Source organism: Brachyhypopomus gauderio, chromosome 4 (genome assembly GCF_052324685.1).
Source record: "Brachyhypopomus gauderio isolate BG-103 chromosome 4, BGAUD_0.2, whole genome shotgun sequence".
NCBI classification, from domain to species: domain Eukaryota; kingdom Metazoa; phylum Chordata; class Actinopteri; order Gymnotiformes; family Hypopomidae; genus Brachyhypopomus; species Brachyhypopomus gauderio.
The window spans coordinates 21,105,822-21,216,731 of NC_135214.1; the positions used below are offsets into that span (position 1 = coordinate 21,105,822).

The 110,910-nt window shown below is 42.7% G+C and overlaps 5 protein-coding genes across 5 annotated transcripts; 2 read left to right on the forward strand and 3 right to left on the reverse strand.

Moving 5' to 3' along the window:
* Window positions 1–2,840: 2,840 nt before the first annotated feature.
* LOC143511639 (vesicular inhibitory amino acid transporter-like) lies at window positions 2,841–5,996 on the forward strand. Its single transcript, XM_077001222.1, has 2 exons — window positions 2,841–3,572; window positions 4,026–5,996. The coding sequence occupies exons 1-2, from the start codon at window positions 3,201–3,203 to the stop codon at window positions 5,211–5,213; spliced, it is 1,560 nt and encodes a 519-aa protein (XP_076857337.1). The 5' UTR covers window positions 2,841–3,200; the 3' UTR covers window positions 5,214–5,996.
* Window positions 5,997–18,251: 12,255 nt separating this feature from the next.
* Window positions 18,252–29,521, forward strand: bpifcl (BPI fold containing family C, like). Its single transcript, XM_077003004.1, has 16 exons — window positions 18,252–18,317; window positions 18,397–18,522; window positions 20,368–20,479; window positions 20,588–20,716; window positions 20,921–21,073; window positions 21,733–21,796; window positions 21,882–21,942; window positions 22,303–22,394; window positions 23,176–23,352; window positions 23,533–23,592; window positions 23,756–23,920; window positions 25,103–25,170; window positions 25,298–25,340; window positions 25,428–25,491; window positions 26,664–26,740; window positions 28,183–29,521. The coding sequence occupies exons 2-16, from the start codon at window positions 18,417–18,419 to the stop codon at window positions 28,222–28,224; spliced, it is 1,413 nt and encodes a 470-aa protein (XP_076859119.1). The 5' UTR covers window positions 18,252–18,317; window positions 18,397–18,416; the 3' UTR covers window positions 28,225–29,521.
* Window positions 29,522–29,526: 5 nt separating this feature from the next.
* LOC143512543 (piezo-type mechanosensitive ion channel component 2) lies at window positions 29,527–61,524 on the reverse strand. The gene is made up of 32 exons (XM_077003003.1): window positions 61,400–61,524; window positions 60,280–60,480; window positions 59,956–60,160; window positions 59,400–59,501; window positions 59,126–59,291; window positions 57,194–57,437; window positions 56,550–56,646; window positions 56,113–56,272; window positions 55,909–55,998; window positions 55,623–55,717; window positions 53,398–53,448; window positions 47,560–47,672; window positions 47,360–47,480; window positions 46,483–46,554; window positions 46,057–46,223; window positions 45,401–45,579; window positions 43,880–44,077; window positions 43,239–43,508; window positions 42,871–43,129; window positions 42,509–42,697; window positions 41,886–42,093; window positions 41,601–41,736; window positions 41,256–41,403; window positions 40,933–41,147; window positions 40,364–40,522; window positions 39,753–39,900; window positions 36,717–36,905; window positions 36,510–36,602; window positions 36,181–36,350; window positions 35,347–35,463; window positions 31,820–31,899; window positions 29,527–31,734 (listed from the first exon to the last, which is right to left on the reverse strand). Exons 1-32 carry the CDS (start codon window positions 61,505–61,507, stop codon window positions 31,511–31,513), a joined length of 4,974 nt encoding a protein of 1,657 aa, XP_076859118.1. The 5' UTR covers window positions 61,508–61,524; the 3' UTR covers window positions 29,527–31,510.
* Window positions 61,525–61,559: 35 nt separating this feature from the next.
* On the reverse strand, window positions 61,560–74,723 carry LOC143511689 (piezo-type mechanosensitive ion channel component 2-like). Its single transcript, XM_077001264.1, has 14 exons — window positions 74,648–74,723; window positions 74,435–74,533; window positions 72,170–72,215; window positions 71,792–71,961; window positions 71,249–71,530; window positions 66,783–66,910; window positions 65,120–65,268; window positions 64,258–64,425; window positions 63,784–63,825; window positions 62,881–62,913; window positions 62,676–62,776; window positions 62,364–62,527; window positions 61,676–61,973; window positions 61,560–61,582 (listed from the first exon to the last, which is right to left on the reverse strand). Exons 1-14 carry the CDS (start codon window positions 74,721–74,723, stop codon window positions 61,560–61,562), a joined length of 1,779 nt encoding a protein of 592 aa, XP_076857379.1.
* A 19,920-nt stretch (window positions 74,724–94,643) lies between these two features.
* Window positions 94,644–96,958, reverse strand: LOC143511690 (uncharacterized). Its single transcript, XM_077001265.1, has 3 exons — window positions 96,942–96,958; window positions 95,892–96,045; window positions 94,644–94,862 (listed from the first exon to the last, which is right to left on the reverse strand). Exons 1-3 carry the CDS (start codon window positions 96,956–96,958, stop codon window positions 94,644–94,646), a joined length of 390 nt encoding a protein of 129 aa, XP_076857380.1.
* Between the last annotated feature and the right edge of the window lie 13,952 nt (window positions 96,959–110,910).

Below are 110,910 nucleotides of genomic sequence, written 5' to 3' on the forward strand. Positions count from 1 at the left end.
ACTGTGTTTCTTCTCTGTGTACAAGACCTTCTCTCTGGTGTCTTCATGCATGCTGGGAATACCTTCAGGCTCCAGAACATTTGACCTTTGTTTTGGTATTGTGAATCATTCTGTCTGGTCCTGTGTGTAATCTTGTGTGTGTGTGTGTGTGTGTGTGTGTGTGTGTGTATGTGTGTGTGTGTGTGTGCATCTGTGCTGGCGGTGGGCCTGATCTCCATCTCCACACGTTCATCAGAGAGGAACACACTGCCTATTGGAGTGGAAGCTACTGTTGCCATGGTTCCCCTGTTGTTTATGTTGCTATGCTAGTGTACCCTCTGTGTGTGTTTGTCACCCTGTAGTGGTGGGATGTGTTTGTTAGGCTGCCAGCTGTCAGTCATCTCTCTGTTGCTCTGGGCTGCCCCTCCCACCCCACCCCACATGCAAATGCCCCCACCCCATTCTGTCAGTTCCCCAGTCTCATTCAAGCTGTCTCTGTATTTTTACTGGTTTTCTTTTTCCATTTTCCATTCTTTCTCTTAGTTCTTAAATAAATGTCATTCTGCAGTCATATTCAGTAGTTTTATTGATAATGTTACTTGGAGTTATCAATAATCTCGTATGCCCTCTTTCTGTGTGTTTGTTAAATCCCCCAATCATTTACACTAGACCCTAGGTTTATACCAGCAGAGTAAGAAAATAAACTGTCCAGACAACGTATAAGATTTAATTGTGTAGTTCCAATTACTATGTTTTATTTGGTCATTTAAGATGGTTGTACAAATGAAGACGATTGTCTGGTTGGACTATAAAAAAACAAAATAATGGTATTATTATTATTATTATTATTATTATTATTATTATTATTATTATTATTATTATTATTATTATTATTATAAGAAGAGTAATTACTATTGCTGTTGTTGATGTTTAGATTTTTCAAGCAGTTATAACTGAAAAATTAAGAGCTCTGCCACTTTAAATTCAGAAATCCAATTTGTTCTGGAATGTGTGTGTGTGTGTGTGTGTGTGTGTGTGTGTGTGTGTGTGTGTGTGTGTGTGTGTGTGTGTGTGTGTGTGTGTGTAAGAGAGAGTAAGAGAGAGAGAGTGAGTGACAAGACAGTGCGAGAGAAAAATAGTTTCCTTGCTCCTGGGTTCGCAAGGAAAGAGAGGGAGAGACAGAATGGCAGAGAGAAACATAAAGAGAGAGACAGACAGAGAGAGATAAAAATATATATAGAGAAGGAAAATGATAGAGAGAAGGAGTGAGAGAGACACACAATGGCAGCTGGCACCTTGCGATGTTTTGTGTCTCAGGTTTATATTAGTGCAGCGGCGGTGGATGTATTCATCTAAACTCGCCGTTTGTAAAATCTTTTTTCTATGTAATGTGACATTAAATATTTCATATTAAACACGGCAAAAATGTAAGCTCAGGGAAATTGTATGGAAACCCTGATATAGCCGTGTTTGGAGAAAATAAAATCAGATTCGACCCCTTGATTTAGCATTTCATTAATTAAATTATTCGAATTAAAATAGGCATAAATCACATATACGGTTATGTTTGTTTTTAGCGTCGACGTTGTGATGTTACGAGACCTACTAATTTGATCATGTCCAATAAAACTGTCCTCTGACCAGGGATCTGAATATAAGCAGCTACAAAAAGCGGTTACATTTCTTTCTTCGGTAAAATGCATCCGTTTGACTATCTGCTTTATCATATAAATAATCGAATTTGGCAAATTATCTTTTTAGACTGAAAGAACAAAGAATACAGAGTTGTTACTGCGTAGTTACCTCGAAGTTTTTTTACACAGTTGTGCTACGCAAATAAACCTAAAATGTATATTAGTTAATTTACCAGATCGAACACACACACACACACACACACACACACACACACACACACACACACACACACACACACACACACACACACACACACACACACACACACACACACACACACACACACACACACACAAATCATGAAAATGTTTCAAGAGAAAAAATAAATAAAAGTACAAGCATGTTTGATTAAGTTAAATGTTGCCCGCCCATAATATATTTACAAGCTGACGATCTTAATTAGTCCATGTAGGATTTTCCCATGGAAAATGGTAATCTAGGATCTGTAATTGAACATCTGGAGGGGAAATATTCTAGAAATATCACAGTAAAACTGACCAGGCGTCAGTTCATATATATATATATGCTCAATTTATTTTACTGTGATGATTGATATTATTTTTTTAATCCTTATCGTCTTTAGTAGCCTAATAACTACTACGTTTTTTTAGTTTTTAGTCTGTTTGCATTTTATCTATCTATCTATCTATCTATCTATCTATCTATCTATCTATCTATCTATCTATCTATCTATCTATCTATCTATCTAATTAAAAGATAGATTCTTAAATCTTAATCCTATTCTAAAATCGTGAATGAGTTTTGTTGTTGTTCTTATCATAAATTAGCTAAATACTCTAAAGACGTCGAATAGCTTATTATAGATATTTTTGTTTCGTTATCTCACGTGCAACAAAATATAGATTTCATGAAGGCACCCGCAATAATACATAGCAGAGTTCACGTTACATGTCCAGTCTCACTGGTCTCTGTGTCCTGGCGCAGCGCCTTCCCAAATGCGCCACGAACCTCAAGTAAACGTGACCATCTCTCTGTCTCCCCCACACCTTCTCTCCCCCCCTCTCTCTCTCTCTCTCCCTCTCTCTCTCTCTCTCTCTCTCTCTCTCTCTCTCTCTCTCTCTCTCTCTCTCTCTCTCTCTCTCTCTCTCTCTCTCAAACTCTCACACACACGTGCCCAACTGGCATTTGTCACTGTGACAGTAACACGCCGTGTTTATGTGATACGAATAAGCGCTAATGGATCAATATTGAAATAACTAGACGTTAACTGGCGGATTACCTGCAGTCCACTCGGATATTGTTTCACTCCCTTTGATAAATATGTCTACCAACATGAAAACATGCGGACGTATATTTGAAAGTATTATGGATGTTCAAGGACATCGGACATGTATTTAACCAGACAAAAAAAACCTCTCAACGAATACTTGAAATAAAAAACGGAGAAAGAGAAGAAAACAACTTTGTTGTAACATGTCTTTGCAGCAGGAATGATATAGATATTGCGAGCGTCTGAATTATCTTTTGACTCTATCTGCTTTTAAATATCCGAATATCACAAATCTATGATCATGGCACATCTAATACGACACAAAATGTCCAATAAAATAAGCAAGGCTATGAACATTGCCTCGAACCGGTCTGAAGCGAAGGTGAGCGCCGTGTTTGCGCGTTTGGGTTTCCAGGCGGCCACCGGCGACGACGCGCTCGGGTTCGCCGAGTGCGACCATTTGGACCAGGACTACAGGCAGGGGATGAGTATGGATGTGGTTCAGACGGACCCAGGAGGGACGCTGGACGGGGACAGCCACTACCAAAGAGACGGCGCCGGTCCTCCGGGCTCCCCCAACACCGGGACCTGCGAGGAGCTGGGTGCGCACGACAAACCGAAGATCACCGCCTGGGAAGCGGGGTGGAACGTCACAAACGCCATTCAGGTATCGCACAGTGGAAATACATTTTTTGCTATTTTTATTTTATTTTATTTTTGTCTTGTGAAGTGAGCGCACTGAGCAGTTCATTTAAGATTGGAAAAAAGGAATAAAGTCTATAATTTGTCTAAAGCAGCGTAGCCTTATCGTTTTACAGTAATGAAAATACAGGTATTAAACTCAGATAATAGCATATTACTTTTTTTTTTTTTTATACAAAGAAAACAATCTGGTGAATCTTATAGTGAAAATTAATCAAATACGGAAAAGTGATTATATAGGGTTTAAAAATATTTAAACGCCTGATCGTTATTACTGAAGCAGTTTTGAATTACGTTAAAGGCTATAATCTCTGAGGAATGCCATTCAGGATTTCATCTTGTCAGTCATTTGTCTATGTTGTAATTTCACCTTCCCAAAGTCTTCGAACTGTAAATACATATTTCTGTTTCTCCGCAGGGTATGTTCGTCCTTGGACTTCCCTATGCAATTTTGCATGGAGGATATCTGGGCCTCTTCCTCATCATCTTTGCCGCCGTGGTGTGCTGCTATACCGGCAAGATCCTCATTGCGTGCTTATACGAGGAAAATGAAGACGGAGAGCGCGTGCGCGTCAGAGACTCGTACGTGGACATCGCCAACGCGTGCTGCGCGCCGCGCTTCCCCGCGCTCGGAGGACACGTGGTCAACGTCGCCCAAATCATAGAGCTGGTGATGACCTGCATCCTGTACGTGGTGGTCAGCGGTAACCTCATGTACAATAGCTTCCCGGGTTTACCGATATCTCAGAAAGCGTGGTCCGTTATAGCCACAGCTGCTCTCCTGCCCTGTGCCTTCCTCAAGAGTCTCAAGTCTGTGTCCAAGTTCAGCCTGCTGTGCACGCTCGCACATTTCATCATCAACGTCCTGGTGATCGCCTACTGCCTGTCGCGCGCACACGACTGGGCGTGGGAAAAAGTGAAGTTCTACATCGATGTTAAGAAGTTTCCTATCTCTATCGGTATCATTGTGTTCAGCTACACCTCACAGATCTTCCTGCCTTCGCTGGAGGGGAACATGCAGAAACCCAGCGAGTTCCACTGTATGATGGAGTGGACTCACATCGCCGCCTGCATCCTCAAGGGTCTCTTCGCCCTGATGGCCTACTTGACGTGGGCGGACGCAACAAAAGAGGTTATCACAGACAACCTCCCGGGCAGCATACGGGCCTGGGTCAACATTTTCTTGGTAGCGAAAGCCTTGCTGTCCTATCCCCTGCCCTTCTTTGCTGCAGTGGAGGTTTTGGAAAAGTCTCTGTTTCAAGACGGGGGTCAAGCTATGTTCCCGGGTTGCTATGGACCGGGCGGCCAGCTGAAGTCCTGGGGGCTCGGCCTGCGCATCGCGCTGGTCATTTTCACTCTGCTCATGGCCATTTTTGTCCCGCACTTTGCGCTGCTGATGGGCCTGACGGGCAGTCTGACCGGCGCCGGGCTTTGCTTCCTCCTGCCCAGTCTGTTCCATCTGAAGCTTCTTTGGAGGAAACTTCTGTGGCACCAAGTGTTCTTCGACGTCTCCATCTTCGTAATAGGAGGAATATGCAGCATCTCGGGGTTTATTCACTCCATTGAAGGGCTCATTGAAGCCTTTAAATATAATATTCATGATTAAGAGAGGAATACTTGTTCTCAGTCTAAATGCTAATGAAGGTCTCTCTGAGTCTAAATCCATAACACAGGGTAACGATGAGGAGTGTTTCAATCCAAATTCAGTCCAGAGAGAGATTAATGAAACTGGGTAGTTCTTTACATCTTTGTCAAACACGTGCAATATCTGAATAGTGTTTTATATAGTGATGATGAATAGTGATGACATATGCTTGTTATTTTTGTTAATATATTAATTGTTATTGATAAACACCAGCATGACCCACACACTGACTCAGTGAACAGTTTCAAGTGAAACTGATAAAAATCAACATATTTAGGACTGGCAGCAAAAATAGTGTTGTGTGCTAAAAGCTAGGCTCATGGGATTTTATCAACAGGCTTACATATCTGAATCTCATAAGGTTATTATAAATGTATATTTATAAGAAAAATACAGAGTCTCTCAAAGAAACCTATTAATTGATTTTTAGCAAAAATGTCCATTTTGATTAGCCATAGTAAATATATGAAGACTAAGTAAACTAGTTTAAAATGTTTAATGAAGAAAAAAATATCAAGTACTGAAGTTCCATTGAATGAACACAGGATCACAGAAAATCTGCATCTGAAAATAAATCATCTGTGTGAGAAATCCCAGTTTCTTCAAATAGACTACAGTAGGATAATCTCCCGATCCATCGTTTCCTAAGTGTTGTATTAAAATGTGTAACGTGAGTGAATTTGAAGTGTAAGTAAATGGCGTCTTAAACACAGTTGACTGAGTTGTATGTTAAATGTGACCTAATATCCCTGTTGTGCTTTCATAATGTGTGTACCACACATAATAAACAACAATAATAATAATAATAAATGGAATAAATGGAATATTTTAAATGAAATGCTTCATTTTCCCTTTTTTCACTATGTGTAATGGCAAATATTACATATAATATTTGTCATTACACAATTATATAAAAATCCTGAGTACACCACGAGCCTTTTTCGCCAGGATCACTCCCTGAGATTTCTCACATCGCTGACTCCTTTCATGGAAGGCTTGATAATTCTCTAATGAGATTAATCAACTGTGACGGAAGAGGGGAGTCACTAACATGTGCAGTGCTTGGGATCCCCTGAACTCAGATTTGTTGCTTGAGCGAGATATGTCATTGACATTTACTGGCTTATGTTTGTGGAACTAGTATATTTTTAAAAGATTAATAGTCTTCTGTAACTACCCATGAAGTTAATTTAGTTTCTGTGTTTGGAAAAATGCATTCATCACTCAAGACATCTGTGACGCTCGGGGCTGGACGAAGGACGAGACACGGGAATCCTTGTCTACTGACGTCACGGTACTTTATTTACAAATAAAGCGCACAAAGCGCACGAAGAACATGGACTCAATCACAACAACGTGTAAACCATAGACAACGACGAGCACAGGACACTGCGCGAGCGCACATTAAATAGACAAACCACATTAACCCCACATGATTACGAGACGATTCACAGGTGAGACGGATTATCACATGACATAGCCATCACCACGGAATATCCACAGACGCAGACGATGCACGTAGACTACGTAAACACACGCCCAAAAGGGAGGGGCCGGGGTCCTCAAAGTGACAGACGCCCCCTCCAAGGGCACTACCCGTCCCGGAATGCCAACAGGACCGAGTGCCCCGAACCCACGACGATGGGCGGATCCGACGCGCTCAGTCCTGCGTCTGGGAGGTGACTGCCCTTGGCGAAGCGTCCATCACGAATCGCCTAGCACACCCTCCCTGGGAAGACGGGGGAAAAGACGTTAAACACATTAAACGGCACAGGAACAAACACACAAACAGGCACGCTTACACACATCGACACAAACGGGAAAAGGGGGTTTGGTACACATACGGGCAGACTTACGATTACAGGAACACACAAACACGACATAGGCGCCAGGAGAAGGGCGAGTAGGGGAGAAAGCCCGGGAGCTACTGGTGCTGCAGGCGCTGCGGTGGGCGGTGTTCCTCTTGCCCCTGCTGCATACCCTCCACCAGGCGCAGCGCGGCTGGCGGACGTGCCCGGTGCAGCGCGGCTGGCGAACTCTCCCCCCCGCTGGTCGTATGGGAAGTCCATCTCGCTCCACGACCCTCCTCTGGAGTTGACAGTGGGCGCTTCCACTTCCATGTCAGTCGCCTCACTGTCCTGGCTCCAGCTCATGGGCTGCTCCGGGCTGCCACCCCAGGAGCAGTCCATGCTCTCTCCTTCAGAGCGATTAGAGGACAGGGTCCGCCTCCCTTTAGCCTTCTCGGCCGACAGTTCCGAGGGGGGAGGCCTCTCCTCTTCCTCCTCGGCATACGAGCCCTCGGACGGAGGGTAATCCCCGTATTCCCCCTCCCCATCGTCTTCGTCGGGGTCTTCCTCCCCGCCTTTCCCTACAGTGGCAGAGGGACCTACGGGCGGAGGGAGGTAATCCTCCTCCTCCGACTCCTCTTCCTCTTCTTCACCGTAGTCGATGGGGGTATCCTCGCTCACCGACGGAGGGTAGTCCTCCTCCCCTTCTCCACCATAGTCAATGGTGGAGGCGTCGTCTAGGGACGGGGGGTAGTCCTCCTCCCCCCCTTCTCCACCATAGTCAATGGTGGAGGCGTCGTCTAGAGACGGGGGGTAGTCCTCTACCTCCTCCTCCTCCTCCGAGTCTTCTGACCCGAACTCGCTCTCTGGGGTGGCACCTATAACACAGGAGCCCACCTGCAGAGGCGAGGGGGCGCGGGAAGGCGAAGGGTGTAGCTGCCACCATAGGCGCACCGCCCCCTCGCGGAACATCTTCGCTGTCTCGGGGTCCCTGCTGTGGAGCCCCCGAGCCGCGGCCAGTTGTTGAGGGCACACGAGGTCCTGCTCAAGCTGTTCCAGCGTGGGCGTGTTCTCCTGGTGCGGGGCTTCGCGGCGCGGGGGGGAGGAAGAAGCGCGGTGACGCCGCTTGCTGGGGCGCTGTGCCTTCTTCGGCCGGGTGGCATAGCCTGGCATGGTTAGGGTGTCTCTGACGGCTCGTCGTTCTGTGACGCTCGGGGCTGGACGAAGGACGAGACACCGGAATCCTTGTCTACTGACGTCACGGTACTTTATTTACAAATAAAGCGCACAAAGCGCACGAAAAACATGGACTCAATCACAACAACGTGTAAACCATAGACAACGACGAGCACAGGACACTGCGCGAGCGCACATTAAATAGACAAACCACATTAACCCCACGTGATTACGAGACGATTCACAGGTGAGACGGATTATCACATGACATAGCCATCACCACGGAATATCCACAGACGCAGACGATGCACGTAGACTACGTAAACACACGCCCAATAGGGAGGGGCCAGGGTCCTCAACGTGACAACATCAAGAAGAACCCAAGATTCATCACTTCCAGTGAGCAATGGACTGTACATTGAGACAAATATGATCTCTGGGATTACTCACACAAATAATGTGTCCTTAATATAGAATTTTATTTGAATGTTATTAATTCTTCAAGGACTTGTAATGTGTCCTTTTCAGACTAATTTCATCAAGAATTAAAGGAGCAAACTTTTAGAATTCAGAGATCAACTTGATTTTCATCTGTTATTTATTATTTTTATGTTCGTGAATCAGGTCCAGTTATTGCTGTTTTCTAAAAATGAAGATTATTCTGGAATTATGTCTGTATATTTTATTATTAAGACATTTTGAGCTTGAATATAAAAAGGATCACGTATAGTCCTGTGATTTTCCTGTTTGTTGCTGGTATTAGACTTTTCAATGGGCTGTTTGAACTGTGACAAGTAATGACAGCAGTTTGTCTGTGAAATAATAAGATAATAATGAGAATAAGACTGAACCACACTGGCCCAAGTTGATAAATATGTCGATCCAGGGCAAAATAATGCAGCGTAGTTCTTGAAATGTATTTTAATATTAGGTATTTCATTGTGTAGTATTGCTTGAAGTTTGGCATCAGATATCTGAACAGACTGGAGTTGAAAATAACCTGAAAAAGAGTTACAAGAAAACGAATGTAATAAGGATGGAGGAAGTGAAAGTGAAAACTTTAAAAAATATATATGTTGATATGTTCACTTTGTGCATATCATTTCCCTCAAAAAAGGGATGTACAAAACCACCAAACAGAACTTGAAGCATATGAGGACATGGTAGTCGGTGCACTGTGTAGGTTTATTAGGGTAAACTGCATCATGCTGTATCATCCTACTGTCGTCTGTTAGTGGCAAACTGCACGCAGCGTGGCAGTGTGTTTAAATAATGACAAAGCAATGAACAGGACAGGAACTGAGACTGACTGACACAGCTGTGGGAACATGGCATTTAGACAACTGTTATGTATAAAAGCACTCGGGAGTTCACTAGTGCAAGGAAGTTCACTGACTGGAAGACTCCGTTTACACCGAAAAATACTTTTGAAAAGCATGTATACATACAGAGGTTGGACAATGAAACTGAAACTGGTTTTAGACCACAATAATTCATTTGTATGGTGTAGGGCCTCCTTTTGCAGACAATGCAGTGTCAGTTCGTCTTGGGAATGACATATACAAGTCCTGCACAGTGGTCAGAGGGATTTTAAGCCATTCTTCTTGCAGGTTAGTGGTCAGGTCACTATGTGATGCTGGTGGAGGAAAATGTTTCCTGACTCGCTCCTCCAAAACACCCCAAAGTGGCTCAATAATATTTAGATCTGGTGACTGTGCAGGTAATGGTAGATGTTCAACTTCACTTTCATGTTCATCAAACCAATCTTTCACCAGTCTTGCTGTGTGTATAGGTGCATTGTCATCCTGATACACGGCACCGCCTTCAGGATACAATGTTTGAACCATTGGATGCACACGGTCCTCCAGAATGGTTCAGTAGTCTTTGGCAGTGATGCGCCCATCCAGCACAAGTATTGGGCCAAGGGAATGTCATGATATGGCAGCCCAAACCATCACAGATCCACCCCCATGCTTCACTCTGGGCAACAGTCTGGGTGGTACGCTTCTTTGGAACTCCAACACACCGATGTGGGGTAAAGTAAAGGTGGACTCATCAGAGAACAATACATGTTTCACATTGTCCACAGCTCAAGATTTGCACCATTGAAACCGAAGTTTGGCATTGGCACGAGTGACCAAAGGTTTGGCTACAGCACTGTAGGGAGATTTTCTTCGCCACTGTCTCCTTTGGCTTGCTCATTAGGGATCTGGACCCATACGATTGTAAAGCTGCTTTGTGACAACATGTGTTGTAAAAAGCGCTATATAAATAAATTTGACCCTGTGGAGCTCCCGATGGACAGTTTTGGTGGAAACAGGAGAGTTGAGGTGCACATTTAATTCTGCCATGATTTGGGCAGCCGTAGTTTTGTTTTTGGATACAATCCGGTTTAGCACCCGAACATCCCTTTCAGACAGCTTCCTCTTGCGTCCACAATTAATCCTGTTGGATGTGGTTCGTCCTTCTTGATGGTATCCTGACATTACCCTGGATACCGTGGCTCTTGATAAATAAGTTAAAGTAACAAATGATCTCCTCCTTGCATCAGATCAAGGCTATGTATCACTGTTAGTGCTTCTTGATCTTAGTGCAGCTTTCGACACAATTGATCATAGGATCTTGCTAGAAAGGTTAGAACGCTGGGTTGGAGTCTCAGGCACAGCCCTTTCATGGTTTCAGTCTTACTTAACAAATCGCTATCAGTTTGTAGAGCTCAATAATATTTCATCCAAACGTACAATGGTTAAATATGGGGTCCCGCAAGGCTCCATCTTAGGACCACTATTATTTACATTATATATGCTACCATTGGGCACAGTTATAAACAAACATGGTGTCAATTTTCACTGCTATGCGGATGACACTCAACTTTACATATCAGCCAAACCCGATGACAAACTCAGTTTAGGAAAAATTGAGGCCTGTGTAAGAGATATTAAATGCTGGATGTCTCTAAACTTCCTACAATTAAATGAGGACAAAACAGAAGTTCTCCTTGTGGGCCCTAAGGCCGCAAGACAGAAAATTCCAAATTTAATGCTTAATCTTGCAGACTATCCCATTACACCTGGCACAGTAGCCAAAAACCTAGGCGTCATACTCGACTCCGACCTATCATTTGATAAATATATAGATAATACTACTAGGATAGCTTTTCTACATCTCCGCAACATTGCCAAATTAAGAAATGCATTATCACAGGATGATGCAGAAAAATTGGTGCACGCCTTTGTTAGCTCTAGACTAGACTACTGCAATTCACTACTGTCAGGATGTTCAAATAGGAATCTAAATAAACTTCAAGTAGTTCAAAATGCTGCAGCTAGAGTTCTGACCAGAACTGGAAAATTTCAGCATATTAGACCAGTCCTATCAGCCATGCATTGGCTCCCAGTTAAATTTCGGAGTGATTTTAAAATTCTATTATTAGCATATAAAGCACTACACGGGCTTGCTCCTGAATACCTCCAGGAACTTATTTCCTACTATGAACCCCCACGTCAACTAAGATCACAGGGTGCTGGTCTGTTATTAGTTCCACAAATTAACAAGGTAACAGCAGGGGGAAGAGCCTTTTCTTATAAGGCCCCCCAGCTTTGGAATAATCTTCCTAAATGTGTCCGGGACTCTGACACAGTCACAATCTTTAAATCTAGGTTGAAAACCCACTTATTTAGTCTAGCATTTGATAATTAATATCCCCCTTAGATAAAGGTACAGATCCAGGGGTTCATAGACGAAGGGTTTTATGGTAGACTGGGGTGCTGGTGCTGTCATCCTGTCACTGCTCGTGGTCACTCAAGTTTGTTGACAGTGCAGTGGACGGATGCCATTGTCTCAGAATGCCCCCAAGCCTATGTTACCTTCTGGTTCTGCCTTTTTTTTAGCTAGGCTGTAATAATTTAACTTAGTGCCGGAGTTGCAGCCACACTCCAGAAATGTTTATAATTTTACCTGTCCTGTATATGTCCTCATACAGAGCTAATTTTCCCTGTTTCATTTCTCCACATGGCTACCCGCCTGCTTGAGGTATAATGAGATGAGGAGAGACAAGCGATCCATCCTGGCCGGCCACCTCCTGCCTAACCGGATGCCTACACCATGATGGACATTATTACATCTTTTTCGGTCTAAATGGACATTATTGCATCTTTTACATTCTGTCTACATTCTGTCTATATTGTTGTTGTTGTCATGGTGACCGGTGTCGGCCAGAGGAGGATGGGCTCCCCCCCTGAGTCTTGGTTCCTCTCAAGGTTTCTTCCTCATGCAAAAACTAGGGAGTTTTTCCTTGCCACTGTCGCCCTTGGCTTGCTCACTGGGGGCTAGGACTCGGCACTTGTAAAGCTGCTTTGTTACAACAACTGTTGTAAAAAGCGCTATATAAATAAAATTTGATTGATTGATTGATTGATACATCACAAAGATTTGCTATCTTGGTCACAGATGTACCAGCAAGACGTGCACCAACAAATGTCCTCTTTTGAACTCTGGTATGTCACCCATAATGTTGTGTGCATTGCAATATTTTGAGCAAAACTCTTACCCAGCTAATTGAACCTTCACACTCTGCCCTTACTGGTGCAATGTGCAATTAATGAAGATTGGCCACCAGGCTGGTCCAATTTAGCCATGAAACCTCCCACACTAAAATGACAGGTGTTTCAGTTTCATTGTCCAACTCCTGTATATTACTGTAGACATAAAAATAGTTATAAAAAACGAACACATAAACAAGCAAACAAACAAACAAAAAAACAGAAGTAGTCTTTGAGAATTTGCTTCTGGTTTAGATTAGTATCTACTTAACAGCCTTGCAAGAAGGTAGTTTGTTGACAGGCCTCTGTCTGAGAGCCTCTTTTTAGTTCACTGCAGAATCACCCATGTATCTTGATTACAAGAAGACCAGATTGCTCAGACTAGCAAAGGACCACCTGATAGTATGGTACCATTTCTTTGGAAAACCAAAATAGGATATGTTTCCTGTCACAGTGTATGAGGAGCCATTTCAGAGCAGATGTAAGCCAACAGATCCTGGCTGCAGACCAGACAGAACCCTCACTGGCTGCCCTACCAACAGGACATATGACGTGTTGTGGGGTCTGCCATAAGAGGTGAGTTATGCTCACTGTAGGACCATATGTCATTTTTGATCACTGAACTTTCGACCAACGAGCTCTTACCACAAATCTAATGACAGCCGACAAGTCTCCTAAGGCATTCATAACTAACAAAGTAAGTTTGAAATGGAAATCATGTTGCATTGTATTTAACGCAAGAGGCATATTTTATATGTATATTAGCTAGGGTGGCTAGTTTGATATTATAGCTAAGCTATCACCTTAAACGTTGTATTTTTAGAGTTGGATTGGCAGCCTTGCACGTGTCCGTGTCTATGTGGTGAATGTTACGCTATTTCTTTAGTTTTATGATTAGATGAACTATTTCCCTAACGTGTTTCCTTGAATGTAGTGACCAGTGGTTCAATCGGTAACCAGTGGGGGGCAGTGTCACCTGGGGGGGGTTAATGACTATATCTCCGTCTGAGGGTGAACTAGGGCTGCACACACTGCACCAAAAGCTCCGGTGTAAAGGATAGACACGTCGCTTCTGTTTTCATTCAAAACAAATGTTAACGTCATTTTGTTTAAATAACTCGTTTATAGAATTATTAGATAGAATTAAAATATTGATAATAGACATCTTGCTTAATATCATATAACAAAATTGATGAAGGTTTTTTTGTCTCATTCTGGTAATCGTATGTCGTTCTCTCTCACATAATATAACCACATAATAATTCACGTGGATTGTGTTTTAGCAAAGTGTCCGTCAGTAAAAACAGTAGAGAGGAAAAAGTGAATTTGTATAGGCCTACAGCAAATACTCCGCTCTACAGGGCAGATAGTAGTATACATGGGTATATTTCAGTAATGCTTTTGTTTTACCTTTCATAGGATTTCACCCGTGTTTCTGGTCGACTTAAGGATGCTCAGTGGTGCAGTGACAATGCCCACCGGTGATCTGGCAACGCTGTGCTCCACTCTAGAGGTGGAGGAGGTGGGGCCACAGATGCCCTGCGGCACAATCTCACAGAGACGGAGCAGGACCGAAGAGAAACGGAGGAAAGCCAGGACTCTCATATACTGAATGTGTTCCAGTGCTGTTGGGACACATTATATTTTGAAGCAGTTTGTCCACACATTATTTTTTTTGTGGTGGCACGTGTATTAGATTTGTCTTACTCAATGTTTGTGGCGATAGTCTTGATCTGATTGTACTTATCTATTAATTGCCTTTAAGATAAGTAAACTGATGGCACTGCATTGCATATTTACAACTAATATATTTTGATCATTGTTTTTACATTTACAGAATAGCAACATAAATTGAGCTTGGGGACTCTAAATATCAGTGTAGCTTTCAACTGGCTGGTCTGCATTACAACACAGGATCCTGTTACAAGCACAGAGGGCACCCAGATCCTTTGCATACACGCTCATCCAGTAGTCACCCAGCAAACCTACCATGGCTGCTTGGGCAATGCAAGACTCCTCTATGTCATTAATGGTATATACTCTAAAGACAGACATCTGAATCTGAGAGAGTGCAGTACAGTCAGAAATCAGTACTGGAAGTAATACCCAGCCCTATTACATAAAACAAAATCAGGGATGTTTCCCTAGTTATATTGTAAGAATCATTCTGGTAGTAATATTTGACTTTGGTCAGTTTTTGCTACGTCACGGTACAGAACCCCCCTGTCGGGTTTCTTTCTTTATATTTGTCGTGTCTTTGTACCAGTTAACTGGTTATTGCCCCAATTTGCATTGGGGCACTTTATTCATTAAATCCTCCATTTCCCTGATATTGGTGTGGTTGCTTCCTTCTTCTTATGCCCGTCACACTGTCCTTCTGCTTGTCTGTTTTAAATATTCACATTTATTAAATATATTATTAATTATTAATTATTGTGTTTTGCAGATATAAAACAGAAAGTGAAGATCGAAAACCCATCCTTTTTTTTGGTAATATTATGTAGAAAATGTGATTCCATCCAAGTTCATGGCCAGTGCCTGGCTCTATGTGGCAAAGACACACACAACCCTTATCTGCCTAAACACCATGTGCTATGGTGGAGATAGAAGAAGCTAGTGTGACAAAGAAGCCAAAGCTAATCCAATTGCAATAGCAGCAAGGGAAGATCAACGAGCTTCTAGGGCCCTTCAGTGTAGTGCCTGTAAGGGCCTTTAAGGTACTGCAGTGACCAGTACTTGAGGGCGGTTCATCAAGGAGTGGATCAGAGGGCTTGTGGAACCACACAGCTACACCCAAGGAACAGAACCGGGCCAGGCTGGTCAGGCCCGAGGGCCACATGTGGAAGAGGTGCTGATCGTCAGGTCCAGGCTTACGGCTTGCTTTCATTTTCTAAGGGAATATTTTACCAAAAAAAAAAAACTGTTCCTGGAATTCCTGAGAGTAATGAAACTATGAGAGGATCAGTTAGCCTCTTACACAGCCCTGTTGTGTGCGCGTGCCTAATCAGATATGTTTTCTGTTCGTCTGACTGACAGATTCACTAACTGTCCTACCCTAATAAGCTCTTCCATTCGAATGAAGTTAATGAATAATGAGCAATAACCAGGTTTCAATAGGAGGGATTTTAGCTGCTGTCTTTTGTGCTTCAGATCTGGGGTGATATTTTCTACCTTATTACATTATCCCAAATTTTGAATACTGTAATGCTCTAAAAAGGAAATTAATTCTGTAGGTTTTCAAAGAGTGCTTTTTCTATTTTTGATGGCTTTTATTGGTAACCATTGGTAACCAAACACAGACAACAATAACAGATATTATCACATAGTCTAAAGAATCTTTTGTGCCAGTGGTATTTTTTTTGACCAATCAGATACATGAATGTAAGGGAAGAGATGAAATGTACCACAACCTGAATCCTTGCAAAAGGGTATGGTCCCTTCTTTAAGATTGTGATTTATGGGTTGTTAGTATTAAACACAGTGAATTATAGTTTTCTTAGCTGAGAGGCCACTATTTCTCTGGCTAAATCCACCTTTCCCATAATGCATGATCTGATCTACCTTTCTGCAGACTTCAGTTCTATCTGAGATTTACTGTAGTTACAAAGGTTCAAACATTTCCTGTTCTGGCATACCTGATGTAATTCATGAAGGTTATTATTCATGAGTATTTCAGGTTGTTCTAGATGTTGTATCTTACATCATCTTAACGAAGCAACTTTAGCAAGTGAACAGTATTTTTTTAATCATAAAAAGCAGTATTATTTTCGAGCTGTTTCTGAAAAGTATGTGTAAAGGTTATAAATAAATGTTCATATGGAGTAAAGACTACGGCTTGTACCTAGTTCTTCTTTGATATGTTAAAATAATTATTTGTAATGTCATTTTCAGTCACCACTAATTTATATGCTCAACAATATTCAGATTGTAAGATGGTATATTTAAGTATTGTTTGCAGCAACAGTACAAATCTCACTGTAAAAAGTATTTATTATGCATAACTCTAATGGCTTTATGCTTATTTAACAGAATAACTGTGTGTATGCACACAGCAACTCTCAAGTGTATGTCATCATGTTTGTAGCCTTAATATATCCTAGTTACTCCTGCTGTCTGCCTACAGCCATTAACACAGTGGGTTTGCTGTTGATGAAACTCTTAGAAACATGTCACCATGGTCTTGATACAGTTACGGTAACTATCACAGCAGCTATGTGGCATGCAGCCGCCGTGTCATATTGTGGTTAAAATTAGAATTTCCATTTACTAGACAATTTTAAAATGAGTGCAGAAATATCCCCAAAAATATCCATAAATTTTTGACTAAGGACCTTATTTATGAATATAGTGCTTTTCTGAAACCCAAAGACGCTTACAATACATAAGGAAACAGAAACATATAATACAAAACAGTACAAAACAGTACAAAGTAAACTATGCAGCAGGGAGATCATAGGAGAGAGAGAAGAGGTGAGTCAAGTTTAGATTTAAATTTGGAAAGAGAGGGAGACTGTTTGATCACAGTTGGAAGGGAGTTCCACAGTCGAGGAGCAAGTCTGGAAAAAGCCCGATCACCAAAGCTGCAGAGTTTAGATGAGGGTACCTTTAGAAGTCCAACAGTAGAAGATCTAAGAGATCTAGAAGGTCTGTAGAGAAGTAGGAGGTCAGACAGATAAGGAGGAGCCATATTGTTTAGAGCCTTATAGGTCAGTAAGAGAATCTTGAATCTTGAAATTAAATAATCTAAACACAAATGTAATAAAAATTTAACATTAAATTTACAGATTTATCTGTTTAGATGGCTTGTCAATAAAATGTCCCATGTGATGACAGCCATTTTTAAAGACAAGGAAGTAAGAACTCACAAGGTCCCAACACATGCTGCATCTTAACACCACATTCTGCTCCTAAAGGCACAGCAGCAATCATCATGGTATCATTAGATTTTTTATGTAACTGCAAATCTGATGGCATTCACAGAGGAAAGAATTAATGGCTGGGTCTCATACAGTACATACAGTACATACAGTACATACAGTACATATAGTACATATAGTACATATATCCCACCAGAAGTGCTGCACAATACAATGTGAAAAACCTTTGTTTGATTGGGGTTTGGTGTTTGTTGTTGTTTTGTCTGCTTGTTTATCTTTCTGTACACCCCATGTATAGCCAACTTGCATTTTCCCTACAATAAACCACCAGATATATAATGCTAAAGTGTTGAAAATTAGCTGATGTGTTATGTATCATGGAGTTTCTGAGGCACTTATCCTGCAGCACTAGGCTAATCATAACTTGTGCTTGGCAATAATCCATTTCCTGTAGTGGATTCTTATTAATCATTAGTAAACTTGTGTAAAACTACTTTACACATGCATCTAAAAGCAACAGAAACCTGGAACTAGAAACTTTGTGCTTCCTTATTAAACTCCTCAGCAGTTAAACACAGTTTCATATCTCAAATTAATGAGGAAGTAGGTATAAAAACTCACGAACAGAACATGCAAATACAGACGCACACCACTGTGAAGACAGAAGAACCAGCCATCTACTTGGTAAGGAGTAGTGCTTTATATATATATGTATAATCTATAAAACGTATAGTTTGTATAGAAATGTTTTACTTTCTTAAAGGCTCCGGAGGTTCTGTGGTTATGTACAAGATGCGTCTACTTGCTCTGCTTCTGGTGACTGTCACACATACACATGCAAACTATCCTGCACTGCAAGCTGTTCTGAGCCAGAATGGATTACGAAAAGGTAAGACAGACCTCACTGGGAAAGACACAGAGACCCACATGGAAATGTAAAGGTCTAACTCTTGGTTGAACTATTTACTGCATAGTGTTGACACATCCTTTTTGGGGAGAGGGGTACCTGTTATGCAGAAATGACACCTATTCACCTTTATTTATATGTTTAATTAAATGGAAAAATCAGTGAGCATGAGACTGAAAGTGTGCAGGTTCTAGAAGTTACGGCTGCAGTACCTGAAGTGAAAGTTGTTGTGTTGAGATCTAATTAATTAATGGATTATGTTAAATGCATGTCTACGTCTCTCAGACGTGGTACTGCCAAATGTTATGACCTATTGTTTGGACAAAGTTGGATGTCTGAGGTAGATCCTTAGACCACAGGAACTTTATTTACTTATGTGTTTATTCCTTGTGTGTGGTGGATGTTGACAATCAACCAATATTGGATAACAGTCAGTGCAACAAGCTGTCTGAATATGTTAACCCTAAACACAGCAGAGAAAGGAAAACGCACAGAGATTCTCAGTACTGCTGTGACCCCTGGGACACCGGGGAGCGATCGGGTGGACACACACGCTGAGTAGAACGAAGCTGATTGGCTAGTTTTATTATAGGCAAATCCACAGAGTCGGGTCAGTCTAGTTTCAAAAAACGAGCAGGCATATCCATATTAATACAGAACAAAATGATGACTAGAAACATAAACTAATATAAACAATAAGGGGATACACAGAGTCCAGATAAACACAAAGACAAAACAACCACTAGGAACACACCAACAATAACATGAAACAGACCTCACATCCAGAAACTCATGAAACACAACCAGAAACAAACTGCACAATAACCAGAACTGACTACACAGAAACAAGGGTTTAAATACCAGACATACCAAAGAAAACCAACAAGAAACACCTGGAAATACAAATGAGGGGCGTGGTTACAGAAAGCTAGGTGGGATTAAGACAGATAGCATATTGACAGATAGCAAAATAAACAAAGATACACTTGACAGGTGGGGGCGGGGCTGATCATGGCATCAGCCCAAATCAAAAAGGCCTGTATGGACTGAATCAGTTAAAGTAATGCAGAGGGGCTTCAAGATGAGGTGACCCCCAAGAGGGGGTCTGAAATTCCAAAAACAGTAAACATTTTACAGAGGGCTTGCACTCTGCTTTTTGCAATTATGGATATATCACTTATCTTTGTGTGACAAGTTAAATGTGTATCTAAACATCAGGTACTGGCCTCCAGTACCCATCCCAAGCGTGTGTGTGTATTCTGCGTCTGTTTACGTCCATATATACAGTATATTTCCTTTGGGTGTGGTTCAATGTACGTGCGTTCATCCATCTCACCTGTGGCTCATCTCATCAGCATTGTGCATAGCACTTGGGTCTTGTTTATTTGGAGGTATTCAATGTGTGCCAATGTAGTGATCATTATTGGTCTTCGTCTGAGTTTCTCGCTGTGTGTATTCTTTGTTCTAGTTAGCTAGTAGCGCTATTGAATGTACCTTCATCTCGGCATCCTGCCTAAACTCCTCGCCTCACTCTATAGCGCAGACATAATACTAAAGTCACCTGAAGGGAATACAGCAGGGTATACAGTACTACCTGCATTAACACACCTAAACTGATTTCAGATCAACAGTGAAGCTTCGGGAATTCAGTTTGCCACTGTTTCTGGGATCAGTGACATGAGTGCCTCTTCTGATCAGATGTAGTCACCACACCTAAGAGTTTAATTCAAACATGTAATTACATGAATTGTGGCATTCAGAATGTCAAACATTTGTCATTTGTGAATTTGTGCATGTGTCTTTCTTAATTTGTCCTTCTATGTGCAGTATCTCACTGGATGACGGACTGGCTGCAAAGTAAACTAAGTACTATTAAGCTTCCAGATGTCAGAGGGGATGTAGACATCAAAATTGGCACAATACATTATCTCCTCTACGAGTATGTACTTAAGATAAAGACTGGTGAAGTATATGCAGTGTATCACCAAAATGTCTGTGCTTGGAGAAACTGCTGCTGTCTCATGGAGAAACTGTGCTACCTCTTCAGCATGTCAGTTCAGCGCTGCGACTTGCCGGAACCATCTGTAGCGTTTTCAGAGGGGACGGGCGTAGCTCTGCAAGTGGACGGTCTCTCCATCGCCATCAATGGGCTCTGGAAAACACACTTTGGTTTAATGTAAGAAAGAGGCATCCATCAATCATTTATATCACATTTATATCAAATGTTTATGAAATAAAGCCCTCAGCATTATGGCTGTTAAATAAAAAATGTATGGCTTGTGGTTAATATCTCCTAGAAGAACAGGCCATGATACACTGTAGATTGGAGATGGTCAGTTGAAGCATAACCTCTGTATCTTTCTGCATTCCCCACATGAAGTCACGACAGTGGTTGGTTCAGTCTGGCTGTGTATAACGTCAATCTCAGTGCAGTGTTGGAACTGGACAATAACGATGGATGCCTCTCCATCCTGACACCGGTGTGTTCTGCTGATGTGGGATATGTGCAAGCTAATTTTCACGGAGGTGGCAGGTGAGTCCACGATAACCAGGCGACGTTTCTGCTGCTGTCTGTGTCAGCATGCATTCATCAGCTGATTTATACTGGATTAGAAAGTTTTAGCGCACATTTCGGATCAGTTGGGGTCAATAGCACATCTGTTGGTCTGTGTTAGTTATACTCTAGCCTCTCATGAATGATGTGTGTCTGTACACAGACCTGCTGTTGAGTGCCTAGTTCTGAATGAATGATCCCTTTCAGTTGCCCTATGTTACATTTAGAAAATACACTTAGAAAACTAAAATATGTTTACGTAAACTAAGATATGTCTACGTAAACTAAGATATGTCTATGTAAACTAAGATATGTCTACGTAAACTAAGATATGTCTATGTCAACTAAGATATGTCTACGTAAACTAAGATATGTCTATGTAAACTAAGATATGCTTACATAAACTAAGATATGTCTGCATAAACTAAGGTATGTTTACATAAACTAAAAGCAAATATTTGATTCTATGATAGATTATTTGCCTTTATGCTCATCACATTAAACCAGAAACCATCATAGGTTATTCTAATATTACTGTAAAGGTGTATATGTACATTAAGCGTAGCCAACATTTGTTTATAGCCCTGCATCTGTTTGTCCCCAAACATTCATTCTTTATCCTATGCTATTTTTTACAGCTTTTTCTTCCAGCCATTTGTAGAAATGTTCAGCAGCAAAATCACAGACAAGATCCGTGAAAAGGTATATTTGATTCCAAAAGACAATTTCTTGTTAGTGGAGGAGGCTATTGAAAGCAAATGATACCATAATGATTTCCCCCGTCCAGATATGCCCTGCATTTAAAAAAGGAATTGAAGACGTAGACGGCCACCTAGCGGCTATGTCAGGTATGTCAGTTAAATAATAACAGAAGCGGTTGAATTAGTGGTGAATAAGCGGTTGAATAAATCACCATGAGAACTAGACAAGTTGGCCTATATTATCTGAAAAACCATTTATGTACAGTCAGACACAGAACAATCCATGATAAAAAATAATCAAAAAATATTGAAAACAACGTTTCTGAAATGTTTATATAATAGTTGAACTATGTCGTAAACAAAGCTAGATTGTTCAGCAACATCAACTTCTCCATCTTCTTATGTTGCTACTGTTGATCTAGTTTACAATGTGAAACAATATGAATGCTGAAATTATACTTTATATTCCTTATGAAAACATGTTCATTATTTGCCTTTCTCCCTCAGATGCCATAAATATGGATCCATATGTTTTTATGAACATTTCTTTGACAGACTCACCTATTGTGATGGACAGTGCACTTAGATTAAATATAACGGTATGTCCAAAAACTGTCTTTATTATATATTTGTATATTATATATTTGTCAGTTTCATACTGCATTCTCAGGAAAGATATCTTGGTGCCACAGTGCTTGACATCTGGTTTTGTATGCAAACACTTATTTTAGTAAGGTCTAGTAATTCAGACCAGTAGAACTGAATTACATTAAAGTGAATCATGATATAATCATGACAAAATTTGCCCATAAAGCTGTAATAATTCTAACATGCTTTTACAAAAATATTATATAAGATTGTGTCCGTAATTAGTTCCACACTCAGGAAATTCACAATACTTGATCTCATAGTATACATGAGATAATTTCTTTAAAACAGCATATCAGGAGTCTCCAGATTCTCATGAATGTCCATTTAATCCTTTACTGTACATTATATCTGCTGTATGGGTATTTTCACTTGATCAGTAAACAAGACATGAGTGTAATGTAGCTAAAAAAAGATCAAATGTAGCTTATAAGCATGGCTCAAACTGTATAACTACATCAGTACATCAGTACATTAGTACATTGGTAATTACCCTGGAGTCTAGATGAGTGATAAGAAGGTAATTTAAGGTATTATACTCATTTGAAAAACAAAATTTTTGAATGTCCTTGTGGAATGTACTAGTTATTATTCATTTTTGTATTATCCATATTCTAGACCTTTGAAGGAGATTAATATTTGTGCATATTTGTACTTTATTGAAATTAAGTGAGACTACTTATTTTGTGGCGAGCGTAACCGTTGTGTCCTTTGTTCATGTTCGTGTTACAGGGCGAATTTTACAGCAAAAACTTTTCTTCGGAGCCGCCATTTTCTCCCAGTCCTTTTCAGTTGCCATGGCAAAATAAATACATGCTTTCAGTGGGCATGTCTGAGTTCTGTATTAACTCAGCATCGTATGCCTATCTTAAGTCTGGAGTCTTGAAAATCTTAATCAAAGATGATATGGTGAGGATGAAATCTAGAAAACATTTCCTTGTCTCCATGCAATACGACAACTGCCACGGTGCTGTTAGTTTACAAAATTACAAAATTGGTCACAATCTGTCAATGTCCAAGATTCTCAACATTTATCAAAATCCAAACCTAACTAAGTGACCTTTTGCTCATTTTAAATAAAATGTTCAGATCCCCAAGACATTTCCACTCCACCTGAACACAAGCCAGTTTGGATTCCTGATTCCCCAGGTGTGTCATGCAGCTACTGTTAATCTAGTGAGAGTTTTACAGAACATGCAGTCAGTATATGACGCAGCTGAACCATTTTACTGGCATTATTGAGTGCAGGTTTCAGTCCAGAGGAATTCAGATATGTAAACCAATGTCTTTCTCTATCGGATTTGTCCTGCAGCTCCCCAAGTTGTACCCAAACCTGACCATGCAGACGCTGCTCTATGCCAGTGAAACTCCACTCTTTTCCTTTACTGAAACGGCTGCGAATTTTCACCTGCTTAGTGCAGCCAAATTCACTGCCATCAAGTCAGATGCTGAAGTTCCTCTCTTCAGACTGGACATGGTGAGTGTTTCAGTTTTGAGTTTATGTTGTCTACTTAGTGAATAGTAAAACAGTTGTGATACGTTTCAAAAGAAACATTTGTCATTAGTTAGTTTGTTTCATTTATTTATTTTCATTTATTTCATTTATTACATATTAAGTGATATTACATTTATTTATGTGACCAGTATTTATGATAAAATGTAATTGTGTAAATAATAATGAACAATATCAGTCAAATTGTCATGTCAATGATCTACCTATTTCTTTTCAAAGTGTAGAAATTACACAATTGAACTATTCACTTTTAAGTTATTCTCATATTTTTAAAAGTAGCAGTCTATCAAGAGGCTTCTCATTTTGATGAATAAAGGAACACATGAACACATGAGAAGATTACAAAAGATTCTGAATTTGTGATAAAGCTGTGAACAAATAATATGTATGTCTGATGCTTTGTCTAAGCATTGCCTTGGACTTCTGTTTGATAATCTAGATTGCCCTAGATTAACCCTAAACCAAGATTACATATTGTAAGGACTGGAAGGTGGACACATGCGAGACTCGACTACATCGAATAGATGATTACGATGAGGCATACTAAAGACTGAAGACATCTAGACAGACAAAAGCACACACGGAAAACAAACACCCAACACCAATACCTTAACGAAACAAACACCCAACACCAATACCTTAACAAAACACCCAACACCAATACCTTAACGAAACAAACACCCAACACCAATACCTTAACAAAACACCCAACACCAATACCTTAACGAAACACAAACACCCAACACCAATACCTTAAACAAACACCCAACACCAATACCTTAACAAAACACCCAACACCAATACCTTAACGAAACAAACACCCAACACCAATACCTTAATGAAAGACAGGGAAATAATGAACAGAAACACAAGGCTAAAACATAATGGTATTTCAGAAAACAAAGTACGGCACAAACACACCACAGAACAGAATATACCTGTAGACTCTACAGATCTTAGCAGAGACAAGGACTGATCTGTATAGACAGAATTGCTAAGTGGAAGTTAGCATGAGAACATCAGGAGTGATAATGAATGGATAGCAAACCTGGCATAAAACAACGTGAAAAGTATCTTTGTGAAAAGTATCTTTGAACGTGAAAGTATCTTTGTCATGGTTTGTCCAATCTCTTTTACTCATTTAAGGACTGCTCTTTCAGTGCCAAAGCCTACATTGACAAACAGCTGCTGAAAGGTTTTTTGGTGATGAAAAAGTATGTAAATAATTTCCCTGTTCATTACATTATCTGTTCAGTTGTCCACTATCCATTACGTATTAATAAAACCTAAAATGCAATAACACTACTTTTATTCTGCCTTCACTTTAAACTCCTCTTAAAGTTTGACTGTGACGCTTGGATCAAGTGATATTGGTGATTTCTCAGTAAGAATTTTTGAACACTGCAATGAATTAATTAAATGTTACATTTAAAATGTGCTGTAAAAATGTTACGTTTTTTTTCCTTTTCAGATTACCCCGATTAAGAACACACTAACATTAGCATTGACCAAGGTGGTACTTCCAAAGGTGAATGGTAAGAATGAGATCCACTTAAAAATGTATAAAATAAAATTATTTAAATTATTACTTCAGTGTTCATCATGGTCATAAACAAATTTCACATTAAAAGCTGGTGTACACTGTAAAACAAATACAACCCAAACCATCATTACTCAGTATTGCCTAAATAGATAACTGTGACGATCCTGGGCACTGTAATCAGAAGTCTGGCTGACTGGCCAATCAGGAAACCTCTTTAAAAGAAGGCGGGACTCCCAGCCATTTGTGTGCATACAAACAGCAAATGAAAGGCCACGTGTAATGGGGAGCGATTAGGGGGTGTGGCTGCATTCACTGAGAAGATGGAGGTTTATTAAGGTCAAATCCATAGTCGTAGTCATTTAAAGGGTCGTATAGCCAACAAAAAAATATCTGAAAGACATAACAAAACAGAACACAAAACGGCAGGTTAAACACTCACAACAGGACCCAAAACAGAACACAAAACGGCAGGTTAAACACTCACAACAGGACCCAAAACAGAACACAAAACGGCAGGTTAAACACTCACAACAGGACCCAAAACAGAACACAAAACGGCAGGTTAAACACTCACAACAGGACCCAAAACAGCAAAGCATGTGAAAAATGAAAACAAGGCCATGCCTGATAGCAGGGGGCGGGGCCATACGGGACACCCAGCACTAAGTGTGCATGTGTAACGAAACAAGAAGGCGGGGCCATACGGGACACCCAGCACTAAGTGTGCATGTGTGTCCAACCAAGGGGGCGGGGCCATACGGGACACCCAGCACTAAGTGTTCATGTGTGACGAACCAAGGGGGCGGGGCCATACGTGACATCCAGCACTAAGTGTGCATGTGTGTCGAACCAAGGGGGCGGGGCCATACGTGACACCCAGCACTAAGTGTGCATGTGTGTCGAACCAAGGGGGCGGGGCCATACGGGACACCCAGCACTAAGTGTGCATGTGTGACGAACCAAGGGGGCGGGGCCATACGGGACACCCAGCGCTAAGTGTGCATGTTTAGGTTTGGATGGAGAGAGTATGAATGGAACGAGGGAACAGACTCTTTGAGGTCTAAGTGAGAGTGGGAGGCAGAGGTTGGCAAGAACTATACAACTCTAAAAGTAGAGCAGATTACAATCTGATTGTATAATATACGCAATAATCTCATGTTTCAGCCCAACTGAAAGATGGCCTTCCTTTGCCATTTGTGAAGGGTTTCATCCTCAGGAATTCAGTGATGAACATTGAAAATGTGAGTACAATATGTTATGACTTCTATTACGAATTCTATTGCTAATTGCTCTGAGGTAAACACATATTTGTGAAAAACAATGTGCCCATTTTAAAGCAGGATATTTGCAATGTTCACAAAAAAGTAAGTTTTCTTTTTTATTATCACACAAGGTTCTCTGGTGTAATACCTTTAGATTACGTGTAATATGAAATCATCTGAGAGATAAGAGGAATTAGCACCCTAAAACAAACTCTTACAAACTCTGTTTCTTACAAAGCAGATGCAAGAGGCCGTTCATAGCTTGTGTACAAACAGTTTTGTTTGTAATATCACATGAGTAACCCACCTATCTACATTTACATTTACATTTACGGCATTTAACAGACGCTCTTATCCAGAGCGACTTACAAAGTGCTTTGCTTCTGATCACAGAATGCATCCTAGGAAATAGTAGGCTACAGATAGGCCAGAATTCAAGACACCATTGAGTCAGACTACTACTAAACTACAGGAGTCGGTATCATTACAGTGTTTTGCAAGTTAGACATTTGCCAAGAAGCACAAATAACCATAAACAGACATACAATTTAAGAACAACGGCAAGTGGTATCAGATGAGTTAGTGCTCTGGTAAGAACTCAACAAACAGGTGAGTCTTCAGTCTACGCTTGAAGATAGCAATAGACTCTGCAGTTCTAGCAGCTAATGGAAGATCGTTCCACCATCTTGGAGCCAGGACGGAGAATAGTCTGGAGCTTTGTCTTCCATGACACTTTAAGCATGGGGTTTCAAGTCTAGCCAAGCTTGAGGTTCTAAGTGTTCGCTGTACAGATCAGTTTTTTACCATGGACATCATGTAGGGAGGGGCCAGTCTATTTTTGGCTTTGTAAGCAAGCATCAAGGTTTTATATCTGATGCGTGCCACTACTGGAAGCCAGTGAAGAGAGCGTAGCAGAGGAGTCACATGAGAGAACTTGAGTAGATTGATGACCAGTCGTGCTGCAGCATTCTGAATTAGTTGTAGAGGTCTGATGACCCGTAGAGGAAGACCTGCAAGTAGGGAATTGCAGTAGTCCAGCTATCTACCTTTCAATCTAACCCTATGACCTTTTTGTTACCACACGCCTTGGTCAGGTCCAAACAGACACATTTGAAGAAATTCATCAGATGGGGCCCCATTATTAGAAAGCAGAAATAAGAAACAGATTATAAAATCTGTCAAGTAATACATATATTACTACATATATTAATTCATACATTACTTGAACTGACTATGCAAAGCATGTACTGGAATAAACTGAATAATTGTACACCTGATATTTTGGGGATTTAACTGCAAAATAAAGTATGTACTGAGTATGAACTGTGTTACTGATAGATGACTGTGAAGCTCATTAGCTTAGCTTGCCATTAGATGTATTTCTGCAATGTTGCTTCAAAACTCTCCTCTTTCTATTGCAGGGTTTTGTGACAATTGGAACAGACATTGACCTGCTGCACTGAGTTGGACTGGCCTGGTTGCTCTGACCTGGGCCACATGTCAGCCCCTGGTCTTCCTTTGGGGTTTATCTTGTTTCTAATCTAATTAAGTAAAATTTCCTTTAGTGTACTCTTTGTTTTCATTTCCTTTGTTTATTATTTTTATTGAGTTTTATTGAACCTTTCTATTTAAATCAATTGTCTTTCTACTTTTGTTTGGTAAAGCATCGTGAATTAGCTGGTGTATGACGTGATATATAAAGATTCCTTTACTTGCTTTATGCTGAGCAAGCTTAGATGTCAAGATTAAGAAAATGCACATTATAGTTCATTATAGGCATATAATATATTCTATGGTTGTTAAGGTAGAAAATCTTTTTACAAATATTTTTATAAATCAGCTTATGAACTGTGTTTGCAGGAATTTTCAAATCACAAAATTATGCTGTTGAAACAAAAAAATGGTGGTAGCTAACTGTATTAATGCATTCATTTAAATGGAGTTGTCACGGTTGTTACGGACCCTTCCCTGAGGGCGTGCCGCTACGTTGTCTGCATGTCGTTATGTCCATGTATGTAGTTCCGTGGGTGTGGGTTGTTCGTGAGCGTGTTCGTAGTCTCACCTGTGCCTTGTCTCGAGATCACGAGGGTCTGTGTTAATCACCTATTTAATGTGCATTCGCGCAGTGTCTTGTGCTCGTCTTTGTCTAAAGTTTCGTGCCAGTGTGAGTGTCTGTGTTTTGCTCACTCTCCGCTCGGCGCTTACACGTCTGTTCAAGTTCAATAAACGTTCTGTGTTGCACCGTCATCTCTCGTCGTGCCTCCTCCCTCGGGTGTGACGTTACAGCCCTGGACCCCTCCTTGTGGACCTGCGTATATGTTATCTATGTCCATATATGTACTTCCTGTGGGTGTGGCTGTTTGTTACATGCGGTGGTTGTATAAAGTACATATTGTGTGAGTTAGTCTTGTCCTGTGCTCGTCTTTGAGTCCCCTACATGTTGTGTGTATGACTAGTGGTAGCACACCTAGTCACCAACATGAACAAACTGGGTTCATTATATGACACGTGTCTCTGCATCCTCAACCCCCGCACGTTACAGGAGTGTTTACTTTCTGTCACACTCTGGCTGGGACACAGCCAGCCCTCACAGATCACACACAACCAATCACACGGGCACCTTCACGTTCCATCCAATCACTGGTTTATACACACATCTCCTTCACCGATCAGTCACCGCATTATATAATTCTCACAGGGGCCAGTGCTTTGCACTGATGTCCTTGGCTTTTGTTTACAAATAAACAAGAAAAGAAACTTGTTAGCTGCATCTCAAAGTTTATTATGGTAAACATTGCAGCGAATACAGAAAAAAAGGACTTTCTGTCTCAAGAATGAATTTTGTTCAGATATTAAAATTAAAATGATGAATTCTATGGTGAATACACTTCTAGCAAAAATGCTGGTACATTCTTCTCCAAGTAGGTGACAATCTGTACATAGACATAATACTCCTGCTTCCATATCAAATGTGATTATTAAATTATTATTTACACACACACAAACACACATTTACAATTTACATACACATGAATGCCACCTTTTATTATTCTGCGATTACAATTAAATAGTAAGATGAAATGAAAAGTACACATGCACTCTATGAATGTTGTTAGAATATGTATTATATATCATACCTGTGTCAGTGAGGATGATCTCATGCTAAAGGGTCAAGCTTGGTAACTCAGCAGTTTGGTGGTTTATAAATACTAAAATGTACAATCTGAAGGATTGAAATAGATTTATTCTGCCTTTAAATCCAAATTCTCATTTTTGAGTTGAGAGTCCAGCAATGGGGGGAAGGACTCAATTCCCTGTATTCAAAACAAGGAACTTTATGCTTCAAGGGAAAATCAGATGGAAAGCTGGTAGGTTAGAGAATAGAGAGCAGTCCCAGTGCAATATTTTATAAAATTGTGCACTGAACGCTGCAAGAAATTCTAAGAGATTCTAGTCGTTTTTCTTTTCCCGTGTCATTTTGATCATGGTTTCAGGTGAACGGTACAAGAAGATGAGTTTCTGAAACAGCTGTTCCTCCAGCTCCATCTCACCAGTCTCCCGGACAACGAAAATGTCGGTGCACAGTTTCAGCACGCGGTCCACATTTGGAAGCTCCTCGAACATGATGGAGCGTGATATTCCATTAAAGAACTCACGCACAAACTTACCGATCACCAGAACCACCGACATGTAGAGTCCCACGATGCTACCAACAAAGAACAAGGTCAGAGGTCAGGGACAAACAATAACTTAGTTTTTTCTAATGTTCATGTTCAAATCACAAATGATGTTATTGATTCAATTTTAAGAACTATTTTTAAGAACTTTTTTATGTATTGAAATGGTATAATTTGCTATATATTATTGTGTGCTGTGACTGTAACTGTAGATGGATTAGGATCAGTGTGCATGGTCAAGAAAAGAGGGAAAAGTGTAAGGCGGTGACTTGCTGAAGCAGTAGCCACCGTGTGATGACACTGAGATTAAGTGGATCCAAGTATCGGCTCGCACTATTAACAACCACCATAAACGTTGAAGAGCGTGGGAGGCAGGAAGACACAGGGAGACTGGGAAAAACTCAAACTTAAATGACTACAACGCGTATGAACAGAAATAATCAATAAACATGGGGAAAAATAATAAAAGGAACTGAAAAGATCACGGACAATACTCAACGCGCAAAAGAGAAAAGAAACTAAAGACACCAGGGGAAGTATCTAGCTGGCAGGCGAACGCCGCAATAAACAACCCTTCCCAAACTAAAGCAAAAATGGATAGGGAGCAGCACAGGAGGAACGTACTCGAATAACAGCAAGAGACAGAACAACAAACATAAGAGAAACTGATGGCAAAATACCAACGACCAACCGAGAACCAAACCAGAGAAAAGGGCGATTCATCAGTGATCCAACACAAATCCCTTCCTTAAATAGGGATGATCAGCAGATCACTGCTGATTGTGGAGACCCTGCCTGGAACTGGCTCGTGGACCCCTCCTAGTGGTGATCCGGGGAGTCGCATCCAAGCCAGCTCTGACAAAAAGACTAGGAAGAACTAAAAGCTGAAATAAAATACAATAAAATAACACAAACATATAAAAATATAACGGGAGAACATGGCAACAAAACCATGGAACCAGGAAGCCAAGAATGAGTCAAAAATCTAAAATCATATTTGATCAGCAATTTCATTACATTAGCCTACATATGTGACATGCAATATATAATAACGAGGAACCAAAGAGTCTTCTCACCCATATCCAGCTAAGAAGCCCAAACTTGAAGGACTGACTTTATCATTAAAAACCACAATCTCAATGTTCTGGCATCTCATTGGTGAAGGTCCTGGAGTGCACTCCTCCACCACCCACCACTGGGATCCTTGTGTCTCTGCACTCTCATTGGCTTGTTGCAGATTGATGGACAGCGGGCGGAAGAAGGCCAAATGGAGGTCATCTTGTCTGGTGGAATGCTCTGTGAATAGTTTGTTACAGCTGTGAGATTAACCCAAATCTGACCACGACACCAGCGTTACTCTATTCATTAAGATACTACTCACCAATGATAAGACGACGTGCCATTTTAGCCTCTGGTCCAGAAGAACCTCTGATATATTTCGGAAGCAGATTGTCAAAGACCCTGCCAGAAATCACAAGACACATGATAGAAAGCATGATATCTGTGGGTTTGGCTTCCACAATCATCAAACGTTTCATAGCCCTGGAGTGTAGACAGACACAAAGACATTTGCTTTTAACTGCTCGCTAATCGGCTCATGCACATTATTGTAACAAATGCCTTCATATATATCAGGGGTATTCAAGAAAACTTTGAGGAGGTCCAGTTCAAAGAAATTTCCTCAAGCAGAGGTCCACAACATTATTTGCAGTATGACGATATCGGAATAAATTGTGTTAAAAAAAATACAGGTTAAAATCATTTCAAAGAAGTTTATTAGCACTGAAACAAAGGATAACATTGTGTGGCTGCAGTTTAAATAAAAAATAACTAAATTATGTATTCAAAAACAAAGAAAGTGCTTAAGAAAAAATAGCAGCTTCAGTTTCCTTTTGATTGAACAATCTCTATATTTCTCCTCAACAAAACAACTCTCAAAACACCTGAACTATTTCTCTTACAGATTTCTCTTACATCTGTCTTCCCCCAATTCCCCCTGCTCAGTGTGAGAATTGAGCTTTGGCTTGCCCTGCCAACATTTTAAATCTGGGCTTGCAGGAGGTCAGGGCCATTCTCATGCACATGTGCAGATGCTCATTGGTGAGCTTGGAACGATATTTTGTTTTTATTATGTTCATTGTAGAGAACGCTGCCACTCAGCTGTATGTGGAGCACAACATGGTCAAGATAAACGGCCACTTTTTTTCAGATCTGGGAAAGCTGTCTCAGAAACCATCTGGATCCAGAAGGTGGCAAATTCGGTTCTTGCAAACTGCTCTTTCAGGACCACATCTGCCTGGAGGTCAATCATTTGCATCTGGAGAGGCCCAGTGTTTGCCCACTTGAAGTGATGTGTGACATCATTTGTGAATGCTCTGACGTCAGCAATGAGAAATGGATTCTGTATGAAGAGGGTGAGCTCCTCTCCAATGCTGACTTTGTCAACAAAGTCAACAAAAGAGGAGACATCTCTATGGCCCTGCACCAGTTCTTTCACTTTTGGGAAGTGTGTGTAGTCTCCTTGCAGATCTTCTTTGAACACCTGAAGTTTTCGTTGAAATGAGCGGACAGCTGTCATCAGATCACAAATGGAATTGTTCTTTCCCTGCAGCTGAAACTAAGCCCATTCAGGTGTGACATGATACCAGCCAAAAAAGCTACGATGCCCATGTTTTTCCTCGTCATTTAGAAAGACAGAAAAGTTGGCTGCTTTCTGACTTTCCAGTTGTTCCAAGAAAGCTGTTACTTCACGTCTAATTGACCAAAATCGCTCTAGCACCCTGTCTTTGCTGAACCATCTAACATGGTTGTGTAGCAAAAGATCATCTGAGTTTGCATCAACCTCTTTGAGAAAATCCCTGAGCATGTGATGCTGACAAGAAGAAGATGCCCTGAGAAAGTTTATGATTTTCATCACTGTCTTTATCACCTCAGCATACTCATCTGACAGGGCGGAGCAAAGGACAGCCTGATGAATAATGCAGTGGTAAGAGATCAGGTCAGCGTTGTCTTCTTTCAACCTTGCCACAGCTCCCTTTTCTCTCCCTATCATGGCAGGGGCTCCATCAGTGGTTATTGATATCACTTGTTTTGGCTCAATTCCTCGCTTTGATAGCATTTCCTTAATGGCCAGGTAGATGTCTTCTCCTTTGGTAGTGGTCTGCAGGGGAGTCACATTTTTCTCCCTGTTTAAGAATCTTATGTAAACCAATAGCTGAGCATTGTCAGACCCATCAGTAGATTCATCCACACGCAGGCCTACACATGGTGCCTTACAAATAGCTTCTTCCAGCTGGGACAGTGAATCCTGAGCTAGTATCTCACTTCTCCTTGTGGCTGTGCAGGCTGACAGGGGTATTTTCTCTATTTTGTCACAGAGCTCATCTTTTTCTTTACCATCAAGCAACGCCTCTGCTATTTCAGTCATGTACTCTTTGACAACATGCATCTGTAAAGGGTTTTTTTTGTTTCCCTAAAACCCAAGCAACACGGAGGGAACATTCATTAGAACGCTGTTGTGCACTGAAAGCATGGCTTAATACCCTGGTGGACTGATCATATTGGGCTGTGAGACTTCAAATCTTCTGCGTACGGAGTTCGGACTTAGGGGGGTATGATTGGTCAAATGCTGCATCAGTCCATTCCGTGTTGAACGCTCGATTTTCGGCGTCTACTTTTCTCCTTTTTGAAAGCTTCATAGTGTTTGCACCTCTTCTGACTGTAATTCACATCCTGTCTTCCTGTATCATCTCCCTGCGTTTCTCGCTTCAATCGCTTTTCACTCGCCTTTCACGTTCTCTTCCTTATATCACACTGCGTGGATGTCTGTGCCTGGCTACAAACCTCGGCTTCGGTTTGCTCATACAACTCGCTCTGAGTTCAAGCTGGCGATTTGATTCGCTAGTTGAACCACGTGGTTAGTATGACTCGCTTGGTTGGTTGGTTTGTAGCTTCCAATCCTTGCTCAGTGCAGTGCTGGTAAAAGCACTTGTGTCAGATAGGGAAAAAATAAATGCTCTGGTTTAACATTAATTCTCCCGTCAAAATAAATTTTTTTTAACAATTTATTCTGGGTCCGGATGGGATGGTATAAATAACATAGACTGCTACTGTCCCCCAGGGGGGTGTGGATCCCGGTAGAGAGTACGCTGTGTGCAATTGGCTGCTGCTTCTCGCCGTTGTGTGATTGGTAGTGTAAGACTTGTACCTGTGTTAAAATTGTAAAGCGATCTTGGGTGTCTTGAAAGGCGCTACATAAATTGAACATTCATTCATTCATTCATACATAATAATTCAGACTTCTATATAAAAAATAAGTCCTATAATTTGATTAATTCCTATTGTAACGAAGGGAAGGGATGATGCCAACACCAAAGCTTTCAACAAGGCTTATTGAGAACAGTGCATTAGTGCTTAGCAAAACAAAGGATAAGAGGCACACACCACACAGGGGCAGGGCTTGAACAAAGACAAGCGACAAGCATGTCATCAACATACATTAAATACCTTAACATAAACGAGGAAGTACTACTAACGAGACGAGACACAGGTGAGATGGATGAACACACACACACTGAACCACACCTACAAACACATACATACACAGACAGCCCCGATGGAGAAGCCAGGAGCAGACAGTGACACCTATAGTTCCTTAATAATGTATGAAACAAACTATTTTCAAATAATACCTGTTTTCATTTATTTAAATTAAATGCTTGTCTATTTCATTAATCTAAAGTTAGATATAAGGAATAGACAACGAATTATTGGAAGCACTGCAGAAACACAAACATGGTAATTTTACCCATATTTAATGTCAGTTAAAATAACTAGAAAACCTCTTTTTTGCACATATGTGTGGGAGAGTGAATGTGAGAAAGAAGTGGTGTTAGTGTCCATGCTTACACAGAGTTATTCCGTCTACCACGGAGCATGTGGACAAGACTGTCCTTGAGTTCTTGGTCCTCATACTTCACCGTGTGTTCACCAACTGTCTCTGCATTCGATACCAAGGATGCATTTCTGTCCATAAAAATGGGCACAAAAATTCTTCAAAAACAGGTCATGACTGAAAATTCTCACTATAGTAAATATCCTATTATATGTGTATTAGTTGCTGTTATATGCAAAATTAAAATCATAGAAAAGTCGATTCATTTCCATAATTCCATTCAAAAAGTTATACTTTCATAAATTATAGATCACAGTGCTTGACTGGCCAGCCAACTCACTAGACCTAAACCCCATTGAGAATCTATGGAGTATTCTCAAGAGGAAAATGAGGGCCACCAGACCCCACAACAAAGAACAGCTGACAACAAGCATCAAGGAAATCTGGGCTCCCATAACTCCCAGCCAATGCCACAGGCTGATTGCCTAAATGCCACGCCACATTGAGGCAGTGATTAAAGCAAAGGGATTCCCAAACAAGTATTGAAGAATTGAAAGTACTGTATTTTGATTGATTTGATGTGATTTTTTCAGCAAAAACTAAAATGTAGTTTGGACTGATTTCTCCACAGTATTCTAATTTTTTAAAATCCTGTCTTTGTGGGATTTATTATGTAAAACATTATGTAAAAATAAACAAATAAATACCTGAAATTGTTTAAATTGTGGGCCTGAATCAACTTTTCCATGATATTAATTTTTTTTATATATATATATAAAGCATTGAGTAAACAACTATTTTGCTGTCCCTGTCCCAAAGTGTTTGTTTTATTTGTGTGTGCCCATTACCTCAGTAGAGTCCAACGCAGTGTCATGTAAATATGAGAAGAATTGCTGAGTTCATGGATCATGGCTTCTCGGCTGGCCGGACTGATGCTCCATAGCAAACTGGCATCACTTTTAATCTTTGCAATTATTATGTCTTCTGCCATGTAGTTTACTATGAACTGCATTGCAGACTAGTGGAGTTTTGAAAAACAGATATATGAAAGAGAGACAGCAATCAAGTAAACAAACCAACTAGTTTAGATACTAGAAATTTTTTTATATCTGGAATTTCAAGAAAGAGACTGTATTGTTGGTAAATTCATTATGTTTCTTGGTGGGTAATTGTTTACCGGATGCGTAGCATAAATTTGAGTCATCTTGTGGTATGCAGATTCAGTATAAGGCACTAGATTCTGTTCTTGGGCACTCATGGTAAATAAAGGCTAGAACACATGAAAAGAAAACAGCAAAAACAGAGGTAAGAAAGGCAAAGAAAGTAATGGTATGAAATGAGGAAGTATGTCAGTAAGGCAAAAAAAAACTATGCAGTCACAAACCTCATATCCCGCTATGCTAATCTGGATGGAAACATCCAATGGCTGATTGGTTACTCCAGCTACAGATTTGACCAATGACATGAAGAGCAGGGGAAACCAGACAATGCAGATGAGGCCAAATATCATCAAACCTCCCATTCCATACTTCACCACTTTCTTCTTCTTCTGTCCTGGAGTGTGGGGGTATTTCTACACACAGTGACAGAGAGAAGGAACCATGGAACCTCTTTTAAATATTTCACAAGCTGCATAATACACAGACCTTTCTGTAACTACTGCTTTTGATCTTGTCTGCTCCAGGAGGAAGAGGTAAAATGGTCATCATATTTTTACAGACCAGCCACAGTATTACTGGATACATCTACTTTGCACATACAGTGAATAGCTCTGTCATGGTACGGCCCCTGGCCCTTGGGCATGTGCATGTGTAGTCTGCGTCTGTTTATGTCCATATATGTATTACCTGTATTCGGCACACCTGTCTCGTTACCATGACGTGTTGCACTTGGTTCTTGTTTATGTTTAAATGTTTATTGTGTGTCGTGCTTGTTGCACGTCTTTGTTAAAAGTCAGATCCTGGTTGTGTGTGTGTTCTGTGTTGCTAAGTGCTAAACATTGGTTGTGAAATACGTAAGGGTTAGACCTAGCACCATATCGCCACCAGCCACCAGAGGGATGATGATGACCTACGCCTGCTTGATAGCCCTTATAAGCAGCTCACTCCAAGACACTGGTTGTTAGTCAGTGTTCTGACCTACAGATCAGCCAGTACCTTTGGGTAGAGGTTACAGGACTTAATCTCTTTATTATCTTTTTTTTTCTCGAGTCTCTCTCTCTCTGGTTTTGGGTCATTTTCTCCCTTCTACAAGGAGCTGTTGCTATAAAACTAAAACGACGAGTTTGTTCACCTCTCTTCGTTTCCTTTTGACTACTCTTTTGTTAGGAAGTTTATTTCAGTTTTTTGCCTCACTGAATGAGAAAGCCTGTCCTCCCCCTGGGTCCTATCTGAAATCGGGTCCTATCTTCCCAATACCCTGTGGTGGCTCACCCGGTTCACCTCTGGCTAGCCATCAGATTAGAAAAGACACAGCTACTGCGTGTTGTTTCTACCCTCTATGTATACCATGTGTGTTGTTCTTACCCTCTATGTATACCATGTGTGCTGTTTCTACCCTCTATGTATACCTTGTGTGTTGTTTCTACCCTCTATGTATACCATGTGTGTTGTTTCTACCCTCTATGTATACCATGTGTGTTGTTTCTACCCTCTATGTATACCCTGTGTGTTGTTTCTACCCTCTATGTATACCCTGTGTGCTGTTTCTACCCTCTATGTATACCCTGTGTGTTGTTTCTACCCTCTATGTATACCCTGTGTGTTGTTTCTACCCTCTATGTATACCCTGTGTGTTGTTTCTACCCTCTATGTATACCCTGTGTGTTGTTTCTACCCTCTATGTATACCCTGTGTGTTGTTTCTACCCTCTATGTATACCATGTGTGTTGTTTCTACCCTCTATGTATACCCTGTGTGTTGTTTCTACCCTCTATGTATACCATGTGTGTTGTTTCTACCCTCTATGTCAGGTATCACCAAATGGCGGACCGCGGTCCGGATCCGGACCCGAACGCCGTCCTGTCCGGACCCAATCACATTCCTGATTAACTGGATACGGACCCAAATGCCAAAAAAATTTTAACGGGAGACTATATTTTAAAACGGAGAATTTATTTTCAGACGAGTGTTACGGTCACCACCCATTTGAGTGTTACGTTCAACCCCCCCCGCTCAACAACTTTCGTTCGCCACCCCCCCCCCCCCCCCCCCCCCCCCCCGCTCAACAACTTTCGTTCGCCACCGCGAACCCGGACCTAAGGTCTGAGCTATCTGCCAAAAATGGACCGCGGAAAGATTTAATTGATTACCCCTGCTCTATGTATACCCTGTGTGTTGTTTCTACCCTCTATGTATACCCTGTGTGTTGTTTCTACCCTCTATGTATACCCTGTGTGTTGTTTCTACCCTCTATGTATACCCTGTGTGCTGTTTCTACCCTCTATGTATACCCTGTGTGTTGTTTCTACCCTCTATGTATACCCTGTGTGTTGTTTCTACCCTCTATGTATACCCTGTGTGTTGTTTCTACCCTCTATGTATACCCTGTGTGTTATTTCTACCCTCTATGTATACCCTGTGTGTTGTTTCTACCCTCTATGTATACCCTGTGTGTTGTTTCTACCCTCTATGTATACCCTGTGTGCTGTTTCTACCCTCTATGTATACCCTGTGTTTTCCTACTCTTGACCATGTCATTTGCCCTTTGTGAGTATTGCTGCCTTTGGAGTTTTGTGCTACCTATTTGTGTTTCTACATTCAGATTTGTATTTGTATTGTTTCAGTTACACATGCCCTTATTAGTAATGTATTCTGGTTTTGTCTCATTGTCTTTGCATTGTGATCAGATGCAAAGCACTTTGTAAGTCGCTCTGGATAAGAGCATCTGCTGAATGCTGTAAATGTAAATGTAAATGTAAATGTAAATGTCTTCTCACTTATTGATCTTGGACCATATCATGGATTAAGGATTTTTGCATAATAAACATTGCTCATCTCAACACTTATATCCTGCCTATCGCTTATCTTTACACATAATTGTGACATTGTCATGTTTGTGGTATAGTAATGGCTGATGGTGATTAGGCAGCAGTGTTGCCTAAGTGTTTATATGTTATGTGTTTATTGGATTGAGGGTGTTTTGCCACTCAGTCATATCCATCCAACAGCGATCCTAATGAAGTGGAGTTGTAGGTTTGCTAGTTGTAGTTGTAGTTGTAGTTGTAGTTGTAGGATTGCCCAGCTGTTGCTATTCTTCATGGTAACACTTGCGTTATTGTCTTACTGTAACCTAGTAATAATTATAAACAATTCTGACTGCATTTGCATCAGTCTACTTGTGTTTTTCATCATCATGTGAGTACTTATAACTTGTTTGGATGACTTTTCAGCTGTTAATCTTGATGTACACTTGTTCACACCTTCTCTGACTCTCTCCAGCACTTGAGAATGAAGATATTGGCATAGATGTCCTCCACACAGATCCAGTTTGACACACTGAGGGTGGTGTCTGTCCAGACCCAGTCCATAACCGCCCGCAGCTCAGTCAGAAACGGAACCAAGCGGAACCTGAGAGGTAAAGACATGGATCAAACAGTATGGAGTTACAAAGGGAATACAGAGAACTTGACACCGAAATCAAAATGAGTGACTGCTAAGTGTGAATAAACTTACAGTTAATCTCTTATGACATATATTCATTTAGTTTTAATGTACTTGCTGAACAATTTATGTTACTGAATAATGTTCCTTAAGATTAATATCTAAATAATAAGTGCATTAACCTTTACATTATATTACTATCCCATGACCATTTCATCATCATATTGTCATATTAACATAATCTCCCCCAGTATGACAAAAAACACGAGAGCAATTTGTGAGCATCTGAATATAAATGGCCAACAGACGCATTTTTGTCATAAGCAGTTTACTGTACATTGATATCTCCAGTTATCAGTGGTATATGTTTTAATAGGAGATACCTAATAATTTCACGTGTACTTCCACACATGGTTTGGGAAGCACTCACCCCTGGAAGAGGAACAGGTTCATGTAGTTGTAGTTCTTAGTGAGAAAGTTGCCAAGGACTCTGTTGGGGTATCCACACTTGATCTGGTACGCCGACAGGCCAAAGTAGATGCACTTCACAAAGTACCATAGCTGCGCAACCTGGTTCCTGTTGAACCTCCTGCAGCCAGAAGGGATTGGACAGAGGAGACCATAACCAAGATCTCAGATCATAGCAGAAATGAGAACATCTGCATTAAGGAAGGCACGAAATCATCAAGATGTGTTCTTCATGCTGCACACCAGCCAAGATCAATACAGATGTATGTGAAGGAGAAAGACTGAAGATCAATACAGATGTATGTGAAGGAGAAAGACTGAAGAGGCAAAAATAAGCGAATCGTTTAACATTTATTTAAAAGGTGGGTGTTAAGGTGGATGTTAAGGTGGATGTTAAGCTCCTCGTCATACATAGAAAGCTCTAGAAAATATACAGTGCCATCACATACAGAGGACTTTCATTTTTAAGAAATTCAAAAGAAGGGACTGTCTATACCCAGAGTTTTGTAGAGATGCAGAGTTATTGCTCACCGCTCAGTAACCCCAGGAAGGACGAAGAACATCCAGAAGTGTATCCCAAACACCAGAACCACCTGGAACACACACTTTCCCAGCAAGGTCTTACGCAGGTAGAGCGCACGGTCCACCACCATGGTGCCAAACTGGATGAGCAGCATGACCAGGAAGGCCTCGGGGACCTGGTCCTCTGACAGGGACTCCGTTATATCTGCAGCTGCACTGTGTTTCTATATCCACCAGTATAACAATGAATCAGGGTGCTGTATGTTTTGCAGATGTTAAAGATATAAATGGAACGGAAATGAAACAATATAAATGTATCAGATCAGCCTCACCCCAAAAGCCCAGTAGCCGAAGATAATGATGATAAAGTTTACGACATCAACCAAAAACATTAGAGCGTACACGTCACACACAGGGCTGTATTCGGGATGAATGATGTCATAGAAGAACTGCCTGATTGGTAAATATATGTGCAGGCCACTAGAGAAAGAGAAAACTAGTTTAAAATGATGACGGGGGAACTTTTAAAAAGCATAACAACATGAAGTGAAAGGAATATAGAAGAGCAGAGTTAAATACACCACAGACCACATCTCTTTAATGTGTTATAGTGGTATATACTATAGCAAGGTTTAAAAGCCAAGACACATGAATATTACATGCAGGAGAATTCTCACACTTCTATAATGGCAGCCTTAGCTTCCAGCGCTCTCTCTCTGATCTGCTGTTTGAGTTGCTCTTTCCTTGATAACGGCACCTTAGTGTGACACTTCTTCTTCTTTGAGCGACGCCTCTTCAGTTGCTCAACATCTGCTGAAAATGTGCAAAATAATACATACTGAGATCAACATAGCGTACAGACATGGTGGGCGTGACCAACATTTGGACCCTTGGGTTTTGGTTCTGCGGGCCCCCTCCTCCAAACACAAATATATGGATCAAACACACAAGCTCACACTCACCGTGGCTCACAGGGCTCCCGCCGCCTCTCTGCCTGCAAAAGAGAGAAGCGGTGGAGGTCTGGAGTGGCCGAAAGAGGAGGCTTCTTCCTCCTCCTCCTCCTCCTCCTGTTCTCGCCCCTCCACTCAGCTTCTTACGCTCTGTTTTCCGCTTGAGCTTCTTAAAGAAATCTGGCATCTCCACCTCCTTGTTGTCCCAGAGGCCATGACACTGGAACCACATCAAAGCAAAATGCAAAACACGATGATGTCACTGAATAAAAGTGGGGAAAGTGCCTCCAGGGTTTAGAGCTTTTTTAAGGCAGGACTTGTTGTTGAGACATAGACATTTCTGTCAGGGGTTTGTCAGGATGCACAACTTCAACATGAACAGTTTCAGACAGATAGTGTTTACATTTTGCTGAACCATGTGGCATGTAAACTTTGAGTGTTACATGAAGCAGGTTGTGTTTTCACTTATGCCAAGTATATCTTAACATGTTATATCTTAAACTCAGTTATAGAAAAAAATTACATTTTAGATATATATTAGAAGAAAAAAACACACACAGATCTAATCATATAGCCAACATGCCAAATGTTATTCAAATTCAGTCTTGTTCTACATGACCAAGAGACAGGAGCACCCTGAGGATGGAGCGGTGAAAGAACAGCGCTAGAAGCTGGATGAGGTCGAAGAGAACATAGCCGTCTTTCTTCTCCACCCCCACGATGTTGGGCAGAGCGAAGGGAAGCTCTGCGTTAATGCCCCGATACGCTGAGGTGGTCCAGGGGAAGAAGCCGAACTGGAAGAAATACTTCACCACAACCGTCAGCTGAAAAGAGAGAATTGGAGATTATCATGGCTGGAGAATAACTGGCATGTAACATTTACACATTTTACAACATTTTAACAAAAAAGACTTGTTTTGTTCTAACAACTGTGGGGAAAAAAGAGACTACATCTAGCTGTGTCAGGTCTGCGGTGGTCAAATAGCCATGAGCTGACCTCGGTGTACATGATGGCCGTCATCCAGAATCTCTTAGTGGGCCGAGGCACCGACAGCATAGCCCAGAGGAAGATGAGGATGGGGAGGATGAGTGTGAGCAGAGAGGCAGACACCATGTGGTTGAGGATGATGACAAAGTAACAGAGCATCTCTGACTGGGAGACCATAGTGTCATAGAGGGCAAAGACGAGGCGTAGGGGTCGTGGTAAGGAATGGTAGAACTTATCAGACTCGTCGATCTCGGGGATCTGAAAAACACTTTGGGAGGTTTGGGAGTATGTTTTCACGAATAAGCTGGGATAGAACCGATACGAAATATTCACGTGTGTGCGTATGTGTATGAAAGAGACAGTCAAGTATATCTCACTTGTTAAGCAGCAGTTCACTGGCTGTCAGGTCCCGGGTCTCCTGACTAAGGGCCTGAGGTTCTGGTATGTTCTCCATCCTCACTTCAGTGTCCAGAGAGTCCAGTGATAAGGATTTATGCAAAATGTTTTCTCTTTGCTCTTCCTCATCCCTCTCTCCTCTCTCCATGGCATCTGCATCCTTATCTTTCCTCGTTTTGTCGAGTACGTCTCCTTCTTCATCATGGTCTCCTTCTTCATCATGGTCTCTTATGGCATATTGGTCTTCATGTCTTCCAAAAGTAAAATAAAACACATGAAAGCGCTCTAAACAGACATATAATCTATTCTAATAATGCCCTTATAGGAAACAGAAGCTACACAGATGAGAATTGCATATGGTGTCACTTACTTCTAGACTAAGGCAAGCAAAGTTTTAAATGTTGTTATAGTTTAAGCTAGAATGAAAGTAGGTATGAGCCAGATGAACTTATTGACTTATCAGTGGAACAAGCTGGTGTATAAATCTTTTAGATTTCAGGCTTCAGTAAAACATTTAACACGCAGTTACATTATTTAAATGTAAGTTTATATTATGTCTCAGACTAAAAACAGAGAAAACAGTGAAAAGTGAAAGTGAGTGGCTTCCAATAGCAAGTCTTACTCTGGTAGAGTTTCTTGGTTGGTTTCTTGGTTGGCAGATGTGAGGACAGATGTGGCAGATGTCAGGCAGGCGTGTCGACGTAGCTGGTCAGCAGGAGATGGGTGAGGATGATCAGCTTTGGGTGACGCCCAACACGAGTCATCAATGTCATCTTGAGTATTCTGACGTGACCCCAACATGGTCTCGTCTGTCAGACAACTGAAGAACAACCATTGTGTTACACAGTGTTGCGAATAACGCTGTAAAAAATAACGGCGTTAGGTAACATTAATTACTTTTCCTGTCGTTACAACGCCGTTCACGTTACTGGTCATTAAAAGCGGTGCGTTACTATATATTGATATACTAACAGTAACCCGAGCGGACACCTGCTCAGGCTAGTGAGGAGTAACAGATCTCGATAGGTCACAGTTCTCGGTGCAACACCTGTTTAACTAAACAAGTCAGTAAGCGATTGGCTAAGGCAGCGTTATGGTAGCTAATCAGAGCCAGTGTTTTTACACGCGTGCCGAAGCACACCAGTGACACACGACACAAACGGAGAAGAGGTAGAAATGGCGAGTCAGGAGCAAGCCAAAGAAAAATTAGCATTTTCAAGGTGGCGAAATAAACATTATTTAAGAAAATACTGAATGTTCCTGAATGTCTACCAGACTGGGTATTTGATTTATGTCACGTTGTGGGGGGGCCCCCTACCGGTCGCCCCCGGTTACAGCGGCAGCGGTCCTGTTTTTTGTCACGTGATGTTCGTCCTTCAGGTGGGCGGGACCCGTGATCCGTCTCACCTGAGGGTCGGTTGTTCGTCTATATACGTCTTGTCTTTGTACCAGTTGACTGCTGGTTATTATTTCCTTCATTTGGAACAATGCACGGGTTTTTGGTTTGCACACTTTCTATTAAACCGTCCTCTTTCCCTGAGACTTGGCGTGATCGCTTCCTTTTTGAGTTGCTCACCCTGCCCGTCACAATTTATTTAATTAAGAATAGAGGTTTTATTGTTAAGTTTACTTCTGTTGTGAACAAACCAGTTGTCTCAGGTTGAGAGAATTTAATTGAATTTGATAGATGTAAATGCACTTTATATAGTGTAACTGTTTACTTTTGCTTTTTAAATTTTTTTTTAACAAAGATTTGGGATTTTAAAGGATTTTATCCTGCACTGGTCTGTTGGTGTGCAATAAATATCAAAAGTTAAACACCTTTCTGATCTACTCATTTCAACTGACTGAAAACAGCTTTTTCCAAAAATCCTTATTTATTGGCATATAACTTTTTTTTTTCTTTCCCTGGTAACGAGTTACTTTTATTATAGAGTAATTCAGTTACTAACTCAGTTACCTTTTTGAACAAGTAGTGAGTAACTATAACTAATTACTTTTTTTAAGTAACGTTCCCAACACTGGTTACACACAGAGATTCCAGAGGTTAATCTGTATATTACACAATACATAACAAGTGAAAAGTAAGATATTATGTATTTCTCATTCAAACTGTAACTCAGAATGTAACAGTAAGAGGTACCTGGAGAGACTACTGCTCCATGACACTCTGGAGTTAGCGCGCTTTAGCTTAGCATAGCCCTGTGCGCTGGCCAGGCTAGCAGGTGTCATCAGCTCCTCACTGGACATCAACTGAGTGCTCTGTCTGGAAAATCGGTTCTGGTAGAACTGAAGAATACTGTCATGGGTGACTTCCCTGCCCTGAAGAGAGAGTGAGAGAGAGAGAGAGAGAGAGAGAGAGAGAGAGAGAGAGAGAGAGAGAGAGAGAGAGAGAGAGAGAGAGAGAGAAGTAGCCTATAAAAATAGCCTCACATTCCTAGTCAAACTCTTATTTTTCAGAATGAGATAAACTGATTAGAGGTGTCAATTCCAGGTTCAGAGATTAAAAGTCCTCACCAGGATTTTGCTCAGGCTACCTGGATTGTGATGATTCCACTAATTTTACCTGGATTGCTAATTATAAAATCTAGCAAGTTTGAGCAAAATCAATCTCTGACTTTTAATCTCTGAACCTGGAATTGACACCACTAAAACTGATCATGTATGCTTATAATAGCCTATTGATTAATAATGAACCACATATAAACAACAATGAATGACAATCAAAATGATGTTGTATTACTGACAAGTTACAAAAAATAGCTCAAAATTAAATTCTATTCATAATGAAGGCTGCACCTTATTCTGTTGCTGGCCCAGAAGGGCTCGCTCCAAACGTAGCACCCTGGAGATGTCCAGGCTGTCCTTACAGAAGGAGTTTAAGCCTGCTGTCAGGTCATCGATAAGGGACAAGATGAAGACCCAGCTGAACTTCAGGAAGTCATAAATGCGTTGGGGAATGTTCTCTGTGAAGTGGAACAGAGTTGGACATTTATGAAATCTTCAATAGACTCATTTTTTAAATCACTTTATTATATTACTTTTAAAACAATTTTATACCAATAAAATATCTAATTGTGCTTGGCAATATTTTATCTCTAACTATCTAATATTTCCCTTTATATTCAGATGATATAACAAGGTTTTACAAAAAAGAAAATGTGCATTAAAATATTAGTGAATGTTTGCAACGTAAGCCAAAGCTGAGAGTGTGTTAAATGATACCTCTCTCTCCCTCCACTGGATCACTGCAAGATTCGTCCAGCTTATCCTCACTGGAATCAGCTCTTTCTATGGCTGTACACATAACCACATTACACTCACAGTCAGAATGGCTGGTATTAAGGGTCTAGACGGGTCTTTCAGATCATGACATCGGAATAATCATAGTCATATTTTTGCCATGCACATTGACTTATTCTTCTGGTATGAAATGCCTTGAAAAAAACTTTTTGGACTTCATTTGGCATATAACAATAGCCGAATTTAAAGTTCATAATGAAAAAATGAATTTGCTAAGATGGGCTGAAAGAGAAATGAAAGAATGTGGAAGTGCTTAAAAAAGAACTTCATGTGAGCATTCAACTGAACATTCATCAGTTTTTTTATAACTCTAAAATATAGTTTTATACATTTAATAAATATAAAACAAAAACATATTATATGTTAATATGACTATTTTAACAGTCATCAAAAATAAATAAGTAAAATAAAATTAAATGTTTAATGATATAGAAAATGTACTTAATTCTTGTAATGCATTGATTAATATGGCAGAAGTGGAGAGCAAAAATATCGAAAGCTAAAAATTAACAGGTACCTTTAATTGAACCACTGACTCCCACCTGACCCCTGACCCCTGACAACCCTCCACCCCCCACCGTCACTTCCTCTCAGTCACTCTTACTACAGACATACCACAGTAACCACGCACGACGTGATAAACATCTCCTGTTGTTAATCATGAAAAACAGACGTGAATGATAAAGAGCCCCAGTTAAAATAATAAACTGACTACTTAAACTGAGAACCAGACCAAACCAGTCTAATAAAAAAGCACATTAGAGTAATTCCAGTGGAGTAGTTGCTGTGTTAGCCGTACCCTGCTCTCTACGCAGCTGCTTCTTGGCTCTCCTGCTGTGATCTTCCTCCAGCTGACCCTCCTCTCCCTCACAGCCCTGGAGAGCCACCTTAGATCCAGCTACCCAAGCTTCGTACGCCAGCTGGTGAGAACCAGAGGAGAACCGTCAACAGGAGAAACAGACCCGTGTGTGACCTTTCTGCTCCTTTTCTTCTACTGACCTCAAGGGCAGTTTTCTTCTTTGGCGCGGGTTCTTCCTCTTTCTTTTCTACTGTGCCAGCATCATCTTCCTCACTGTCGCTTTCAAAGAGGCGATACCCACAGGTGTCCCAGACTACATGCACACACACAAACACACACACACACACACACACACACACACACACACACACACACACACACACACACACACACACACACACACACACACACAGTATTCATTAAAACTCTGAAGCACCAGATGCACTTAAGGAATTAGGGGAATTCTGGAGAATTGGGCTCATGTTTTGAACTTATCTATCATAAACTCTTAACCTGCGTAACTGTTGATTATTCTCATATTCTTTGTCACGTATGGCTACGCCCCCTCTCCCCGCTGTCACTCCAACGTCTCTGTTCCTCGTGGTTTTGTTATTCTCTGCCTGTTTATCCCGCCCAGCTCGTTGTCTCTGATTCCTCGTTTGTTACCACGCCCCTGTCATCATTGTTTGCACCTGATCCATGTTTGGTGTTCTGTGTATATATAGTCCCTGAGTGTCCCTTGTCCCTTGTCGGTTGTTTTGGATGTTTGATTGTTCTCTCCCTCGCGCTGTTGTATTCGTGTGCCCTGTTCCCGGTGTTATACTCTCTTTTGGTTATTTCTCTGTTCTGTGTTATTTCAGCCTGGTTTTGTTTCGTGTCTGTCTTCATCATGCCCCTGTACCTGTCTCATCTGGATGGCTCTCCCGTTGTGACCCCTGCCCGTGACTTCGACTACGATTATGGAATGCCCTGTAATAAATCTCGCTCTTCTCTGCGTTTGTGTCCGTCTCCTCGCTCCGTGGCGCAAGCTACGTTACATTCTTAAAATGTATTATTCTTAAAAATTATGATTGTTTTTTTAAGTAAAAATAATACGCCCTATTACATATTTAGAAGACCAAATCTGGATGTTACAGTTTTTGACGACTGCTAACGTGCGTTTGTCCAATCTGTAGTCACATTTTCAAAACTCCAAACACAGTAAACACAACATCAGTTTTCAGTGGCTATACTATTAGTTCAATTCATGTTGTTATGGCACAAAATGCAGTCATTTTACATGTTTTTATAATGCTTAAATTTTCTATACACACAAGGTTATCCAATAACAAAATTCTGGATCGTTTTTGTCTTATTTACAATTGCTTGTACACAGCATGCCAAAAATGAAAACCTAAGGTTCAAAACCTTAAATATCGTATAAAATGCCAAGTTCTGCAAAAACAAAGGCAGCTGAAAAGTTATTACTGTTGTACACATTTTTTGCCCATATAGATCAATGAAATAAAATGAAGTACAGTAATGTACCGGGTCAGAGAGGAGCAAATATAACAATTTGTCCTGCAATCTCAAGTGCTGGTTTGGTCCTTCACAAATGCCAGATTGGTCCCTATAACAGTGACCTCCTTCTTTTGTTTTTGAATGAACTCTACCAACAACTGGTTCCAGAAGCAGAAAGGGAACAGGTGGGAGGAAACACGAGGACATTTGTGATGGGACAGTGTAGCATTCTGTCATTCACATGTCATCACAAACTGGTTTATAGACCATCCAAGAGTGATGTCCCTTTTCCTCCCGCCCATCTCGCCTTTCCTCAACCCCACTAAGGAACTTTTTTCAGTCTGGAGGTGGAAGGTGTATGATCATCGGCCCCATGACCAAATGTCCCTCCTGGATGCAATGGATCCCGGCTGCAGAGACATTTCAGCTGAAGACTGCCAGGGGTGAATAAGGCATACCAAGCTTTTCTATCCCAGGTGCATGGCAAGAGTCAACATCAGATGTGATGTGGATGAAAACATGTGGCCAACTGCTGAAGACCATTTAGATTACACGTAACAAGACTGTTCAGTTTTGTATTCTGTTTTTCCCCCTTGTGTGGCTTTTTTGTATATGTGTATTTTTACACATATGGGACCATGGCTAATCATGTTTACAATTACGATAATTATTTTTTGGGTTAGGCCACAATTTACAGTAATGTCCCTAATACAGTAAAATATACCCTTTACTGCAAAACTGTTACTGACTCCTTTTTTGTCTAATCTACATTCCATATAGTACCTAACAGTAAAAATCACTCATTGTGTAGACAGTATGTTGCCAAAAATGTACATTTGAAAAAAAAAGTCCAAATAGAGCGGATTACAGTAAAAATGAACTGACTAAGGAAACAACAGATGTTACTGTAAAATGTCTGTTGTTTGCTGGGAGAGGGTAAAATATTACATGTAATACTGTTTCTGTATTGCCATCAAATGTTAGTTTTTTTACAGTGGTTGTGCAGTGATTGACTATGTTCATCTCGAAAAGAGAATATGTGCTAGTGTTTGAAAGAATGATTGAATACTGAACCAGCTTTGCTGTGCTTTAACAAAGTTGTTTGCATTGTGAAATGCAGAGTTGTTATTTAGTTAAGAAAATGCGCTTTTGAACACGATATGAACTATTAGGCTATTTGTGTGAGGTCAATGTGTTGCTGTGTTTAGAGTTTTTTTTTTTTTTTTTTTTTTTTTTTTTTTTTGGCCCACCTCCACCCCCCCATCTTTGGAGGACAACTTTGTTTTTATGTACAGATTTAAATGGCAATTATAACAATTCTGTATAATATATAGTGTAGTGATAACAATATATAGTGATAACAATATGCAAAGTGATAATTATTGGGGTTAGGTGGACCAAGAAAAGAGGGGGAGAGAAATAATAAAAAGGGAAAAGACAGAGGTAGGAGAAGAAAGGAGAAGAAAAAGAAAAGAAGAAAAAAAAAATAATAATAATAATAATAAAATAATAATAATAATAATATTAATAAAATAAAACATGCAACCAGCTCAAATGACCACTGCAAAGAAGTACAGAAAGTAAACCAAATACATATAGTGCAGATGAGTGCGATGTATGGGTGTGTGTGAGTGTGTGTTTATGTGCAACCTAGAAGTGCAACATAGGATAGATGTATGGAATGTACTTACCAGCAAGGGTGGGTAGCTGCGACAGCATTCCCCCAGAGGCCAGAGGCGGGTGGAGAGAGACCCGGGAATCCCACCCGCCCACGGCCCCCCACAGAGCGGTGGAGTACCAGAGCCGCACTTCCCAGAAACCCTCACCCGCCCGCCCCCGCAGGCGGGAGAGAGAGACCCCGGACAGCGCCCCACCAGTCAAGGAGCGCAGGTCCAGGGGAACCAGAGGGAACAGAGCGCCTCCCCCCCAGGATGCCCCCCCCCCCAGGGGCCAGCGGCAAAACCACGGCGCCACGCGCCCGGAAAGCCACCCACCACCCGGCAGGGCACCCGGCCGCCCCATACCACCACCGCCCAGGGGAGCGGGCCAACCGCCCCTACGCCGGGGGGCCAAGCCGGACTCCGGAGCTGCAAGGCGCCCCCCCTCTGGAGTGGTGCAGTAGTCTCAGGGGAGTGTCCATGAGTGAACCGGGCACGACCAGCCCCGACCCAGAACCAGCTGTCCTCACCCACATAACCAAACCCACCCTACATTCGCCCCTATACACCCCCACCATGCACACACCCACCCCCACACACACACACATATACACTCAAATTCACCCTCACACCTCCAAACCTGGCCATATGTCCCCTCCCTCCAACACGCACTCATTCATCCACCCATTCAGAAACAAGAAGAAAACAAGGACAGAGACACACACTTATCCAGACTAGCACACCCTCTGCGGCAGGGGCAAATGGCTGGACCAGCAAGGACCGGTAGTGGTCCTAGGAAGCCACCAGCCCAGTCCCGTGCCAGCAACCCCCCCCCCCCGCCCCGGCAGGGAGCAGGAAGCGGGTGAAGGAAGGCCTTCCCACCCCTCCACCCCCAGTGTTGTGTGTAGGTGTTGGTGTATATGCATGTGTCGTAGTGTGTGATACTATGGTGCAGTTAAAATTGAGGGGACAGGTGCTAGGACAAACGTGAGTGCATGTCCACACTGTCCCCTCAAAGGCCCTCAATGTCTAAAGTGCAGTAAAAACTGAGGGACAGACAGTGGTGAGGAGACGGGTGAACCATGGCAGCAGGCCCACCTCGTCAACCTCTGGGTACCTGCCTGTCCCCAGAATCCTAAATGAGCAAGGATGTGTGTGTGTGTGTGTGTGGGGGGGGGGGGGGGGGGGGTGGGAATGCTTAGGTCCAGAGGAAAGGGTCCTCTGGAAGAGGAGAGCCAGCTTGCTAGCTGGCTCATTGAGCACCGAACTTCACTGCCCCCCCAGCTCAAGGCAGGGAGCGGTCGACCCGGGGAGACCAGGGCGGCAACCCTCCCCACCACCACATCCAAGCCCGGATCCACACCACCCCCACCACAGAGAGCAGCCGGTCCGCACATCCACATACACCTAGACACACATTTCTTTCATACACGTATGCACTCACACACATTTAACCCATAAATATATACATATATACACATATACATACATACATACATCCATATATATAAATATATACATACACATACATACATATATACATATATATCTACACATACATATACACCCACACATGCTAGTCCCATATACACCACACCCCTGTGTATGCACCCACAACCATACCAATCGCACAGTGAACAAACGATGACAGACATCAACAGTATTGAGGACATGCTGGTCGGAGTCCGGAACCCTACCTCCCGGCCCACCCCAGACATCCCCATCATCCACCACCCCACTCCCACCACCCAGGCACCTCGGAGCTCCAAGGCCCAGACCCGACCCCCCGACCCAGGCCGACCGACCCACCCCCCCCAGCGGCGCAACCGCAGCGGCGCAGGTCCCCCCGCACGGGCAGGGCCCCAGCTCGGGGTCGGGGGGCCCCAGGCACCAGGCCCCGGGTCCCGCCACCCGGCCCCACAGGGGAGGCCAGCCACCCCGCCGAGGGCCAGCACCTGCCCCCCCCACGCCCCGGCCCCACACCCCAGAGCCCAGAGGGAGCGCCACCCAAGCCCCCCCCAACCACCGCCCGCCAGGGCAAGCACATGCCATCCCAGGTCGGCAGCCCCGGCCCCCCCGCCCAGAAAGTGGCCGGCACGAGCAGTCTCCCCGGGGTCGACCCCCAGCCACCAACCGGCCCTCCGGGGGCCGAGGCCCCTGCCAACCACCCCGACTAGCTAATGGAACTGATCAGTGGGGACCAAAGAGAATTAAATTCCTCCAACTGGTGTTTAGAGTTTTGACAATGTATCACAAGTATTGGGAAATGCACGTTAGCAGTCGTCAAAAACTGTAATTTCTACATTGCCTGAAGTTAGCCCTCAGTCTTGAGTTGCCTTGTGTCATTATCATTTGCATTGACAAGATGAAGAAACTGTGACAGCTGGTTTCATAGAGGGAGGTCTTAGAGGGAGGTCATAGAGGGAGGTCTTAGAGGGAGAGGTCATAGAGGGAGAGGTCATAGAGTTGGAGGTCATAGAGGGAGGTCATAAAGTTAGAGGCCATAGAGGGAGGTCATAAAGGGAGAGGTCATAGAGGGAGGTCATAGAGGTAGAGGTCATAAAGGGAGGTCATAGAGGGAGAGGTCGTAGAGGGAGGTCTTAGAGGGAGAGGTCATAGAGGGAGGTCTTAGAGGGAGAGGTCATAGAGGGAGGTCATAGAGGGAGGTCATAGAGGGAGAGGTCATAAAGGAAGGTCATAGAGGGAGAGGTCATAGAGGGAGGTCTTAGAGGGAGAGGTCATAGAGGGGGAGGTCATAGAAGGAGGTCATAAAGGGAGGTCATAGAGGGAGGCCAGGCAGAGAGCGCAGAGCAGGAAACAGGTTACAGAAAGGGTGAAAGTTTGCTTTAGGAATGTGAGTAATGAAAAGCATGTTCTCACCAGAGGTGCGAGACACCCATGGCTTCCACCATTTCCCCTGATCATTCTCCCCTGGAAAACATCCCTTCAGTCACTTATTCACACATTCATGTTAATGCACAGTAATTAATCATAGGAACCGACTGATGTTTTGCATATTTTGTTGATAAATAGTAACAACAATGACAAGAATAATCATCAACAGCAGATGCATCATCCTCTTCATTTATTTATTAGCATTACTGAAGACAACCCACACCTAATAAACAATTCACTGACGTGTAATTATGTGAGGTGATAACAGCATTTAAAGGCCAGAAACCAATTTAAAGGTCTTAAAACCAGTTTTGAAAAACACAGGTAGACAGTGCACCTGCCTTAAAACAGGTGAAATTTGTTCCTTCAGACTGGTGTATCGAAATTCTCACCCCAGCATTTGACACTCTGCAAGCTAGAGTTGGAAATCTCTGGTACACCAGGAAGAAAAGGGCAACAATAAATGATCCAGCTCCAAGTGAAAATATTCACGGCCACTCACAAAGGACTGGAACCAATTTAAAGGGGAGTTGGAGCAGTCAACATAGTTCTGTGATGACAACGTAATAGCTTTCATATTACAGGCAGCACTAAGATCTATAAAGAACCAGTACAGATAGGCAACCTGCATATTCATTCACTTTAAGATCATCTGATATTGTGCTTTTGTAAAGCCCGACATGCAGAGAGGAAAATCTCTTTTAAACTCATTTAAGAAAGTCATATAACTGTTTCATTGAACAGATCTTTTCAGTGATGCTGCACATGTAACCAGCCGAATATTTTGGACTGAGAAACGGCATCTTCTTTTAAGTCCCATTGGGCAGGGGGGGTGCTTTTATTCCATCTATTACGGTAGTGAGCTAAACTCAGCTGTAGCCCATTTTAAAATAACAACTAATTATTAGGGGGGTGTGTATAAATACTGACCCAAGTCGCACGGTGAGGTGCAACATTTTGGTGTTGTATTGTTTTATTCAGTACTGTTGATATTAAATATTTGCTATTGGTAGTGATCAGAGTAAATGTGTATTTATTGTTCAGTATAACCATTGTTAAATTGGAGTCCTGGGGGGTGGGGCCTCGGGTGGCGTAGTAAAATTGGTCCATATGCCAAATAGTAGCAGACAAGCTGACGGAGTGAGCAAAGTGACGGGCGCCAGGCTACACATAGAGCAAACCTGAAAATGTAAAATATTTCCTGAAAACAGAGGGTTCACATGATACCCAGAAGAGGCCTGATATCAGCTAAGACTGGACAAATTCCTTGCTGAACTGACTGATATATGATGCCCAGAACATCCTTGACACTAGCTAGAAGATCGAGAGGTCAGCTACTAGTGTTGAGAAGTGAAAACACTTAGTGCTTCATGATTAATTGACGAGAATGCTGACATAGTCGCTCTTGCGTTTCCATGAACAAGAACATTTGCAATACTATGCCTAATGGAAAATATTTTACTATCACAAAAATCAGCAAATTTGTCATTTTTATCATTTAGGAGTTTTTATAAAGCAGAGAGAGTGTAGGTAAGCAGTCTATATAAAGAGATATTTACAATTATATGATTGTCAGTGAGACTTGGGAAGTAAACCTACTTAGTGATTATATGTGGTAAAGTAACGTTATAGAACTTTACAGACTTTATAGATCTCATAGTGAACTATACCTTTAGTGTGCCTCCATTTTGATACAGCTTTTGTTAAATCTCTTCAATTTCAAAATGGTTCATCCATGGTGCTTTGAAATGTGTAGATGCAGACTTTGATTTTTGGGCTAGAGGTATAAATTAAAATCTGAGGTGTGCAGCTGTTTAAAACCAAGGTGAAAAAACGTGTGGCAGGTAGACTAGAGATGGAGAAGAAATCTGTGGAACTGCTCAAAAAACAGTATGTGTGTGTGTGTGTGTGTGTTGGGTTAGAATACACTAACATATGGGTTAGTGTTAAAATGGTTCACCATTTTCCCTGTCAGCATGAGTCTATGAAGTAGAGAGGTCAATGAGTGTTGTGTTTGTAAATGAGCTCTAATGATTTATTAGCGTTATTATAGGTGCCTCCAGACTTACCAACAAAGATGCAACAGTGTCCAACATCTAAAATATCAGATGACCTGACATCTAAACCTTGTGATTTAAGATCAGATTTAGAGTATCTATGTAGCTAAGTAGCTGTGTATCTATGTTTGTGTAGAGCCTGCATCATCTAACCTGTCATGTGTGTCTCACTTCTGGGCTCAGACTCCACAGTTGATGGGTCCTCCTGGATGGGTGGAGCCTTCTGCTTTGACTTGATCTTCTCCATTCTAGAATACAAACACGCAGCAACCTTTAATAAAAAAACACTAACCCGTATGAAATCCCTACATGCAAGCACACACACACACACACACACACACACACACACACACACACACACACACACACACACACACACACACACACACACACACACACACACACACACACACACACACACACACACACACACACATACTGTTTTTTGAGCAGTTCCACAGATTTCTTCTCCATCTCTAGTCTAGCTGCCACACGTTTTTTCACCTTGGCTTCAAACAGCTGCGCACCTCTTAAACACATGAAAACATTAATGCAACTCTTACAGCTGCTTATATCAGACAATCTGATAATACAGTCTGATAATACAGTATCACATACATAAATTTGTAAGCTTCATTCTCACCTAGAGGCAAGGATCTTAGAGGCTCTTAGATCTGACACTACATACAGGAAGTAGTAGCTGAAGAATATTCTTCTTTGAACCAGTAGCACAGTAAAGCAAATGGCGTCCCACACAATCCCAGCCTCTCCCTCTGGTAGCTCACACGCATCGTTAGGTTCAGCTACGTTCACACAAACACATACAAATACACACAATATACATGAATACATTCACATAGACACCCACAGCTATAGGTGGAATTGTTTATCATTCACAAGACAGCCCACACACACACACACTGATATTCTTTATATTGGAATATAAAGTACAATATAATAATACTTAGTAATTTTATCCTAAATCAGGAAACACATCAGATAAAATGTTATTAATTTTGTCAAATCCTAATAAACACTGACACTGTTACGCTAACATAGTAACACAACACTGTCACTTACGGACATCATAGCCTTTGATAGTGCAGAACATGCTGAAAGCCTGAATGAACCAACAGCCATTCTTCAGTAGACTGTCCAGATAAGCACAGGATCCCAGCTAGACACACACACACACGCGCACACAGACACGCACACAGACACGCACACACACACACGAGCGCACACACACACACACACACGCACGCACGCACACACGCGCGCGCACACACACACACACACACACACACACACACACACACACACACACACACTTGTTTACAAGTTGTTATATCTGTTTAATTAAACTATCATTAGGTGCTAATTATTAAAAAGACTATAGTGCTAGTACTGGCCAGAATGTACTGGTAGAATGCTGAGTGGAACAATGTAAACTTGAGTTAAATACTACAATACTACTATACTACTATACTACAATACTACAATTCCCACCACAGTAACGCAGTTCAATTAGGACCTTGTACCATTTGTGTTTGTAATTCATTATCAAATGTCATTTCACACTATTTTAACAGGGAATTGTCTGTGGCCAGGTCTTTTGTATGTATGTATAAAAATCTTTATTTATATACATACATAGCGTTTCTATGCTTATTTGTATCTGAAGTTCAAAGCTGTGAATCTACATCTCAACTGCACTTACTTACCGAGAGCAAGTTCTTCAAGCAGATGACCACAGACGTGTAGGCGATCAGGCAGTCCCAGAGTCTGAGTATGTATCGTACAGGCTGCAGCAGTACAGTGTCTCCGAAGAGCATGAAGTAGAAACAGGCCACCAGATAGCCCAGGCAGAAGATGTTAATACGTGTGGTGCCCGTGATGAAAACCAGGCACAAGACGAACCAGAAAAAGTAACTGAATATAAAGACCTTTATCATGTCAAGATATGACCTGAAACACACACAGACAGAATCATTTTCTTAAAGAACTAGCGACAACTCAACTGCTAACATGTTTATAAGAAGTTGTGCTAATTAGAATCTTAGTAATTAGAATCTTTTTATGTTGAATTCCTCACACAATATATACTGAATACTGAACACACAACAAGCACTTAGTGTACATGCCCCAAGGGAGGGGTCCGGAGATATATACACACGTGGACAAAATTGTTGGTACCCCTTGGTTAATGACAGAAAAACCCACAATGGTAACAGAAATAACTTTAATCTGATAAATGTAATAATAAATAAAAGTTCTATGAAAATGTACAAATGAAAGTCAGATTTTGCTTTTCAACCATGCTTTAACAGAATTATTTTAAAAAATAAACTCATGAAACAGGCCTGGACAGAAATAGAGCATGGTTGAAAAGCAATGTCTGACTTTCATTTGTACATTTTCATAGAATTTTTATTTATTATTACTTTTATCAGATTAAAGTTATTTCTGTTACCATTGTGGGTTTTTCTGTCATTAACCAAGGGGTACCAACAATTTTGTCCACGTGTGTATATATTAGTGGTGGGCCGTTATAGGCATTAACGGCGTTCGATAACGGCGAGTATCACATTAATCTATTCTTAAAGTTGAGTTGGGAACTGGTAAGCAAACTGATGACATTCACTTTTATAGTTTATCTCGGCTGTATTCCTAACCAAATTGCACAGTAGGGGGCAAGAACGAGTTTTCAAACCTGTGAATTACCACAACAAATCGTACGAGTGCTTACATGGATGCAGCCACGAAGCCGACAGGTTTGCTTCGTGGAAAATTCATTTTTAAGAAGCTTCCTAATGGAGACATTGACAAGACTAAAGTTGTTTGCACCTTACTGGAATTATTTTATTGTAAGAGTTTTACCAGTCTGTAGTACCATTTGTCACCACCAGAGGCCCATTCGTGACCGCACACCACACACGCCCCCGAGCACTACACCACTCCCACCGTGACTTTCCCCGGAGTACCAGCACCTGTTCCCTATTGTGTTGTGCACCTTTTCATTCCCGCAGGTCGTTCAGTCCAGTGCTGCACATTGCCTCGCTGGCTGTTGGAAGCTGGACCTCGCTACGCTGCTGTTTTCTTCAAGTGCCTTGTCCGCTTTGAGTATTCCTGCATTGTCTTTTGCAGTGCTTCTTTGGTTTGCCTCTCTTATTGTATTATGGAGAATAAACTTCCTCAGTTGCAACCCTCGCCTCCGGCCGTCTCTGTCCCCGTCTCGCAGACGTCACACCATTTAAACGCAAAGAATACTTCAGGCTGGTAGAACTCCTACAATAAACGAATTCCACATTACATAAGGTGCAAACAACTTTAGTCTTGTCAATGTCTCCATTAGGAAGCTTCTTTAAAATGAATTTTCCATGAAGCAAACCTGGCGGCTTCGTGGCTGCATCCATGTAAAAACACGTGTGATTTCTTGTGGTCTTTGTAATTCACAGGTTTGAAAACTCGTTCTCGCCCCCTACTGTGCAGTTTGGTTAGGAATACACCCGAGCTAAACTATCAAGGTGAAAGTCATCTATATGTGTGTGTGTGTGTAGAAAAACTATTTGCTATAATTTGAGTGGACATCTAAAGACCTGAGGGTGTGCAATACATTTACAGTGTAATTGTGTCTGCATTCTGTATATATGCACCTGTAGTGCAGGAAGTTGCCAACTGTTGTAAACTGTTTAAGTGAACGGTAGTCAAGATTTCTACTGATCTCCACATTCTCCCCAGCCTGGAGTCTGACCGAGGCCTTATTCTCATCTTCAAACACCTGCCACTGCTGACAGGCCACCAACAACAGCAAGAAGTCATCTGTGAATGACGTAGATAAGAATGGTGAATCAGAGAGATCAAGCACAAAACAGCGTAACTGAACTATGACTGAGAGGTCGGACTGAAAGTTGCATCAGCCAGACTCACAAAAGATGAAGGTGGGGTTAGGCTGCATAGCGTAGTCTGGAAGATACAGCCACTTGATGAGATTAGAGGCCAGGGCCCGAGAGGGCGTCCTCCAGGGGTAATCTGCAGCACATCATATACATTACATAGAATGATTTTGTTGATCCAACTGCAGAAAGCACATAAAGTCTGCAATTTACAAACAAATTTTTTATTGGTTATTGAGCAAATTTCAGTAATACCTACTAGATATAATGGAATACTAAACTACACAATGCTTTATGCTGCTGCTCAGTAACAGTAATGTGTTATTGGTAGCATACATTTATTTACATTTATTTATTTTACTTACATTTTTATCTCATTTTTTATACAAGTGAGCAATTGAGGGTTAAGGTGCCTTGCTCAGGGGCACCTCAGTCATGGCCTCAGGTCTGGGAATCGAACCCGGGACCCTCCGGTCACAAGACCAGTTCCCTAACCACCAGGCCATGCCTGCCCATCATATTTAATATGGTTTCCTTCTCAACTCTACAAAAGTCAAATGTTCCTGATGAATAGATACCGTGAGATTTACCAGTACAGAGTGCAGGAGGCAGGCCGACACACAGCAGGTACTGCAGCACCATGAGTGTGGCAGTGAAGCAGCAGTATTTAGGCCACACCTGCCCGATCGCCTTCCTCCTCCGACGTGCCAGAACCGTCACCAGAGCGAACGAATGCAGGAGGGCGTAGAAATCCATCCGCTGGCCAATCACATTCACTGCCACCACAAAAGACATCTAACACAGCAAGACATTGGTGGATTACCCATTAAAATGAGCACTGGTTTCGTTTCATATTCACACGTATGTGCACATCTTATAACTACAAAAATAGAAAACATGGATATTAGCAGTACCTCAAGGCCAAACTTGTAGAAGAAGTAATTGCAGAAGTATTTTAGACAGGGCAGGACACCTTGATCCAGATTTTGCCATGTCACATTCTTTAAAAGCGTGCCCCGGGCCGGAGATCGTAGGTTGTTATGGAGACGGTGGTAGAGTTGGTGCCGATGCACAGTCACGTCAAAGACAAGGAGGCCTAGCATCAGCAGATGATTCTACACACACATCATACATCATGTCAGTGACATGGGCTCACACTGTTATATGAACCTACACACACATCATACATCATGTCAATGACATGGGCTCACACTGTTATATGATGCTACACACACATCATACATCACGTCAATGACATGGGCTCACACTGTTATATGATCCTACACACACTTCATACATCACGTCAATGACATAGGCTCACACTGTTATATGGTCTTCAAAAGAGGTCTGATACCAGACAACACAAAAAGTTTATAGTCAATATAATTTTAGATTTATGATTAAAAACAAAAATATAGTAATTTTGCTATAAGGCCTGAAATTATATTGTAATATTACTAGATTAAATGTACAGTTCAATTCTGACATTGCCAAGCAATGATACTGCTCTATAAATGCCAAACTGCCAAGCAATTGATAGCTTCTTTCAGGGTTAATAACTTAATATTTGAAACACGAAACTTTTTTATAGTGTTATGTAAGCGTAGCATAGACAGCATTAACAGGTGCTTAGCACATAAATGTTTGTAGGACGTGTTTTCATATCTATCAACTCTGAGCACATGCAAATGACCTGTTTTTTTTTTTTTTGCTTTTTAAGCAAAATAATTAATGAAAAAATTATGAATTGCTTAAAATGTAAATGTGAAAAAAACAGTGTAAAATGTTTTGATTCCAAGATTTCTTACCAGTGGCTATCACATACAGAAATTGTAACTTTGTAACTTAAATTTTATCATGCTCCAATTTCATAAAGTGTCTTAAGTGTGTGTAAACAAATGCTCAGGAGAATGTAGGAGAATACAGGAGAACACAGGAGAACGCAGGAGAATGAAGGAGAATACAGGAGAACACAGGAGAATGCAGGAGAATGTAGGTGAATACAGGAGAATACAGGAGAATACAGCAGGATACCCGTAGACATGGCAAAATGGAGTCCTCGCACTTTTTTAGACCCCCAACCCAGAGCGCTGGGTCCACGGGTTCCACATACAACACTGACTTCTGCAACAGCTCAGTCATATTCCCGTCATGCCAGCTCCCACTGGAATTCAGCAAACCCTTAAACAAAGCATCATATCATATACTGAGAGGTACCTGCATAATAAAAATAATTTATTATGTAAAAATCACATACTGAGAATGGTTTGAAACAGTGATGGGAGAGGGAGCGGACAACTTTAAAAATACCCTCTTTATCCACCTGAAACCTCTTTTTAAAAAGTCTTAAATTTGACAATACATTGCTAAAGAAACAGTAAATAATGTTGGTAAGCCTTTGCAAAGCTAGTGAGAAAGAAGAAGACGGGCTCACAGTGCAGTTAATGGAGTAGTCAGATGGTTTGATGAATTTAAGCTGATACATCATTTTGCATATAACTATGACACAGGCCCAGCCAGAGGACACGGTGGCTGCCATGGCCCGTAGGGTACAGCAGGGCACAGCAAACGTCCACAGCACCACGAACACGCAGTTCAGCAGAGAAACCTGGGAAAGCAAAAGGACAAACCCCTTTCCTTTATTACTGCATAGAAACTATTTCAGTTACAACCAATTTTATCTGGAGAAGCCAGATAAAATTGGCTTTATCATCAAAGCCTCACAGAGCTTCAGTTGAAGTTTCTTACTGTAGTTTTTGTTTTGATTATATTTTTTGTAAAGTCTTTAGGTTATAAAATAAACTAAATTGGAATTATGCTGCTTGATTTGATTTGTTTCTACAAAATAAGACAGCACTCTACTTCCCCCATATTTCACTATTATCTCATTCATTATTTACTGCCACAAATCCAATATGTGTGTGTGTGTGTGTGTGTGTGTGTGTGTGTGTGTGTGTGTGTGTGTGTGTGTGTGTGTGTGTGTCTGTATGTGTCAAACCTCCTTCAGGCTAATCCAGATGATGCCACTAGCGACTGCTTTAAAGCTGTGGAGCTCCACTAGTCTCCAGCAAAGTTCTTGTCCCCTGTTCCACCTCAGCAGGCCTTGAAGCACCAGCACACTTATCCGGTCCACCACTAAAAACCACGGGTTTACTTTTGGTGCTAAAACACACACACACACACACACACACACACACACACACAAAGTCTGGCTTTCTTTCACTGTTCTTGCTGCTGAACCTGAACATTTCTCAGAAAGGTCACAGATAAACTATGTTGATGTTACTCATGCTTCATATAAATGTCTTACCCCCTTCTGTCCTGTCTCCCCCCTCGCTGACTGATGTTGTGTTCACTTCAGAACAGCCCAAGAGATCATCTCCTTCTCCACTCAACTGTTCTTTAACCAGCCTATCACAGAACACATTATTTCACGGTATTACAAATATTACAGTACAGTAAGGATTACTAATATGAGCATAAACAGCACAGCCCTAAAAATAAGAATTATTTACCGTCTTTGGATTTTTTCAATGTTGTCTTTAAGCCTGAAATGAAGATACAAGTGTTCAGAACAAGAACCTATCCACATTCTACGCACAAGCAGTGCCCATGGGCCCCTTCATCCACACCTCAACTACCCCTCAACTACCCCTCAACCAACCCCCCAACCACGCCCCCAACCACCCCCTCAACTACCCCCCCAACCGCCTCTCCAACATTTTTTTATAAGTATACTTTTGGAATGGTGTGATAGGCTATGCAAACAAAAATATTTAGAGTTTACCTCAGATACATTATGTTATTTCTAATTTTGTGTTATGCAGTTTTTTTTATCACTGGCGGTATCACCTTCATGAACGAAATGCGCCCTGTCGCATACACACTTATACACACAATTCAATCCATCAATCAACCGATTCATTTACCCAAAACATTACATTTAAATTAGTTAGCAACATTTATTGGGATATAAAAAACATAACATTCCAGACTCACTAGGGGCCCTCTGATTATAACAGTAGGTAAAATGTTAAGTTTTACTAAGAATGTGTGACGCTCGTAGGAAGGAGGCACGACGAGCATCGCAAGGTGCAACACAACTCACACAACACGGTTAGACTCAGTGCGGAGCGCAAGCACATCCACATGAAACTCACACAAGCACGGAACTTTAGACAAAGACGAGCACAAGACACTGCGCGAACGCACATTATATAGGTGATCAACACAGACCCTCGTGATCTCGAGAAAAGGCACAGGTGAGACTACGAACACGCTCACAAACAACCCACACCCACGGAAGTACAAACATGGACGTAACCACACGCAGACAACGTAGCGGCACGCCCTCAGGGAAGGGTCCGGGGCTGTCACCGTAACAGAATGGATACAAAATACACTGGTAATTAACTTACATATTTGATATCATATCCAGTATCTCTCTCAGCTCTTCTTCTCTAGAATAAAACAAGTGCAGAATCAAGACATGACAACAGTCTGTAGCAATTTGTAAAATAAAAAAATATATGACCTTTTATACAATAGCTAATATCACAATTTCAGGAACAATTTTAAAAACAAACCTGTAGTAGCATGTTTAAACAAACTGCTGAACAAGTCTAATCCAAGTTTGGACGCCACTTAAAACCGCTATTCACACCATGTATCAGAAAATAGGAATCGTTTCCCATTGTTATAATGTTCGGTTCTTTGAATAACAATTACAGCAGCTGAGCTTGAACACTTTGAGTCTGATTTGAAACCTCAGTGTTGTACTGTTACTGCTGATGAAAATGGTCCATTAATGTTATTTTAACGATATGGACTGCAGTTCAACTTTGCTGTCGGTCTCTCACATATGCTGGGACGTTAGAGAGGTTTTAACATACCTGGTGGCATCATTGCACACAGGTACATTCTGTAGGTCTGTCAGTGTGAGGAAGTCGCTGTTAAAGTAGTGCAGCTGTAGGATGCAGGCCAGTAAGAAGGCAGCAGGAAGCAGGATCTGTGCAAACAGCTCCACTGTGTCAAACTGTTCCAGTCCCAGGTCCCGCAACCTGACACCATCACACAATCACATTCATAACACACTAAGAGAATATTCTGGCATTTCTTCACCCAATCCTGCTACATCTGTAGTATATGGGAGTATATGGCTGACCATGGACAACTATTTCCACTCTTTCCAATGTAAAAAACCGAGCCCACTGACAGCTTAAGAAACTTTGTGTGTAACGTGTCTAATATTTGTAAAACACTTTCTTGAATTCTTCAGTCAAAGGTCATTGTTAAGCAGGGATCACTTTATCAGAGGGCTGGATTTCTGGTAATGTGTGAGGTAAACTCCCATCCAGTGTGAACAAACACACACACACACACACACACACACACACACACACACACACACACACACACACACGGATACCTTAAAACTTTGGTAAACTGATGGAATTCTACAAATGCTTTTGCTAATAAATGTTATGTTTTCCAATATGCGACAGACACAGCATATAATATGATGTTTAGTATGCTGGAATATCCCTTTTAAATCACACTACATGAAAACATTTCATGCTTTTAAAACTACTTTACACAGTCATGGGCCAATTTTTTAATTTATTTTTATCTTGCATTTTGTTGTACAAGCCTCTACCTTTGCCTCTTTAACTGCATTCTTACACAAGTGTTGATGGAGAGGACATTTGATTGCTTTGACATGTTTCACAACTATGGTGGGCTTGTTTCACTTACCCCTCTTCTGATATGCCTATGATCTGACGAAACAGGCCCGAGACGGTCTTGAACTGGTACATGTAAATGAGGATCAAGACCAGCATGGAGTACCCGACCACCACAGCCCAGAAGAACTTCAGTGCACGGCGCCACACCTCATAGTGCACCTACAAAGGACAAGAAGGCATGTTGGTGTATCTGCAGCATGTTGAGGTCACTGCTGAGACCAGAGATCGAAACCCACAATCAGACTGGTTTCCTTTCAGGGAGCTCACATGAATATACGGTATATAAATGTCAAATGAAGCTCAGCACTTCAGATAGCATTACTGCTCACTAACCAGTGTGAAGAACCAGCTAAAGTTAAAGAGATTGCTGTCACCCCCTCACTGTAAACTATCCGATAATCTGCGCATGTTTACTAGGATAAACCATATATTAGGCTAACCACACATTATAGGCCTGACAAGGGTGCTTCAGCATTTGGAACTTTACATTTACGGCATTTGGCAGACGCACTTATCCAGAGCGACTTACATTTTTATCTCATTTTTATACAAGTGAGCAATTGAGGGTTAAGGGCCTTGCTCAGGGGCACCTCAGTCATGGCCTCAGGTCTGGGAATCGAACCCACGACCCTCCGGTCACAAGACCAGTTCCCTAACCACCAGGCTATGACTGCCCAAAGTTGGTAATGCAAAAGCACACTCTATTCCATGTTATTAACACAGTGGGTCATGGAATAGAGTGGGCTTTCCGATTAAAATTATTCCGTGGGCTTTAAATTATTAGCTGTGAAGACAGTCAAATGCGTGTTTTCCACTACGGCGATTTTAAAAGTATTAGCGGCTCGCTAGGCTTGTAAACAAACCGCGCACCACGAAAATGTAGCAGTGTGTCGCCCCGTTAGTGCAGGTGAGCCCGCGGACCGGCTGGGGAGCCGCACGAAACCAGGCAAAGAGCCGCATGCGGCTCGCGAGCCGCGGGTTGGCCACCCCTGTTATAGATGATGAATCTATAGATGATGAAGATCTAGTCATTTGCTTTGAGCATGCAGAAGACCACTTCTAGGCACTATGGAGATGTCTGTGGCAGAGGCCTGGGAAATTAAAGAAAAATATACCATCTAAAATGGTATTAAAAACATCTTATGATTTACTTCAATTCTTCCAATATCCTGAGCAAAACTCCCAAAATTAAACAACATTTTTGGTCAGAATTTCTGCACTCATCTATTGGTCTGTGTAGTAGACTGGTGGAAAAATAAACAAGATGTTGAAGTTTATGATTATTTTCATTGATTCATTCATCATTCAAACTTAAATTAATATTTCTCATGTTGAATACTGAAATGCGATTAAATTGCTATTAATTTCGATTAATTAATTACAAAGCTTCCGATTAATTCGATTAATTTTTTTAATCGCGTCCCACCCCTAATAATAACGTGAAGCCCTTACAAACATGTTTAATATGTTTAATATTCAGGATTCAGAGTGGTCCCAACTGCAGGGGTCATCACAGGGGAACCGGGGAAGATAATCATATAAGATCACGGTAAAAATCAAGAAAGCTCTTCCTGTTGTGGGCAGGGTTGAAAGGGCTTTATAATGTACAGTAGTGTTGGCAGAGCTTAAGCAGGGTAGAGATGGAGGAAGAAACAGGGGAGCCATCAGCTCACCTGGTAGAGGAAAATGCAGAAGAGGAAGAGACAGATGTAAAGGATTTTGTAGACGACCACTTTCCCTGAGAAACTGATGATGAAGAACATGAAGCAGCAGCAGAAGATCCAGTACTTCACCAGAACGCCTTTAAGACACGAGCCTACTAGAGTCACCATCTTAGACGACTCCCCCTCATCAGCTTAACAGACATATGCATACACACACACACACACACACACACACACACACACACACACACACACACACACAGACAGATATAAACATTTCTGACATAATTTTATTTTGGAAGTTCCTGCAGTACTTTGACAGCCCATGAGGTAATCTATGCTTTTTTGGTTGACTTTGGTTGACAAATATACATTTGTAAATATGTAGGAAGCAAATTGCAAAATCTAAACAATTAAAATTTTAAATACTGAACATCATCGTGGTTTCCCTCTTCTGTCATTGTGGTTCCCTTGAAGATGACGTTCTACTGAAAGATGGCATTCTACTGAATAATGATGTTCTACTGAAAAATGACGTTCTACTGAAAGATAGTTAGGTAGGTAGGTAGGTAGATTCTTTATTGATCCCGAAGGAAATTTAGCAGCCAGTAGCAGTTACACAGTAACAAATCACAGTAATGGACACGCACAAACAATTTAACAATAACTTATGACATTCACAAACAATACAAAGACTATACAAGTGTGCAAGTATCTAGACCAGAGAAAGGAGGTAGTGCAGTACAAGAGAAATTTGGTAAAACTGGAACTAGTATGTGCGATATCTCGTAGTGCAAATGTATGGAATGTACTGTAAAAGTGTCAAAGTGTCCAGGAGTGTGAATGTACGAACAATGTACGGAATGTATGGGCATACAGTAAAAAATGTTCAGGACATACAGTCAAATGACCAGTGTCCAGAAGGGCAGATGAACAGTAAGGTAGTAGTGCAGGTAGCAAATAAATAAATATATAAACTGTTGTGCGACAGAAGAGACTCATTCCTCATCTGTTTAGACTCATTCCACTGGATCCAATTCCTTCCACTCTTTTCCAGAATATGTCAAGAGAACTCCTTCCGTTCATCTCAGCAATCATCAACAACTCCTTAGTGTCAGGTCATTTACCTATCGTGTTCAAGATGGCAAGGGTGGTACCAATCCTGAAAAAAGCAACACTTGACACCTCTGACATGAACAACTACAGACCGGTATTATTTCTTTCTTTTCTATCAAAAACTCTGCAGCGAGCAGTCTATGATCAATTATCTCTCTTCCTCACCCAGAACCAACTCCATGATCCTAATCAGTCTGGCTTCAAACGGGAACACTTAACAGAAACTGCCCTCAAAGCAGTGACCGAGAAGCTAGATCTAGATCTTTCTGCAACCTTTGACACTGTTAACCACAACATCCTCCTCTCTGTTCTTTCTAGCCTCGGTGTGACTGGCTCTGCTTGGAAATGGTTCCAGTCATATCTTGAAGACTGCTCCTATCAGGTAGCATGGAGAGGATCTACATCCAATCCATGTAAAATTTCCACTGGTGTCCCCCAAGGCTCGGTCCTAGGCCCGCTTCTCTTCTCTTTATATACTCGTTCCCTTGGTGACATTATTTTGTCTCATGGTTTCTCTTATCATTGCTATGCTGATGACACCCAGCTAATTCTTTCTGTAACCCTTTCCTAAGGCGCTGAATAGATGTAAACATCTTTAGGTAGGGTACATCACAAATAAACATGAAATTGACAATATAGCGGTGCCTCCATTAATATAATACTAACTGGTTGTCTGGAGTATTCTCCTAAATTTATTTACCCGTTTCAAATGACCACTAGTTACGAAATCACGTTACGAACTTGTTACGCGCCGCCTCCGATCACGGCGGTGACGCGTTGGTTTTGACGTGATTAGGACCCAAATGCTACCCACTATAAACCAAACGGCAAAAAACAGCCAACTGAAACCTCCGCGGTTGCAGAAAAACGAAAACAAAACCCCAGAGGGAAAACAGCAAAACGACACGGAGGTAATCAACGTGCGTATGATAACCAGGTAAGTAAACAAACAAAAAATGTGCGGAAAAGAAGTCAACGCGTCACTGAAGAGAAACAGGAAAAACGAAAATCACACTGAGGACTGCTCGACGTGTCACAAAAGGAGAAAATAAGTAAAGGAAGAAATAAGGGACAAAACTTAGGTAACAAGACCTAAAGCTTCTACCTGGTACCTGTAAGTCTGTCTACCAGAACACTGGTAGACAAACCGACGTAGAACAGAGAGGAAAACAAACAGAAAGCGAGAGAGACCAACCTGAGAACACTCAGGGGTGAAACGGAAGAACGAGAGAAAAGAAATCACTGCACGAGGGCAAAAGATACTGGCTTAGGCTGCGAGTGAAACATCAACTAACAACTTCAGCAACGGGTTGCTGGAGTCACCCGTATTAAATAGGCTGCCGACAGCTGCAGTCTATTGGGCTTGATTGCCCCTGGGTCTAGCTTGTGTGCTCCGCCTAGTGGCAGCAGGAGGCACGGGCCTGGGTCCAACCCTGACAGAACTTCCATTAATAATAAACCACATCAACACAATGCTCATTTATGTTTTCCTTGTTAAACACACTCAACGAATTTACTTTGACTGTAACATGAGATTTTATATCCCCTAACACAATAACAATTACACAATAACACTATAACGATAAGTTTCGGTCAGAAAACAGTAATGAAGTAGGTTCGTAACACTTGTCACTTCAAAGTTCAAAGTTGGGGCCCATGTCGTTGGTGCACATTGATGACAATTTACATCCTGGCGGTGCAGCAATGAGAGTACTCACGTATCCCCAGTGTCTCGGTTACCTCGATAATCAATGGCTCAGCTGTGACGCAAACAGAAGGGCTGAACGGTTAACAACCCGTCTGGCAGCAGCTTCTACAGTTAACAACAGTCCAGCTTGAACTGTCCCATGATGAGTATCTTCTCGATGTAGTCACGAGGCCGCTGTAGAGCTTTAGCACAGGGACTCCACATGGTGCAGCTGATGTAACAAGCTAGCTTATGGAGCGAAACCTTTCACTACCCCGAGCGAACACAGTCTCTGGGTTTAAAATTCACAGAAATGACCACAACACATTTTGACGTCTGAGTAAATCTGCAAAGATTTACAGTAGCCCTCTAAACAACTAACGGAGTGTAAACTTGACTAGGGTCACTTTGAAGAGCGGAACAACAACACCCGTCTCTCCTAGACTCGCACGCTCTCTCTCTGACACGAAACGTAAAACCCCTTATGGGATTCCCTCCCACTACTATTACCTGATAAGCCACTAACATGTCAATCACCAGTAGCATTACCTGAATGGTCAATTTTCCCGGGAATTCACAGGAAATACTTTTGATAAACTGGCGCGGCAACACAGAACTATGGCACATGTAGTTTCTAACATCGTATCTGCATTTGTCATAGAAAACCATACAATAAAACAAAATAATAATGTTTAGAGGCCCTACATTTCCTTCCCTCATTCTGACATCCAGGTTTCTAGGCGCATCTCGGCATGCTTGGCAGGTATTGCTTCATGGATGACTGCTCACCACTTGAAGCTCAACCCAAGCAAAACTGAGCTTCTGTACATTCCAGGAACCCCAAACCCACACAACAACCTCACAGTTTCCTTCGAGAACACCTTGTTAACGCCATCAGAAACTGCACGAAGCCTGGGTGTAATGTTGGACAACGAGTTGTCCTTCTCAACACATGTTTCAAAACTGACCTGATCCTGCAGATTTCTCCTCTGCAGCATACGGAAAATACGACCCTTCCTTTCACAGGAAGCTACTCAAGTACGCTCTCTTCACTGGCTTCCAGTAGCGGCACACATCAGATTTAAAACCTTGATGCTTGCTTACAAAGCCAAAAATGGACTGGCCCCTCCCTACATGATGTCCATGGTCAAAAGCCGATCCATACAGCGAACACAGCGAACACTCAGAACCTCAAGCTTGGCTCGACTCAAAACTCCATGCTTAAAGTCTCATGGAAGACAAAGCTCCAGACTATTCTTCATCCTGGCTCCAAGATGGTGGAATGATCTTCCATTAGCTGCTAGGACTGCAGTGTATTGCTATCTTCAAGCGTAGACTGAAGACCCACCTGTTTGTTGAGTTCTTACCAGAGCACTATCTCAGCTGATACCACTTGCCGTTGTTGTAAATTGTATGTCTCTCTATGGTTATTTGTGCTTCTTGGCAAATGTCTAACTTGCAAAACACTAGGTAATGACATTGACTCCTGCAGTAGCAGTAGTCTGTTTAGTTTAGCAGTAGTCTGACTCAATGGTATCTTGAATTCTGGCCTATCTGTACTATTTCCTAGGATGAATTCTGTGATCGGATGCAAAGCACTTTGTAAGTCACTCTGGATAAGAGCGTCTGCTAAATGCCGTAAATGTAAATCTGTCCCCCTCCCTCTTCTGACTCCACTGGGAGGAGTTGAACAGTCTAATGGCTCTCGGGACAAAGGATTTCCTGAGTCTGTCTGTAGAGCTGCTCTGTGACAGGAACCTGCCACTGAACTTGCTCCTCTGGTCCACAATGATGGTGTGCAGTGGGTGACCATCATCTTTCATGATGGAGAGCAGTTTGTGCAGTGTTCTCCTCTTTGCCACCGTAACCACAGAGTTCAGCTCCACACCAACTACAGACCCTGCATACCTGACCAGCTTGTCCAGTCGCACCTCGTCCCTCTTTTTGATACTCCCTCCCCAGCACACCACAACGTAGAAGAGACAGCTGGATACTACAGTCTGATAGAACATCTGCAGGAGCTTCCTACAGATGTTGAAGGACCCCAGCCTCCTCAGAAAGTAGAGTCACCCACAAGATGTCTGTACTCCTCCTCCTGTCCTCCTCGTACACCAGCCACAATGGCAGTATCATCCAAAAACTTTTGCATGTGGCACGACTCAGAGTTGTACTGGAAGTTTGAGGTGTAGATTGTGAAGAGGAATGGAGTGTGTACATTCAGCAGCCCCTGTGCTGCTGACCACAGTCTCAGATGTACAGTCCTTCAGCCTGACGTACTGAGGTCTACCAGTGAGGTAGTCGGTGATCCAGGAGACTAGGTGCAGATCCACCTTCATCCTCACCAGCTTGTCTCTTAGTTGGAGGGGCTGAATGGTGTTGAAGGTGCTGGAAAAGTAAAAAAACATGGCTCTCACTGCCCTGCCCCCCCTGTCCAGGTGAGAGTGGGTCTGGTGAAGAAAATACAGTATGGCATCCTCCACCCCCACTTTTTCTCTGTAGTTAAACTGTAGGTGGTCCATTGCATAGGTCTGAGCTGGTGTAGAAGCAGACTTTCCAGCCGGTCTTCATAACATGTGATGTAAGAGTGACTGGCCTGAAGTCATTGAGCTCACTGGGGTGCGGTTTCTTGGGTTTCTTTGCTATATCGCAAAAAGAGCTCTATATCGCAAAAAGAGCTCACAACACTGATTAATTCATCTAAGCCTACATCATGTATATTCGACCCAGTTCCAACCCGTCTATTTAAAGACCTACTCCAAGCCATTGCAGGGCCCTTACTTAATATGATTAACTGTTCCCTTAACCTAGGGTACGTGCCCAAACAATTAAAATGCGCCGTAATTAGACCCTTGATTAAAAAACAGAATCTAGATCCGCAGATTCTAGCCAACTATAGACCCATTTCTAATCTCCCATTTATCTCTAAAATTTTAGAAAAAGCAGTTTCCAATCAGTTAAACCACCATCTCCAATCAAATAGTATCCATGAAAAGTTCCAATCAGGATTTAGACCAAACCACAGCACTGAAACAGCTTTACTCAGGGTAGTGAATGATTTACTAATATCGGCCGATAATGGGCTAGTCTCGTTCCTTGTACTGTTAGATCTTAGTGCAGCTTTTGATACTGTAGACCACAACATTTTGCTGGATAGACTAGAAAACACGGTAGGTATTAAAGGAGTCGCACTCTCCTGGTTTAGATCATATTTGACTGACCGCTTCCAATGTGTAAGTGTTAATAATAAAACCTCTAAATCTGTGCAGGTTAAATACGGTGTCCCACAAGGGACAGTCCTAGGACCACTTCTATTCACACTGTACATGTTACCCCTAGGCGAGATTATGCATAAGCACGACATCAGTTTCCATTCCTACGCAGACGACACTCAGCTATATTTATCGGCAAAACCCGATGATTTAGGCGCAAACAGTAAAATAGAGAAATGTGTAGAAGAGATTAAACATTGGATGGCGTGTAACTTTCTAGCACTAAATCCCGATAAAACAGAATTAATAATAGTTGGGTCTAGGGCTGCGAGAGACAAGATACATAATGTAGCATTGAATCTACATTCTTTTACTATAACCCCCAGCGCAGAGGTAAAGAACTTGGGCGTCACAATAGACCCAGATCTCTCGTTCGATACACATATTAATAATATAACTAGGGTAGCGTTCTTTCACTTGCGCAACATTGCCAAAATTAGAAACATATTAAATACTAGTGATGCAGAAAAACTAATCCATGCATTCATATCCTCTCGTTTAGACTATTGCAACAGTCTCTTAGCTGGATGTTCTGGTAAATCGATAAACAAACTCCAGCTGGTTCAGAACGCAGCAGCACGAGTTTTAACAAAAACTAAAAAGTTTGATCACATTAGTCCCGTACTATCGTCATTACACTGGCTGCCAATTAGATTCCGTATTGACTATAAAATACTTTTATTAACATATAAAACGCTGCATGGCTTAGCTCCAGACTATCTTAGTGAACTTATTGAACAATATAACCCAGCGCGTTCACTTCGCTCACAGGACGCAGGGTTATTAACTGTTCCTAGGATCAAAAAGATCACAGCAGGTGGAAGAGCCTTTTCTTCTAAAGCTCCACAATTGTGGAATAATCTTCCTGCCTCTATTCGGGACTCAGACACAGTCTCAATGTTTAAAACTCGATTAAAGACTCATCTGTTTAGTTTGGCCTTTGATTAATTTGTTACATATTTACTACATCTCGTATCTTTTCTCCAAGGTTCACCTGGAGAGTAACACTGCAGTCGGAGCCTACAATACCAGCATCGCTGCTCCGACATGGAATGAAAGCCTGGCGTTCATCAACAGACATTTACAGTGACAATATCAAAACCCAGAACTTTCATTTTTACCTTTACTTAGTCTGATTGTGTGATTTGTGTGTGACTTGTGTATTTGTCTGTATTTTGCGTAATTTGTGTGTTAACGGGCCGCCCAATGGAGGATGGGTTCCCTTTTGAGTCTTGGTTCTCCCGAGGTTTCTTCCTATTCCCCACCATCTAGGGAGTTTTTCCTCGCCACTGTCGCCTTGGCTTGCTCATTAGGGATCTGGACCCATAGTATTGTTAAACCTTTTAAATCCTGTAAAGCGCTTTGTGACAACATGAGTTGTGAAAAGCGCGATACAAATAAACTTTGAAACTTTGATACTGGAACCAAGCAAGATGTATTCCACAGTGTGGGGTCCCTCCCCAAGTGCAGACTCAGGTTGAAGATGTTCTGTAGGGGGGCCCCAAGCTTAGCAGCACAGTACTTCAGTAGTCTGGGACACACCCTATCTTGTCCAGCTGCCTTTCTAATGTGGAGTCTCCTCAGCTCACCTCTGACCTGTTTTATAGTGAAGGTGAGTGGAGGGGGAGACAGTAGTGCATGAATGACAATGGGAGAAGGTGAGGTGTTGATGTCCAGGCAGTCAGAGACTGAAGTCGCAGGAGAACAGATGAGGGGGGAAGTGGAGGAAGTGTCACAGGGTCTTGAACAGGGCAGTCAAACCAGTTATAGAAACCAGTTGTTGAACTCGTTGGCTCTCTCACCGTCACCATCTGTGGCCCTGTTCACCCTCTGCTTACAGCCCGTGATGGTCTTCATACCATTCCATACCTCCCTCATGTTATTCTTCCTCAGCTTCTGCTCCACCTTCTTCCTGTAGGAGTCCTTGGCCTCTCACAAGTGGACTTTGAGCTCCCTCTGTACACTCCTAAGCTCCTCATGGTTGTTGTCTTTAAAGGCCCTCTTCTTTTTGTTCAGATGGCCTTTAACACTGCTGGTTATCCAGAGCTCGTTGTTGGCAAAGCAGCGTACAGTTCTCACAGGAACAACCACGTCCATGCAAAAGTTCATGTAGTCCGTCATGCAGTGTGTCATCCCCTCGATGTCCTCTCTGTATGGCTCCTGCAGAACACTCCGTTCAGTGGACTCGAAGCAGTTCCTGAGAGCTTCTTCAACACTAGGAGACCATTTCCTGAAGGAGCGTGTAGATGCAGGTTGTCTACGGACCTGGGGCTTGTACTGTGGCTTCATGTAGACCAGGTTGGGGTCAGATTTTCCCAGAGGGGGGAGGGGTGTGGCGGTGTATGCGTCCTTTACGTTGGAGTAAAGGAGATCAATAGTTCTATTTTTCATGGGACAGTCAACATACTGGTGGAAAGCAGTGAGTACTGCATCCAGCGTGATGTTGTTAAAATCCCTGGAAATGGCTATGTAGGCCTGCGGAAAATGAGTCTGTAGTCTTGCGATGGATGAGTGAATGACGTCACAAGTGTTCTCGGCGTCAGCGCGAGGAGGAAAGTAAACACAAACAACAATGGCGTGAGACAGCTCTCTGGGCATGTAGTAGGGCTGGAGACTCACCACCAACAGTTCAACATCCCAGCAGAAGATGATCTCCTTTACAGTCACATGCCCCGGGTCACACCATCTGATGTTCACAAACAGCACGAGCCCCCTGCCTTTGGATTTGCTGCTCTGTTTGGCGTCCCTATCCGATCTCACGGTGGTGAAGCCGGGAATGTCCACGTTAGCATCGGGGATGTTGCTGGTTAGCCACGTTTCCGTGAGGCATAAAATGCTACACTCCCAGTACAGCCGCTGATTACTCACCAGCGCTGCCAGTTCGTCCGTCTTGTTGGCCAGGGAGTTCACATTCCCCATCACCACGGAGGGAATCGATGGTTTAAACCTCCAGCATTTCTCCATGCGCTTAGTCTTTAGCTTAGCTCCAGCTCTACACCCGCGGTACATGCGCGGGTCTGCGCAGCTCTGCTGGGATTTGATGCGTCTGGCCAGTGCGTCCCTTTGTTCTCAGCACCAGCAGCTCTTCCCTCTTGTGAACAATACTTGTCCCTAAAGTGGTCGCGATAAAAGACTCCATGTCTATAGGACACACTAAGTTATCACTAAACTAGCAGTAAAAACAAACAAAGAGAGAAAAAGTAAAGAAAAGTGGCTCAAAACAGTACACAAAGACAGAGCTACTGGAGTAGGCTGCCGCTCCTCACGGCGCCGGAAGAGAAAAACTGTCAGGGCTGGCCCCAGGGCGGCTCCTCCAGTTGCCACCAGGAGGAGCCCATGAGTCAGACCACAGGCTAATCAGCGATGATGGCGTTCACCTGTCATCCTGTGTTTTTAAGGACGACAGACGCAGTGCCTCACCACTGAGTTGTCTGCTTTCATGTTGTCAACCTCAAGCCCGTTTTCTCTCATTGTCTCTGCTCGGTGTTTCGCCACCCTGCCATTTGCTTATTTCAGCTGTTTTGTTTATTTCTCTGTCTGCTTCGAGTACTTACCTCCTGCGCCGCTCCCTGGCCTCTCTCAAGCTTTCCTCCCGCTGTTATCCTTCCTATCCGTTTTGGTTCTTGAGAAGTGTTTTTTGTTCGTCGCAGCGTTTGCCAGCCAGCCAGCTACCTCCCCTGGCGTCCTTGTTTTTTCCTTTTTGGTTTTCTGTGTGTTCGCTACGCATTGAGTTATTCCGCGATTGTTTTCTGTTTATACCCCCGTTACATGCGTCGAGTTTCTCCGCGTTTGTTTTCAGTTCACCCTCGTATCAGCTCTTTAAACACACCGCGCTGTGGCTGTCCACTCGCGTGTATTCTATCGTCCTGTGCACGGACGAGGCGCTTGGGTGCGTTTTCTTAAAACATCCGCAGGGGATTCCATCGCCTACATCTCCCGCACTGACAATAACAGTAGATGACGCTCTACTGAAAGATGACGCTCTACTGAAAGATGACGTTCTACTGAAAGATGACGTTCTACTTACCCTATTATGCAGAAGCGCCCCCTAGTGGGCCCGCCGGCGGGCCCAGCTCCTTTACGGCGATATAAAACATATTAAACATTAATGAATCTCCGAACAAAAGCGCTTAAATCAAAATTTCCTATCCCATCTACATGCCTACCGAGTTTCAGCCGTCTACGTGCAGCCGATCGCGAGATATCCGGCTTTGAAGTTGACCACAAAAGTGCACCCCGCGAGGGGGTCTCCCGACATATCCGTTTACAAAACATATTTATGTTGTGAAATGTCTTAATGTTTTGTCACCTAAAAATCGTTTACTAATAAGGCTTTAATTTAAGACCTTAACAGCGTAGATCCGTTGTGGTTAAGTACCTTAAAAAGCTTGCTCACCTCACTGCAAAATTTTCCAAAATCCGCTTCCTGAATGAGACACTCCGACAAATCTGCCCCCTAAGCGTCACAGAAGCATTCTTAACGCTGATTTGACCCCTCATTACAAAGCTGCAGCGGTTCTGCTTTGATTTGAGTGGTTTTTATTGGTCTAAAGTGGGGTAGTGACTTTGAATGACAGGTTTTACAACCTCTCCCACGGCGAGGTGCGAAGGGGAGGGGGGGAGGGTGAACCAATAAGCCCACAGAGACAAGCTGGCGCCTCAGAAGTGATTGAAAGCTGTTCTAACCAATAGTGTACATCCTTCCGAAGCTAACCAGCCCTCATATGACATGATTGGTCAAGTATATTTTTAAATTGAGCCCTCGGAAACTGGCGCTTCATTTCCAATTTCGGCCGCTAGCATAGCAACATAAGCTAACCCTTTGCTAACCTAAGCTAAGCTCCCCAGAACACACTGTTCGGCGAAACTGAAGCAGCCATGGATTATTTTGTTCGTTTTTATGCGGATTGTGGATACTTTTGAACATAAACGGATTACTTTGTGTGGAATATATGAGCAATTTTCGGAATTTTCGCCAACCCGGAAGTGAGACGGTACACCGGCTACGACGCGATTCTACGTACTGTGAGTAACAATGGATAATTTTTCATAAGCGATATTGTACAAAATATATATTCTAATACTAAACATTAACTAAGCGTTAGATTATAAACAGTTTTAGAGCGTTTGAGTGCTGCAGCACTCTGTATCGTGTCGGATGCTACCGGAGTTGGCTACGGTAACCTAGCTTATGCTGTCGGACTATATTGGACATAAATATGATATCATAACGTTCATATTTGGACATGAAATTTAGTCATTGGAATTTTCTGGTCTTGCTGTAATATGTGCAGCATTGTTGTTTGTCGTAGCTCCTCGGTTTCGTGTAAGGAATTTGTTGGCATGTTAGCTTAGTTGGCTAATGGTGTGTGTCGGGTGTGGCATATTTAGACATGGGTGTGGTGCACTTGACATACCTTGGATAAAGCTGAATAACTTTTCAATGCTTGCATGGATTTGCTCCATTTTTTCTGTGTTGTTAGAAAAGACCCTAGCGAAATTTATTGTAATTTCTGATACCACATTTGAATAACTATGTGAATATACATTCCAGTCATGTTCAAGTTCAAGTCAGCATTTGTGACATTCCTGGCATATTAGCATCTGCAATAGAGGCTCTAAAATAAACCAAATTATGTGAATATGATATTGAAGTGTATTAATATGTTCCCCCAACTGCCTACTTCAGTTTGAGCCATGAATGATAATTTTCCTATATGTACAACTTGAGATATCTAGTTTTAATGTGAACTATGTCAAAAATGTTAAAAATGGCCACCAGGCGTGCGAATCTGCAGTATAAGGTTAAAGATCACGTTCTACTGAAAGATGATGCTATACTGAAAGATCACGTTCTACTGAAAGATGATGCTCTACTGAAAGATGACGCTCTACTGAAAGATGACGCTCTACTGAAAGATGACGCTCTACTGAAAGATGACGTTCTACTGAATGATGACACTCTACTGAAAGATGACGCTCTACTGAAAGATCACGTTCTACTGAAAGATGACGCTCTACTGAAAGATCACGTTCTACTGAAAGATGACGCTCTACTGAAAGATGACGCTCTACTGAAAGATCACGTTCTACTGAAAGATCACGTTCTACTGAAAGATGACGTTCTACTGAAAGATGACGCTCTACTGAAAGATCACGTTCTACTGAACGATAACGTTCTACTGAAAGATCACGTTCTACTGAAAGATGACGTTCTACTGAAAGATGACGCTCTACTGAAAGATCACGTTCTACTGAAAGATGACGCTCTACTGAAAGATGACGCTCTACTGAAAGATCACGTTCTACTGAAAGATGACGTTCTACTGAAAGATGACGCTCTACTGAAAGATCACGTTCTACTGAAAGATGACGCTCTACTGAAAGATGACGCTCTACTGAAAGATCACGTTCTACTGAAAGATCACGTTCTACTGAAAGATGACGCTCTACTGAAAGATAACATTCTACTGAAAGATAACGTTCTACTGAAAGATAACGTTCTACTGAAAGATGACGTTCTACTGAAAGATGACGTTCTACTGAAAGATGACGTTCTACTGAAAGATCACGTTCTACTGAAAGATGACGTTCTACTGAAAGATGACGCTCTACTGAAAGATCACGTTCTACTTAAAGATCACGTTCTACTGAAAGATGATGCTCTACTGAAAGATGATGCTCTACTGAAAGATGACGCTCTACTGAAAGATGACGCTCTACTGAAAGATGACGTTCTACTGAAAGATGACGCTCTACTGAAAGATGACGTTCTACTGAATGATGACGCTCTACTGAAAGATGACGCTCTACTGAAAGATCACGTTCTACTGAAAGATCACGTTCTACTGAAAGATGACGCTCTACTGAAAGATCATGTTCTACTGAAAGATCACGTTCTACTGAAAGATGACGTTCTACTGAAAGATGACGCTCTACTGAAAGATCACGTTCTACTGAAAGATGACTGTAACGTGGCTCGCGCCACGGAGCGAGGAGACGGACACAATTGCTGAGAAGAGCGAGGTTTATTAAAGGAGTTACCATCATCGTCGTCGCTTAGCCAGGCAGGGTCAATAACAGGAGGGCAGTCCGAAAAGCAAGCATATACAGGCATGATAACGCAGGAGACGCAAACCAGACAGGGAGTAACAGAAAGCAGGAACAAACGGGCAACAAGCAAACAACACTAGAACTTAACACGAACAACCAAGAGAGAATCAAACATCCAGACATCCAAACAGTCAAAACACCAGACAAAGGACAAGGGAGACTCAGGGGTTTATATACATGGGACAGAAAACGAGGGACAGGTGTGAACGATAATACAGGGGCGTGGTAACAAACGAGGAATCACGAAGACAAACGAGCTGGGCGGGATAAACCGGCAGGGAACACAGACATGAGGGAACCCAGAGTGACAGCTACGAGAGGGGGCGTTGCCCTACGTGACAGAACCCCCCCTCAAAGGGCAGACAAGACAGGGACAGTGGACACAGGACAGACCGGAGGAACAGACAGGGGGAAAGCAGGGCACGGAGACCGGGGCACGGCAGGGACAGGGGGACCAGAGACAGGCCAGGAGCCAGGCCGGGGCATGGCAACACAGGCAGGGACCGGGCGAGGCACGGGAGGAGGACTGGACAGGACAGGACTGGGGACAGACACGGGAGTCGGGCCAGGGGACAGGGCAGAGGAGAACACAGAGGCAAAGACAGCATGAACAACAGAGACGGGCACAGGCACAAGGTGGGTGACGACTTGGGGAACAGACATGGGGACGGGGACAGACACGACACCACAGGAAACAGACACGGGAACAGGAACACAGACCTTGACAGACACAACCACGGGGACAGGGACCAAAACAAAACCAGGGACAGGACCAGGGAGCAGGGGGAACACGGGCAACGGAACATAAGAGGCACAGGGTGGAGCTGGGGGCACACAAAGTCCATGCCCAACAGAGGGCAGCACAGTCTCAGAGGGAACAGGCGGGGTCTGCTGGCGGGCAGCGGGAACAGGCGGGGTCCACTGGCGGGCAGCGGGAACAGGCGGGGTCCGCTGGCAGGCAGCGGGAACAGGAGCCGGCAGGCAGGCAGCGGGAACAGGAGCCGGCAGGCAGGCAGCGGGAACAGGGGCCGGCGTGGACGACCCCTCCTGGGACGCGGGGATGGCGGCCGGCGTGGACAACCCCCCCTGGGTCGCGGGGACAGGTGCAGGCGTGGACGAGACGTCCTCGGGGGGCGGAACCACCATCGGGCTGACGTCCTCGGGGGACGGAACCACCATCGGGCTGACGTCCTCGGGGGGCGGAACCACCATCGGGCTGACGTCACCGGGGGGCGTGTCCGCCATACTGACGTCACCGGGGGGCGGGTCCGCCATACTGACGTCACCGGGGGGCATGTCCGCCATACTGACGTCACCGGGGGGCGTGTCCGCCGTGCTGACGTCATCCCAGGTCCGAGCCAGCCACTCCCGGGGTGCGTGGCTACTGCGTCCCCCCAAAAATTCTTGGGGGGCCTTCGGGGAGCGGCTTCTGGGATCAGCAGAGGGAGGTCTTCTTCCACCGGGTTCAGGTCAAGCCTGGCAGAACACACAGACACAGAAGCTCCTCGGTTGCTCTCCCTGCGACGGCTCCGCCTCCCTCGAGGCGTCGGGAGCTCGCAGTTGTTATGGAGAGCCAACCGAGGGTTAAGTGAACGCTCGTCGGTGTGTTCTAACCGTCTGCCCGCGACTTGTACTACAGGTTGTTCCTCCTCGTGGTATTCAAGCCGGGCAGACACATAGCGCTCAATAGGAGTCTCGCCGCAAAAGCCAGCCGATACCGAAAGCGGCTGCGCTTTCTTAGGTCTGCAACGAGACCTCCTTGTCCCCACAGCGCCAGGGGTATTCCTGTCTCTGGTTTGTTCGTACTGAAATACCGGAGAGTCGAACCGGATTAAACCAGCAGACCTCACATCACAGTGTTCGAACTCACCAGAGTCTCGCTCTCTCGCTGTGTCCTTGTAGGGTCTGGTGTTATGTAACGTGGCTCGCGCCACGGAGCGAGGAGACGGACACAATCGCTGAGAAGAGCGAGGTTTATTAAAGGAGTTACCATCATCGTCGTTGCTTAGCCAGGCAGGGTCAATAACAGGAGGGCAGTCCGAAAAGCAAGCGTATACAGGCATGATAACGCAGGAAACGCAAACCAGACAGGGAGTAACAGAAAGCAGGAACAAACGGGCAACAAGCAAACAACACTAGAACTTAACACGAACAACCAAGAGAGAATCAAACATCCAGACATCCAAACAGTCAAAACACCAGACAAAGGACAAGGGAGACTCAGGGGTTTATATACATGGGACAGAAAACGAGGGACAGGTGTGAACGATAATATAGGGGCGTGGTAACAAACGAGGAATCACGAAGACAAACGAGCTGGGCGGGATAAACCGGCAGGGAACACAGACATGAGGGAACCCAGAGTGACAGCTATGAGAGGGGGCGGTGCCCTACGTGACAATGACGCTCTACTGAAAGATCACGTTCTACTGAAAGATCACGTTCTACTTTCTCTTACTATCTTCATGTTGTACTGCATCCTGTTATGCAATGGTGGCTGGACAACTTACACAAGTGGGAGGAACCTTCATACCAGATATCGTATGATATTGCAGCATGCAGTGTGATGTATGTAGTAACCTATTTCAAATATAATCTAGAGTTAAATCAAATAAATGATCAAAGCCATTAATGAATCAAAGCCATTAATGAGAAACAGTCCTACTGTTCAGTGCAGCCTCGTGAAGATGAAGACTGTCCTCTTTCTTTTGTTGCTCTTCGTGTTTCTCAATCAACTGCTGGCGTAACAACATCCAGAAACTGAATGCATAGATCATCTACAAATAAAGAATTGCACAATTGTTATATACATTAATAAATGGATAATTGCAAAATGTCAAAAAATTCTAGGTTTTCCTTTAAAAGAGCACTAAGTCATTTTCTTCTTACATTTTTAAAGCTATTAAACTGATTTGTAATGGCCTGAATGTTTTAGAAATTGTGTATGAAATCTATTAATCCATTATCTTTACCGCCTTATCCTGCTAGACAGGGTGTGTACAAAATCCATTTTATATATTTAGATTTTGTCTGCCTCCATGCGAGAGACTCATCTATGGAGCTTAAACTGGTTAATTTGAGGACAACAAAGCTATTTGACCTTATAGAAAAAAATGAAAAAATAATAATCACTTTCATGAATTTTATTCACTACTTTATGGTGAAAATGGTGTAAATTAACCGTTTGCTTCTTTAACAAACCAGTAGAGAAATATTTATGTATCACCATAGGAATTTACTTTTGAGCCTAGGAAACTCTCTTTGTGTTACTGACTGTTCAGTGAATGTGCATGACAGGAGGATAACAGACAGACAGAAATTTGGACAACAGTTAAATTCAGAGGTTCCTTCAGTTTTAACTTCCACAGCAGGTCTCTGCTGTGTTGGCTGGTGTTGTCTGGGTCACAAACACTGCCAAAGTGACATTTTATATCATTGAGTTTCAAAACTATTTTAGGCTGAATATGATTTGGAGGACTGCCCCTTTGTTTTCCACTGGCACAAGTGTACAATGCATTTATACCTGAAAAGGCATTTTTTGTTCTTACCGCATAGTGAAAATCTACAGCATGCAAAATAAAGAATTTCACTAAAACAATTGAACGGTTGCTGTATCTGTAAAAAAATGTAATCTGGTTTGTGTGTTGTTTCTATGAAGTTTTGCTCATCAAACATTTTTGTTTGTGATGTCTCCATTAAATTCCCCCTTACCTTTGCTCCAAGGTGCAGACAGGGTGTTTGATAATCATTGAGATCAAAGTCAACAAGAATGGCCTTCGGGACGGCGGGGAAAACCTCGTGGCGGTGGAGACGGAGAGCGCTGATGAAGCCTGCCACCAGCAGAAGGGTGCCATAGACGGCGAGGAACGGCGCGCTGAACATGGTGTACTGCCTACGCCACCTCGACATCCAGATCACACAGGACCACACCAGCAGTGCAAATGTCAGCCATGAATTATAAGTGATGCTCCATACCTGCACTCACCCACACACACACACGCACACACACACACACACACACACACACACACACACACACACACTGTGTTACTCTCCTGTGTCAGTCATTGTGTGTTTGTGAGTACTCCTTGCCCTGCTCTGCTCTAGTTGTTAGTTCTCTGTGCATTCTGTTTAGTGTTTTTCTAGTTAGCTCTGTGCCTGTATTTATCCCTTACTCTGTTTCTCTGTTAGTTGTCGGTTCTTCCCGTTTCCTCTGCTTCCTGCTTTAGTTCCTTTAGTGTCCGTCGTGTGTATTCCCTATCTTCTGTTACCGTGTTCTTATGCTGCATTCAAGTGGAAGTCGGGCAGTAGATTTCTCCGAGGTGAAACTCGTTCACGCGACTTGCTCGCGTTCATATGGTTTGTGTGTGTGAAATGAAAGTAAAATGGAGGCTGTCGAACGTTTGTTCGTCGTTTGGCTAATCATCAGTATTTACAAATTGCATACACGTCAATTCATCATGTAATGTACACGATACTTAACAGTAGCTGCCACTATTCATAACTGTTTATATGTATGTGAACAAAATTTAAAATAATGATATTCTGTCAGCAAAACATTAGCTGTTGGTTTTAGTTTTTGAACACAAATGCAGCAAAACTATGTGTTGATAATAGAGGTTTAAAAATAACGTTACTATTGGAATTAGCGTACGAATTGTACATCATTATTTAGCATCTTACTGTTAATGTATTGTTCAGCCATTTTGGAAATAGCGTTTACGTCACAACTCGGCCAGTTCGTGCTGCATCGAAAATCTCCATGTGTCCGACTTCAGCTTCCGACATCAGAGGGTGTTCATGTCGTGCCCTCTGGTGGGAAACTCGGTTTTCCCATAAAACCGACACCACTTGAATGCAGCATTAGTGCTAACGTTGTCGTATTTTGTCTAGTCCCCGCTTACTTTTCCCTGAGTATTAGAGTCCTTGTGTCTTTGTAGTTCCTTTGGTTAGTTTAGGTCATGTTGCCTTTATGTTCTCGTTTGTAGTGTAAGTTCTTCTTTAGGTGTAATGCTGTGTATTTTATAACTTAGTTGTCCTGTTAGCCGTGTTATCGCTTGTATGTTTTCTTTGTCAAACATTCCTGTTTACTTAGTAGTTCTTCTTTGTTTTATCCGTTGTCTTCTTTATTTAATAAATTTAACAAAAACCTGCAATTGCGTCACACCCGCCCCCTTGATACGTTACACTAAGATAAAAAATTCAGACCCCTCCATGAAGTGAGGGAGTCATAGGGTGTTCAAATATTTACATTCCTGACTATATATATATGTATAGAGCAATGCATTAGTTATCATGAACAACACATGAAGTAACACATTAACAATAATTAACTAACGTTAAGTAAACATGTAATTGTTGTGGCTCTTTGTAGCTTATTCCTTAAAGGAATATATTACATTCAGTGTAATGTAATATAATTTGTAAATCAAACGATGCCGGAACGCAAACAGCGGACAACATAAAATGTTACCGGATCGAGGCAGACAGTTACCGGAACGCACACAGAGTTCCCGGATCCTGTTCCGGCAGGATCCGGCACAAATTAAGCCCTGATTACATTGTACTGATTTACCTACGTAAGTAATGGGTAACCTGGAAATATCCAGAATCTATCAGCATAGGAGCTGAAGTGTGTCCATACTGTTTTTAGTTCTTTAGTCCCTTTTGTTCCAAACTAAAACACTAAAGCTCTAAAAAGGTGCGAGCAACAAAGAGCCAAAACAGGAACCGCAACTGTTACATGTTTACTTAACGTTAATTATTATAACGTTAATTATTGTTAATGTGTTACTTCATGTGTTGTTCATGTTAACTAATGCATTACTTCACGTTAGTTAGTAAACACTTAATGTAAAGTGTTACCAAGGATGCTCACCATCATGGTGATGAGAGCACACACGTAGCTCTGTCTCATGATGGCCTGACCGAGCTGAGAGAGGGAGCTGGGTTGAGAAGACATCATGTCCTCTACATCATCCAGCGTCTCAGCCGTCCTGCCACTGTCTTCCCCACAGCTCACTTCCACAAAGTCTGGACAGAACCACGAACCACAGCACACACAGGACAACACAACACAAGCCCCGTTCGTGTTAGACTTGTCCTTCAGGACCCTGTCTCTCCAGGCTTGTCTCTTCAAACAGATCTTTCAGGACGTACCGTAAGAGGAGTCATCAGGGGTGTACACTGGCAGAACAAGACAATGTGGGTAGCCAACATTCGAGAGCAGGGAGTTCAGCTCAATGGACTCACGGTCCTGCCAAGTGCTATTTATCGCCATAACAACAGCCTGAGAAATAAGAAGTATTAATAATCACTGTAGACAGATGATAAAACACAAGCACAATGCCCATACCGTACAATGCAGTAATGCATAAAGGAGGTATGAAACCATACTGGTTAATCGTATATTAATATTTAAACTTTGCTTAAAAGGGAGGTCATCTTATATTCGTAAACATTTCAAAAAGGTAACTAACTGAAATTTTGTCATGTGGCTCCTGCTGTTTTTGCAAGTTTGTAGATTCCATTAAAAATACCGGTGTAATACAAAAGTTATTAACATTGCAGCATTATTATTATTACAACATTATTATTATTACAATACAACTGTTCTAAAATGTAACATGAACATTGCAAAAAACCCGCAAGAGTAGAAAGCAGATATATGTGAATGTATCTGTGAATGCATCTGTGAATGCGTTTGTGCAGTGTCCTGTGCTCGTCGTTGTTTGAGTCTACGTGTCGCTGAATGTTGAGTGTTCTACGTGCGCTGTCTGCGCTACTTATATGTGAAAATAAACGTGACATCTAGAGAAAAGGATTTTGTGTCTCGTCCTTCATCGTGCCTCCGGACGTTACAGTTATTATGATAATGCATATTTGAAACCACCACAAATCTTTTTGTCAATGCATGTATCTACTGAATCAAATAGTTTTCTTATATTTCATTCTATGAGACAAATACAAACAAATACAATATTACATTTATGGCTGTATGCATCCCACAGGATGTGTGATTCATTATCACCTCAGACTTTCCAGGTGAGAGGAAGCTGCCATCTACGATCTTGGAGAAACTAGGTGGAATATTTGAGTCTCTTGCAGGACTCTGTATCTCTTCACGTGCATCCTTAGACAGAATGGATTTATTCTGCAAATACACTGAGGTTCAGTTGCAACAAACACAGACTCATCATGACACTGTATCTAAATTGAAAAGACCTGAAGGCAATTCAGGTTTTAGCAGGCAATTAATGCACATAATGGAACCAAAATGATCTAACGTGCTGCAAGATTGAAGAGCATACAAGAACATTTAAATGCACAAGTTGAATATAGCAGCTGACAAAGTGTCACGTCCAGCCCCTCCCTCCTCCCTGGTCCCGCCTAGCTCCCGCTCCCATTTGTCCCTCCGTCTGTCTGTCACGCCCTCGTCGTTAGTCTCGCACACCTGAGTCTTGTTCCACCGTCGTGTTTCCGTGTATAAAAACCCCCTCGTGTTTTACCCCGGTGTCGGTCATTCCCTGCACGGTAATCCCTCGCTCCTTCTCTATCTCGTTTCTCCTAAAGACCTGTTCCTCCCGCTATTCATGTTCTCCCTTTGACTTCGCTCCCTGTCTGTTTGTTAGTTGTTCCCAGTGTCTAGCGCCTGTGTTCTGAGTGTATGTTCCCTCGTTGGTATTTCTTATATGATTCTGTCTTGCTGTCTGTTTGGGTTATCCTACTGTTGTGCTTTAGCGTTTCTTGTGTCTAGTTGCCCCGGTATTCTTTGTTGCTTATGTGTTTACAGTTTGTTAGTTGTGTGTTCATGCGTATGCTTGTTCCCAGTTGTTTAACGTACCCGTTTAGTTTATGCTCTCTCCCCGTTAGTTTGCTTAGCTCCCTCTGTCTTCCGTGTCCTTATCGTGTTTGTATCCCCTTTTCATTAAAATCTACTAAGAACTCTGCATTTGCGTCATGCCTGCCCATCGCAAACGTTACACAAAGTATTTACAGCCACCATGTGCCAACTTCCCAGCCACACTGCATTGCCTTGCGCACCAGTGACCTTTTGTTCCAAAGCTTGGAGAGGTTGGAGGGATTTCTCAATAGCACCTCCCTAAGTGGTATGGAATCTTGGATTCTGAATTATTCCCCATGATTCATCATACCACTTATTCTTCAGGACTGCAGATTAAACAAGGACCGGCACCGCAGGGTGTTGTGATGACCTGGGGGTCAGTACCCAGTACAGCTGATCCCATATGTCACGTTGTCTATTGGTAGTTGTCTATTGATTTTCTACTGTTAGATCCACTTGTGGATGTTCCTTGTGTTTTACAAAAGCAACGTACCTCCTCAGCATGAATCCATTTTTGTAGAAGAGCCACCGTTGTGTAATAGAGTACCAGGAGCATCAGAGGGTTTATTATCATAGGCCAGCTCACATGAGCCCGCACACCCAGACTGTAGGGCTCAGATGTGTTCGTGTGAATGACTGCAGTTATACCAAACAGTCTGAAAAAGAGAGAAAGGAAGAAACAAATAAGGCTTCAGCCTTAAACTCGAGACAGTATTAATATATAAATATTTACACAATACAGTTATTATTTAGCAATAGAGATTTATCAAAAACATTGAATATTTATACCCTTATATCCCATTCATTCTTTAACACTTTTAATGAATGAATGGATTCACATTTATATAGCACCTTGCAAGGAACTCGAGGTCACGATGAACATACACTTTTTACATGCAGTCATGTGCCAGTATGTAAGTAGAAATGATATCTTGAGAGTGTATAACTCAGACTTTGTGTTTCTACCTGGCATACACGTCCTCGGGAGGCACCATCAGCTGAAACAGAGGCAGCTGATAAAGATAAAGGATCAGGATGTGTCCACCACTGAATATAGTCAGCAGCACACACAGTGTGCAGAAGCGGAGCAGACTGATAGAGTAGTCCAAAATCCAACACCACACAAGGCCCAGGAATGTCACGAAATACAACGCCGATGTCAAGGAGGGCATGGTTATACCTGGAGAAACACCGGCACAAATGAGTGACAAGGGCTAGTGCACAAGTGCAGTGTTTGTGAGCTTATAAAAAGTTGAGTGTCTGCATACATACAAAACATAATACTTACAGCATATGTTTTTGATTGCTATAATGAACTGGCATTTTAACACATCAACTTATAAATTTTTTAAATAGATTTGTTGTTCAGTGGCATAATGTAAAATTCTGGATGACCACCACAAGTAGCATGGTGGGAGCCCATATTTAAATGTTATTATTTCAGGTGTGGTTTCAGGTTAGCCCAAGGTGTGAAACTGCTGGGAGTGGCCTTACTAGCCACCAGGCAGATATATTGAGAGGTGTTCCCTACTAGAATTAGTGTGCAAGTGTGTCCTGATTAGATTTGTCTTCTCTGCTGGTAAGGTAGGCCCAAGTTTTCCAATTTACTTTTGGGCTTAGACTGCTTGTTACCAGGTTGTTTTGCTGGTTCTAGAGCTAATTGCTATTACTAGTTTCAGGTGTGGTTTCAGGTTAGCCCAAGGTGTGAAACTGCTGGAAGTGGCCTTACTAGCCACCAGGCAGATATATTCAGGGGAGTCCAGCAACTAGACAGATTACTTCTTCTACCTCGTCCCATTCTACATCAACACAGAGGCAATCTCCTTCAAATTTGGCTAAGTATTTCTTTCTCTCACTCTACTACTTTACCATCAAGTTACTTCACTGCTGCAATTTAAGCATGTGCTTTTCAATACCTTCTCTTTCATCCCACAGAGCCAGACGTTCCCATCGTTACCGCAAGAAGCGCAATGCAAGGAATCTCATCCATCCCCCAAGGTCGTCACATTCTCAGACCAGGGTGATGGGTGGACTCTGGAATTTCCAATCTGTGGTTCGGAAACCTGACTTCATTTCAGCCTTAGCATCTCATCATTCACTGCACTTCCTGGCTTTGACTGAGACCTGGATCACTCCTGAGAACTTCGTGACTCCAGCAGCCCTGTCCTCTGCCTTTAACTTCTCCCACTCTCCAAGACATACTGGCAGGGGTGGTGGCACAGGTTTGCTCTTGTCTAGGAAGTGGAACTTCACTCCACTTTCATTCTCACATCTCTCTATTTCTTCTTTTGAATATCATGCTGTCACTGTCTCTTTCCCCACTAAACTGCATATAATTGTCATATACCGCCCTCCTTCTCTTCTAAGTAACTTCATAGACGAGTTGGATGTTCTTCTGAGTCTCTTCCCCATTGACGGAACCCCATTGATTCTCCTTGGTGACTTCAATCTTCCATCGAACAAGCTGCAGTCATCATGTCTTGAACCGCTGCTCTCATCCTTCAACCTTGCTCTCAACCTGACCCCTCCAACGCACAGAGCAGGCAACATCCTAGACCTGATCTTCAGCAGACCGGCCCCAGCGCTGGATATGACACTAACCCCCATACACTGCTCAGATCATCACTTTCTATCTTTCACATTCTCCCTTACTGCTCTCCCTGTCAATGCCTCTCCTTCAGGCTCGTCATTCTCTCGACATAACCTGCACTCCATCTCTCACTCATCTGTGGCTTCAACTATCCTTACTACCCTTCCACATCCTGACTCATTTCCATCTCTTTCCTTGGATACAGCCACAGATACATTGCTTTCTTCACTCTCGTCTGCAGTTAACCTTTTGTGTCCTCTTTCCTCCAGGCCAGCCAGATCCTCCCCACCTGCCCCGTGGCTGACTGAAGTCCTATGCAGCAACCGGAGAGAGCTAAGAAAGGCAGAGAGGAAGTGGAGAAAGTCCCAGCTTGACTCTGACCTACACTCCTATCAAGCTCTCCTTTACAAGTTCTCAACAGAGGTTACTGCTGCCAAGTCATCCTTCTACAAGGAGAAACTGGAAGCATCAGCGTCGGATCCACACAGGCTCTTTAGGATCTTTTCCTCTCTTCTCAAACCCCCCTCTCCCCCACCACCCTCTTCACTTACCCAGGAGGATTTTGTTACCTTCTTTGAGGATCTTCTTCTCTACTTCCTTCACCAATACTCATCCTCTTGCCATTAATTCCTTAACATGTTTTTCTCCTCTTTCCACAGATGAGGTCCTACAGCTACTTAAATCCAGCAACCCAACAACCTGCCCACTGGATCCCATTCCATCCACACTCTTCCAGACAGTCTCCATGGATCTGTTACCCTTCATCACGTTCATCATGAACAGCTCCTTGTCATCAGGCCAGGTCCCAGCTGCATTCAAGACTGCCAGAGTGGTCCCAATTCTGAAGAAGCCCACCCTGGACAGCTCAGATGTCTGCAACTACCGACCAGTATCACTCCTTCCTTACCTATCAAAAATTCTTGTGCGTGCTGTATACAACCGTCTCTCTTTCTCACTCAGAACCTGCTCCAGGACCCCAACCAGTCGGGCTTCAAACCAGCACACTCAACAGAAACGGCCCTCATAGCGGTGACTGAGAAGCTCCAGACTGCAAGTGCATCTTAACTGTCATCGGTTCTGATCCTTCTGGACCTCTCTGCAGCTTTTGACACGGTGAACCACAAGATCCTCCTATCTGTCCTCGCTGACCTGGGAATCGCGGGCTCTGCATGGAAATGGCTTGAGTCCTATCTAGAGAGACGTTCTTACCATGTAACATGGGGAGGGTCTACATCTGCTCCTTGCAGGCTCCTTACTGGTGTCCCTGAAGGCTCAGTGCTAGGTCCTCTCCTCTTTTCACTCTACACCCGTTCTCTTGGTGATGTAATTACCTCTCATGATTTCTTGTACCACTGCTATGCTGATGACACTCAACTAATGCCTTCCCACCATCTGATACTCAGGTTTGCAGCAATATCTCTACATGTCTGACTAACATCTCTTCACGGATGGCAGCTCATCATCTAAAGCTCAATCCCAGCAAGACTGAGCTGCTGTTCATCCCTGGAGCTACAGGTCCTCAGCAGGATTTTGCCATCTCATTCAAGAACTCTTTGATTGTTCCGTCTAAAGATGCAAGAAACCTTGGGGTGACTCTGGATGACCAGTTGTCGTTCTCTGCCCATATTCCGAACCTGACTCGGTCATGCAGATACTTTCTCTACAACATCCGATGTATCCGACCCTTCCTCTCTCAGGAGGCCTCCCAGGTGCTTGTCCAGTCTCTTGTCATTTCAAGGCTCGACTACTGCAACTCTCTCCTGGCTGGTCTTCCTCTGCAGGCCATCAGGCCCTTGCAACTGATCCAGAATGCAGCAGCAAGGCTTGTCTTTAATCTACCCAAGTTCACTCATGTCACTCCACTGCTGCGCTCCCTTCACTGGCTTCCCGTGGCTGCTCGCATACAGTTTAAAATTCTGATGCTTGCCTACAAAGCCAAAAATGGACCCGCTCCTTCATACCTTATGGCAATGGTCAAGAGTCAATCCGCACCTCGAGCCCTTCGCGCTTCAAGTACGGCTCGGCTTGACCCGCCATCCCTCAAGATTCATGGAAGACACGTGACAAGATGCTTCTCTGTCCTGGCTCCCAGATGGTGGAACGAACTTCCACTGGCTATCCGAACAGTGAACTCTCTCACGGTTTTCAAACGCAGACTGAAGACCCATCTCTTTGTAAAGCACTTATAAGCACTAATCTACTGAAGCATTGGTATAAATCGTATCAGCACTGGCAACTGTTTATGGCAGTGCTTGAGCTCGAGTAGTTTGGACTTAAGAGTGTATATTCTGAGATGCTTAAGAGATGCATATTCTGACTAAACACTTAGCACTTTTGTAAGTCACTCTGCATAAGAGCGTCTGCTAAATGTTGTAAATGTAAATGTAAATTATTATTTTACATTGACGATTCTCTCCTGTTTCACAGTCCAAAGAAAATTAGACATTTTGGCATAATTGTAGACTCTACTTTAACCTTTAAATTGAGGGTGTTACCAAAATAGATTTTTCATTGAAAATAATGAACAAATGGTAGTCCCTTTCTAAAACCACAGATGCAATGAAGCTGATTGGAGTTTTTGTTTGTTCCTGACTGGACTACTGTAGACAAAATCACATCTGACAGAACGCAGCTTATTCAGATTATTCAGATTATTGCAGCCAGAGTAGGACAAAAAACACCCACTTTTGCTTCATGACACCTAGTGCCTGTTAGTTTAGAATTGATATTCCGTTTATTTCACTGGTGTTTAAAATATGATGGATTGGCACCTACATACATTTTGGAATGCCTAAAAGAATATACACCACAAATCTTGCTTTGAGATCATCAGGTGCTTTATTCGATGTTTCTGATGAAGCAAGAAAAGACTGGTGCAGCAAAACATACGTGTGGTTATATGTAAATACCTGCCAAAACATATAGTGGGGAAAATAAGTATTTAGTCAGTCACCAATTGTGCAAGTTCTCCCACTTAAAAAGATGAGAGAGGCCGGTAATTGACATCATAGGTAGACCTCAACTATGAGAGACAAAATGTGGAAAAAAAATTGAGAAAATCATTTTGTCTGACTTTTAAAGAATTTATTTGCAAATAATGGTGGAAAATAAGTATTTGGTCAATAACAAAAGTTCATCTCAATACTTTGTTGTATATCCTCTGTTGGCAATGTGTATTGCCGCGCCCCCGTGTCATTGTTATCACCTGTTCCTTGTTTCGGTTCTATGTATTTAAGTCCCGTCATTCCCCAGTCTGGTATCCGTGGTTTTGTTCATGCTGTTTGGTTGTCTACTCTGTGCCTTGTCATTCCGTCGGTTCGTGCGTCGTTTTGTCTGCCTGTTTGATCCCTAGTTCGTGAGTCCTCCTGGTTTCTGTTTTGTCATGCCTGTTTTTCGTTCTTGTTCGGATTGCTTCAACGTTATGACCCCTGCCTATTTTATCGACCCTGGTTTTGGTATTCCCTGTATTAAATCTCGCTCATCACAGCATTTGTGTCCGTCTCCTCGCTCCGTGGCGCAAGCCACGTTACACCACTGTACATGTGGTCATATGTAAATACCTGCCAAAACATGTGTGGTCATATGTAAATACCTGCCAAAACATACATGTGGTCATATGTAAATACCTGCCAAAACATACGTGTGCTCATGTGTAAATACCTGCTAAAACGTGTGCTAAAATGTAAATACCTGTCAAAACATACGTGTGGTCATATGTAAATACCTGCCAAAACATACATGTGCTCATGTGTAAATACCTTCCAAAACATACGTGTGCTTATATGTAAATACCTGCCAAAACATACATGTGGTCATATGTAAATACCTGCCAAAACATACATGTGGTCATATGTAAATACCTGTCAAAACATACATGTGGTCATATGTAAATACTTGCCAAAACATACATGTGGTCATATGTAAATACCTGCCAAAACATACATGTGGTCATATGTAAATACCTGTCAAAACATATGTGTGCTTATATGTAAATACCTGGCAAAACATACATGTGCTCATGTGTAAATACCTGCCAAAACATGTGTGCTCATATGTAAATACCTGCCAAAACATACATGTGGTCATATGTAAATACCTGCCAAAACATACATGTGGTCATATGTAAATACCTGTCAAAACATACATGTGGTCATATGTAAATACCTGTCAAAACATACGTGTGCTTATATGTAAATACCTGGCAAAACATATATGTGGTCATATGTAAATACCTGCCAAAACATACGTGTGCTCATATGTAAATACCTGTCAAGCCCAGCAGTATAGCCAGCACCACTTTTCCAGCCGTGTTGATGACAGTGGAGAGGAGCAGACGCAGGCCAGCAGCGAGGACCATGATCTTCTGCACACACTGAGAAGGAGGAGCAGGTGGCGTGATGCTCTCCTCAGAGCTGTCGGAGAACGAACCCTCACTCTCCTCCTCGTACTCGGAGTCAGACGCTTCACCATCCTAAAGGATAAAGGATGTTGGTAATATGAAAACTGAGAGAAAAGGTTCCTAAATGCACTTTACAAATGAAACCACAGTGTTTTAGACTGTTTACACAGACTTGTCATGACTCTCCATATGCATTGCACACACACAAAACCTTTTGGATTCCATAAGCAAAGGTGGTGAGGGCAGGCTATGTATATATTGTATATATGTATACTTATGCATGTGAATAACTGCAGTGTAATGAAGTAAAATATGTAGAAAGATGTTAAATGTACAAAGATGAAAATAAATTTTACACAAGGCAACACTGGTTCATTTGTTGCACACATAATGACCTCTTCAGCTGCATCTTGAAAGAGCATTGTGTTTCTCAGGAAACCTTCACTGTGATCTCTCGTTATACAGCACACACACACACACACACACTCACCAGCTGCTTTATTAGAGACACCTGTCCAACTGCTCATGAATGCAAATGTCAAATCAGCCAATCACATGGCAGCAAGAAAGGTGATTTAAGTGACTTAAGTGGCATGGTTGTTTATGCCAGACGGGCTGGTGTGAGTATTACAGAAACTGCTGATCTACTGGGATTTTCACGCACAACCATCTCTAGGGTTTACAGAGAATGGTCCGAAAAAGAAAAAATATCCAGTGGTTTTCCAGTGATTTGCAGACTCTATGGGGAATGTCTCCAGTACCTTGTTGAATCTATACCACAAAGGACTAAGGCAGTTCTGAAGGCAAAAGGAGGTCCAACCTGGTACTAGTAAGGTGTACCTAATAAAGTGGCCGGTGAGTGTAAGTTGGTTTATGGCACCCCTGCTGTGAGGGGATGGTGCAGAGGCCATCCCAGAGTTCCCTGACAAGGTTTTTCTTTAAAAATGTTTGGTATCTGTCAACGTTAAGCATTTGCCTTCAAAAGCAACTGAACAGAATTCTCATTTTAAATAATGCAATAATTTTAATAAATACAATACTTTTAATAAATACAATACTTTTTGTTGCCATCCTAAATGAGTTACTACGTGTGACGTGTACCTCTATATCAGAGGTCTCATCGCACTGCTCACTGGTCTGAACACGAGGGCGAAGCAATCTATTACTCAAACGCAGGATGAAGAATGTTGACAGGAACAGGCCAAAGTCAGGCACCAGGAGACGGAAAATGTTCCAACCATCTACGTCACTAAACCTATGGGTGTTGGGAAGAAAAATTAATAACATATATGCAAGCAGCTATTTTGCGGGCCAAGCACTGTAGGCTTGACGTGATTACTGCTGTTAGATTTTGCATACCTGTCCTACATAAAAAAACAATCCTAGCACTACACAAAAATTTAAGATACAATAACAAACCAAAAATAATAGTACAATTGCATAATTATAATAGTGATATATCATGTATATGTAATATTATGAAATAAAAAGAAATGTGTAAAATTGTAATATGTAAAACATAATATATAACAGACATAAACACAACATATCTTATCTAGCTTATGACTGACAGAGCATATGAGATTTACTCAATAATGGTTTAGTGAGGTGATACAGTAAGGCATCAGTTATTAGAGGAATATCCTGTCCTGCTGTCAGTACAGTGCAATGCTGTATCCAATCATGTGTTGGATTAAACTTTACTTAGTGTATCCTGGCCTTTAGTTACTTAAAAACTTTCTTGATAACCAAATCAAACTAAATGGAAGGAAAGAACATGAAAGCAAAATTTTGTATACATGATTTGGTTTACATTTTAAGCTAAATGGGTCTACCATGTCAAATTATAATTTGTATGTAAATTTTCCTCTGTGGTAGAGAACGCTTTTATACCTCACAATACCGAGATGATAGAGAATATTCTCCCATGGCCCACTCACTAAAAAAAGAAAGAGAAATCTTCATTAATATACTTTATTTAGCAATGAAGTTTGTTGCCATTTTGTAAAACCATTATTATTTTTACAGTATGCAGTAAATGGTGAGGGTAAGGTACATAGGGGTGTGTGTGCCATTACACTTCTATTGACGAAACAGTTCCATCTTCTTGAATGGCACATACACTACTGCTGGTGAATTTTTAACCCATACCTGTTGTGTCCTATCATTAAGCACCAATAGCCACGGAGATGTGAAGCATTCTGATCCTCTGAAACATCTTCCTAGGGTTACATTCAATCCAATGGACTGTTTGAGCCTTCAATATCAAACTCACAATATATCCTGTTATGGCCATTGCCGTTTGAGATATTTTGTGTTTTTTTCGTTTTGCTATAGTTTGTTTGCAGGTCAGCTAGAAGACTGTGACAAGGGTAACAACTGGTTGGATTGTCATGTGAATTCTTAATTAGTGCTGAGACTGTTGTATGGTCCACCAGCGGCAGGTTTAAAGCTCCCCTCAAGAGTGTGATGGTGCCTCGCTGTGTTTTGAGTAGTAGACTCCACGTGATCACAGGAGAGGCAGCAAGGTCTTAACAAGGCCTTATGAGTTAGTAATGAGATGTGGTTCTTTTATAGGGCCTTATGAGATAGTTATAAACATCATGCGGTAGGTTCTTTTTGAAGGTCCTTTAGATAATAATCTTTACGTTCATTGGCTTTGTAAGAGGCTTTTTGAGACATAATGCTTATAGGCTTTGTCTAAAATGTGTGGTCTTATCTGAAATGTTTGTGCCCTTATGTATTACGTATATTGGATTTGTAATTTGTTTTCTTTGTCATAAGGGTGGGTACGGTGTTCTTTTGCTCATTTTTTCTGTTTATTTCTCATGGAGATAGGAAGTAATAGATTTTTTTTAGGAAAGTGAGTTGCAGAGTTTGTATAAGGGATATGTGTCATGGTACAGCCCCTGACCCCTCTCTATGGTTATGTGTATGGGTGGTCTTTGTCCGTTTATGTCCATATATGTGTTTCCTTGTGGTTCTGATTTCATCCATCGCACCTGTTACTGGTCTCGTTACCGTTATATGTTGCACTTGTTCCTTGTTTAAGGTATTTAATGTGTGTTGTTGTGTATTTAATGTGTGTTGTTGTGTATTTAATGTGCTTGTTGCTTGTCTTTGTCAGAGTCAACTCCCTGTTGTCTTGTGTTCATGTTTAATGTTGCTCAGAGCTGATGTTCTGTGTAACTAAGCACTAAACTTGCTATTAATAAACTTTGCACCTTTCAGTCACACCTCGTTCTCGGCATTCTTCAAACCCCTCATCACAATTTTGTTTATGTTTCCATAAGCTAACCCTGAAGCCATTGCTCCAATAATATTTTATTTTATATTGTGTAATATATATATGGGTTAAAAACTATAAAATGTATGTTTTGTCCAGACTGAAGCAGATTTGTAAATGGGGTTTACGAGACCTAAGCATCAACATCTCTTGAGCTTTATGAAGGTCATGAAGATCAATACAATAGCCCACTATGCTACTTCACACACAAATGGCTATTGGATTAAGTCCTGATTGTTTACTGCTAGTATGTAAGGGAGGATCATGAACTTTCTACATTGTCTGTGTTTCTACATTTGTTGAACTTAGTTTGATAAAACGTGCCTGTCATGTCAAAATTTGAGGAAAGGTGTTGTGCTCCTTTCAATGAATCTCTAGTCACTCAAAGATGATTTGTGTTTGTGAAACACACAGAGGACTCACTTTCTTTAGGAACATATGCGAAGGTGACCTGTATCCCACACTGTAAGGCTAGAAACGTCACACCAGTGGAGCACACAGTTAGAATGAACTTTCCTGTTGTACCTGGAGAAGAGCACAGCCACACACACACACACACATGCACACACACACACACACACACATATACATACATACACACAGTATCATATATTTGTACCACCACATGAGAAAAAACTGTATAAAAGACAAAACATTTCCCTCTGTTCCCTTTCACTCTTTGCTCATTTGACAAATCCTGGACATGCCCAGTAGAATCCCCCCTCGGCCACTAAATCATGTGTTAATTAGTTTACGAGTGTCTGTCTCTGTGCAGAGAGCTTAATGGCCCAGGATTACGAGAGCAGAGCCAAAAATGCAGCCTGCCTACTAGACTTATAGACTTTGTGCTTACAACCTCAGGATGTGGTCAAGCCTGTCCTGTCATATCCCCCCTGGTCTGAGCTCCTTCCCCTGAATCAGCACTTCAGTACAAATAAAAGAGCACTCTTCTGAAATACGGGCCCCAACACAGCATGGTTCATGTCGCAGTAAACATTTACTAGGAATGTTTTCTGAAAATATTGAAAATTAATATTGGGCTGTAAATTTGTTCAATTATGCTTAGCTATTAACAGCTTTTCAATTCAGTTTTATTAGTATGGAGATGTTTACCAAAGTCTTTTCAGACATTGATGTATAATTTTAATGGTTTTTACATCTGTATGCCCACTTTCAGAAAAGATATATAATTACTGCCAGTTAGATTTTTTTTCTTTTCTGTGGAGTACTCTGTGGATTTGTGCGAAATAATTAAGTTCTAAGTAATTAAAACACGTTTAAATATTGCTGACATTGTATTACTGTACTAACATGATTACACAACTTAGCTGGACCATGAAGATTGTTGTAAACTTTAAAGTGTCCCCACTCACTATCATCCTCATTCACGTGGTGGGTCTCACCCACGTGACACCTTGTTTTGCTTCTCACGTGTGTCCCCACACAGGTGTCTTGGGTTCTCCTACAACTTGGCTATGAAACCCTTTTCCCTGAGACTTGGCGTGATCGCTTCCTTTTTGTTCGCAATCCCTGCCCATCACATCTTCCATCTTAATCAGTCTCAAAACATTCCTGTTTAGATCTGCTTTTAGTTAAGAAACTCTCAATCTTATTTACTTTATTCTATTATTTTATAATTTGTCACTTTATTTCTTATTTACTTTACTTTTTTATTATATTGTTTACTTTTTTACATTTTATGTTATTTTAATATTTTATCTTTAACATTTTCTTTTTGTCTTACCTCCTTTTTATGTTTCTTTTATTTATACTGTAAAGCACTTTGAGTTGCATGTATGTAAAGGTGCTAAACAAATAAAGATTATTATTATTATTATTATTATTATTATTATTATTATTATTATTACTATTATTATTATTATTACCACTTCCCAAAAATACTACTGGGTTTAATCTGGCAGAATTGCCAAATTGCAAATATTCTTTGTATAGTCATCTAAAGACAAAATGGAACACTAGAGGGACGTTACTGCTGTGAAAAGTGTGTTGTTTTTGTTTGTTTAGCAGAAAACCAATACTATTCATATACTGCATTAGCTGAAACAGCAAATGTGTTTCCGATACCCGGATTTTCGCTAAAAGCTTCAGAACATTTCTCCACTAAAGCCCTGGTCAATGCATCTCAATTATGATGATGTTTAATCAGCCTTCACCTCAAAGACTGCATGCATGTGCATGTGTTTGTGGGAGGGATGTGTGAGTGGGTGTGTGTGTTATTGTGTGTGTGTGGGAGGGATGTGTGCGTGGGTGTGTGTGTTATTGTGTGTGTATGGGAGGGATGTGTGAGTGGGTGTGTATGTTATTGTGTGTGTGTGGGAGGGATGTGTGAGTGGGTGTGTGTGTTATTGTGTTTGTGTGTGTGTGTAAATGACAAAGAGCTTGGAAAGGAAAACTGGATGTACAGTATAGATATATAGATATTAAAAGGATACATGTAAAAGTGAACGTTGTTCTTTTACCAGAATTGTCTTTCTATCTTTTACCAGAAGTGTGTGTGTGTGTGTGTGTGTGTGTGTGCGTGCTTTCCATAACAGGAAGTATGAAAATTATAACACTCTGGGATTTTGCAGGTTTCTTACAGGAGACCGTGACTAGGGTTTTGACTAAGTGTAAGCATATTTAGCTCATTCCCTTACAAATAGAAATATAAGACAGATGAAAACATTTAAAATGAAAGAAGTCAGGAAAAAGAGATTGTCATGTGGATACACAGCGCACTCTGAATGAGATCTCATCCTGAGCACGCTGACACCACAACTCTTAATTCTCATCTATAATTACACTGTAATGCAACATTGATGAGCCCACAATGGACTTGCCTCTTTACAAAGTCCATAAGAGCAGAGGGCACTTCTTTAATTTAATGGCATGTGTTGACTGGTGGAGAGCATTGCTTACTGATTACCCCAGCGAATACAAACATCTCCATCACCTTCTTTACAATATTTGCCATATAAACATGCAAAACCAAACAAATAAACAATATTATATATTAAACATATATAAAAATGTATCTGCTTGTAGCACTAGCATCTTAGCAACTTGTGAACTTGTGATTTTGTAGCTGCTGCTCAATATAACTTGGTAACAATATATTTACAGCATGTCTAAATGGATTGTACTGCAAATGTAATGTAAAAGAAGTATAAACTAGGATTATACTAGTACAGGGATATGACCTTTGAGTTGCATTTTGAATATTTCAGATTTGAAGATAACATGCATTGCCTGCTGTGATCATAACTTTGCTGATACCATTCAAACAACCATCTGTCCAAAGCAACATATGTTCATTAGATGTGTTGCTCTGGACAATACCTGGTCTTCTACACCTGGTCTTCTACACCATTTAACATTTGCTTTGTTCAACTGGACCAACCAATGCATGATCACTCACCGTTCATGGTGGCCAGAGCAGGACTAGGCAACAGGGGTAATGACAGCAGAAACAGGAGGTACACAACAGAGAGCCCATTATATCGAAATGATATTGCTGTGGAAACACACCATTCAGGTTAAAAACTTCACCATGAGGGAAATGTAATCTTAAAATGTGACTCACGTAAATACGTTTGTTTTGTTGCCAAACGTAGCATTGTTGGGTTATTTTCAGGGTACTTATTCTCTTTTTAAGCTCTGTACTAACACCTCTGCTTGGGTCTAAAAACCTTCTGTTTATAACTGCAATGCTGAAGAAGAAAACAATACATTGGGCTGCCCAACACATCTGGTGAAATTATGAAATATCATTAAATGGCAAAACAAGCATTTTCATGCTCTATAAACATCTGTGGTGGTAAAAATAGATGTATCTTCCCTTTCATTTCTACACAAGATAATCTAGATAACCTAATCACAAGGTTTTTTTTTTTTTTTTTTTTACAAACTATCCAAATTACAATAAATCTGTCAGGTATTCAACAATATCATTTAAGTTAATTTAATATCTGAAGTTCAAGAAAAATATTTGTCCATAAAAGCAGTCAACTTGAACTTAAACAAATTCTATAGTTGTCTGTTATCGTGCCATTGGCCCTTACTTGAACTCTTTTCATTAATGCATGAATGTGATAAATATTTGTTGTACCACTAATCATGTAACATTCATTCTAGCAAAGTTCTCAGAGAAAGAAACGCAACCAGAATAAACAACCAAAGAATACTAAAAGACCCATGAAGCATCTGTAGTAACAGTATGACAGACTACAGTACAGTAATCTGTAGTAAGATTAGTAATAGATTGTACACAAGATAACTCTGTGAAGTCATTTAATCACTACTCATAATGCTACCAGTCAAGATCACTGCCATTAACACCAGCCTCAAATGCTTTTTTTCCTGTATTCATGTACATTTTAGAAAAAAAAATAATTACGAAGAGAAGAAAGTGGTATTGTACCTACCTGATAGTAAAATAAGAGGCAGCAGTAGGTTGTACAGCACTCCTACTACAACATCTCCTGCCATGTTTATCCCCAGGACCACAAAATCACAGATTTCTTAGTGTGGTCCTGTAAGAGAAACTCCTGAGATTCAGCAAATTCAGCAAGAGGATAGATCCTCACAAGAGTAATATGAGCACACAGTCTTACAGTCAGACTCCAAAACTAAACGTCCTGGTCTCTGTACAGGTTTTCATGATGCTGTCATTTTTATAGGAGGAAGCATATCTAATATTCATGCAGGCTGAGCCCTCACCCAGACACCCAGAGCAGCACTAGTGCAGCAGGGGGCTCTATACAACAAGAGCCGTTTCACTTCAGAGATCAACAAACACACAGGGGCTTCCATATGGATTAAAGTGGGGACCAGCTGTCTAATGCACTTAAAAGAATTAAGAAACCAGAGGCTTGGTGAGGTGCAGCAGCTTTTGGGTTTATGAAGAGTTGTAAAATATTTAGCTTTGTAGCATCATTACATCATATTACTTCATTACTGTAACGTTGGGTGCAGGAGGCAGACACCACGACAATTATGGTGCACAATCAACATTTATTGGAACCAACACGAAATAGCTTGGTGCGGAGCGCAAGTAGCACACAAACACTCACTCACGCTGACACGTAACTTTAGACAAAGACGAGCACAAGACACTGCGCGAACGCACATTAAATAGGTGAATAACACAAACCCTCGTGATCTCGAGACAAGGCACAGGTGCGACTACGAACACGCTCACGAACAACCCACACCCACGGAAGTACATACATGGGCATAACGACACGCAGACGACATAGTGGCACGCCCACAGGGAAGGGTCCGGAGCTGTGACCGTGACAGAACCCTCCACCAGGGGCTCGCTACTCCCGGAGCTTCCCGCGTAGCTGGAAAAGCCCCGAACCAATACCAACGGGCAGGTCCGGAGCCGCCGGGTTCACGAGCCTCCGAGAGCCGTCTCCCCCGATGGTGGGAACCGCCGCGAACAGCTCTAGAACACCCTCCCTGGGAAGACAGGGGAGAATACGTTAAACAATGGCACAGTCACAAACATGCACACAGGGACGCTGAACACAAAGGGCACAAACGGGAACAGTGGATTAGGGAGAAACACTGGGACTGACAAAAACACCGGTACACAAACATTCATCATCGGAGCCAAGCTCCCCGCCTTAGGCAAAGCCTGCAGCGAAGAGAAAGCTCCGGGGACTGGAGGCGCTGCAGAAGGCGGTACACCTCCCGCCCGTTCACCGCCAGGTGCCGCACGGCTAGCGGATGCGCTGGGTGTAGCGCGACTGGCCGACCGCTTGGGGGACGCACTTCTGGTGGACGCGCGAGGTGCAGCGCGACTGGTCGCCCGCTTGGTGGCAGCACTATCGGTGGGCGCGCGAGGTGCAGCTCGACCTGTTTCCCGCTTGAAGGCGGTGCGACCAGCGTGTCTCGCGGCAACTGTCCTCCCTGGTCCGCGGCTACCTCCTCCGGGAGTGCCGTAGGGGCTTGCCGCCCTATAAGCCTGCTGGCGCTCCTCCACCCTCTCTGGGAACCTCCCGTAGGAAGCCCTTCCTCTGCCAGGCCAGCCTCCCCTGGTTCCGGTATCGGGGGTGGTGTCCATCGCCGGCATCTCCTCCTCGGCCACGCTCCAGTCCATGGACCGTGCGGGGGTCTCACATCGGGAGTGGTCCATGGGCTCCTCCCCACTCTCCAACCTGGGCGGACTGTCCGGTCCGCTCCCTCCCCCTTTGTAGACTGTCGGGAGCGAACACACTGACGGAAGGCTCTCTCCCTCACTCTCCTCGCTCTCGTCCTCGCTCACCAAGGACGATGAACCAACGGACGGAGGTGGGCTGGCGCTCCCTCTCTCCCCGTAGCACACCGTTGTCTCGGAGTGCAGAGACGGAGGGTGACTAACGTCCTCCCCCTCTCCGTAGTACACCGTCGAGTCGGAGCACACAGATGGGGGAGGACTGACGTTACCCTCCGCCTTCTCGGGGTGCTCGTAGGCATCGGAGCAGACCGATGGCGTGGGGCTGGTTTCCCTCACCTCGTCCGACGTCAGGGGAGCCGCTGACGTGGGGGAAGAGCAGCTGGCCTCACCCTCACTCTCCTCTCCGGAGTCCTCACTCCCGAACTCATCCTCGGGGGGAGTGAGGGCAAAGGCACCTACCCCCACCATGAACGGTTCACTGGACTCCTCCTCTGGGAAGTCCAGGGGCGGTGCTCTCCTGTCCTCCGATCCGCTGCTGCCCACCGCTCTGGGTGGCCACCCTAGGGACGCGGGAGGGTGCAACTCTCTCCATATGCGGACCGCGGATTGGCGGATACCGTCTGCCATCTCTTCGTCCTCCGTCTCTCGAGCCGCGCACAGCAAGTACGCACACATGGGGTGCTGCTGCATGGTCTGCTCGGTGACAGGGGATTCGCGGCGCCGAACCGGGGAAGAGCCGTGGTGACGTCGGCTTCTCCTCTTCCCCTTTGGGGCACGGGTGGCATATCCTGGCATACTTCTTATTCGGCTCGTCTTTCTGTAACGTTGGGTGCAGGAGGCAGACACCAAGACGATTACGGTGCACAATCAACATTTATTGGAACCAACACGAAATAGCTTGGTGCGGAGCGCAAGTAGCACACAAACACTCACTCACACTGACACGTAACTTTAGACAAAGACGAGCACAAGACACTGCGCGAACGCACATTAAATAGGTGAATAACACAAACCCTCGTGATCTCGAGACAAGGCACAGGTGCGACTACGAACACGCTCACGAACAACCCACACCCACGGAAGTACATACATGGGCATAACGACACGCAGACGACATAGTGGCACGCCCACAGGGAAGGGTCCGGAGCTGTGACCGTGACAATTACATAGCACAATTACACTGTAAATGGCAAAATCTTGCTTGAATTGAAATTGTTTCTTGACATTATCATATTGAAATCAAAAACATTTAAATTATCTAAAAGCAAAAGCTTTAAATTTCATTAACTGTAATTTATCTCTCCAACTAAGTTTAGTTTAGTGAAGTTTTTTACAGATAAATGTAAATGTGCCATATTTTGTCAATTGTGATTTTTCACCGCAATCGAAATTTGTCCTCCACATTTTACCCATCTGTGCAGTTAGAACACACACACTAGTGATTACTAGGGGGCTGTGGATCACACATGCCCAGAGGGCAGCCCTAGCCCGGCACCCAGGGAGCAGTTGGGGTTAGGTGCCTTGCTCAAGGGCACCTCATGGCCTCAGGTCTGGGAATTGAACCCACGACCCTCTGGTCACAAGACCAGTTCCCTACCACCAGGCCATGACTGCCCCATTATTATATAATTTATATATATAAATTAACAAACCTCCATGCAGTTCCTTTGAAAGCGACCCTCTTCTTCACAGAAAAAAGAGGTGCAATCCACAAAAATACTCACACAAGAAAAACTGTTAGAGTAGAAGAGTCCAGTATTTTTTTACTAATTGAAGCCATTCGAAAGCTCTTATTTGAGCTATTTGAGTTTAGCTTATTACTCTGCGGTTCTCACTGAAAAATCAGCCAAATATTTGCTGGTTATTGCTTAAAGCTTATAACCTATAAGACTTATGAGTCTTATAGTGAACTAAAGCAAAAGGAACTTCCTTCGTTGCACAGGGTTTTTCTTTTTGCCTCTGTCACCTTGGCCGTCTCATTAGGGGTCCTTTAAATGAGTTTATATGAGTTCACATTATACAAAGTGGTATAGTAATATATTTACTATATTTAATAACTTTTCTTTGTGCTGCGCCAGGTATTTGTTCATATTTATTAGATCTTTCTGTTTTATGTTATACAGTTCTGTGAAACAGTGCTGTCGTGCAGCAGGAGGTGGAGATGTTACGTCAACAACAGGAAAGAAACAGCCCACAAACCACAAAGCTACAATATTAACTCACAGCACAGAGAGCGCTAAATAGTCACAAACTCAGTAAGCATGAAAAGCATAAAGAAGCACTTTCAGTCCCACAAACATGGGTTGGTTCTTTCAGGGCTGACTCCAGGAGTGCACGACATTAAACAGCGGGACCTGCAGGTATTTATATGGTGGAATAAATGATAAACAGGTAAAGGCTTAATGTATAGGTGTGTCAGAAGGTGGGGCACTGTGAGCGATGGAGTGTCGATGTGAGGGTGTGTCTGGGTTAATTAAGATAATTCAGTACAGCAGGCCACGTAGAGCACACAGCGGTGTTATGCTGGTGTAGGGCTGTAGTGGAGTAGCGGTGGTCAGAACGGTCCGTGGTCGAGAGGCGAGAGCAGAGTCCGGGAGGTATCCAGGGGTCAGGCGGGAGACGTGGTCTAGGGAACAAGCAGAGTTCGGTACACAGGCAGACAGACAGGAATAAAGGCTTGGTACGCAACAACATGGAGGCAATACTTCGCAACCAGGAAGTGTAGTTCTGGTGCTTAAGTATGTATGGAATGTGGGCGTGGTGGTGAAACAGGTGAATTCGATTATGTCATCGGCTATTCCTGACACAATGCTTACAGTTGTTTATTTATTCTTTTTTATCATGATGATGTGAAGCGTCCTTGGGTTTGTGAAAGGCGTTAAAGAAATGCAACTACAATTACAGTATAGGCAATTACAGTACATAATGCCTATTCTCTCTACAACCACAGGCCAATTTGGACAGCATGGGCTAAATATGAAATGTTTTAACATGAGAAATCAGAAATTCAAATTATTTGGAATTTTAAATGAAGCAAATGGATTCTTCCATTAGTCATAAAAATGAATATGAACTGAATATTAAAATAAATATGAGTGATTACTCTGATGTAAGTACTGCAATGTCCCACACAGAAATATTTCATGAGGAAAGAAAAGCACGATTTTTCCAGTCTTTATAGTCAACCTCCAACAAAACTTTAAAGGAAACAAATGTTACGTGCTTAGCAATGACACTTATCTATCTGACACTTCTATCTGCTCTTCCAGAGAGCTCTATTTCTCACCTACACCGAGTTCAGAATGCTGCTGCAAGGGTCCTGACCTGCAGGAGAAAGAGGGATCATATTACACCTGCACTCCACTCACTGCACTGGCTACCTGTCAGCTTTAGAATAGATTTTAAGGTTCTGGCGATGAGAGCTGGTGTTCTGTCTAAGTTTCCTACCTTGTCGAATTTTCCTACCGTGTACGAGGGCATCACGTATTTGTAGACGTATCTCTGTAGAGTTAAACATCATTAAGCCACCAAAATCATGATGTGATAGTGACTTGCGCATGCGCAGTAAGCCTATGTAGGAATTTTTGATGGGTAGGAAAATTCGACAGAACACCGGCTCTGACTGTCACGGTGAGGGGGCTGGGTCGCCACCGGAGGGCACGCATCCCGGTCAGCAGCCGATCCCAGCACACACCCCCGAGAACACAACCACTCCCACCATCACAATCACCTGAGTACTGATTTACCTTTGCTCATTACGAGTCATCTCGTTTGCTTTGCTTACATTTTGGTTGTCGTATTATGGAGAATAAAACTCAGTTCATTCCACCTGCGTCTCCGGCTGCCTCTGTCCCAACGCCTTCAGCGTTGGTAAACAACAGCAGGAGCTCCAGGACCTCCGCGCACTAATGATGGGTCTGACGACATGCATACAGGCTTTGTCTGTGCAGGTGCCTGCACCGACCGTGTCAGCCCGAGCCCCGATATCGCAGCCCGATTACTACGAGGGGGACCCCGAGGGATGCGAGGGGTTCCTAGTACAGTGCAAACTGTACTTCACGAGCTTGCCCTCTCTCGGGGAAGCTCAGAGGGTCGCGACGGTAGTGTCCCGCCTGAAGGGCAAGGCTCTGGACTGGGGAGCGGCTCAGCTCTCGGGTGAGGCTCCCTGCACGAGAAGTTATGAGGAGTTCGTCGGTGAGTTAAAGTCTTTAACCACCCTCGCCGAGGGAGGTCCTGTGGCCAGAGCCTGCTGCAGTTGCGGCAGGGAAACCGAAGCGCTGCCGAGCATGCTCTGGAGCAGGGGTGACCAACCCATCATAGAGCAAGAGCCACTTTTCTTACTGTGTTACGGCAAAGAGCCACATCACACATGGGCGAGTGTAGATTGTTGAGCGGGGGGGTGGTGAGTCTAATCTGTTGAGCGGGGGGGTTGCGAGTGTAATTTGTTGAGCGGGGGGGTTGTGGCGAGTGTAAATTATTAGCTGTGAAGACAGTCAAATGCGGTTTTTCCACTTCGCCGGTTTTAAAAGTATTAGCGGCTCGCTAGGGTTGTAAACAAACCGCGCACCACAAAAATGTAGCAGTGCGTCACCCCAAAGAGCCGCGGGTTGGCCACCCCTGCTCTGGAGTTTCGCCCCCTGGCCGCCAGGACCGGGTGGAACGAGGCTGCCCTCATCGACGTATTCCTGGCGGGTCTGAAGCCCGACCTGAGAGCTGAGCTGACCTGTCGGCCTGAGGAGCTCGGATTCAACCAGGTGGTGCATCAGGCCATCACCTACGATAGGTTGCTACAGGAGAGGAGAAGAGGATCTGCGCCTGCCAGTACCCTGCAGGCTTCCATGTCCATGCCGCCCCAGGAGACTTCTACTGCAGAACCCATGGAGTTGGTTCTGCAGTAGAGGAGCAGTAGGGTTCTCCCCGGGAGGAGCATTGAGGCGGCCTAGGGTGAGTACTTCTTTGATGGGACAATTGTTGACCTGGGATGCTTTGGTCTGTTACGGGGCAATCTGTCTTAATGTCTTCGTCCTAGTGGACTCGGGAGCCTCGGGGAACCTCATGAGGAGGAGCGTCGCAGAGGAACTGGGGGTGCTCCTGTGGGCAGGGGTTATATTTATCACCGCACTGCACCAGTCACGTTAACTGTTCAGGGTAGAGGGGAACAAATCAGTTTTTATGTGCTCCCTTCCACACGTTATCCCCTCACGTTAGGTCTCCCTTGGTTTAAGCTTCACAACCCTGTCATTAACTGGTCCACAGGTAGGCTGCTGAAATGGGTAGCCTGAAAATCTGAAATCTGACGCCATGCGTGGATTATCGGGGGCTCAATTACCTCTTAGTGAACATTGCCTACCCGCTGCCGCTGGAGCAGTTAAGGTCGGCTAAAGTCTTCACTAAACTAGATCTACCTACAACCTTATTCACATACGCGAGGGTGATGAATGGAAGACAGCGTTTAGTACCTCTACGGGGCACTATGAGTATCGCGTCTTGCCTTATGGCTTGGCCTCTGCTCCGTCGTTCTTTCAGGCGTTCATTAATGAGGTCTTAAGGGAGTATCTGAATAGATGTGTGGTCGCTTACATCGACAACATCCTGATCTATTCACCCTCCTTAGACCAACATGTGCATGACGTACGGGCTGTCCTGGGCACGCTCTTGTGCAATCGTTTGTATTGCAAGCTAGAGAAGTGCGAGTTCCATCTCAGTGAGGTGAACTTCCTGGGTTACACCATCAGGCCAGGCTCTGTGCACATGCAGCCTGGGAAGGTGGAGGCGGTCGTGAAATGGACGCAGCCTCACACACGACGTGAGCTACAGAGGTTTCTGGGCTTCGCAATTTTTTATAGGTGGTTCATACGTGCATATAGCCAGATCGCAGAGCCCCTTACTGATATGCTAGAGGGGGAGGTACCAAGCTTCGCTGGACAGAGAGATCTACAAGAGCGTTCAACCAGCTGAAGCAAGCGTTTGTCGAGGCGCCGGTTTTACACCAACCGGATCCCTACCGTCCCTTTATAGTGGAGGTGGACGCCTCTAACGTGGGAGTAGGCGCGGTGCTTTCCCAGCGGCCAAAACAGCATAGCTCCCTCCACCCTATAGCGTTCTATTCCAAGAAGCTCACTGCTGCCGAACGTAACTACGGGATGGGAGAACGTGAGTTATTGGCGATGCGCAAGGCATTCAGTGAGTGGTGTCATTGGCTGGAGGGGGCTAATCATCCGTTCACCATGCTTACGGACCACAAGAACCTGGAATACATCAGGACCACAAAACGGATGAACGCCCGTCAAGCCAGGTTGTCTCTGTATTTCTCTCGTTTCCAGTTCCAGGTGATGTACCGGCCAGGGGAGAAGAACCAGCGTGCGGATGCGCTGTCCAGGTCCTTTGCTGGCAGTACGGAGTCTACAAGCGAGGAGCCAGTGCTAACACCTGAGTGTTTTGTAGGAGCGTTGGAGTGGGAAATAGATCGAGCGATCGAGACAGCGAACCCGCATCCCGGCTGTCCGCCACACCATAAGTACGTCCCCCCGCGCAACATAGCGCCCTCATCAGCTGGGCACACACGTCTGTGGGGACAGGGCACCTGGGGGTGTCGAAAACAGCCCAGTTGCTAGGAGCCTGCTACTGGTGGCCGAGGCTGCAGGTGGCATCCTGCGTGGTGTGCGCGCTGC

Coding starts and splice junctions, on each gene's coding strand:
- LOC143511639 (XM_077001222.1), top strand. CDS start 3,201: ATGATCATGGCACATCTAATACGACACAAAATGTCCAATAAAATAAGC. Junction 3,573..4,025: donor ACGTCACAAACGCCATTCAG/GTATCGCACAGT, acceptor GTTTCTCCGCAG/GGTATGTTCGTCCTTGGACT.
- bpifcl (XM_077003004.1), top strand. CDS start 18,417: ATGTACAAGATGCGTCTACTTGCTCTGCTTCTGGTGACTGTCACACAT. Junction 20,717..20,920: donor AAAACACACTTTGGTTTAAT/GTAAGAAAGAGG, acceptor CCCCACATGAAG/TCACGACAGTGGTTGGTTCA. Junction 25,171..25,297: donor GGTTTTTTGGTGATGAAAAA/GTATGTAAATAA, acceptor CTCCTCTTAAAG/TTTGACTGTGACGCTTGGAT.
- LOC143512543 (XM_077003003.1), bottom strand. CDS start 61,507: ATGACTGAGCTGTTGCAGAAGTCAGTGTTGTATGTGGAACCCGTGGAC. Junction 44,078..45,400: donor TGGAGCAGTAGTCTCTCCAG/GTACCTCTTACT, acceptor GTTGTTCTTCAG/TTGTCTGACAGACGAGACCA. Junction 31,735..31,819: donor GGCACGTCGTCTTATCATTG/GTGAGTAGTATC, acceptor AACTATTCACAG/AGCATTCCACCAGACAAGAT.
- LOC143511689 (XM_077001264.1), bottom strand. CDS start 74,723: ATGAGGGAGGTATGGAATGGTATGAAGACCATCACGGGCTGTAAGCAG. Junction 62,914..63,783: donor CTGGATATGATATCAAATAT/GTAAGTTAATTA, acceptor TCTTCATTTCAG/GCTTAAAGACAACATTGAAA. Junction 62,777..62,880: donor ATTGAAAAAATCCAAAGACG/GTAAATAATTCT, acceptor GTTCTGTGATAG/GCTGGTTAAAGAACAGTTGA.
- LOC143511690 (XM_077001265.1), bottom strand. Junction 94,863..95,891: donor ATGAGACCTCTGATATAGAG/GTACACGTCACA, acceptor TTTATCCTTTAG/GATGGTGAAGCGTCTGACTC.